We start from the raw sequence: 111,654 nt of genomic DNA on the forward strand, positions 1-111,654 counted from the left end.
GGATGAGAGATGACTTAATCGAGGTCCACAAGATTATGAGAGGCATAAATAGGGTGAGCAGCCAACACCTCTTTCCTGGGGAAACTACCAAATACCAGAAGACATTTGTTTAAGGTGAGGGGAGGAAGTTCAGGTGAGAAGTCAAGGGCTAAGCTTTTTACACAGAGAGTGGTGGGTGCCTGGAATGCACTGCCGGGGGGGGGGGGGGGGGTGGGGAGATGGAGGCAGGTAAAATAGGGACATCTCAAAAGACTCATAGATAGGCACATGGATGCAAGAAAAATTAGAGGGTTGGAGTCATGTGATACATAATAGGGGGTAGACGTGATTCTCAGAACTCCCAAGCTAACAAGTGAAAATAGTAAAAAATAAGACAGGAAAATAGCAGAAAAAATGGCTAGAAGTTTAAAAATATGGGAGGTGAGAGGGGAAGAAAGAAAAAAAAGACAATTCGGAAAGAAACAGCGACCCCAGTGCAGGAGAGGGGCCCTCGTGTTGAAGAAAACGGTGGGACCTGTTCAAGGTACGTGCGTGAAGAAAAGAACGACCGAGCTAAATACCACACTTTCCAGGTTCTAGTATTTCCTAATTTCAAAACGTGTCATCTTCAAGGAAATGTGAGGACGATATTCCGAATTACTATCTTATGAATCCAATAAACCAAAATTTCTCGATGCAGCTTCATGTAGCTTGAATTCATTGATAAAATGGATAAACATTTTGCATAACTTCATAATGATGAGTAAACAAAACATTTACTAAATTTAAAGATATAATAATATTCAACTTTAAAGAGATATACAATAAGACAAATTCAAAGAAAACTATCTCGAGCTCACTTCTGCGAGCTCTTAGTCTGTGTGGATATTACGACCTACTACATCATAGACACCATGGTAACACTACAAACAATACTCCTTCTTAAAGAGTTAAGCACAAAATTGACTAAGAATCAAAAACACAAAGTTTTAACCTTACACTACCCGCTCAAACTGCCGACTTGGAAGAGAACCTGCTCAGCAGGCCCAGAGAAGAGAGCAGGCATCGCTGTGGGAGATGCCCAAACGCTGAGTGGGCTGAGAGAGGCAGAGGGGAGGCGACCACAGAGCAACCCCACGAACAATGTAGCGGTGGCAGCGGAAGCAACAACAGCAAAGACGGCAGAGGTGGGAGTAGCGACAGTGGCGACGGGTCCCACGGGCAGCGGCATGAGCGAGCAGAGAGGGACGGCGCGGGAGAGACTGTGGAGAAGGCGAGCGACCCTGACCCCAAACGAGCATCCCGAAGCGGGGGAGGACCAGGCTGCGCCAGGAGAATGGCCTTAGCTGCATCCTGGAGGATGTCCATATGTTATACAAGACAGCATTCCCCCTTCACCTTGCATAGATCGGTGGCGAGGTCAGCAGCAACAGCGGTGGAACATCAGGAGTGACAGAGGGAGAAGGTGAGTGTGGACGACTGGGAGGCCCTTCGTCACAGGAAGGAGAGAGGAAGAGAACAGGGAGGAGAGAAGGAGGGGCTTGGAGCCCTCTGTGGAAAATGTCATGAAGGCAATGGAGGAAGTGGTTGATTCTTCTGAAAGAAAGACTGTTTTAAAAGACAACAGCAGAAATAGGGGAATTCAGGAGGTCCATAGGGGAGATATCTGGAAGGGTGAATATGGTGGAAGAGAGGACAGTGTAGAAAAGTTAGAGAAAGATAGAGATGTGGGGGTAAAGGACGAGCAAAATATTTGGGATAAACTAGATATGCTAGAAAACCTTAATTGGAGAAATAACATAAAAATTGTAGGACTTACAGAGGGGAAGGCGGGGAAAGACCCCATTGCATTTTTTAAAAAGGTGGATCCATGAGATATTGGGAATGGACAGGGGAAGGAGAGGAGGTTCAAGTGGAAGGGCCTATCTGTTCCTCTTCCCCAAACCAGGACCGGGACAGAGACCCCATTCAGTCCTCATAAGACTCCGGGTATACCAAGATAGAGAACGAATCTTGCACGCGGCGGCAGTGGGCGCAAAACAAAGAGGTGGCCCGTTAGAAGTTAAGGGGGAAAAGATTATTTTTTCCCCCCAGATATAAGTGTAGAATTGGTACAAAGACGTAAGGAATTCAATACAGCAAAAAATTTTTAAAAAAAACTATATTACTATATCCAGCGACTTTGAAATTGTTCCTACCTTTTGGTGGTGGTGGGGGGGGGGGGGGGGGGGGAAAGAGAAGTTTTTCCCAAGAAGCCAAAGAGGCAGCAAGATTTGCTAAGAGCCTAGTCACAGCCCAGGTGGATTGACAAGGAAGATAAAGAGAGGTTGGGTCAATGAATGATAGGAAAGGATCTGGCTGTACATAATGTGTATATATATAAAATCTTTTTTTTAAATGGTTACACTTGTTTATCACAAAGGTTGTAAATTTAAAAAGGAACACGGGGAGCTTTGAGGTGGCGGAGGAGGTGGGGAGGTTTGATGAGTGCCACGGGCATGCTCCAGATTGGAGGGGAAGTTGGTGCCTGTGTACAGGATGGGGCACCGAGAAGGGCCGGAGTAAAGTGGAGGAAAGAGGGTAGGAGAAGGGGCTATGTGGGTTTTTTTATGTGTATTCTTTTGAATTATTGGTTTTGCCAATCTGTTTAGGTTTCATTTTGCACACGAGCATCTGCGCCAGGAGTCAACACAAAAGGGATGAAGGGCAAGTATTGGAGGACAGGAAGGAAGGGGGTAGAGGGAAGATGAAGAGGCACTGGGGTGAAGGATAAACCATTATAAGATTTAATGTAAAAGGGATGATTAAGAGTCTTGGCTCACCTTCAGAAGCTGCAGGCACACAGTGTCCCTGCAGGAAACCCATCTTATGAACCAGGAACATTCCAAATTAAAAAGGCGATGGGTAGGCCTTCAATTCCAGAGCCTAATTGGAAAACGAGCTCCAGTAGGGAGGTTTGTAATGATGCATTGTCAATTGTACTTGGGATCCTGGATACCAATAAATATATACGCTGCAAATTTCGATGATGAAAAATTTATATGCTATTTTCTTGAACATTTCCGTGGGGGGGGGGGGGGGTGCTTGAGAATATACTGATTGGAGGGGATTTCAATTTTTGTCTGGATCCTACTTTCCAATTGGGCTGATGCCAGAAGTAAATAAATTCTAGTATAGATATCGTGTTGCCTTGAGTAAATGAGAGTAGTCCCTTTCTCTCAGATTCATCCTTCTCCATGTGTAGGATCAAGGGGGCTGAGTACATGACTCGGCTGTTGTCAGACTATTCACCCCCCGACTTTGTCTATGGTAGTGCCAGATGAGCAGGCTACGGCGGAAAGATGGAATTTTGTAGCTTTGTTAGAACTCAGAACTGTTCTGCAAGATGAACTGCCCCTCCACTGATTAATTTTTTTTAAAATTTGGGACAAGTTGAAGACTTACTTGAGGCGCCAGATAATTGGATACATTAAAGGGATAAAAAGGGGATATATGATGGAAATTAATAAAGCGGAACAGGACATAGCTCAATTGGAAAAAATTATCGAAGGTCAGGGTCTGCGGAAAAATATAGGGATTTAGTGAATAAAAAGTTCAAATACAATACATTGCGGACATACAAATCAGAGCTTTTGTCAAGATCAAGGCAACGGTATTATGAGCTGGGGGGAAAAGGCCCATAAGGTGAGGGAGGAAGAAGTCTCGAGGACAATTAATGCGATTCAAACAGGGGAAGGCAAGATTTCATATAAGCCAAAAGAAATAGATGATACAGTTAGAAAGTTCTACAAAGAATCCTATAAATCAGAATCAGGCACCCTACCAAATTTGGATCAGGAGGATCGCGAGGAGCTAGAGAATAGATCGTATATACCCTGAGCTCTCTGCAAGCGGGTAAATTGCCGGGAGAGGATGGTTTCCCCCGTCGAATTTTTTTAGAAATTTCAAATACCTTTTAATGTCCCTCCATATGAAGGTGGTGGATCAGGCGGCAGACACATACCCTCCCTCCCGGAGTCTTTTTCAACAGCAATAATCACGGTAATCCCCCCAAAAAAAGACAGGGATCCATTCAAACACACATTGTAGTACTGTGATAGATCAGTGTTTGCGGAGAGCAGCACCCCCATTGGTACAAGGAACCTGGAGTGTGTTTGAAAGCCCCTGTCTGTAGAGTGTGAACACATGCACGAGTGTAGAAAATAGGCGACAACTGGTATCGGAGTCCAACCTGGGTCAGATGTGAATGTCAATATAGTTGTTTAGTAGTGAACTATTTAAGTATCGTTTTTCATTCTCCCATCTGTTCAAGTTATCTATAATTGTAGTTCATGTGTCATCCACCAAACCTAATACTCATTCAAACACTGTTCCAGTTTCTCCTTTCATCGGTCAAATGTCGATGAAATCAACATGGTCCAAATTTTGTGACACATCCCTGGTGGTGGTGGGTAATCTCCTCTTTAAGGCATGGCAGTCCGAGAAATAAAGGTACGGTTACAGAACGCTTCCCCGTATGCGAAACATTCAGGACCAGTTTTTGGGGGTTTTTTTTCAGTTAATGGACAATGGTTTTAAACAGCCCAGTAGAATGAGCAGAATACTTGTATCAGTGGTTAAACGGCAAAAAATGGCAAGCTTTTCGAGCATGAAATAATGTTTAATAAAATCTACCAAAAAACAACTTGCTCTCTGCTTTCCACAGTACACGAGAGCTCTGTTGTTATCAAAATGGCAACAACAGATCTTTAGAGCTCTATATGGAAAATCAGGTGCAAACTTTTTTTCAACTTTTTACGTTATCACTGTGCTGCAAAAAAGTTTGGTTACTGGATATTTTCTGTATTTAGAACTTTGGATAAAGGGGAAACGTACTGCCTCGTTCTGGAAGATTGGTCAAGATAAAGGATCGACCATGTCCAAATGTAATCATTCGGGGCACGCATAAACCTCAGAGCCTTACTTGCCTGAGGCTGGTATTACCACAACACCAATCACTCCATTTGTGTCGTTTTCATATATTCTAACCACACGATACTCATCTCCAAAATATTGTGTTTTATGCTGTGTAAAAATCAATTTATAGATGCATGTTTCTTCACAGAAAACCTTTGCATCTTCTCACATTTATAATAGAATTGACAATCTTTACCATTAGAAATTTTTATTTCCATATCTGTCCTAGAAACTGGTGATGAAAACATGTGCTAAATTAATTACTACTGGTTAACGATGCCCCTGTAATCCCTCTGTTGAAGTGGACCTTAGGTTATCTGAAAACAAACATGAATACAGCTGCATAAAAGAGATTTCTAATCACTTTGCAAAGTGTGAGAACTCATTTACAGCAAGGAGCACTGTCTTTTGCAAATGTGAACAGACTGCTCAATACAAATACATATACCTTGGAATTCTCTTGTTAACCGTTACCTGATGGTTAAAAGTTTTTTATTCATTACCAAATAAGGAGGTTGTTATCAGTTCCAGCTGATAAGAAAGGACAGATGCAGCTCGCTCCCATCATCTTGTCAGCCTTTTAAAACTTCCTCCTTTACAAACAGCTTACCAATCACGTCCCTTTCTTTCATGAGGGTTTGTTCCCCAACTAGCTTTACTATAAAAATTACTGTCAGCTTTCCTTTTTGCATAAAGATATCACCAGAGAAGGGTAATCCAAACTCTTAAAATGAGGTCAATACATTAGCCAACTTAAATTAACTGCATTATCCTGACTGATGCCATTACACAACTTGCTTACAACTAAGATAATAGAGACTGCATTGGTTTCGAACCCGGGTCCTCGTGCTGTAATAGCGTCGCGCTAACTGTATAGAATTTATGGGAATCAGTAAAGTATTAAACAATGGAGAGATTATTGAAAAATAAACATGGTTGAATTGTCTCACTCAGAAATTGAAGGGATGATCAATTTAAAAAGATACAGGAAATTAAGGACCATGAATGATAGGGGAGGCCATTTGGTAAGAGATGGTTAAATTTTTTTTAAAACACATGAAATGGAAAGGAAACCCAGATGACTAGCTCATAAGTAAAAACACGATGCTGGAGAAACTCAGCAAATCAAAAGTGTCCTTTATTTAGCAAAGATAGATTCATAATCAATGTTTCCAGTATAGCCCTTCATCAAGGTTAAATGCAAGCAAACAAAATGGTGGGGGGGGAGAGAGAGAAGCATGGTCCTATAGGAAGGAGGTAATAGGTGGATAAGGGAGGGCACACCAGCAAACAGGGGGGGAGCAACAGAGTCCCAAAGGCAGTGGTTGTCAACCTTTTTCTTTCCACTCACATCCCACTTTAAGCCATCCCGATGCTATCAATGCTCTGTGATTAGTAAGGGATGGCTTAAGGTGGGATGTGAGTGGAAAGAAAAAGGTTGACAACCCCTGCCCTACGGCAAGAGAGAATAGGTGGATAAGGGAGGGAGGACACACCAGCAAATGGGGGCAGGGGGAGGAAAAATGCATCTGTGAATGAAGAGGCAAGAGGTTGAAGAACTGGAGTAAAGGAGTGGGATGGGGAAGTGAGGGAGAACAGGGAATGGTCTAGAAGTTGATGTTAATGCCATCTGGTTGGAAAGTGCCCAGATGGATTATTAGGTGTTGCACGTCGAATTTACGAATGGCCTTGGTTTGGCAGTGCTCAAGGCCATGGAGAGATATGTCAGGGCAGGAGTGAAATTTAAGCTCTCATCACCAGATAATTAAATCCACATTAATCATATTTTCTTACAATAAAAGCAGCTGTCATTTGGCTCATTCCATGGACCCTTTTAGTGTGATGGTGAGAATATGTTCGATTGGTTCAGAGAGTAACAAGTCCATGACACGTGTTAGTAGAAAAATTTATCTTTATTTACACGCATGGGAAATCGCAACATGGAACGCACTCACGCAACAGTAGCATGCAAATCATACACAGACTCTAGTCAGTCGGAGATACTCGCAACACCTGATAGTAAACGAGGGTTACACAATACCCACCACCGCTCTACAATACGCAAGCACGGAACACTACTCGACATAAACAGTAGTCTGATTGCAACTAAGATAGGTGTCTGCCACTATAATCCCTCGTCCTGTACCAGCGTACCCTACAACTTGTCTCCAGCGTTGCCCACGGCTCACAATCCAGATCAGATCCTCCAGTGTCAGTCATCTGACCTCGCCTGTGGCCCGCAACCTGGAGTAGAGCAGGGATCATCTCAAGGGAACAAGAGACTGAGCTGTGCCATGAAGTAACCTGTTCAGGTGCACCCACTTGATCTGTGACAACCAACTGTCGGGGGGTGGGTGGCCCACCAGCGCCCACATGACTTATGAGAACCAAATGCGTGGTAGCCTCACATGTGGGTGGATCTGAAATTTGATTTGGCAGGTGAGGTGATTTCTGGCCTGTTTTCTGCCAGAAAGGTCAGCTGACCTTCCGCACAGCTCTTAGGATTTGTATATGCAAGAAAAATCCATTGGGACCTCACTCAATGCAAAACAATTATGTTAAAAGCCCACAGGATCATTGAATGATGATAGCACAGTAAAAGGAGGCCATTCTGCCCATTATCTCCTTGCCAGCAATCTCATCCCAGCTCTTTCTTCATAGTCTTGCACATTTTTCTCAACCATACATAGAAAAATAGGTCCAGGAGTAGGCCATTTGGCCCTTCAAGCCTACACCGATATTCAATATGATCATGGCTGATCAGTACCCAGTTCCTGCCTTTTCCCCGTACCCACAGAGACCAAATCAAAACTACTCTTAAATATTGACAAGGAACAGACCTCAACTACTTCCTGTGGCAAAGCATTCCACAGATCCACCACCCTCTGAGAGAAGAAATTTTTCCTCATCTCAGTCCTAAAAAACTTTCCCCTTATCCTTAAACTGTGATCCCTGCCTGGTTCTGGTTTTTCCCAGCATTGGAAACAACCTTCCTGCGTCTAGTCTGTCTAATTTGTTTCTATAAGATCCGCCCTCAATCTTCCAAATTCCAGAGAATACAAGCCTAGTCTATCCAACCTTTCTTCATTTGCAAGTCCTTCCATCCCTGGTATCATTCTAATGAATCTTCTCTGCAACCCCTCCATGGTGAGGATGTCTTTCCTTAGATAAGGAGACCAAAACTGCACGCAGTACTCCAGATGTGGTTTCATCAAGGCTCTGTACAGCCGTAGCAGGATCTCTGTACTCCTGGACTCAAATCCTCTTGCTATGAATGCCAACATAGCATTCGCCTTCCTCACCGCCTGTTGCACCTGCACGCCCACTTTTAATGACTGATGAACAGCAACACCCAAGTCTCTCCACATCTCCCCTTTTCATAAACAGATACCATTTATATAATAGTCCTCTTTCCTGTTCTTACCTCGCATTTATCCACATTATATTGCATCTGCCACGTCCTGGTCCACTCGTCTAACTTGTCCAAATCACTCTGCACCCTCCTAGCGTCCTTTACACAGCCAAATTTTGAGATATTACTCCCACATCTAAGTCGTCGATATATATGTTGTAAACAACCGTGGCCCCAGCACAGAGTCCTGCAGTACCCCACTAGTCACTGGCTGCCATTCCAAAAATAACCCATTTATATCTACTCTTTGCTTCCTGTCCCTCAACCAATTCTCTATCCACCTTAACACCATACCTCCTATACCATGCTCTTTAAGTTTGTACGCTAGTCTTCTGTGCGGAACCTTATCAAACGCCTTACTAAAGTCCAGATATACCACATCCACTGGTTCTCCCCTATCCACTCTACTGGTTACATCCTCAAAAAGCTCTATAAGATTCGTCAGACGTGATTTTCCCTTCACAAAAAACATGTTGACTCTGTCCGATGATACCACGACTCTCCAAATGTACTGCAATTGCATCTTTAATAACCGATTCTAGCACGTTCCCTTCGACCGATGTCAGGCTAACTGGTCTGTAGTTTCCCAGTTTCTCTCTCCCTCCCTTCTTAAAGAGTGGGGTTACGTTGGCCACCCTCCAATCCTCAGGAACTAATCCAGTATCTAAGGAGTTTGAAAAATTATCACTAATGCAATCACTATTTCCTGAGCTACTTCCTTCAGCACTCTTGGATACTGACCATCTGGCCCTGGGGATTTATCAATCTTTAATCTCTGCGATTTAACTAATACAACCTCTCAACTTACAATTATTTCCTTTATACCGTCCCTCATATTAGGTCCCCGATCCTCAACAATTGTCCACTTCATTCAGGCAGCTCATTATGCCTCCAATGCACCTAGAGCAAAGAACATTTCAGCAGTGCAAAGAATTATGGAAAGAGATTCGACTGTGATAAGTAGGCCAATAAAGAGTTAATGGTCTAGTAGATAAGGCAGAAACTGGAATGGGATGGGAGTATTAAGTAAGAGATATGTCAAATCTAAAAGTTGTAGGGTTGTAAATCACAGAAACTGCGAAGGACAGAAGTAGCAAAAAACATTAGATTGCCAATAGTATAAAACATGTAAAACTGTACATAGGCATCTATCTGAAGACTGTATACGCTGTGTACTTTGAGTAGGGCTCAGTGCAGCGAATGAGTTACATTGTTTTTTGGCATAATACCATAAATGAATGATTATGCGCTCTTGGAATTGCTATTGTTTGTTTAATTACAGCACAGGTCATGCCGGCCAATGCAAACCTAGTCCACAGCAGATTTTCCCCTAACCCTCTACTTATTCATACATTCATGTGCCCATCTGCAGGTAGCACATTCCAGCTTCAAGTTACATGCTGCACAAAACACATTTCCATAATGTCACTCTTAATTCTTTTTAAATTTAAATTTTGACATACAGCACAGTAACAGGCCCTTCCAGCCCATGAGCCCATGTTGCCCAAATACCCCAATTAACCATGCTTTGAAGGGAGGGAGGAAACTGGAGCACCTGGAGAAAACCCATGCAGACACACGAGGAATATACAAACTCTTTACAGACACCGCAGGATTTGAATCCGTATTGCTGGGTCTGTAACAATATTGCGCTAATCAGTGTGCTGACCTATAATTTATAAATGTCACATCTAGCCCACAAAAGGGAACAGCCTCCAACATCTACTATTCCCACACTCTATCACATTATGTACCTCAATCAAATCTTACCCTGTTTTCAATTTTGTAACTCTTTTCTGAATCCTAATGCCTTTACAAAATTCCTATGAAATTCCCTCCAGAATTAAGCACAAAACAAAGCCAAATGGCATTAACATCAACTTGGGTTTCTGCTAGCCCACTCTCCGTTTTCCTCCCTTCCTTTCCCCCTCATCTTCTTTCCCCTAGCCCTCTCTGTTCACAGAGCCATCATTCCTCCCAATGCTGGCGTGCTCTCTCTCTCTTATCTACCTATTATCTCCCGCCTTTGGGATCGTGCTCTCCCTCCCCTATTTTGCTTGAGCACCTGCCGACATTTTTCCACGCCTTGTTGAAGGGCTCAAGCCAAATGTTGGTTCTGCATCTTTAACGTTGCAATATAAAGTGTACCGTTTGACCTGCTGAGTTTCTCCAGCGTTGTTTTGGCCTAAGGCAGTGATAATTGTCAGGTTTGCCTGCATTTATGGAACAAAATCTCTTCTAATTCAGTTAACGATCTCTGATCCAACAAACGGGACACACACCTGCTCAAGAGCCGCAGTTGTCCCATCACACTGCACCTCCACCTGCTCACACAAGGACTGGAACGACAGGGAAAACTCTGTTTCTAGTTTCTTGGGATTGAGGATGTCGGGCGCCCGCTCACCGGCGTCAGTGCTGCGTAATTGCTCAGCAAAAGGAGTGTAAGGAGCTCCTTCCATCCAATAGTCTACAGGTCACCCTTGGGCAAGGTGTAGGACCTGTTTAGCCTCTCAATCAGGGTCACATGAAGCCATAGTTTTGACAAGCAGATTCTACAAATTGGAAATTATGGTTGTAAAACTAAAAACACTGAGCAGATGAATAGGCTGATCAAAGGCCAGGGTTACCCATCCAGTACGGACACTGCGACTGGAAACCACTTCAGTATTTTTCCCATGTATAATCATGAACTAAACATCGACTAAGATCTCGGCTCAAAGTTTGAAGCCTTGACCAAAGGAGAACTGGGAAGGCAACAACTACAATTCAGAGGGTCAGAAATCATGACGAATTGCCACGCCGAAAGGCAAGGCACCTGAATGAATAACTTTCACTCTCTGGTACTGTTAGGTGCACACTGATGTAGTCTGATTGCATAACAATGATGTGGACAATCTTGGCCATAGCTTATCACTCAGTTCCAAAGGGTGGGGAAGGTGGAATTGGAGCAGGGTTGGGGAAAAAAGAACAGAATTGGAGCATACAACATTGACTGTGGCCAAGATTGTCTACATCAATGTACGTGGTCAGAATACATCAACTCCTCGCTAGATCCCGTTCCTCAATTTCCCCTACTCTCCAGCCAAAGGAATGTTCACTCCTTTCAGAGAGTCAGATTTACAACAGAGGAACAGGTCCTTCCACCCAACCTGTTCATGCAGACAAGCTGCCCCCCTGAGTGAGTCCCATTGACCTGCATTTGGCCCAGATCCCTCTGAACCTTTTCTCTCCATCCTTTGTCTTTTAAGCATTTTCTCGTACCCCCACTACTTCTTCCTCCGGCAGTTTATTCCATATTTCAAACCCACTGTGTGAAATGCTGTGCCACAGACCTCCTTCAAATCTTTCCCCTCACCTTCAACCTCTGCCCTCTAGCTTTAGGCTCCCTACCGTGCGAAAAAGACTGTGACCACTCACCTTATCCATGCCCTTCATATACAGTAAAAACCCTTGGTATCTATGGAGAATTGGTATAGGCTGAATAATTGAGTTTTCTGGTTGCTTGAGACTTACTCACACAATGCCTAATTAATACACCTGCATTAAGAATAAACGGTTTAAAAGACAAAAATATTATATTGTACTTGCACTGAACAAATTTAATTTGCATGAATATATAAACCTTAAAGCATTTTACTTTAATTTTACTCATTCTTTGAAAACATTTAACCGTTGCTGCATATGCAGTTTCCTCCCCCTTCACGGAGACAAACAATAACATTATAGATAATTAACTCACCCCCCCTACCAAGTTTCCACTAATATACTTAATAATATACTAATAAAGACAAAGACTTACTAAGCAAGGATAAGGAGTCACCCCAACAGCGAGTGGCATCAACCAGCAGATTCCTGAATAATCAATGAACCAAAGACACTGCTTTACTTTTCGAGCATTATAATTTTTATTTTTAATCGTAATATTGGAAGATGCTTATAATATGAATGTTTGCTCTGTGATGCTGCCTCAAAACACCGAATTTCATGAAAATGAATTCTGATTCTCATTCATCCTGAGCAACCCCATTGCTGTTTCATACATTATTCAAACAGCTGGTACAAGTAAAGCCCGACCAAGGCACTCCACTGGCTGAATACCTGCTCCCATCTTCAATAGAAGGTTTATGTGTTACTTCAGAGAATATTTACTTCTACTATTTTAAACTTATATTTACATTTTTTAGTTATTCTTACACATTTCAATTTTTAATTTATTTATCTCCCTTTTGTTTTGCTGGTTGCTTGAATTTCAGATAACAATGTTGTGCTAACCTTGTGTATTTGTGCAATTAAAAGGATCACAAAATATTTGGAAGAATTATTTAACATGATTATTTTACTTTGTTACGTCACAGACCAGCATCAATAGAAATTTGCCAAGAGAGTAATTTTAAAAATGATATTTTTATTACTACTTATCTAAACTTATCCCCCAACTGTGTGTGTGTGTGTGTGTGTGTGTGTGTGTGTGTGTGTGTGTGTGTGTGTGTGTGTATGTGAGTGAGAGAGAGAGATAACCAAACCCATACAGCTTTAGCTCAGTTCTGGTAAGTTATTCCAAAGTCAGTCTAAGGAATCCAATATTGACACAAGAACTCTTAAACTGAGGCATAAAAAAAATGATTACGAATGAAGTAAGAGAGAATGAGTGACAGACTGTTGAAAACTCACGAAACCATGTCGAGTTACTTCCAGAACTAAGATCCTTTCACACAGACGGCTGTCACAACTGCCTTTTCCTGGTGTAGGGGAACGAGACGAGTGACTTTCACAATACTTCTAGAATCCAGACGCAGGTCAGTCCAAAATGACCATCACAATGGTCACGGTCCAAATGCAGTAATTCTCCTGCTTCCAATACACAAATAGTCAAAGTGACCTTTCCTTTAGTCATGGTGGGATTTAATCATTCCCCTTCAAAAGGACCCTTCCTTTGGTCATGGTGGGGATCAAAATTTCTCCTGAGAAGGAGAAGCAAACAAATTGACCATTACCACACAGAGCCACTCCAGCAGTGTTCCTTCAGATGGCTGTTGCTTGAAATCCTGTTCTTATAAAATGGCTGCTAATACAAAGTTCACTGTTCCTTTAAATGTTTCACACACACGTCTCTCCACATGTGTGCCTGGACAAAAGCAACACATTTCCTCTCTTCTCTTCAAAGTAGTGAAGTGGGTACATGCTGTTCAAGTTGTTGCCAACTCACTTCTCTCCACAGTTTTGAATGGTCACAGCTTATTATACTAGCCCTTAATTTGTTAACGCCTAAAGTGACAGTCACACAAAAATAAAATGGAGGCTCGTAATACCTCCCACCAACAAAGAAAATTTTGAGCTACAAGAGCAAAATTTTAACTGCATCCTGTTTGAAATACTACATTCACTATTTACATGATATAATAGACAAATATAACATTGCAAAATTAACATCTTGAAAGGCAATCAGCAATTACATTATCCTTGACTTTAATGAGTTATCATTAAATCATATTCCAACAGAATTAGACTCGAGTTTATCAATCGTCTATTTTTGCTTTTCATTTTACTCAAGAAAACTGAAGGATTATGGTCAGTATACACAAGTGACCCATGAACTATGCAGATGTAAACATCAAAATACTCCAAAGCAGTACAAGGGACAATAATTCTTTCTCTATGGTAGAATACTTCCTTTTATGTTCACTGAATTTGTCGGATAAGTAAGCCATTGGATGATCAATATCATCACCATCCTTCTTTTGTAATAACATTGCTACTGCTAAAGAAAATGGCTTCTTAAAGTCAGGTGACATAAAATGGTTTCCCTGAAGAAGGGTCCAAAACATCTGATATATAGATGGCGGTACCTATAATCGGCAGCAGCCACAAGTGGTTGCAGACTCAAGCTGAGGTCTGGAGCAGGGCACCAGATGATGAAAAGATCACTCCCCCCTCTCCCACAATCTGAGAACCCTGAGGAGACAACCCACAGGACGGTGACCAGGGTGGAAGACCAGTGAGTGACTCTGAGGCTGAGGGACCAGTGCAAGCTGCTGGCAACTTGAGGTGAGGAACCTGCGGAAGCTGTGGGGTTCTGGAGACTCGCATCAGGATGTAGACAGTTGGAGACTAGCTAGAACTGGCTGGAGGAATAACAAGTATCAGCACCGGGATGCGAGGAGGTGCCAAGGGCACCGAAAGGCTCATGACCATGTTGGAGGTTCGGATCTGTAGCTCGGGTTTCCAATGGTTTGGTCTGGATTCTGTGTGGCTGCGGAAGTGCTGAAGGCAAATCTACGGACACTCGGTGACTCTGGGGGGTGGGGGGGAAACACTCTCTTTTTCTGACTGTAAGAAATGTAAGAGGTGCTTAGGCAATTTCTGCCGGTGGCAAATCTGTCTGCCTTGCAGCAGGCAAAAGGAAATCCCATGGAATAGGACTGTTTTATTACTTTGATAATATATTGAATTTTGAATTGCTCTCAGTTTGTCCAATGCTTCTTGACAAAGCTCTGCCCAAACTTTTCACCCTTCTTCAGGTTAGTTGAGGGATGGGCAACATCAGTAAAATGTTTACAGAACATATGGGCCTGAAAATTTTTCCTTAAGAGGATTTGAATTTGTTGGGAAAAGGATTAACACTTTATCCCTGCTTTAAAAGTTCTCTCCTTCGCCTTTTTATCTTACCAGACTTTCACTTCACCTTGAGCTGTTTTCAAATTCTCTTCAGCTAGTTTACAGACTTTCTGCAAACGATTTATAAATTTTGAAACGTAATCTAACAAATTCAACAGCACATCCTCATTAACCCATTATTCCTTCAACACACTAAAGGTCCTCGAACTTAATGTCCAAACACCAGCTCAAGAGGGCTAAAGCCTCATGATTATTGCACAGACTCTCTGACTGCAAACAAAAGCAAATGGACCCTCTCATTCCAGTCCTTCTTATTCTCAACACAATAAGTCCTCATTCATGGTTCTTAGGGTTGAATGGAACCTCTCCAAGGCCCCTTGAGATTCTGGATGATATGCAGATGACGTGATTTGGTTATTCCCCCAATTTAAAAACTATCTGCTGAAACAGTAGATAATTTAGCAGATGAGTATGCAGATTTAGCCACGTTTCCAGTTCTCTCTCAAACTCCCTTGGCCTCTGCTTCCTCCAATCTACATTTCCCTCACTCTAGCTCATCCTGCTTTTGTTCTCTCTCAAACTGCCTTTGTTTCCCAGATTCATTAAGTCTATATTTTTCTAACTGCCTTAGTCTCTCTGCTTTCTTCACCTCGAGCGCAATCAAAGGATTTACTCGCAGCAAGTTGTTTTCTCTCTATACTTCTCTTTTGCTATATAGCAGTCAACTATAACTCTCTAGGTCTCTGCGTTTTTCATTGCAGTTTTTACCCTGCAAGTTCCAACTTTTGGGCGATAGTGAACAAATCATTCTTTTTCGCCTTCATCAAATCTGCAGAGGATGTCAATTCCAAGAACGCATAAATATCTATTGCTGCTGTTTTTACACACACGCGCACACACAAGCCCCAATCAAATAAAAAATGAATTGATCAATCAGCTCTATTTTCAGTGCTATCCTGGATTATGTAATGTCACATACCAGCAGCAATAGAAATTTGTCAAGGCAGTGTTATTTTTTTTTTAAATAATATTTTTATTACTTACTAATAATATAACACCTTATCTAACTTATCGCCTCAACTATGCGCAAATATTACGCTGAACTATATGTCTTTAAATATTAATGGAATACATAACCAAATTAAAAGGAAGAAACTACCAAATTTAAATGAATAAATGTATTCCATTAGAAAAAATAACATATTGGTTAAGAAATAATATTGAAATATTCGAACAAGTATAGGAGCCTTACATTAAATACAATAGCGAAAACCTACCGGGGACAAACATTACCTAAGTTGATGGAAGGAGAAGGAAAGAAAAGAATGGACTCAGTAGAATTTCTGGTGTAATTTTGTTGAATGACAACATTGTCTGACTGGCTTAATGCAACCTAGATTGTATACCTAAAATGGATGAGAGGGGGGGGTGGGGGGGTGGTTTGGGAGGAAAGGGGGGGGGGGGGAGAAAAAGTCACTGTATATGTGTGAAAAAGAAATAGTGTATATCATGGCTAATGTGATTTATGGTGTGAAAAATAAAAAAATTAAAAAAAAAAAATTACTCACCATTAAAAAAAATCTATTTTATCTACTAAAAAAAAAAAAAAAAAAAACACTATGCGCAAATATACTTACGTATGTGTGTGCGTGTGTGTGTGATACCGAAAAGCATTACAGCTTAGGCACAATTTTGGAAAGTTATTCCAAGGGCAATCTTAGAAATCCAATGCTGACACCAAGACTCTTAAACTGAGGCAAAAAAAAGTGATTATGAATGGAGAGACTGAGTGACAGACTGTTGAAAACTCGCGAATCCTTGTCAAGTTACTTCCGCAGCTAATGTCCTTTCACACAGATGGTTGTCTCAATTCCCCTTTTCCTGGCATAGGGGAAATGAGACGAGTGACTTTCAGACTACTTCTAAAATCCAGATTCGGGTCAGTCCAAAATGACCATCAATATGGTCAAGATCCAAGTGTAGTAATTCTCTAGCTTTCAATAAGCAAATATGGGTCAAAGTGACCTTTCCTTTGGTCACAGTGGGATTTAATAATTCCCCTTCAAAATGACCCTTCCTTTGGTTGCGGTGGGGATCAAAACTTCTCCTGACAAGGAGAAACAAACGAATTGACCATTATCACACAGAGCCACTCAAGCACAGTGTTCCTTCAGATGGTTGCTGCTCGAAATCCTGTTCTTTTAAAATTATTTTAAAATCACAAAGTGTGCTGTTCCTTTAAATGTTTCACTCATATGTCTCTCCACACCTGTATCCGGATAAAAGCAACACATTTCCTCTCTTCTCTTCAAAAGTAGTGAAGTTGTACATGCTGTATGAGTTGCTACTAACTCAGTTCTGTACACAGTTGTGAATGGTCGCAGCTTATACGAGCCCTCAATTTTTTAACCCTTAAAGTGACAGTCACACAAAAATTGAAATGGGAGCTCGTAATATAACAATTTAAAACTATATAAATGATTTGAGAAAATGTGGAAGTTAAACTCCCACTCAACAGTTCAACAGATTCCTTTGAGATTATTGAACGATCACTCTATGGGTCATCTTTGGAAATATTCCAAACAATTTGCATTACTCAATGCACACATTTGAGGTACAAAGAGTAAACCCAAACCATAGGCGTACTAGGGAATGGCAGCCAGGATGCTTGACCTGGGCGCCACTGATGGCAGAGCCTGTAAATTATTCACCCCCCCCAAGCCCAACTCCCACAACACCCCTTGTCTGATTTATTTCAAACAGAATACTTTTCAGACCAGCAAAAATAATTGGCGTAAATACTTTTACTATAACCGCCGACTACCGGACACCAGTGTGCATGTGCGGTAGGCGGAGGGGTTTGATGTCGGGAGCTCAGGTGTGTGCCTGTAGGTCATCTGAGCTCCCGACACCAAGTCCAATCCCTCCCCTTGGCCTACACCGGAGCTCCTGATGCCCAACTCCGAACCCTCCCCTCGGCCTACCGCACATGCACACTAGTGTCCAGAAGGCAGCCGAGGAAAAGGTTCAGAGTCGGTGTCGAGAGCTTGGGAATGTATCTTAGACTCACTGCCAAGGAGAGGGTTCAGAGTCGGGCATTGGGAGCGCCAGTCACTGGACCTCCTGACACCTGACTATAAACCCTCCCCTGTCCCCTGATGGAGCCAGGGCTGAGGAGGGTGCACACTGAAGGATGAGTTTGACCATGGGCTTCAGCATCTTTCTGCCCCTCTCCCACCAAATGCTCGGCGCAGAGAGTCATCTTTCCTTTCCATCAAAGGCAAGAAAGGGACATCGAAGGTGATAGCCACTCAGCACCTTTAACTTTGGCCGGTCGCCGCTTTCATTCAGTGAATGCTGGCCTTCGAAGTAGGAAGAGATTTTTAATTGAAATGACTGTCAGGTTTGTAAGATGTAGATTATTTTCCAATATCGCAATATATCCAACACAATGTTGAATATAAATATTTTAGGATTCTATAGCGGTGAGGAAAGCGAAGTAGATGGGGTGGCAGTGGCGAGGGATAGTTGCGGGTTGAAGCAAAGTTTAACAGGGGTGGGGGGGATGCAATTGCAGTGCTTGCCAGAGGTGTTATTTTCCCTAGATACGTGTTGGTAAATCACTAATTCTTGGGAAGACTCGAAGGCTTTTCGTTATTTGATGGGTCCTAGGTGAATGAGGACCATTACTGTTGTGTAACTGTGAATTAATTCATAGTGTTCTAAACAGGTACTGCACTCCCTTAGTGAGAAGTGCTCCGTCATGATGCGATCACAGCCAATTTCGCCATTACCAAAGAACCCAAAGAGCGGTACGCTTGGGAATTGCTTCCTGAAGGCGTCAGCTTCCACGTTCTCCATCTTAGAGTAGCGGCTGCGACCCCGGCCAACGCAGGCAAACATGAAGCCCACCGTGTTGTGCTCTGGAATACCGGCCGCCTTGAGGCGCTGCAACGCCGCTTCTACGCTCTCAGGAGTCTCCACACCCTCGCCGAGGAGGACAGACGCAGCCTGGATCGCTCTGCCACTGAACGACAGGCCCACGATGCCATACATGTACCGGGAATCAATACTGAAAAGTAGAATATAGATCATGAAAGCTCAGTCCCCAGGGGGCCAAGTGGAAGAGTTTTTAAAGAAACAGACATACCGTGTATGCCGTTGTATAGGACGACTTTGTACAGTATAAGATGACCCCGGAAATTTGCAGCTAAAATGTTGGTTTGGAGCGATACCCTTTGAATATGACAACACACCCCCCCAAAATCTGTCATTTACCGCTGTTAAAAGCAAATCACAATATTTTGATAACAAATGATCATTGAAAGGTTTAAAATTTATTTGGTTATTTTAAAATTAAACCACTGTCAGCTCCTATAACAGGTCATTTAAAGCCTGTGCAGAGCCAACAGTAGACAGACGGGTGGATGGTTCCCGTGGGGGAGCGCTGAGATTTTGCAAATAACTAATGAGCCATGTGCGAGACTGCAAGAGCCGGCAGGAAGATGGCAGCGGTGTGGAGACTTTGCTGGCAAGGTAAGAAGTTTAAACCCTAAATTTTGAGGATTCTTTATTGTGCGGAGATGGCTAATTGTTCTTGGTTCTACCTGGTGCTGAGTCCCAGTGAAAGCATTTCTAAAGATTTTATTTGCAATCAAGAGGAGACAGCCTTTGACATCAGAGAATCAAACTCAGTCTGTGGAATAAAACCTCTCCGTCTGCTAGTTGCAGAGGTCCAATTAAAGTGAGTTTGGAAAAATCACAGAACCATTTCTGACCAGGAAATAAAAAGCCTGCATCCGCCCTTCAGGTCCATTACCCACTTCACATAAAAGAGAAGCCATTTTGAGAGAAGAAGCACATTTTTTGTAGGATGTCTTCCTCGTCTAAATGAACGCCACCCAAGAGCCTTAATGGTGACCGTGGTTCTCTGTCGATTGAAATCCCATTGCTCATCAACATCTCTCAGCTCAATCAGAAAACTTCTAATCATCATCTCATTTCTTAGACCACCTGCTGAACTCAAGTGTCCTCACTAGTGCATGGAGAAGGGGAATAGTTTATAATGAAATCCTTTTGCATCCAATTGATAAAACTGGGAAAAGTTACCAGCTGAGCCCAGGCAGGAGGAATCTAAAATAAAACTGCACAATGAAGAATTTGGAGAAAAGAATCATTTGTATGGCTTTCAAATACGTAGATAGCAATAAAACTGCAGTATATACTCGTGTACTCGTCCAATTTTGTAGACTAGTTTTTGAGTCAAACTGGGTGGGGAGGTGGTCGACTTTTACACGGATATTACTTCTGTCCTCAGTATGTACCTGCGTCGTTCAAGGCGTCAGGAGCTGAGATGGGCAGCCAGGGCACGGATATGCGGTCGGATATGGGCAAGCAGTTGGGGCGAGGGTCTGCAGTTGGGGTGTTGGGAGCTCTGGTGGGCGGTCTGCCAGGGAGACGGTCTGCAGTCAGTGTGTCGGGAGCTCGGGCAGCCAGGGCGAGGGTCCACGATTGGGGCGTCGGAAACTTGGGCATGCCTCCACAGTTGGGGTTTTGGGAGGTCCAGTGGGCGGGCGGTCATGACCAAAAACGTGGGCGGAGGGTCGACTTTTTGACAGGTCATGTGTTATAAGTGGGGTGTCGACTATTACATGGTATCGACGATTACACGAGTATACACAGTAGATATTTATGGCTTCTTGTCACTTGCAAAATTATTTTTTCCTCTGTGACCTAAACTACTTTCATTAACTGGAAGTTCACATGCTGTTAAGTACTCAGATTCATATTTGAGCAGGTTGAAACAAGCAATTGATTTTAAAAATTCATGACTTTACATCCCATGTGAACTGGGAGGCGACCCTTTTGAACACAGTTTGTGGGAACATCTTGCATGGAAAGGAAATTCTTTGCAGCTTAAAGATGCAGGTCCATGATGAAATGGACACATCATCATTTTTATCAAGACAATAAATGTACAACGTGCCAGTGTATAGGCCGATCCTCGAAACTTTAAAATGCCGCCTCAAAATCAGGGTCATTTTAAACACTGGGTCCAAAATTCAAACTTATTTTTAAACTTTTATTTTTGCTGTTTTCCATAAATTTACATGTCAAAATTTTCTATACACCTTTTTTCCTGTAAAATAAAACTCAAAACAACCCCTCCCTCCCCTTATTCACAGTATAATGTCGGACACTGTCAGGGCTTTTATTGAATTAAAATGTTAAAATATGCTAATAAAATTCAAACTTTTATAGGGCAATTTGCTATTAAAATATTGAAACAGCATCACTCCACTGGTCAGTGCCAACCCCCCCCCCCCCCTGGAATGTTTTGAAGGGTAGGAGGAAACCAGAGCCCCTGGGAAAAACCCATGCAGACATGGGGAGAACGTACCAACTCATTACAGAAAGCACAGGATTCGAACTCCTCTCCCTATCACTGGTGATGTAACAGCGTCACGTTAACCGCTTTGCAGACTGTGTCGTCTCTTAATTAATTGGCCTCCATAAATTAAAGTACGGAGTATAGGAGTTATAAACTTATACAAGACATTGGTGAGGCCAAATCTGGAGGATTGTGTGCAGTTTTGGTCACCTAACTCCAAGAAAGGTTTATTAGGATGTTGCCGAGACTTCAGGAACTGAGTTACAGGGAGAGTTTGAACAGATTAGGACTTGTCAGTCTTGGGAAATAGTTCACCGAGAAGGTGACCTACGAACTAATGACTGAACCAGAGCTCTATTAAGCTTTATTCTTGTGCTGTGTAATAAACTGATTGTGGGGGGAAAAAAAAACAGATTAGGACTTTATTCTATGGAGCGTAGAAGAATGAGGAGAGATTTAATAGAGGTATTTAAAATTATGAAGGATATAAACTGATTAAATATAGGTAGACTTTTTCCACCGTTCTGTACCGTGACAATTTACCTCACCTATGTAAAGTGCATAAATTACAAAGAAGCAAACAGGTACTCCATTTGGGAGGAACAGAAATGGTGGGAATGTGGAACGCGCTGCCAGCTGAAATGGTGAATGTGGGCTCAATTTTAACATTTAAGAAGAATTTGGACAGGTACATGGATAGGAGGGGTGTGGAGGACTATGGACTGGGTGCAGGTCAGTGGCCCCAGGCAGAAAAATAGCTCGGCACAGAGGAGGCCCTGTTTCGGTGCTGTAATGTTCCATGGTTGTAACCTAAAGTAAAAGTATCCCATCAGCAGGCTTAATTGAGGTACCAATCAAATCAGCCATGATCTAATAACTTATATAACATTGTATAGAATGACTCCTGTAGAGAACGACCTCAGAATTTCCACCTCAAATGTTAGTTTTAAATGATACCCTTTGTATAAGATGACCACACCAAAAAATCTGCCACATACCACTGACCAGTGGATACACGCAAGAGCAAACGTCAATATAATTTAATAACAAATTATCAGTGAAAGATTTGAATTTTATTTGGATATTTTAAAATAAACCACTGTCACCTCCTGTAACAGGCTGTTTAAAGCATGTACAGATCAGACAGTAGTCGAACCGGGCAGAGAGACCCTGCAGAGGAGCGCTGAGCCTTCGCAAATAACTACAGTGCATGTGAGAGATGGTGTCGGAGCTGGTAGGAAGGTGGTGGTGTTGAGACTTCGTTGTCAAGGGAAGAAATTTAGATCCTTTGTATAGGACGACCCAATTTTAAGGTCAAGTTTCAGATTGTCCTAAACAGCAGCATTTACGGTATTTTTGAAGATTAACGCAACTACTCATTCTATGCAGCTAAATATTCCTCAGAGGTCACATGACTGACTTATAATTCCTTCTTTATATATCATGCATGCATTTGTTACAGGACTTAAAATTTCTAAATTGATTCCACTGTTTAACTGCTCTCGTCCTTCTACACCGTAAGGCTTTCCTGGTTGTCAGGAGCTGCCTAACACATCCCCTCATGCCTTTGGGAGACAATTTGCAAATTATTATCAGGTTCCAAGAGAGTCTTAATCACCCCAAGACCAATCACCATGTGGCTGAAACGGTTCATTTTCACTGACAGGATGAGATAAAGAACTTGGATGTTAACATTCCACTCACCTTTCAGAACTGGGTGAAAACACTTGCTCAATGTGGCCCCCTGCTACAATGGTGTTCCTTACGTTAAAAGGCCTGGTAAGTCGCTGAATGAAGTCAGCTGCTGCAGGCTTGTAAGTGTTGTATCCAAACAGCAAGACAATGCGCAGGTCTGGGTTACCTTGAAGACCTAGGAGAGGAAAAGTGAACCTGAGAATTCTCGAAGAGTTCTGGGGCTCACCGACCCCACCAAGAAGGGATGCCAGCAGCCCTGCATTAGCAGGCTGATCCAATTGATGTCCTAAACACTTATTCATATGCAAGGGTGTCCATAAGTCAGGCATTCCAATGCCAGGGAGGACTTTGAGGTGGCAGGGATTGAAGGGGGGGAAAAAAAAAGCAAAGACACCACGTCCATCCTATATATATCACAAATGTAAACAGTAGATGTTGGAAAACCTGAGCAAATTAGACAACTTTGGAATGAGAGACGGTTAATATTTCAGGTCAAGGCAGACAAGACACTGCAGAGTCTAGAATCTGGAACATATTCCGCTGGAGGAGCTCAATGGGACGAGCAGCAGCAGTGGGAGCAGCAAAGAATAAAGAATCTGCAACGCTGCAAGCTTCGAAGGATTCCAACCCACAACATTCATGTTTCTTCCCCCTCCCCCCGATGCTGCTCGAGCTGCTGAGTTCCTTGAGATCAATATTTCTTTAATTTTTTTAAAATTGTTTAAATGTTATTTACAGTACGGTAGAACCTGATTCTGTCCATTTAACCCCATGCCGCCCAATTACACCCAAGTTAACCTACAACCAGTACGTTTTTTTTGAAGGTAGGAGGAAACCTTGGAAACCTAACCGTGCCAACATAGGCCTGATTCTCTCTTCACCAAAACTATTGGGAATTTACACCGTTTTGTTTTATTGCAGCCTTTCTCCATTATTACTAATAAAGACAGTAATTCTGTCATGGCACGGTTAACACAACACTAATGCAGCACCAGTGGCCCAGGTTCGTATCCAATGCTGACTGTAAGTAGTTTGTACGTTCTCCCCGTGATGGCGTAGGTTTGCTCCGGGCAGTTTCCTTCCAAACTCCAAAAACGTACAGGTTTGAAGGAGAATTGGTGTATTAAAAGGCAGCACGAGCTTGTGGGTCAGATGGATCTGTTACTGTGCTGTATCTCTAAAGTAAAGTCAGATAACAGTGCGAGGACTTTTTAAAAAAAAATCACTGTTGGCAAAAGTCAGTGTCACATAAATGCAATTAATATTTTCCCTTCTGCATTGAACAGAATAGAAAGCAACATATTTCTCTGGTGGAAATACTAGTTTAATAGTCATGTTTTGGGGACAGGTCAAATTTGGGGGTCACCTTTTACACGGGTACTACTTTTGACCATAGCAAGTACCTGCGTCGTTCAAGGCATCGGGAGCTCAGATGGCCAAGACCGGGTGGTAAGTCTGCATTCAGGGCATCAGCTCAGATGGGCAGGCAGCCGAGACGAGGATCCGCGGTCTGGGCATCGGAAGCTTCAATGGGTGGGCGGCTGGGGCGAAAAATAGGGGGTTCGACTTTTACAAGGGATCCGACTATTACACGGGAATATATAGTAGCCCAAATTTATTTCTAGCACAAAATTCAAGATCAACCACAGGTGATTACAAATTGCTGCTGTACCTAGACTTTGGTGAACAGCACTGTAGCAACCTTCCATGTTGAAATGCTCTAATGTTACTTCGCATACTTCTGCCATAAATTCACCAAATCCCCTGCAACATAATCTGCATTCTGCGCAGAAAGTGGAACGAGGCACTGCAGCACCATCCAGTGGCATCTGATGTACAGTGTGACCATAGAGGAGTATCTAGCAAGGATACCAGAGGCTTACCATCATCAATGTATCATACCCTTGGACAGGCCAGTCCTTCACCACTGAATTTGGGTGGCACAGCGCATAGTGGTTAGTGCAATGCTGTTACAGCATCAGCGATCGGGACAAATCCCTTGTTTTCTGTAAGGAGTTTGTTCGTTCTTCCAGTGTCTGAGTAGGTTTTTCCCCAGAGGCTCTGGTTTCCTCCCACCCTTCGAAATGTACCAGGGGTTTTGGGTCAATTAGGTGTAATTCGGCTGCACGGACAAGTGGGCCGAAAGGGCCTGTTACCATGCTGTAAATTTAATTTTTTTAAGATTTTAAATCCCGGACCTCTATTCAGGAACCTACTCAGGCAGTTCAAACCTCCAGGAAGGATCTTGACATATTGTTACCTTCCCAATATCAGATTTATTGTCAGAGTACATAAGTGACATAACATACAACCCTGAGATTCTCTTCCTGTGAGCATAGTAATTGGTAATTTTAAAAAAACTACACAATGTACACATGTAAAGAAATAAAGAAGGGTAAACAAATTGACTGTCCAATACAGAGAAGGAAAAATCAATAAAGTGGAAAAGTACGAGTCCTTAAATGAGCCCCTGATTGAGTTTGTCGTTGAGGAGTCTGATGGTGGTGGGGGAGTAGCTGTTCCTGAACCTGGGGGTGTGAGTCTTGTGGGCACCTGTACCTCTTTCCTAATGGCAACAGCGAGATAAAAGCAGGTGCTAGATGGTGTGGATCCTTGATGATTGCTACTGCTCTCTCCCTGCAAATGTTCTCAATAATGGGGATGGTTTTTCCTGTAATGTCCTGGACTGTGTCCTCTTATCTTTTCCAGGGCTTTACACTCAGGGCTATTTGTGTGCCCATACCAGACTGCGATGCAGCTGGTCAGCACACATTCCACACAATTTGCCAGTAGAATTTAGAGTATCATTGCATAAGCCACAAATACAAATACAGAATTTAGGATGAAACAAAAAACCATAGAAAATGCTAGAAGTTATTAATGAAGTCAGTAGCTTTCATGGAAAGGGAAACAGTAGTTGTTTCAGGTCTGAGACCCTTCACCAGAACTGGGAAAGTGAAAACAAGCTAGTTTTCAGGACCAGAGAAGGGGTCTCTCTGATGTATATTTATGTAACGCTGAGTCACATTTACAGAACAGTTGTTGCCTGTGATAATCAAGTTGTCCGCCTAAGCTGGTCCCGTTTGCCTTCATTTAGTCCAGCCCATATAAGTTACCGATCCATGAAGTACCAATAAGTGGCTTTGAGGCGGAAGAACACACAGGCGTTGGGCTTTTGGGTGACTCGAGGTGAGAATCACATTGGGCTGGAGACATCAGCTGGAGACTGGCTCAAGACTGGTTGAAGGGGTACCAGCTATCGGAACCAAGAGGTGAGAGGGTGTTGGAGGCTTCCTGATGGTGTTGGAGGTGTGCATTTGGAACTTGGTTGCTGAAGGTTTGGATGAAGGCTGTGTGGCTGCAGAGGCCGCGGGAGCGCTGAAGGCATCCATGGACACAGTTACTCTGGGGACTCTCTTCTGTGTGGCTGCAGGGGCTGCGGGAGCGCTGAAGGCATCCATGGACACAGTTACTCTGGGGACTCTCTTCTGTGTGGCTGCAGGGGCTGCGGGAGCGCTGAAGGCATCCATGGACACAGTTACTCTGGGGACTCTCTTCTGTGTGCCTGCAGGGGCTGCGGGAGCGCTGAAGGCATCCATGGACACAGTTACTCTGGGGACTCTCTTCTGAGTGGCTGCAGGGGCTGCGGGAGCGCTGAAGGCATCCATGGACACAGTTACTCTGGGGACTCTCTTCTGTGTGGCTGCAGGGGCTGCGGGAGCGCTGAAGGCATCCATGGACACAGTTACTCTGGGGACTCTCTTCTGTGTGGCTGCAGGGGCTGCGGGAGCACTGAAGGCATCCATGGACACGGTTACTCTGGGGACTCTCTTTTTCTTTTCTTTCTCTGTAAGAGGTGCTGGACAATTTTTGCTGAGAGTGAAACCTTGTGTTAGAGAAGACGAATGAAAATTTTGCATAAAACAGGTATACCCCGCTTTACGAATACTCACGTTATGCTTTTCCGGAGAAACCTGTGTTCACTTTTACACAAGGATTTTTTTCTTTTATGACAAAATGTGGTGAAAGCAGCGAGCCATTAGAGGCTGTGTGTGGATCCTAAGGAGCACCTTCCCGGGAACTATGAGATGACCCTCTTCCTCTCTCTCCTACATCCCAGTACCTCCCACCACCACAACCAAAGACTCAGCCTAACTACACTGTACCTACCTTATTTCTACTTTCTAGGCTGTGGATTTAACATACAATTCCTGTTTTTAATAAATGTTAGTGTTAATTTAGGTTTTAAGTGTTGTTTGGTATGACTTGGTAGGTTTTTTATTTGGGACTGGAACACTCAAAAAATTTTCCCATAGAAATGAATGGTAATGTTTTCTTCATTTTACACCATTTTGGCTTACAAAAGGTTCCTTAGAAATGCTCTAATTTCTTAAGGTGGGGTATACCTGTATCACATTTTCTGTTTTATTACATGTTAATAAAATAATCTTGAATCTCAAATCATGTACCTGTCCAAATGTCTTTTAAATGTTGCTATTGTACCCTGCTACCATTTCCACTGACAGCTTCTTCCAAAATCTTACCCCCTCTAAGTGAAAGAGGTGCCCCTCAGGTCCTTTTTAAATCTACAGCCTCTAGAGTTCTGTACCATGACAATTTACCTCACCTATGTAAAGTACATAAATTACAAAGAAGCAAACAGGTACTCCTCAACTTACGATGTTCCAGAAAACCCATCGTAAGTCAAACAAATCTTAAGTTGAAAAAGAATACAAGTATACCTTGTATTATACCAGCAGCGCGGTATCAGTCCCCACACTGATCCCACTAGCCTGCTCTCTCCCGACAGCACTGTTTCAGTCCCCACACTGATCCCACTAGCCTGCTCTCTCCCGACAGCGCTGTATCGGTCCCTGCAAGCTATCCGACTGAACTAAAAGTGATTGACCAAAGAATTCACCTTAGGGGAAATATGCTTGTGATGACCTTACTTTAACATATTCTTTCTTTGGCTTGGCTTCGCGGACGAAGATTTATGGAGGGGTAAATGTCCACGTCAGCTGCAGGCTCGTCTGTGGCTGACAAGTCCGATGCGGGACAGGCAGACACGGTTGCAGGGGAAAATTGGTTGGTTGGAGTTGGGTTTTTCCTCCTTTGTCTTTAAAAACCACAGTCATGCTAATGTACCATCGTAACCTTGAAAAATCCTCAGTCTGACCATAAGTCGGGGAGCGAGCGCCTGTAATCTGATCTATGCACTACCTTCAAATGTTTCCTAAAGACTTTATAAGCTTATTCCTTGAAGAAGGGCACAGGCCTGAAATGTCAGCAATGTATCTTTGTCTCCTATGGATGATGAAAGACCAGCTGAGATCCTCCAGCATTTCGGTGTGTTTTCACTGTTACCTTTTTTTATATAAAACAAAAGCGCTGATAGAGACGGGCACATATTGGCACGGTCAATAGCATTTTATAGGAATGAGAAGAATGAGCGAAGTCTAATAAAAGGACAGTGGAGAGAATAAGTTTTTAATAGAGTTGAAGGCAAGAGAAGCAGAAGAAATAATGGGAAAAAGTTAATGACACTAGGACAGGAGAAAGGATAAAGTGGACATGGGAGAAGCAGAATCATGATCCTACATTACACCAGTTTAATGCTGGCAGTGGATTGGAACCAGAAACGAAAACTGCACTGGAACAATTCAGGGTTCAGTGCTGGGACCATTGTTGTTTGTCATCTATATCAATGATCTGATGATAGTGTGGTCAATTGGATCAGTAGGATTGCAGATGACACAAAGATTGGAGGCATTATGGGCAGGGCAGAAGATTTTCAAAGCTTACAATAGGATCTGGACCAACTGGAAAAATAGAATAGAAAATAGCAGATGGAATTTAATGCAATCAAGTGTGAGGTGTTGCATTTTGGAAGGTCAAACCAAGGTAGGACATACACAGTGAATGTTAGTGGACTGAGGAGTGCAGTAGAACAGAGGGATCTGGAAATACAGATGCACATTTCCCTGAAAGTGGCATCACAGGTAGACAGGGTTGTAAAGAGAAGTTTTGGCAAATGTTTGGGTACAGGTTGAACCTCTTTAATCCAGCGACATCGGGATCTGGTAATTGCCTGACCACATGTAATGGAGGATTTAGACCAGCTTATACAAGAAGGGATGGAGTTGCATCAGAAGACATAATCTAAATTCCACCATGAGGCCCAGGATGCATATGAATTAGTAGACACGCCTAAATTCCACCATGAGGCCCAGAGCTGCAGCTGTATTTTGTTGGTCGCAGACTGTCAGGAGACCTTGAAGATAATTAAATCATTTATTCAAAGAGATAAGCTATGAGTAAACAATTTTTTGGGTAATATAAGCCACGGTCCCACTGCTGAAGAGGAGACTCTCTGAGGGGTGAAAACGTCGCTCAGCAAGAAGAAGAACTTCTAGAGTCCAGCTAACGTCCCGGTCGGGGGAGGTAGAGAAGGTGCTACCAGCACCCCGACAACCTACTACAAGTGTGCGGTCATTGCCTCGCTTCGGCAGTTGGGACCAGTCCAGGCGTTGATAAGTATAATTGGGAAGGGCTCGCATATTGTAGTTTGAAATCACCTTTTGAATTTATAATAAACATTTGTATAAACTGAACTGCTCTCGGTGTGGGTGTCTATTTTCTTTCGGTAGCTCAAACACTGTGACCAATCTAAAACGAACAAAGGGAGAGGTACAAGTTTACCCAGGACACCACAGAAAATGCCGGAAGACACAAATTGACCCCTAAAGGAACCCCCCCCCCCCCCCCCATGTAAACATATCAAAGGTAGAACAAAATCTTACAACAGAAAATAATACTGTGGGATGGAACGGTTAGCGTAGCGGTTAGCACAGCGTCTTTACAGTGCCAGCGATCAGGACGTTAGTACAGACAGTACCGGACTTGAACCCCAGTCCCAATCGCTGGTGCTATAAAGGTTGAATCTGCCGCCATTAGTACAAAGTCCTTACAAACAGCGCGGGACTCGAACCTCGGTCCCAATCGCAGCAGATTCAACCTTTTCAGCGCCAGCTGCCCAAATACACCCAATTGACCTACAACCACCACCCCCCCTACATTTTTGAAAGGTGGGAAGAAACTGGAGCACATCGAGGAAACCTATGCAGCCGTGGGGGAGAACGTACAAACTCCTTATAGACAGGGCCAGATTTGATTCCCAGTCGCTGGCGATGTAACAATGTTGCGCTAACTCTATGCCAACCGTGCTGCAGGAGAAAGCGGGAGATGCACGCTCTTCAACCCATACCAGATACTGGTTTCTGTTCGAGAAAAGTGGAAGACCACAGTGCAGATCAGTAACTACATCTCCTCCCACTGACAATTAAAACAGGAGCACCTCAAAGATGTGTGATTAGCCCACGGCTCTACTCTCCCCTATATCCACGACAGTGTAGCTCAGCACAATTCAAATGCCATCTACAAATTTGCCGATGGCAGCATAGTTGTCAGGAAAACCACAGATGGCAATGATAAATAGTACAGGATAGATCAGCGAGTTGAGTGGAATCACAACAACCAACTTGCACTAAACATCAGTAAAACTAAGGAATTGATTGTGGACTTCAGGAAGGGGAAGCCAGGAGAACACGAACCAGTCCTCAGCGAGGGGTCAGAAGTGGAGAGGGTAGGAAATTTCAGGGCGTCAACATCTCTGAAGAACTACCTTGGGATCATTATATCCATGCAATCGTGAAGAAGGCACGCCAACAAGGAAAGGTAATGATGGAAAAACGGAAAGAGAAGATAAACAAAATATAAAAGGGCTACGCTGAACTATATGTCTTTAAATATTAATGGAATACATAACCAAATTAAAAGGAAGAAACTACCAAATTTAAATGAATAAATGTATTCCATTAGAAAAAATAACATATTGGTTAAGAAATAATATTGAAATATTCAAACAAGTATAGGAGCCTTACATTAAATACAATAGCGAAAACCTACCGGGGACAAACATTACCTAAGTTGATGGAAGGAGAAGGAAAGAAAAGAATGGACTCAGTAGAATTTCTGGTGTAATTTTGTTGAATGACAACATTGTCTGACTGGCTTAATGCAACCTAGATTGTATACCTAAAATGGATGAGAGGGGGGGGGGTGGGGGGGTGGTTTGGGAGGAAAGGGGGGGGGGAGAAAAAGTCACTGTATATGTGTGAAAAAGAAATAGTGTATATCATGGCTAATGTGACTTATGGTGTGAAAAATTAAAAAATTAATTAAAAAAAAAGAAGAAGGCGGCACGCCAACAGATCTATTTCGTTAGGAGTTTGAGGATGGTCACCAAAGTCTTTCAAATTTCTACAGGGGTACCGGAGAGAGCATTCTGATCGCAGTCTGGGATGGAGGTGCTGATGCATGGGATAGGAAGAGGCTACGGAGGGTTGTAAACTCGGCCAGCGCCATCACGGGCAACAGTCCTGCTCACTCCATTGAGGACATCTTTAAGAGACAGCACCTTCTATCATCAAGGACTCCCCCACCACCCTCTTCTCACTGCTACCATCAGTAAGGAGGTACAGGAGCCGGAAGTCGCCCACTCAACATGGCAGAAACGGCTGCTTCCCCCTCCGCCATCAGATTTCTGAACGGGCCATGAACCTATGGACACGACCTCACATTTTACCACTTCTGGCACTAAATTTTTTTTTAATGTCTTGTATTTACAAAATAAATTTCAACTTGCCCTACACCGCTCTGCTGCCACAAAACAACAAATGCCACGACACACGTTCATGGCGATAACTCTACAGTGATTCTGATTTAGTCTAGAAAAAAAGGCAAACACTGGGTTTTCCCCATTGTATCTGACAAAATCCACCAAGGTACTCGATCATCAGGCATTATTACCACAGAGTCCTCCTGAAATTTGGTTCAGATTTTTTTTGTCAGAATACATACACATCTCAAACAACCCTGAGATTCCTTTTTCCTGTGGTCATGGCAGATTATCACTGGACTCTGTATTCGCAATCTACTGGTTTTATCATTCTTGGAGAGACAAATGCTGCAATTAGATCCATTGAAATGTAGTATGAATGGAAATCAGATTCATAAACAATTTTCACAGAGTATTCATGGTTGATTTACTGCAGTTATTTCTTCAGGGTTATAAATAGCTACCTTGTGCAAATGGATAATGAGGAGGAGCGATTTTTCATCCGATTTGTAAAATTAGCAAATTCAACCTTATTTTCTTTTATGCAATAATTTGCATGGTTTTAGCTTTCCCAGTGATTCATTTAAGTAAAAACACAACGCTGGAGAAACTCAGCAGGAGAAACTGTCTACTTTATATAGTAAAGATACAGAACCAATGTTTTGGGTTTGAGCCGTTCAAAAGAAAAGACAATATCTCAGCAGGCTCTCAAACAAAATGGTGAACGCAGGGGCAGGGAGAGGAGCACGGTCTGCAGGCAGGAGGTAATAATAGATAAGGGAGGGCACACCAGCAAACAAGGGGAGGGGAGATGGCTCTGTGAATGGGGAGGGAAGTGAGTGGAGAGCTGGAGGGAAAAAAGGGAAAGAGAATGGAGAGTAGGCTAGCAGAAACTAGAGAGGTCGATGTTAATTGTTTCCCGTCTGGACACTCTGAGCCTGTGTAGCCCAACAACACCCAATTAACCTACAACCACGGTTGGTACATTTTGAAGGGTGGAAGGAAACCCATGTCCACACAGGAAGAATGGTCAAACTCCTTACAGACAGCGCCAGATTCAAACTCGGGTCACTGGCGCTGTAACAGTGTTGCGCTAACCGCTACACTAATCGTGTCACCCCAGTTTCAAACCTCCTTCAAACTCATTGTCACAATTAACACCACAGAAAGGAGAGGGTACTTGCCTGCTGCTTGGAGTTTCTTTTGATCAAAGGTGTTACGTTTATAATCCTTGTTGGACAAGTGGAAGCATTTAACAGTCACACCCTCAATTTTGGGCAGAAGCAAGGCAAATCCTGCATTTCCATCTTCTACCTCAAGGGGTCGCTGCTTGGCACTTCCCATAGGAGTGTCTGAAATGCAAAGGCACCCCAGTAATAAATTTGTTATCACAAAAACTCCAATAGAATCCCCATCATTTAGCACCTACAGAGATCGTCGATGTTGAATATGCGAATTTTCCAACTGACTGAGACAGATTCTTACAATGCCTAATTAATACACCGTGTGAAAGACGGGCAAAATGTAATTTGAAAAAATCATAGTCTTTAGTTATGTCAAGTTCACTTTAATCAGGTAATTCCGATAACTTACAAAATTTAAAGATGAACCCCAATCACTGGTATTGTATCAGTGTTGCGTTAGCCGCTATGCTAACCATCCCTCCATGATAATTACCCTCCCCCCCCATTGATTACAGATAAAACTTTACTAATGTACCTAATAGTAATAAAGACTCTTCATCCTGGGCGCTGCCCATCCTACCGGCTCTGACTCAGTATACCTGGTCAGGCCCTAGGCGCACTCTAACACGTTCTTTGCGCTGACAACCCAACTACCTCCACGCAAGTGTCCCGGACAGGCCCTTGGCTCACCTCTCACACTGACAACCCGACTCACCTCCATGCAAATGTCCCGGTCAGGGCCTCGGCGCACCTTCTTCGCGCTGACAACCTGGCTCACCTCCACTCAAGTGGCTACAGCAAAAAGAATGCACGCGCATTGAGGGGCATTGCTAGTTCAGTGGGCCAAACCCACGCATGTCCAACGAAGTCACAGCGCTCCCCCACGGGGTCCATCCTCCCAGTCATAATTATTTTACTTTTTTTGTTTGAATTTCCAGTTGATTGAATTCCAGATAATGGGGATTCTACTGTATTTAACTCAAACTCTTAAAATAAGATTTGGCTACTCGTGTTTTAAAAGCTTTCCTGCAGAGCACGAGATCAGCGGTCAGGCCAGATAGCGAAATAATAACAAATCCATGGGCTTGGAGTTGAACAAGATTGGGTCATGTTTTCTGATCGTGCACATGGAACAAAGAGTCACCCACAGACACATTCAGCATTCCTTGGAGGAAACTAGGAATTGACAGCTAAACTTATCAAAACTGAATTTAGCGACTGATAATTTCATCAATCCTCGCCATTTAATACAGTATCTGGCACCTAAGGGGATTGGTAGATGCTGGATAAGTTACGTGATTGGTGAACTAGGGATGCCAATTTTAAACTTTCATTTTTAACCTATTTATTTTCCGCAATTTTTTTGCCAGTTGTTTGAACTCTGGATAACGGGGATTTTACTGGACTTTAAATTTCCGCATGCAATACAAGGCAAAGCCACTTACAGACAATTCCAGGGCAACCGAGTCCTAATAACTTGCATTCTGCAGGCAGTAGCCTCTCAAATTTTGTTCCTGCTTCTGCATTATTGGTCTTCTTTGAGGATTCGTTTCTTCTCACTGTGGCAGTCAAATTAGAAGAAAGAAATTACCTAATGTATGTATCCATATAAGCAACCGTATGGCACATCAATAATAGGTTATATTATGCCACTGTCAAGAAAAACATAAATCAAGCAACAACAAAAATAAGAGAAGGGCTGTAAGTGTTTTCCTTCCCTTGTGGTCTCAAAACTGATGCACTAAGAGCTGACATTCCCCTGAATTTGGAAAGAGTAGAGCAGTGGGTGTCAAATTTTTTCTCTCCACTCTGTGATTAGTAAGGGACTACTTGAGGTGGTATGTGAGTGGAAAGAAAAACTTTGACAACCACTGGTATAGAGGAACCTCGAACTGCATCACATGTAGGTGGCAGACTGGAGTGACAGAAAAGACTGACAGACATTGTACAGTACTTTTAATGGCTTTTTCAGGATGTGCAAAGCACACACAATGTATAAATACAATGCTGGAGAAACTCAGCAGGTCAAAATGTACTTTATCTTGCAAAGATAAAGAAAGATACATAGCCAACCTTTTGGGCTTGAGCCCTTCATCAAGGTATAACTCACAAGCTCAACTCAGGAGGGGAAGGGGAGATTGGGGATAAATAAGATAGAAATAGGAGAATAAGGAAAATGTTGGATGTTGTAGGAATGTTGTCTTATAAAGAGTTGAAAATAAGAAAACAGAAATGGAAAAGGAGGAAAGGTAATGATGGAAAAACGGAAAGAGAAGATAAACAAAATATAAAAGGGCTACGCTGAACTAAATGACTTTAAATATTAATGGAATACATAACCAAATTAAAAGGAAGAAACTACCAAATTTAAATGAATAAATGTATTCCATTAGAAAAAATAACATATAGGTTAAGAAATAATATTGAAATATTCGAACAAGTATAGGAGCCTTACATTAAATACAATAGCGAAAACCTACCGGGGACAAACATTACCTAAGTTGATGGAAGGAGAAGGAAAGAAAAGAATGGACTCAGTAGAATTTCTGGTGTATTTTTGTTGAATGACAACATTGTCTGACTGGCTTAATGCAACCTAGATTGTATACCTAAAATGGATGAGAGGGGGGGGGTGGGGGGGTGGCTTGGGAGGGGGGGGGAGAAAAAGGTCACTGTATATGTGTGAAAAAGAAATAGTGTATATCATGGCTAATGTGATTTATGGTGTGAAAAATAAAAAATTTAAAAAAAAAAGGTATAACTCACAAGCTCAAAAGCTATACAAAGTACACTGTTTGACCTGCTGAGTTTCTCCTGCACTGTGTTTTTACTTCAATCACGGTGCCTGCAGACTCTCGTGTTGTACTTCAGGTGCACAAGGTGACGTTTGATCAGAGGGCAAGGGAATAAAGTAGCTGAATGATGAAAGGATGAGACAAAGGAGGATAAGAAATGGTTTGTTTGAAGCTAGGCCTGTTATCCTGTCTCTGAACCATAACTGCAATGGAATAAAAAATCATTTGTAATTTTTAATAGTTTTTAACAATTTCATGATGTTTCAGAATAATTTACAAAACTGACATACTCCTTGAAGAGGGGGCATTGCTAAAACGGAGGAATTTCTTCAGCTAGAGGATGTAAAATCTGTAGAATTTGGAGGGGATGTCTATGGGTGTATTTAAGGCAGAGATTGATAGGTTCTTGATTAGTTGGGGTATCAAAGGTTATGGGGAAGAGGCTGGGCAGTGGGGCAAAGTGGGAAAATGGATCAGTTCATGATTGAATGGAGGGAAAGACTCAATGGGCTGAATAGCCACTTTCTGCTCCAATGTCTCATGATCTTAAATTAAATCAGCCAATTTTACTCACAGCAATCACGAACAACAAGGTGCTAATTGCCTGATTATGTTCTCATGACATTAATTGAGGCACAGACAATGGCCACGGCATCAGAGAGAATTCCCCTGCTCCTCTTTGAAATGAATATAACCTTGGATTGTCAAGATTAAAGTCTTGGGTCATCAATGGGTCGAACTGAGGGCATCACTCCAGTAGCTGGTTCCAATGACCAAAGCTTTGACTACCTATTAATCCGTGGATGCTGCATGGCCTGCTGAGTTCTTCCAGCACTTTTAAGTATCGTTGAAATATTAACATCAGATTTTCCACACATTAAAACATGTGTATCCTAGCTATGGGCAATGATTATCGTATCTATATCACTTACGTTGCACTTCTGTTTTCGCCAATAAAACATGTCAAGCTTCAACTTGCACAACTAGTCAGAAGCAACTTTTATCCACAAAGTCCAAATTCAAACAGGCTCATTTCAAATTCAAAGATAGCTGTTAGTGCAATGCTGTTATACCCACACTGTTACAGTGCCAGGGACCAGGACTTGAATCCCACACTATCTGTACGTTCTCCTTTTGTCTGGGTAGGTTTCCTCCAGGCTCCGGTTACATTTCAAAACGTATCGGGGGCGGGGCATAGGTTAATTGGACAGCGTGGGCACGAGAGCAGAAAGGCCCTGTTACCATGCTTTTTCTTTTCTTTCTTTGGCTTGGCTTCGCGGACGAAGATTTACGGAGGGGTAATGTCCACGTCAGCTGCAGGCTCGTTTGTGGCTGACGTTGCAGCGGTTGCAGGGGAAAATTGGTGGGTTGGGGTTGGGTGTTGGGTTTTTCCTCCTTTGTCTTTTGTCAGTGAGGTGGGCTTCTTCCAAGGAGGTTGCTGCCCGCCGAACTGTGAGGCGCCAAGATGCAATGGTGCAGCCGAGATAGGTAAACTGGTTGACCTTTTTATGCTCTATGTGCACGTTAAAAGTATAAATTCAAAATAGCAGCTATTGGTGCTCAATTGAATTAATGATTTTTTTTTCTGTGCAGATAAGGTAAGAACTTCCTACACTCATGTTTTGTTTATGTTCAAAACAAATTACCTTTTTTCCGTCTACTGGAAGTCTGCAAGTTGAAGGTGTCTGTGCCAGCCATGTAAAGTACGACCGCAGGCAATACATATACCTCCTGTTTAATAGAAGGGTGCTATTAAAATAATTGGTCCAAACCCAGAAAAAGACATTTTTAAAATTTGTAAATCAAAAAAAAAAGGAAATGCTTGAAAAATGGTTAAAACCAAAAGCACTGCACTCAGTAAGTCAGGCAGACTCTGTAAAAAGAGAAACAGAGTTAACATTTCAGATTGACCCTTTGTCAGAACTTTGCAACTGGATCCTTGACTTCCTGGTCGGAAAACAGCAGTCAGTCCAAATTGGAAACAATGTCTCGTCCTCACTGATTATCAACAGAGGGCACGTCAAGGCGCTTAGCCCAATTCTCTATTCATTATACATCCATGGTCATGGCCAGGCACAATTCCAATGCCATCTACAAATTTGCTGATGATGTCACAGTTGTCGGCAGATTCACAAGCGACAATGAGGGAGCGTACAGGAGAGAAATAGATCAGTTCACTGGGTGGTGTCACGCCAACAATCTTGCGCTCAACGTTAGCAAAACCATGGAGATGATTGTGGACTTCAGGAGGAACACAACCTAGTCCTCAATGAGGGCTCAGCAGTGGAGAGGGTCAAGAACACCAAATTCCTGGGCGTCAACATCTCTGGGGATCTGTCCTGGAGCCTCCATGCCGATGCAATCACAAAGAAGGCCCGCCAGCAGCTATGCTTCGTGAGGTGCTTGCGGAATGTTTGAAATCCCCAACAAGTCAAACAGCAACTATGGAGGGGGACCTTAAGCCTGTCATGATCATCCTTTACCATTCCACTCTATGGTTTCCTCCATTGTTTCAATGAAGGCCAACACAACCCTGAGGAACAGAAACTCATCTTCTCTGATGCACCGTGTCACCATCAGGGCCCAATACTCAATTAGGTTATCTAACTACAAAATTAATTCTCCACAGACGCTGCCTGATCTGTTGGCCATTTCCACCATTTGCTTTTCAGGTTCAGCCACAGATCTGATTTCCGATTTATTGTCAGAGAACATACATGACATGATGTACAACCCTGAGATTCTTTTTTCTGCAGGCCAAAGCAGAATTACCACTCATTGATAGTGGAATAAAAAACTGGACTCAACATAAACAACAACAAATAAAGAAATATAAACAAACTGACTGTGCAATACAGAGAGAAAAAAAAATCAAAGTGCAACAGAAAGAGTCCTTAAATGATACTGAGTTTGTCGTAGAGGAGTCTGATGCTGGAGGGGAGGGCAGCTGTTCCTGAGCCTGGCGGTGCGAGTCTTGCAGCACCCAGACCTCTTTCCTGATGGTAGCAGCGAGAACAGTATGTGCGCTGGGTCGTGTGGATCCTCGATTTCTGCAGCATTCTCAGTAGCTGTTCTCAATGGTGAGGAAGGTTTTGCCTGTGATGTCTTGGGCTGTGTCCATGAGCTTTTGCAGGGCTTTACGCACAGGGATATTGGTATCCTCATACCAGACTGTGATGTAGCCCGTCACACCACACATCTGGAGAAATTTGCCAGATGTCATACCAAACCTTCTCAAACTCCTGAGGAAGTAGAGGCACTGATGTGCTTTCTTCACAATGCTATCCTCCAAGATAGTGACTCCCAAGAACTTAAATCTGTTCACCCTCTCCACCTTTGATCTCCCAATGATCAAGTAATGACTGACAATTAGTAACTTCAGCATGTCCTTTTATTTCTAGCTTTTCTATTAATCAGAGAGGTCCACATACATCCAAACCAGCAGGGCAAATCCTGGTCTCAACGATCAAATTATTCCTCAACTGTAAACATTCTCTTTGCGACTTTCATTAACATGCCTCAATTTCTGTTTCTATTGAACTAAATCACGGTTTCTCATTCATAGAGCTGCCATGCGCTTTTAACATCCTCTATCTTAATTTCCGATTTCCTATACCCAGTTTTATAGTAGCACGTACCTCCAGTTCAACAATCATTTTCTTCACCAGAAAGTGCTGGTCGTCATCCTCGTATTCGTGGCCTTTGGTTGCAATCCACGACAGCCTTTGGTGTGTCCGCAAGACTCTTCGCGCGCAGTCTCTCCACAGCCTGCACACACTGAGACACAAGAGGTTAATGAAGTCAAAGAAGGAACTGGCTTATTTTTAGTTTAGACATACAGCACGATAACAGGCCATTTCGGTCCACGAGTCCGTGCCGCCCAATTAACGTACATTTTGAACAGTGGGAGGAAACCAGAGCCCTCGGGGAAAACCAGCACAGACCCAGGGAGAACGTACAAACTCGTGACAGACAGCACAAGATTTAAAGCCCGGTCCCGATCGCTGGTGCTGTAAAGGTGTTGTGCTAGTCGCTTCACCAACTATACTGCCAATGAAGTGGTTTGTTTGCTCAGTCTGGTCTGGACTGGGACCACCAGGGTTTTCACACTTCGAGGGATTGGAAGGGCAAAGGAGAAGTAAGGCATGGAGAAAAGGAGTCACTGAGGAGAAATCAGGCGCCAGGATTATTTTTTGCTATGGGCCTCCCATCTGACATCATTTGTTTGGGACTGCATTTAGTTGCTCCAACAGTAACCTACCTGTTCGCAAGTGCCTAAACAGTCCTTCCAAGTGAAGTAACACTTCACTTGTGTATCCGTGGAAGTTATCCACTACATCCAGGGCTCCTGTTGTGGCTACATCAGAGAGGTTAGAAGCAGATTGGGAGATCGCTTCGCTGAGCACCTTCGCTCTGTTAGCATCAGTGACCGGGATCTCCCAGTGGCTGACCATTTCAATTCAGTGCCCCACTCCTATGCTAATGTTTGTCCATAGCTCCGTGTACTGTCAAACCAGACCGCCCGTATATTGGAGGAGCAACACTTGATTTTCCTTCTCTAAGATCTACCAGGACCAATGCCTGAAGAGGGCGCACAAAATCAGTGAACCGGTGCGGACTCGAAAGGCCAACATGGCCAGTTTCTGCTCCGTAAATGGTTATATGGCATTCTACACCCGGATGGCAAAAACAATGACCTGCAGTTTCTGCGTCTGCTCCCCGTTCTCCCTTTCTTCCCTATCTTCTTTCTCCTGCTCTCCACCCCTTCCCTCTCCATCCACAGAACCACCCATTCCCCTCCCTTATCCATCTATTACCACCTGCCTGTGGGACTATGTTCCTCATCCTGCAACTCCCCCCACCATGCCTACTGACATCTTGCTCATACCTTGATGAAGGGCTAAAGTATAATAGGTTGGTTATATATCTTTATCTTTGCAATATAAAGGACACTGTTAGACAAGCTGAGATTCTCCAGCATCGTGTTTTTATTTCAACCACAGCATCTGTAGACTTTTGTGTTTTACTCCTGCCAAGTGTCTGGTACAGGGTGGGGGTCTGGGGTGGGGGGAACACTGGCTATTTTGGATGGGGTCTGTGCAACAGAACAATGGGCTGGAAAAACTCAGCATGTCACCGTGCATTCTGTAGGAGAGAAAGGGAAAGTGAAGTTTGGGCTGGGTGCTTCATCAGAAATCCAGAAAGACACAGAGATGGGGTGGGGGATCTAGTCCACTGGGACCCCTGGGGAGACCCAGGGGCCTTGGGGAGAGAGGGATGTGGAACCCTGGTGGTGGGGAAGCCACTCTGATGGGGGGGGGGGGTTGGGGGTGCTGGCCTGATGGGGGGCTGGTGGTTAGGGGGATGTCTTGATGGGGGGGCGTTGGGGTCCTGACCTGATGGGGGGGGGGGTGAGGACCTGACCTGCTGGGGGGGGGGGGTTGGGGGTGCTGCCCCGATGGGGGGCTGGTGGTTAGGGGGCTGTCTTGATGGGGGGGCGCTGGGGTCCTGACCTGATGGAGGGGGGGTGAGGACCTGACCTGATGGGGGGCTGGTGGTTAGGGGGCTGTCTTGATGGGGGGGCGTGGGGTCCTGACCTGATGGAGGGGGGGGTGAGGACCTGACCTGATGGGGAGGGGGGGTGAGGACCTGATGGGGGGAGGGGGAGGACCTGACCTGATGGGGTGGGGGGGGGGGTGAACCTGACCTGATGGAGTCAGGGGGGGTGGGGGGAAGGACCTGACCTGATGGAGGGGTGGGGGGGGGCCCTGATGGGGGAACCCATGAGGCCTGAGGGCCCTGGTCGGGGTGGCCAGTCGTCCGGTTCTAGGCCGGAGAACTGTCGGGAGCCACGTCGAGACAGACGTCCATTTCAGGGAGTACCCCCCACCCCCATTCCCACTACCGCCCCACCCCCACCCCCATTCCCACTACTCCCCACCCCCCCACCCCATTCCCACTACCGCCCCACCCCCACCCCCATTCCCACTACTCCCCACCCCCCCCACCCCATTCCCACTACCGCCCCACCCCCACCCCCCATTCCCACTACCGCCCCACCCCCACCCCATTCCCACTACTCCCCACCCCCCCACCCCATTCCCACTACCGCCCCACCCCCACCCCCATTCCCACTACTCCCCACCACCCCACCCCATTCCCACTACCCCTCACCCCCACCCCCATTCCCACTACTCCCCACCCCCCCACCCCATTCCCACCACCCCCCCACCCCCACACTCACCCCACTCTCCCTCCCCCCACCCCCCCCCCAGATGGCGGACTGGGGGCCGAGGGAGGGAGGGAGCCGCGCACTGAATCGCCCTCCATTTTGGACATTTGGAGATGACCACACCAGGCCCGAGGGGTGGGAGACCCGCGCACCGGGACGCCGGGGGGGGGGGGGGGGGGGGGTGGGGGTCGGGGGGGGATTACCCGGCGCTTCTCTGCAGCGACTTGGTCGGCAGGAAGCCGAGGATCAGCTCCACCACCTCGGCGACGTTGCTCAGCACCGAACCGCCGCTCTTCGAACCACTGTGGTCCATGGCCGCAGATCCGGCCTCCGCGCAGCCGCACCCCCTCCCACATCCGGGCCTCGAACAGCGGGCTGCGCTTCACCCGCGGGGGCGGAAGTGCCGAATCGGCAGCCATTGTGCGGGGCGTCCACCCCCTCCCACATCCGGGCCTCGAACAGCGGTCACCCGCGGGGGCGGAAGTGTCGAATCGGCAGCCATTGTGCGGGGCGTCAGCGCCACGTCGGCAGCCATTGTGCGGGGCAGTCAGGGCTTATTATTAATTCAAGGTCAGGGCGAATAGGAAGGGATGGGGGGGGGGAAAGGGAGGGAGGCAGGCATTTGAACTTTGAACCCCTTTATTATCAAGTGCAGTAAATTGGATTATTAAAGATAATTTGCCATGAACTCAATGGGCCAAAGGGCCTGGTTTTCTGCTTTATGACTATTGCTTCATGAGATATGGATGGGGAAAAAATTTGAATAGTTCCAGATGCAAAGGCACAAAGATGCCCTCAAAGTAAACCTGCAGGTGAAGAAGGCAAATGTAATGCTGGCATTTATTTCAAGAGGAATCGAGGAGCAGGGATGTGATGTGGAGATCTCACTCGGAGTACTTACGAGCAGTTTTGGGCTCCTCGTGGATGTGCTGACGTTGGTTGGAGAGCGTTCAGAGGAGGTTCACAAGATGATTCCAGAAATGAAAGGGTTATCATAAGAGGAGCATTTTTGTCAGCTCTTGAGGGGGGATTTCAGGGAAACATTTTGGATTTTGAAAGGCATGGATAGGGTTGTCAGTGATACTCAACCTTTTTCTTTCCACTCACCTCCCACTTTAAGTATTCCCTATGCCCTCGGTGCTCTGTGATTAGTAAGGGATTGCTTAAGGTGGGAGGTGGATGGAAAGAAAAAGTGTGAAACCCACTGTTTTAATCGTCCCTCATTGACTCGTCATTTGCACGGATTCAGAACTCCAAAGGAAATGGGCCAATGACAGCTTTTCTCAAGCAAAATACTTCAGTCACAATTGGGTCTAGTGCAGTGGTTCTCCACCTTCTCTTCCCACTCACCTCCCACCTAAACAGTCCCTTACTAATCACAGAGCACCGATGGCATAGGGAATACTTAAAGTGGGAGGTGAGTGGAAAGAAAAAGGTGGAGAACCACTGAGGTAGATGTAGAAAAGTTGTTTCCCACGGTGGGAGAGTCAAGGACAACAGGGCACAAAGTCAGGATTGAAGGGCGTCCACTTAGAACAGAGTTGCTGAGAAATTTCTTCAGCCACAGTGGGGGGAATCTGTGGAATTTATTACCGCAGGTTGTTGTGGAGGCCGGGTCATTGAGTGTATTTAAGGGAGAGGTTGATAGGTTCTTGATTAGCCGGGGCATCAAAGTTTATGGGGAGAAGGCCGGGCAGTGGGGCTGAGTGGGGAAAATGGATCAGCTCATGATGAAATGGTAGGGCAGACTCGATGGGCTGAAATAGCCTATGTCTCGTGGTCTTTCCATGGCCAATATCTAACAGCCATTGAACTGAGTGGCGTTAAAACTGGGTTAACCAGCAGGATAAATAAAAGGGAATCATCAAACAGAAACGACTTTTCACAAGGAGAGCAGGAACCCATAAATGGCAGCTGATACTGGGACAAATGGTTTAGATGTGGGGCTGACATATTTTGGGCAAACATATGAAAGCAGCATTTTTCAACTGGTGGTCTGTGGTGACACAGTGAAGACAAATATTACCGACAGAATAAACAAATAACATGTAAAACAATGTTGTCAATTTGATGGAAAACATGTAAAAATATTTCCCACCAGAACAAAAATCCTGTCTCTGGTCTCACCCTACACCAGCTGGTTGTCCACAATAAGTAACAGAATATGTAAGTCAACTCAAGTTTATTGTCATCTGATACAATCCAACAAAACAGCGTTCTCAGGTCCTCAGTGCAAAACACGCAGACACACAACCAGATCTAACACACATACCAATTGAACAGGCAGTACTGTTGGCACTACGCCATTACAGCACCAGCGATTTGGACTCAGTTTTGAATCCCGCGCTGTCTGTAAGGAGTTTGTATGTTCTCCCAGTATCTGCGTGGGTTTTCCCTGGGGGCAACATTTTCCTCCTGTCCTTCAAAACGTTCCGGGGGTTGTAGGTTAATTGGGTGTAAATTGGGCGGCACGAACTTGAGGGCCTCAAGGCCCTGTTACCGTGCTGTATGTCTAAATTTAAATCTTTTAAAAAAAGAAAATTTAATAGACATACGATACACACGCAGGGCAAGTATTGTACACAAACAAATAAATAAATTTTGTTTCATGACCATCTCAGATGGTCAGTGTGAGCAGTTCCTTTGGTCGTTCAGCGTTCTCACTATCTGTGGGTGGAAGCTGTTCCTCAGCCTGGTGGTGCTGGATCTAATGCTCTGGATCTCTTCCCCAATCAGAGCTGCTAAGAGACACTCTGTGCAAGGTGGAAGGGCCATCAATTATTTGTGCAGGTCGGGGGAGGGAGACTCCACTGATCCTCTTTGCCACCTTTAAGGTCCTGTTGATTGACCTCTGATCCATTTCTCTGCAGCAACCGAACCGCACTGTGATGCAGCCGGCCAGGACACTCTGGATAGAGCTGCTGTAGAAGGTTGACATAATGGCAGTCGGTAGCCTTGCCCACCTCAGTCTTTTCAGGAAATGCAGTTGTTGTTGCGTCATCCTGACAAGTAAGGGTCTACGATAGGTCACTAGTTAAGTGAATTCCAAGGAACCTGCTGCTCTCCATGATAGAGTTGTTGATACGTGGTGGTGAGTGGTCATTCCTAGTCCTTCTGAAGTCCACGAACATCTTTTTTGTCTTGTCCACATTAAGACTCAGGTTGTTACTCTCGCACTATGTCCTGAGATTTCCCAGCTCTTCTCTGTTCTGCATCTCATCGTTGTTACTGATGAGGCCGACTTCTGGTCAGTAGTGTGAACAGGAGTGGGCTGAGCACACTGCCCTGAGGTGCGCCAGTGCTCAGCATGACGGTGCTCAACGTTCAGCTACCAACCCAGCCAGACCGTGGTCTTTCTGTTAGGAAGTCCAGGATCCAGTAACAGAAGAAGGTGTTGAGTCCCAGTGAGGACAGCTTCTCCATCAGCCTCTGGGGAACGATCATATAAAATGCTGAGCCAAAGTCAAGGAGCATCTTTCACCAAGTGGGTCAGCACAGAATGAAGGAACAAGCCTCTAGCATTGTCTGTGGAATGGTTTCTTCTATAGGAGAATTAAAATGAGTCCAGCATCTCTGGGAGGAGTGCTGCGGATGTTTAAAGGCTACGAGCCACTGTGTAAAAGGATTGGCAAAGTCAGGTTATAGATCGGCAAGAATTCCACTAAATTCTGGGCTAGGTTCAGCAGGCTGGATGGACTTCCCACTCTCATTCTACCACATGAACTGCAGCTTGTTTAGAAAAAGGTCACTCACTGGAAAATTCCACAAATAATTCAGTGGATGCAATTTTAAATAATTTTAAAGTTATTTACATTAACTTGGCAGAAATAGGTGCAGCAAAAATTGGACAGAACTTATTCTGCAAAGGAGAAAAGTAAATTAGCCTGAACGTTAACAATGCCTCGAGTCCACGGCAGTGTGCCTCCAAAGAATTTTTAATTTATATTAGATTTAAATATTTAAATGTAGGATGTACAGCACAGTAACAGGCCCTTCCGCCCATGAGTCTGCCTCCAAATTATACCCAACTGACCTATGTTTTTGAAGGAAACCAGAACCCCAGTGGAAACCCACGCAGACACGGGGAGGACGTGCAAACTCCTTACAGACAGCGCGGGATTCAAACCCTGGTCCCGATCGCTGGCGCTGTAAAGGCGTTGCCCTGACCGCATCGCCAACCGTGCCGCCCCAGTACACCACCAAAATATCATGTGGTCAGAGTCATATCACACGAATACAGGAGTGAAACACAGAAGTCTGCAGATACTGTGATTGTAGTAAAAACACACAGAAATGCTGGAGAAACTCAGCCGGTCTCACAGCTTCTATTGAAGGTGAAAATATATTACCGCCGTTTTAGGCCTGAGCCCTTCCTCAAGGAATGAGCAAAGAAATGGAAGGTGTAAGAATAAAGACTGAAGACTGGCCAGGGGTCTCCTCTACATCAGAGAAACTGGACACAGACAGGCTCTGTCCGCCACAATAATGTGGATCTCCCAGGGGCCACCCATTTCAATTCACTATCCCATTCTCTTGCTGCCATGTCTGTCTATGGTCTCCTGCATTGCCAGACTGAGACTACCCGCAAATTGGAGGAACAATGTCTCATCTTCCTCCTGGATGGCAAGAGCATCAACTTCTCCGGTTTCCTTTAAACACCCCCCTTCTTCCCCATCACCTTTTCCCCAGTTCTCTCTCTCTAGCCGCTTTCAGGTGGCCAGAATACCCGACTGTAAAGCCACCTATTCTACCCCAATGTGGCTGTCGGGCGACCACCTGAAAGTGGAGAATCCAGCCTCGAGGAGCACTTACCCAACCCTCCTCCTGTAGGTATACGCACCGGCTCAGAGAATCCCCCATTGCACCTGAAAGCAGCAGAGGGACTACGGTCACGGTCCACAGGAGCCTGACACTCGCTCGGATGCAGCTCTCCTTTAGCCGGCACATTCAGGTGACAGAAAGGCATCTTCTCCGCGACCACCTGAACAACCCTGCTGCATCTGTGTCTCTCTTCACTTTTCCCTCTGTCTCCTTTCAGAGAGCCAGAATTAATTCTTACCTCTCCTCTTATCCAATTAACACCTTTTGTTGGTCTGGACTCCTCATCCTGCCAGTTTTCAGTCTTTATTCTGACACCTTCCTGTTATTTGCTTATATCTTGTGTTCAAAGGTGTTGGTCTGCAAAAGGTTTTCCATGAAGGAGAGATGGTGTGGCAAAGTCCAGCTGACTGGGACGTTGCGTAGCAACGGGGCCAGACACATCCTAGGCCACACCTAGGACAGGTAGGATATCAGCACGTAACGGCACTTGGTGAAGTCACCTCAACTGCTTCCCTGGGTGGAGAATTCCACGGATTCACGACTCGCCAGGAAAACCAGTTTTCCCTCATCTCCGTCTTAAATCTACCCCTCTGAATCTTGAGGCCGTGTCCCCGCATTCTGATCTCATCCACCAGTGAAAACAATCTTCCTGCCTCTAATCTTATCCGTCCCTTTCATAATTTCACAGGATCTCCTCTCATTCCTTCTGGAATTCGGGTGAGTATGTCATTGGGCTGAATTGGAGAAATCATTTTGAAATCGATAAAACTAAGGAAAGAGGTCACAATGCGAAGCTTTGAAGAAGCAAATGAGCTTTCCTACCACCCGAAATGAATGAATAAATGAATGTCATATGTTCAAATGTTACTTGTTGTTCTTCCCAGATATGTGAACCACGCAAACATAAATTATAATTAAGATGCCACACAGTGAAATATAAAATGAAGACAAAATAAAATAAATAATAAATATTCAAAGTTGTTGGGCAATATTTGAAGAATAATCGACATAGAAGATGTCATTAAGAGAAAAAAGATAATAAACATAAAAGAGAAAAAAAATTGATAATGTATGTCAAGAAAAAATTCTTTCCAGTAACAAAACACCGACACGATGCTGGAGAAACTCAGCGGGTCAAACAGCGGACTTCATGTAGCAAAGGTGAAGATACATCACCGGGCTTGAGCCCTTCATCAAGATTATCAGCAAAATGTTGGCAGGCGCCCGAACCCAAAGGAGAACTTTTTCAGGGTAGGCATCCCTCAAAAGAGATTTTGTGCAATCGACATGAAAGTCTGCAGACACCTTGGTTGCAGTAAAAAACAGGACACTGGAGAAACTTTACATCGCAAAGGTAAAGACATAGAACCAACGTTTCAGGCTTGAGCCCTTCATTGGGGTCCTTTCGGCCCTCGAGGTTGTGCCGTCCAATATATTCCTAACAGAAATACTAAACTCTTCCTTAACCCTCTATTTTTCTTTCATCCATGTCTTAAGAATCTCCTAATGTTTCAGCCTCCACCACCATCCCAAGGCATTCCAGGCCCCCACAACTCCGTGAGAAAAACTCGTCTCCCCTCAACTTTCCCTTTGTACAGATGTTATGCAGGTTTATCTTTGCTGGGTCAAGGACCTTCTGAGTTTCTCCAGCAATGGTGGGGACTCTTTTTTTTTAACCTCACTCAAGGTGCCTGCAGACCTTCGTGTTTTACCAGCCCGGGGTGGGGGTAAGAGTTTCTCAAATCCTCCCTCCCTCCCCACAACCGGTCATGGTGTCGCGCGATTTACTCCTGAATTCGCTCACTTTACATCTCAATGGGCGAGAGACTCGGGAATTGACCGCGAGAAAGAAAGGAATCTACTGTAAGCGCTTTCCAAATCGCGACTCTCAAGTGCGGTTGAATGGCAGAGGCTGGGCTGCGATTGAAATAGGGGGCCCCTTGGAAAACACACGCGGCCAAGTCCCCATTCATATCTTGCAAGGCGTAAACAATTCCCTCTGGCGGGCAACGCACTAGCTCGGTCCACAAAGGGAATGAAGCGGGCCAGAAAATGCTATTCACAGCACGGAGAGAGGTGGAGAGAAGGAAGGGGGGGTGTTGGAGGGAGAAGGGGGGGGGGGGTTTCGAGACAGCGGGGAGATTAGTGCCTGGACGAGAAAGTTGCACGACCGCTTGCAAAGCTGTACTGAGCCTTGACAGAATCTGGGTGGACATGGACTGGGTCTCACTGGTACAATCGTCCCATTCACCTTTCTGCTCGCCCAAAAACCTTCCCCCCCCCCCCAGCTCCCTCTGCAGCTTTTACACACCACTTGTGTGTGTGTGTGTGTGTGTGTGTGTTAAGAAAACTTTAGACCACACATGTTGCGTTTTGAAACATTTATATAAACATTTGATCTAGTATGTGACGGGCTGCTTTGCCAAAAAAGTTGGGAGGTTGTTATGGAAACGAATTCCAGGCTGAACGACCCTAAAAGCAAATCGACCAATCCCATTTCGGGATGTGTAACTTTTTTTTCTCTCTCGCAAACAATCTCTCTCTCTCCCATCACCCAGGTGGGAGGGCGAGTTGAGCTGGGAGGGGGTTGGAAAAAGGGAAGCGAAATCAAGCGTGAAGTGGAACAGTTGGTACTTTAGAGAGGGAGTTGCGAGAATCCCCTCGCGTCTCGTCCGAAGGAAACCGCGGCAAGTCTCTGTTCCCAACTTCAGAACAAAGGAAATAGATATTAACTTCAGCAAGAAGATCGGACCCATATTGTGGACCCCCACTCCGGGCAGGGAACTCGCAGGAAAGGAAATTAACGCGGCATATTTTCGACTCCCTCTCCGGTGGGATTGAAAGGAGGGAGGGATTTTGTTTTAACCCATGCACTAATCTCGCTGTTATGCAACTGCGAGGGGGCTTTGCAAAGCGAGAGAGCCGGCCGATTGGGAAACCGTTTGCAGGATGCATCCGATGCGGTCGCTTTAAGGCACCACGTCGCTTCTCTGAAGAATGCTCCGGGCAGTCGGACTGAGCTGGTACTCTTTGGCGATACTGACTTGCTTCGGGTCGGCGGCCGGGGCTCAGCCCGTGTGCTGGCAGGCTCTGCTCCGCTGTCAGCAGGAGAAAGACTGCAAGTGGGCTTACAGTCAGTACAGCGCCGCTTGCGAACCCTTCCTGAAGGGCTTGAGGCGACACTGCCCGAGTCATTGCATCGGCGCCCTGGTCAAGCTCAACCAGACTCAGAACGGGCCGGACCTGGAGAACTGTGACTGCGACCAGGACGTGCAGTGCAGGCGGGCCAAGCGAGCGATCGAGCCGTGCATGCCCAGGAGGTACACGGGCGAGTCGGACCTGGGCTGCACCCAGGCCAGGCAACGATGCGAGGACGAGTCGGTGTGTCACGGCGCGATGAAGGACTACCTGTCCAACTGTGGGCAGCTTTTCAACGGCAGGAGGTGCAGCCCGTTGTGCAGGGAGACCATCCACTACCTGCTCTCCATCCCCAATGGGATCCTACTGAACACGTGTGTCTGCGATGGGGTGGAAAGACCCTTCTGCGAAGTAGTTAAGGAGAACATTCAGAAATTCTGTTCCATCAGTAGTCACTCGGTCCTGACGGCCAGTCCAGACTCAGAGGAAAATTATGAATACGACGATTACGAAATAAACAGGACGGATTTAAGGCCGCAGCAAAGGGACCGGGCGTCCAGCCTCTCTGCAATACACACGCGCTACCACCTCCTCCTCGTCCTGCTCCCGGGCTTGTGGCTTCTATAATGCAAACAATTATTGCAGGTTTGGAGGGGTCCCCCCCCCCCCCCCCCACCACCACCCAGTCTCCGCTCTCTTTCTACACGCAAACACACCTTCCGTCTTTGCAGAACTGATCAATTTAACTCAGATTTCCATTTTCTGTGTCGTTATCAGACTCTAAGGCAGAGAGCGCCCTGTCATGTACAAATGACTACAATCTGGCTCGGCTCAAACCATAATAAAGCACAGCATTTCGTGTACAGATGTTTCCATTGATTTTTAACCTGCATTTGGACGGTGGAGAAAGCCTGCAGATTTGTGCAAAGACTTTTGTGGTTCACGGGTCGACACTATTTATGATTTTACTGCAAATGCATTTTCGAAATTAAATTTTGCATCGGTTTGCCTTTTGTCTGTTCCCACCCCGGCTTGTTCATCCCCACACCATTGGAGCGTTCTCCAACTGCACGTCTTGGCATTCCATGTGTGAATCTGTGGCTCGTCCTTCTCCGGACACACGACGCGTGTCTTTGCGGGACAGAGAGTTTTTAAATTTAGACATACAACAGGCCATTTCGCCCAAATTACAACCCGTCCCCCCCCCCAACCCCGGTACGTGTTGAACGGTGGGAGGAAACCGGAGAAAAGGTACAAACTCCTTACAGACAGCGCGGGATTTGAACCCCTGTCAGTTCCTGATCGCTGGCAACCGTGCGGCCCCCTAGTTTGTCCAGCACTGTGTTTTGACTTCAACCACGGGGTCGGCAGACTTTTGGGCTGTGCTCAGTGGGGTTCAGAAAGTTCACCGAGGAAGGTGCAGGAGGGGCGATCCAGGGCTCTCCTCAATTGGATGTAATAAATCGTGTAACAAAACACGAAGTTTGGCTTTTACCTGCCTGCTGTAAGGCAGACAGATTCGCCATGGGCAGACATTGACTGAAACACCTCTTGCAGTCATTAAAAATCCCCCCAGAGTCACCGTGGTGGATTTGCCTCCAGGACTCTCACAGCCGCACAGAGCCCAGTCCCACCCGAGCTCCAATCTAATTAGAACCCCCAGCGCCCTCCGGTACCTGTACCCCTTCAGCCAGCCTTCAGCTGTCCGCATCCCTCAACCGCAGTCGCCATCAGGCCACAGCCTGTGTGGGTTTCTCGCCTCCAGCCCGCTGCTGTTTACTTCATTCTAAATAGCGATATCAGTCAGTATCCCCTATTTAGAATAAAGTAAACATTTAAACAAGTGCCCCAAAAAGGCATGGTGACTCCACTTCTCAACTCAGCCCCCTCTCATCATCACATTGTTTTCATGGGATCTTGCTGTGTAAATATTGCACTGCCATAATTGATGCCAATCCCTTGTCCGATGCCAATCCCTTGTCCAATTCCATCCCAGATCAGATTCGACCAGAGTGACCCCAAACTAAGCATTTTGTTTAAACTTTTCGAGAACCATGGTCAGGGGACAGGCGCGTCCAAGTTTAGCTTCTTGCCATCTGCCAGCGGGTGTCCATAAGAAAGAGGAGCGGGAGTCGGCCATCCGTCCCGTCGAGCCTGCTCCGCCGTTCAATTACGATCACGGCTGGTCTGATGATGGGCTCATCTCCCCCAAACTAAGCATTTTCTTTAAACCTTTCGAGAACCATCGTCAGGGGACAGGCGCGTCCAAGTTTAGCTTCTTGCCATCTGCCAGCGGGTGTCCATAAGAAAGAGGAGCGGGAGTCGGCCATCCATACCGTCGAGGCCGCTCCGCCGTTCAATTACGATCACGGCTGGTCTGATGATGGGCTCATCTCCTCCTTTCCCCGTACGGGTCGATCCCTACTTACGACGGGGTTCCAATCTGGGACTCGCATTGTCAGTTGAAATTATCATGAGTGGAAACTGGGCAAAATAATGTGGGATTTGCTGGGGGAAAAAAAACACGGGTCTGCTGAAAAATCCGAGATTTTGATTAAAAACGCCAAATTTCACCTAACTAAATGCCATCGTAACTTTGAAATATCCCTTAATTCCCCGACTTTGTATAAATTGATCCCACCTTGCCTTCACTGAGCAGCAGGGGTAAAGTGCTGCTGAGCTCATGAGCACCTCACGGGGCTCCTCCCCACTGACTCCCCCCCAACCCCAACTGAGCAGTATTGTAAACATACAAGGAACCTGTTTCTTCCACGACCGGTTGTCCGCCTTCCTTGTTCAACCATTCGCTCTCAATTAGGCAACAGGGTGGCCAGCGAGGCCAGGTCACGCGAGACCTCCTTGTCACCATTTTTGGTGAGCTCTGGCACCTAAAATTTAGCACTGCACCCCTGTAATGAGCCCTGTTCCCTCTAAGCCGTGCCGGTGTGTGTGCGCGCGCATGCATTTTGCAACCAGCCCACAACGAAAATTAATGTGCGCACAAAAGCTTCATTTCCTAACATTATGCAGTAATTAATCATTATACTTATGAAAATAATCTCTTTGCTAACTGTTTCTCTTTTGGACAGTGTACAAATGCTCAGGCAACAAAATTCATTATTGCAGGAGAGCGACTCATGTTACGTTAGAGTGCAGATGAGCCAGAGTGAAAACAATCAAACCCAAAGGAGATAAAGTTCTTATTGACAGTGTATTGTTAGCTGTTAAAATGAATAACTCTTTACAATTAATGAACATATGGAAAAGTATGTTCAATTCCCAGACAGCTGGGAATGCAAAAATTATGCATTTAAATTTCTATCAACTAGGTTATTCAGAAAGTCATGTTTGAAGAAATAAGCTGATTTTCACACGTTAACAGTTGGATGAAAACCACAGCCATATCTGTTGTCTAAATACGTTACTTCGTAGAATGCCAACATGATTGTATTATGTTCAAACACACGAATACAGTTTTATTAGCCAAAATGATCTCGAAACAATTCCAAGTTTACATTTGCACAAGCGTTCAGTGTGCACCGACTTTTGTCACAGCCAAAAAATTTGCACACCGTAAAATTTTTGTGCACGTTGACCAGTAACAAATTAGTAGAGGGAACATTGCCATTGAGGTCGCCTGCACTGCTTCAATGGGCAGTGAATTCCACAGATTCACCTCCCTCTGGGAAAAGCAGTTTCTCCTCATCTCCATCCTAAATCTACTCCCCTGGATTTTGAGGCTATGTCCCCTTGTTCTGGTCTCCCCCACCAATGGAAACAATTTACCCACCACTATCTTATCTATGTCTTTCATAATTTTATGTTTCTATAAGAATCCCTCTCCTTCTAAATTCCAGCGAGAACAGTCCCAGATGACTCAATCTCTCCTCATCGGCCAACCCCCTCCTCTCTAGAATCAACCTGGTGAATCTCCTCTGCACCACCTCCAAAGCCAGTACATCCCTCCTGAAGTCAGGAAGCCAGAACCGCACACAGTCCTCCAGATGCAGCCTCACCAGGACCTTGTACAGTTGCAGCAGAATCTCCCGGCTCCTAAATTCAATCCCTCCAGCAATGAAGGTGTAACACCTTTCCTCACAGGAAGACGTGCCAAACTATGTTCAATCAATTCTGTCCTGTTTTCACCAGCCCACCCTAATTGGCCTGCATTAATCTCATTTCATAAAACATCTCCCAGTTTAAATTTTAACAATTAAAGCCCTCACCAGCTTGATTTTGCCCTTGCACCCCCCCCCCCCCGTGTTATTGAAAGCAGCAATACAAAGTAAAACAAAACTGCAGATGCTGGAAATCTGAAATAAAATCGAATATGCTGGGCTTGAATTCATAGCAGATATGTGGAGGGAGCAAAGTTTAATGTCCCAGCTCTTTCCACAGATATTGGCTGAGTTTCCAGCAAATCCAGAGGACATTGGCTTTCTGACAAATTAAAAGAATTCCACCTCTGTCTCCACATTCAACACTCTCCTATTTCCTCTCAGTGTTATTAGCGAGGCCCAATCTCAGATCTACCAATAACGTTGAACAACAAAAGATTTTTTTTGAGAGTATTTTAAGGGTTTTGGGCTGCTGTTCACGAAAATTATCTTATAGCTTTCCTATCGTGACCGCCTTTTAGATATAACCTATTCTTGTGATTTCCTGTCATATTTTAAGTCGACTTTGACCATGCAAAACTGTGACGTGCAACATGTCATTGAAAATTCATTTTCTGCATTCGCACTTGGACTCCTTCCCAGCTGATCTTGATGCCGTCAGTGACGAACGCGGTGACCATGAAAAAGCGGTATCAGACCAACTGCAATCCATCCGTGCCGCCCATATAACCTACACCCCCGGTACGTACTGGCGAACCAAAATGGCCTGTTACTATGTTGTATGTCTAAATTAAAAATTGGCCTAAACTTTTCCTATTCATATATCTGACTTTTAAACATTGAACACTTTCCTCTACCGACCACCCTCTGAATGAAAAGGTTGCCCTCAAATCTATGCCCTCTAGTTCTAGACAAGGCAGGCAGAAGGCAATTACATGTTCTGGACTATTACAGGACAATAAAGGAACCCTGGGGAAAAAAAGACTGTGAGCATTCACTTTATCCATACCCCTGGTGATTTTAAGAGATCACCCCAGCCTCCTACACGTGAGGGAATAAACACCCTGTCTGCCCAGCCTCTCTCTATCATTCCATCCCTCCAGTCCAGGCCACATGTTAGAATAAAACGGGTTCAGATGGAAATGTAACAATCAATCCAAGCGAAGCAACACTTCACTCATGTATCTGTGGGGGCCATCTACTGCAGCCAGTGCTCCCTTGGTTTCGCTCTGTCTGTGCCCCACTCCCACACTGACATAGGTGTTCATGGTTTGTGTGCGGACCTTGCTGCCCACAAATACAAACCATCAATGGCATTTTTTTTTTAAAGTGACATTTATTATCCCACATCCCCCCCCCTCCTCAATCCATATTATCAGGTCATTATCATCTTGGGATCTTGCTGTTCACGTTTCCTGACTTGGTGACCAGAGAGCGCTTTGGGGGTGTTCTGAACAATGTCACAGAATTCCCTCACTTTCTAATAGTTTTTTTAAACGAAATATGTCAACTTCTTTGCTCAAGACCATCTCCATTTTCCCCTCAAAAGTTATCGTCCCGTGTTCTAATTAGTTCTTTTAATTATTTTGATGTTTCATTACACGGATACTCAAATAAACACTGGTGGGGCAAGGCGAACGGGAGGTGATGTTCTAGGGCGACGCTGTTTATTGAACAGGGAAGAGTGAGTTTATTCTGGGAGAGTGGCACCATCTGGATATATTTGGGAGCCAGTGGCCTCTGCCTGGGCGCCAGTGTGCACAGAAATTGGACCAAGTTACATAAACAATTTAAAAGGGAAAGCGCAGGATTTGGTGGAGAGCTTGGGGACAGATTGCAAAGCAGGGGGGAGGGGGGAGGGGAAATTCTTCAGTGTAAAACAAGCAGGACACGGGCACAGAGGCTCCATTTCCTCTGGATCGCCGCGGACCTTTAACACGGGATGAAAGTCGGACACCAAGGGGAAAGAAGCTCGTTGTAAAATATGTAAGCACACAATGAATCATTCGTGCAGGGGAATGTTATCACATACAATGGGGCTGCAGTGTAAACCCGGAGGCCCTTCAAAGTTCTGCAGGCTTTGTGTCCCCTGTGAGCTCGTGGTGCAAGAACAATCTGTTTGCAATTAACCTTCCGCTGGCCCAGATTCGCGCTTTGGCTGCGTTTTATACCAAAAGTTTTAACAGCCTCGCCAAGGCATCGATTCGCAACTCAAGAGGGCTTGAACTTAACAGAGCGACATCCTCAGCCCCAAAAAAAGTTCTAGAAATTGGTTCCCACTGCACTGGGATTGCTGCTGGGGTTCGGTAACTGGCTGCTCCAGTGGCTCGAAGCCAAAACGTGGCAGGATTTTAGGGGTTTTCATGCCACGAGGACCGCTTTACATTCACAATCAGTATTTATTGCCATGAAATGTGTTGTTTTTGTGGAAGTGAACACGTTTCTATAAACCGCCTTACAAAATAAATAACGATAGTGTAAGAAAAAGACGAAGTGATCATTCAGGATTCTGATGGCAGCGGGGTAGAAGCTGTCCTTGTGCTCGTCTTCAGGCTCCTGTACCTTTTCATTCAGGATTCTGATAGCAGCGGGGTAGAAGCTGTCCTTGCGCTCGTCTTCAGGCTCCCGAACCTATTCATTCAGGATTCTGATGGCAGCGGGGTAGAAGCTGTCCTTGCGCTCGTCTTCAGGGTCCCGTACCTTTTCATTCAGGATTCTGATGGCAGCGGGGTAGAAGCTGTCCTTGCGCTCGTCTTCAGGCTCCCGAACCTTTTCATTCAGGATTCTGATGGCAGCGGGGTAGAAGCTGTCCTTGTGCTCGTCTTCAGGCTCCTGTACCTTTTCATTCAGGATTCTGATAGCAGCGGGGTAGAAGCTGTCCTTGCGCTCGTCTTCAGGCTCCCGTACCTTTTCATTCAGGATTCTGATGGCAGCGGGGTAGAAGCTGTCCTTGCGCTCGTCTTCAGGCTCCCGAACCTTTTCATTCAGGATTCTGATGGCAGCGGGGTAGAAGCTGTCCTTGTGCTCGTCTTCAGGCTCCTGTACCTTTTCATTCAGGATTCTGATAGCAGCGGGGTAGAAGCTGTCCTTGCGCTCGTCTTCAGGCTCCCGAACCTATTCATTCAGGATTCTGATGGCAGCGGGGTAGAAGCTGTCCTTGCGCTCGTCTTCAGGGTCCCGTACCTTTTCATTCAGGATTCTGATGGCAGCGGGGTAGAAGCTGTCCTTGTGCTCGTCTTCAGGGTCCTGTACCTTTTCATTCAGGATTCTGATAGCAGCGGGGTAGAAGCTGTCCTTGCGCTCGTCTTCAGGCTCCCGAACCTATTCATTCAGGATTCTGATGGCAGCGGGGTAGAAGCTGTCCTTGCGCTCGTCTTCAGGCTCCTGAACCTTTTCATTCAGGATTCTGATGGCAGCGGGGTAGAAGCTGTCATTGCGCTCGTCTTCAGGCTCCTGTACCTTTTCATTCAGGATTCTGATGGCAGCGGGGTAGAAGCTGTCCTTGCGCTCGTCTTCAGGCTCCTGTACCTTTTCATTCAGGATTCTGATGGCAGCGGGGTAGAAGCTGTCCTTGCGCTCCTCTTCAGGCTCCTGTACCTTTTCATTCAGGATTCTGATGGCAGCGGGGTAGAAGCTGTCCTTGTGCTCCTCTTCAGGCTCCTGTACCTTTTCATTCAGGATTCTGATGGCAGCGGGGTAGAAGCTGTCCTTGTGCTCGTCTTCAGGCTCCCGTACCTTTTCATTCAGGATTCTGATGGCAGCGGGGTAGAAGCTGTCCTTGTGCTCCTCTTCAGGCTCCTGTACCTTTCTCCCAGAGTGAGCATTCACCCAGGCATGGCCTGGGTGGTGGGGGGTCCACGAGGATAGAGGGTTCTTGCTTAAGACCCCGCCTATTGAAGATGTCCTCGATGGAGTGACTCGTCCCCCGTGATGGATTGGGCGATGGAAATTCTGATGCCTTCGGGGAACTAAAGAAGTTGGATTTAAAACACCGAATTCCCATGACATGTCCACATTCAGTGGGATTAACAGCATGGCGAGGGGGTAGAAACAACGAAAGGGAATTACAGCTCGGGAGAAAGAAACTGTCCAAGATTTTGTAAGTTTGCGAGCTATCACAGAACATTTCTGAAGCTGGCAGGAAAATGATCCCGGGACGGAATTCAAATAGGTAGGGGTGTTGTAGTCATACGGCAACTTTGATGGGTAGAAATGGATTGGGCGATGAATGACGTGTGGTTCGCAGAGTGGGAATTGATCAAACACTTGAAATAATTCCTTCAGAAAATAGGTCATGCTATTTATAGAGGAGGCAAACAGCCCTTAACAAATGTCAAGTGCCTCGCCAATTGTCATTCAGATTTATCCTGCAAACCAGTCCCTGCCCATCCACATTCCCCCTGGAGGCTTCAATGCTCCCAGGCGTGGGTTAGGGGTTATTGTGTACTGGTGATCCCGCAGGAGGAAACACATCTGCTTCGGGGACGGGGGTGTGGGAGAGAGGGAAAGATATTTGTGCGTTGGGAACATTAACACGACGAAGTGTCAGTGATGCCTGCTGCTTGGCCTGTAATAAGCTGGGGAAACTCAGTGGGTCAGGCAGCGTCCACAGGCTGTGGGCCGGATTAAGGTCAACTAATGCACAAGGCACAGCCCAACGATGGTCTCCCCCTCGACCCTTCCATTGTCTAACTGCCATGAAGTGCTGAAGGTGAACTAATGGATTAAAAACTGTTTTCTTCCACAACTCTATTAAATATTACCTGGTTTTCTTTTCATTTATTGTGGGAAGGGGAGCCTTTTTGTAGGTAAATGTGGCACTGGTTAAAAAAAAACTGGTGCCCTGAGAAAGAGAAGCAAAGGAGAGTCCCTACAGAGTCACTGAGTGTCTGTGGGTTCGCCCCTCTAGGACCTCTAACCCACCTCCCTTTCTTTCTTTTTCAATCTTTTCATTGATTTGAATATAAAACGTACAACAGACAATGCACGGAAAGTATAAGATGCCAGTATACAGTAATCAGTAAATAATGTGTCTTCATGTCCCCGTCCTTGATCAAAAAAAAATTCACTTTATAGTAAACCCCCCCCCCCCCCCCCCATACTAATCTAAAAGAAAAACCAACTGGAAAGCCTTGGATCAGCGTTCTTCAAACAGGAGAAACCTGGTCCTCTTCCATAAGCGAATGGAATCGGGAGGGCACAATAAATCAGAAAATAACGGTAGAAATTATATCATATGAAAATATTGTATGAATGGGAGCCAAGTTTCTTCAAATTTAACAGAGGAATCAAATTTTCTGACCTTCTCCAAATTCAAACAGGCCGTGGTTTGAGAAAACCATTGAACTACCTTAGGCGGAGTGGGCTCCTTCCATTTAGGGAGAATTGATCTCCTCGCCATCAGGGTGGTTAAAAACTATGTTGACCTTTTCATCCCTCTCAGTTTCTTAGTAGAATGAACACATGATTAGTGCAAATGAATGGCTGATGCTGGGTGCTGAAGGGCCCATTTTCTCCACTGTTTGAATCCAAACGACTGTATTTAAAAGTCTATGGTTTGTTTTGCAGTATATACCTTCTTTGGGTGGCTGGCTTAAGCAGCCATGCACCTTGGGCTGTTGAAGAGCCAGTTGTCAAGGTAGAAAATCACAGATAAAGGTCGTTAAGCAAGAAAGTTTGCAGATGCTGAGGTTCAGCGTAATACACAAATGTCCTGGAGAAACTCAGAAAGCAGGTCACGTAGCATAGCATTCATAGGAAATAAAGGTTGGGCTGAAGCATTGGTCACCCTTTGTGTCCTATGGATACATACTGCGTGCCCTGATCAAGTTTCATTCCTTTTCCGCAGAAGGTTAAAGGACTGCAAGTTGCAATCTGTCTCGTTCCAATCACTTCCCCAGCCATTTCCCATCATTCAAAGGGAACGGAGCCAATTTCAACGAAGATCACTGCCAAGCCACATTCAATGAGAGCTCTCGCTGCTGTTTGGCCAGATTGACCCATCTATTTTGAGGAAGGGCTCAGGTCTGAAACGCCAGTAAAATATATATCTTTACTTCCCACTGATGCTGCGAGACCTGTTGAGTTCCTCCTGCATCTCTGTACTTCACCCATTTATCATCCCATGCAACACTTCACGTGATGCTGTAAGGGCCATCTAGTGCATCCGTTGCGGTCTTCTCTACGTCGGAGAGACTGGGCGCAGACTGTTGAGCATCTTGGCTCTGTCCACTACATAACAGCACAGGGACAGCTTCTTCCCCGCTGCCATCTGATTCCTGAATAATCAATAGACTAATGTGGACTATTATTTTTTTATATATTATTGTTATAAGATGGTTCTTAAATGTGAAAGTTCGCACTAAGCTGCTGCTGCCAAGCACCGAATCGTGCGAGTTGTTAAAGACAATAAATTCTGATTCTGATAGTGTGGATCTCCCCAGTGGCCACACATTTCAATTCCCTGCCCTATTCCCATGGTCTCATGCACTGCCAGACTCAGAGCCCCTGCCAATTGGAGGAACAACACCTCGTCTTAAATCTGGCCACCCTCCAAATGGATAGCATTAACATCGACTTCTCCTGTTTCTGTTAAACCCTCACCCCTGTCACCTCTCCCCCGTCACCCTCACTCTCTCTCCCCTCCCCCACAGTTTCCTTCTCTCCTTTCACAGAGCCAAAAATCAATTCTCAGCTTTTCCTCTGATCACATCCAATTTACACCTTCTGCCTGTGGTTCTGGACTCCCAGTCTTTTTTTCAGACACCTTCCTGTTCTTTGCTTGTACCTGAGGAAGGGCTCTTACCTATGGGCGCTGCGAGACCGGCAGAGTTATTCCGGCCTTTCTGTGTTATTTTACTACAATCACAGCGTCTGCAGACTTTCATGTTTCACCCAGTGCACCACCCCCCCCATTAGACTCTGATTGGAACAGCTTTCTTTAAAATTACAAATCACTGGAGGAATTCAGTGGTTTGGGTGGCATCAGTGTGGGTGGGGGTGGGAACAATGGTCAATGTTTCAGGTCGGAACACTTTATCAAGTGCCTCCAGCTCTCCCAGTACTTTGGGAACAAACTGCTCAACAATATAGTTTAGGTCTGCGGTATTTTTTCCCTATGTTTGTAGGGATTAGCAAGTCTAGAATAAACCAGAATCACACCCGGCAGTGAACAATACAGTGGAGCAATGTCATCTGGAACCCATTTAATTGTTTCTATGTCAAATAAACCATGCCCAATGAACAGAATTTTAAAATGTGTATTACAAATACCTTTTCTGCAAGATTCTCCACTGTGGCAAATTTCCGGGAAGTGGGAAAAATATTCCACATTCCTGAAATACAAAGAGAAATTATCCCAGGAGGCCCAAGAACAAAAAGAAACAGGGAATCTTATTAGCATCAATTTACATATCTGTTGTAAAGCAGGCATGGCTGATTATTGCCGATCAACAGAAACAGGATAGGCATTCAGAAATAGTGCCTTTGGAAATAAAACTTGCATTTAAGTAGCATCCAGTCACATGCTCAAATATCTGTACTGTACTTTGCAAGCCTTCCAGGAACAGATGAAGGCATGCAACCCAGTTTGGAGTGCCACCTTCCAAGACAGATATGTACAGCAGTTCATTCTTAACCTGCACAATTAAGTCTTCACCCGACCACACTCAGACCCAATTAAAGACAGTTCTTCGACAAAAATCTCCTCCTTAAGCACACCCTCGCCCACCTCCAGTTTAAATTTTGTATGGAATCTTTTTAGAGGATCAAGGACCAAGAACCAAGGCAAAACAATAACTTGCATTTCATATTTACAACACGGGGAAGAAGCTGATTCTGGCCATTGAAACCTAAACCACCCCATTACATCCAATTAACCTGCATGGGAGGAAATCGGAGCACCTGAGGAAACCAGTGTTGTAAATAAATAAAATTAAAATTAAATTTTAAAAATTATCCAAGTTCAGTCACGAGAGGATTATCGAACCAGCTAAAATTGATGTAGAAGCTTAATTAAATTAAAAACAAAATCTCACAGGATCAGGCAGACAACCAAATAGACATTGTTGTAACATTAAGTCACGGTTACCTCGAGGTCCCTTTCTCGCAAAGGTACCTGAGGTTCTTCATCAAGGAGTACCTCAAAAATCCCTCATCCCTAACCTTGGGAGGGATTCAAAGGATAACTAATTTAGACATACAGCATGGTAGCAGGTCCTGCTGGACCTCCAAATATAGGTACACAATCCTTTATCCGGAACCCTTGGGGGACAGTGTGTTCCGATTTTTGGATTTTTCTGGATTTTAGAACAAAAGTCAGTTGCCCCAGATTTAAGCCCACCTGAATTGTGCTGCTGTATCCACCCCCTTCCAGTCGTGTTGCCATCTCCCCCACCTCGCCCGCCTGTGTCGCGCTACCGTCTCCCCCTCACCCGCTCAAGTTGTGCTGCCGTATCCCCCCCCTCGCCTGCCCGAGTCGCGCTGCCATCTCTCCCCCTCGCCCGCCCGAGTCGCGCAGTCATCTCTCCCCCCCCCCCCCCCCCCCCCCGCCGCTTTTTGGAGCTTTCTGGATTTTAGATGTTCTGATAAAGGATTATGTACCTGTACCCAAATTAGCCTACAACCCCCGTTCTTTTTAAACAGTGGGAGGAAACTGGAATCTCACACAAACACGGGGAGAAGGTACAAACTCCTTACAGACAACGCTGGATTCGAACATGGGACACTGGCGCTGTAATAGTGTTGCGCTAGTCAGGCTACACTAACCTCGCTAAAGGCATTGGAACCAGGACTCGAAAGGGTGCTGAGGGCATGAAGGTCTCCTGGAGGGCCTCAGGCTGAAGGATGGTTGGATCTGGAGCTCGGGATGCCAATGGTTTGAACAGCAGTCCGTGTGGCTTTAACGACATATTTCCACCCATTTAAGCAGCTATTTGCAGAAGGGCACAATTTTACATTGTTACATGTAGCTATCAAGGCATTAGAGAAGCTGCCACATATTCACATTCATTGTTCCACTTCAGCTTGGATGCTTCCATCCTGATCCTTCTTCCAATTAAACAAGGATCAGTATCTGAGAGTCAAGGTAATACACAAGATCTTCAGCTGACCATCAAGCACCAATTGTACACCAGACCCCATAGTTCTCCCAATTATCCCCAGACTCCATGCCATTCAGCATGTCTTTGGGATGTGGGAAACAGCTCAACAGGAAGGTGACCATTGTGCGGACCAGAGAGGGGCTCAGCGGCTGAAGGACCCATACAGGCAGTGGGTTGCTGGCAACCTGCGGTCGACGGACCCACATAGGGCATGGGCTGCTGGCGACTTGCAGTCAAAGGACCAACGCAGGCTGCAGGCTGTGAGAGACCAGCTCATGGGAAGCAGGCTTTGAGAGGGTTCTGAGGTCAAGGAGGGCTCCCAAAGACTCTCGGGCACTGAAGGCTTCCTGATCGCGCAGGCTGCAGGAGCGCTGGAGGTGAATCCACGGAAACTCAGTGTCTCTGAATGGACACTCTGCCTTAAGGCAGAGAAAGGCTGAGGTGTATTACGTTGATTACATTTTTAAGTATTATTATGAGAATAAAAGGAACCTTGAACCTAGAGGGAACTCATGTGGTTGCAGGGAAACCAAGTCAGGACAGGATGGAACCTACCTACTGTGACTGTGATATAATGAATGCAATGACTCATTCCCGTTCCAAAATTTTACTTGCGGCACCCCAGAGATTTTATTGTGGTCCAAACTCAACTGCAGGTGGTTTGCAACAATGAATGTGACACCACCTCCAGCTTATGTGAATACTGCACCTCAGGTACTTAGTCTAAATGTGTGGCGATATCCCTACACAGGTCGTTCAGTGTGAACAACCATTCCAGGAAAATTGACAATGGACGTTATTCATATGTAAAATGTGAGGCAGTACCCCTATGAACTGTTGGAGGCCAACTTTTGGTTTCATTTCTAACCCCACCCTTTCATTTTGGACCATTATGTTTTTTTTTGAAATGCAACCTCTCCTGCTCCCTCACACAATCAGAGTCCCTTTATTTCCTCCTCCCTTCTACACTTCTTTTACTGTATAGACGCGTGTATACAGTAAATGTCAACCCCCCCCCACCCTGCCCTTCTGAGCTCCAGACACCCTGTGCCTTGAACGACACAAGTACACACATGTAAAAGTTGACTCCCCCCTAAAAATTTGACACTACAAAAATTTGTCCCCAAAACTCAACCATAACACGGTATATGCAGTTGTGTTTTAAGATGAAGTGATTGGTTGGAATGAAAGTGGGGACCAGCATTTCAAAGGGAGGGAAGGGGAAGGTGTGCCCAGTAGCAGAATGGAATTAGAGCTAGTGAGAATTGTGAAGGGTATTCCACTGAATCCAGAGGCTGGTGGGGATCAGGAGATTTGCTCTGGATTGCTGCATCCAGGAAGTGAACATTCCCGTGCCCACCTGTAACATCTGTCCTTTAACCTCTTCCCTTCCCACCATCCCAAAAAAATACATGGCTGAAACGGCAGTGCTGCCACTGGTGTGGACTTGGGAGAGCGGAGGCACTCTAAAAGGTTCAACCGCCCGGTTATAATCGGTACAGACTTTCAAGGGCCTGTGAAAGGACGATGTTTGCAAGTAAAATTCCACAACCGCAGAGGTCTATGCCCAAGATGGCGGTGCCCATGCTTGGCAGCAGCCACGAGGGATGGCAGACCCCGGGGAAGCAGCGGACCAGCCACCAGGAAAGGTTGAAATTTCATTAAGCGTATTTAAAAATAAACCACCATCGGCTCTTTGAACATGCCGTTTAAAGCCTGCACAGAGCTGACGCCTGGCGGACGGACCCCTGCGGGGTTTGCTGAGACTTCGCTGTTAAGGTTCGGAGTTTATACTTGGCGTATAAGATGACACCTGGTTTTAGGGTGACATTTTAAAGATTCAAATACCAACATATACAGTGTTCATCTCTTTCCTTGTGTTTCACTAACATTTACCCTGGAGTCACTCCCACAGCACCAATATCTGCCTTGCTGTCACCATCCGAATTAAAATGTTTTTCCCAAATGTCTGTTGGATTTATACATCTCACATTTATAATTTGCTGACATAATATAAGATTATTGTCATGTAATAGTACAAAACATGTATTACACAAAATTGCCTCTGCCCTAATCGTTAGGCCGATAAAGAGTTGCCATTAGTGTCACCCGGGGCCCCTTACAAAATAAGAGAAGGGCAAAGGAGAGTCCCTTCAGAGACAGCGATTGTCTGTGGATTCGCCTCCAGCGCTCCTGCAGCCGCATGGACTCCTCGGCAATCCGAGCTCCAGGTCCAACCCTGCGACACAATCAAGAACACATCAGTGCCCTTTGGGAGCCCTTCTTGGGCTCAGCACCCTCTCGAATCCTGGCTCACATACCTCCTCCCCGTCAGCCAGTCTCTAGCAGCCCGTGCAGGTCCCCCTGACCGCAAGTCTCTTGCAGTCCCTCACTGGCTGAACTCCTCACTGCCATGGCCACTATCCTGTAGGGTGGTCTCGTCTGCTTCTCCATCACCCATTCACTCGCACGCAGAGTTCAAACATAATTAGTTTCACTTTATTGAGACTGCAATAACTTTTATCATCCATTAAATTATTTCAACAGGGCAGAAATAGCAACAAGTGGAAATACAGATTGAAACATAAAGCAGTGAAGTGGTCTGAGTCAGTCAGGATTGGTGTCACAGAAAAATAAGCAAAATATCTCTTGTCACACAAACTCTTCAGCACTCCCAGAAAGGGAAACTACATTCTTCCGATGAGAGGTCATTCATTTATCTCTGTGAGTGAAACATGAAAGTCTGTAGATGCTGTGCTTGCAGTAAAAACACAGAAATGCTGGAGGAGCTCAGCTGGTCTCGCAGCGTCCAGAGGAGGTAAAAATCTAGAACCAACGTTTTGGGTCTGAAGGAGTTGAACTGATTCCTGAGCTACTGCAGCACAGAGTCAAAGCCTCCTGAGTCTTAGTGTTGAATGGGTGGAGAGAAGGCTCGGAACAAATTACTGTGGTAACTAACTAAATGGGAGGCACCGTGGCTCAGTCAGTAGAGCCGCTGACTCAGTGTCAGAGATCTGGGTTCAATCCTGACCACCGCCACTGTCTGCATGAAGTTTGTACGTCTGTCCTGCTTGGGTGCTCCAGGTTCCTGCAACACTCCAAAGACCTGTGGGTTGGGAGGTGAACTGTGGGGGGGGAGATTGGGATTAGCATAAGTGGGTAGTTGATGGTTGGTACAGAATCAATGAGCTGAAGGCCCTGCTTCTGTGCAGTGGTGTAGACCCTTTTGAGAACCCCCCTCCTCCCAACTTCACAAGTGGTTTGAAAGCTCTTTAATAAACGCAGTTAGGAAAAATTAAATAAACAGAGCTGCATCCACCAGCAGTATAGAACGAAGAACTGAACAGACAGCTCCTGGTTCCAGTGACCCTTAGAGAAAGGGGCCTGTTTACGGTGACTAGAGAGTGGGTTCCCCAGAACATGTCTGATCAGCTACAGTACACAAAGAGGTCGTGCTTAATACAGTAAAAGTCCTAAAATCCACACTGCTCGGGGATTGGGTCGGTCTGGATTTTCAGATTTTTTGGTTTCTTGGGCAGAACTTTTAAAATTCAAATTTAAGGTGGAATAAAGAAGAGATGAACAGGTCAATTTTGATCATTTATTAATTAGCAAATACAGTAAAAAAGCCCAGTAAATTTAAAAGTTTGAGAGTTTTCACAAGTCCAAATTCATGGGTGGTCCGGATTTCTGGCATCTGGATTTTTGGACTTCTACTGTATTTAGCTCTCTCCATGTTAAATTGGCTGCCCTGTTTCACCTACTGCATCCGGTGCTCCCGTTGTGACTCTACATTGGAGAGACTGGACGCAGACTGGGAGATCACTTCGCTGAGGACCTTCTCTCTGTTCGCATCAGTGACAGGGATTTCCTGGTGGCCAACCATTTCAATTCTGCGCCCCTCTCCCATTCTCGCATGTTTGTCCATGGCCTCATGTACTGTTCCATAAAGACCACCTGTAAATTGGAGGAGCAACACTTGATTTTCCATCTGGGCACTCTCCAAACTGATGACATTAACATCGACATCCGGTTTCTGCTAACCTGCTCTCCGTTCTCCCTCCCTTTCCTTTGTCTTTTCTCCAGCTCTCCACCCCTTTCCATTTACAGAGCCATCAACACACCCCCCCCCCCTTGCCCGTTGTCTGTGCTCCTCCCCCTGCCTCTCCCCATCCGCCTACAATTTTGTTTGGGCTCCTGTCTACATTTTTCCATACCTTGATGAAGGGCTCAAGCCCGAAACGTTGGTTCTGCATCTTTATCTTTGCTAAGCAGAGTTCACTGTTTGACCTTCTGAGTTTCTCCAGTACTGAGTTTTCACTTCAACCATGGTGCCTGCAGACATTTTGTGTTTTCCTTCTGTTTGAAGTCGGTTTACCTCACAGGTCCCAGGCAGGTTAGCGAACGGCAGTGTCATGTTAACACCTGAGTTAGGTGAGTTGAGCAACTGCACCCCACCCCCCCCCCCCACGCCACGTGATCGTCTTCTGGTGAATCTACATTTCAGGGAGAAATGAGCAACAGGAGGATGGTGTGGGGGTTCAGGCACAGCCACGTAGAGGGAAGGGAGTTACAACTTCCACCCTTCCCCCAACCCTGCCTTGGAAGGGAAAAGCAAGTGCACCTAGAGTCGAAATGAAAAAATAATGGATGTTATATGTCCAAGAAATTAATAGTTCCAGTGACAATGTCCGGGGCACCAATGTGAACGTATCACACCTGCTGGAAACTTTAGTTAATAATCAAGTTTGACAGGTCAAATAGTCCAGTCCTGCTCCAGTTCTCTTTGAATAAACAGACCCACCGGACCACTTCCTGCATTGAAAATCTCCACATCCATTCTACAAATTGGCTCCCGCAATTATTGCTCCGCAAGCCCGGTGGGGACACAGACTGAATGACCGATTATTCTGGCTTTTCTTTAACCTGTGGAACTCCTGGTTGTGGAGGTCGGTGGTCATTTCCCACTGGCTTGACTGACCTCAAAGGAAAGGTGGTTAAAAAAAAAAACCCTATTGATTCAGGGGGAATAATGCAGGGGCAAGGAGACCATCCCAAAATTAAAAGCCTAACTTAGGCCGCACTTGAATAAGACTGCTCCTTCTAAGCAGTTATTCTGTAAATACATTTTACCGCAATGAAAATTATTTATTTTTTTGTTGAACATACACCTTTTCAAGCAAAGGTTCTTAAACCATGGTTCTATGGTACAGGCTCTACTCAACAATCAGCTAAAACTCAGGGATGGCTTGTACCAGGATAACAGTGGGGTTATGCCGAAGTCTTCTTGCAGCTGTGTCCGGGTTACGACGAGGAAGATTGTGGGATGTCATCATCGAGGTGCTCCCCGCACACTAGCATTCATTGGATTACGCAATCTGCAATGTAACGTCAAAAAAGGATGAATCAATCTGCAACCCCAACTTGCACTGCTGGAATAATTATGGCAGTGACTGTACATTTTAAATTTATTTTTCAATATTTTTATTAACATTAAAATTTCATATCCAAAACAATGAATATAGATGGTAAAATTCAAAAAGATACATTACATTTAAATCACATTATTCCATCCATGATTCTCCACATTTTAATCAAACATGATACTGTATTGATAAATTATATTATTATAAAAAAGGAAAATCTAAACCCATGACCAAGAAAGAAGCTGTTTGGCAAAAGAGACAGAATTCTTATCAGCGATAAATTACCTCATTAGTCAACAGTTCTACCTTCATAACAAATCAAAGATTATGAAGGTAATCCATAACGGGTCCTCGCAGTTTTTGAAAATTTGAATTCAAATCGGGAATTAAGCCTCTATTTCAAATTTTTAAAATTTAGACATACAGCACAGTAACAGGCCATTTCAGCCCACAAGTCCATGTCACCCAATTTAAACCCCATTAACCTGCAACTCCCGGTACGGTTCGAATGATGAGAGAAAACCGGAGCGTCTGAGGAAAACCCACACAGACACGTACAAACTCCTTACAGACAGCATGGGATTCAAACCCTGGTCCCAATCGCTGGCGCTGTTTCGGCGTTGTGCTAACTGCTACACCAACCGTGATGCTGTATGTCAGCATATAAGACGGAATTTGAACCTTGAAAATGTCACCACAAAACCAGAGCCGTCTTATACACCAGGTATAAAATCAAAACCTTAATATCCTTCGATTTAGCGTGTCCCCCATGGCGATGCTCCCCTACGGTCCTGCCACTAAATAGGTTTCCACTGAAACTTGGTTTGGGAAGCTAGATTATGTCAAAACAATAAAAATTTATTTTAAACCTGTCTAACATATCTTAAAATGACAGCACAGCAAACGAAGCCAACAGTCGCCATTTGCCACAGCTGGCGAACAGCCAAGGTCCCAGGATGTGTTCTGTGGTCACTGCCTCATCAGGTCAATCACAATAAATCTCACGTTACGTTACACCAGCGGGAACATTTGATACATATTTTGATATGTAATAGACAGAATTTTGCCATTACTTGAAATGGATTGGCTAAATTTTAAATAACCAAGAGTGTGGTGCTTAGCAGTGTGTTTAACAGCATCACTCCACCGGAGAAGTGGGATGGTCGGTAAAGGACTATTGAGGCTCTCAGCAATAAGTGCCAACTTGAAGTAGTCTTAAAGAATGAGTATAGCTCGAAGCCTATATCGTAAGTAGAAATTCTGGGGGGGGGGGGGGGGGGGGACAGTCTTTTACAACTTATTGCTGACATACTAATTAATTCATTAATGGGGTTGTTGAGTTCAGGAGTCGAGAGGTCATGTTGCCACTCTACAAATCTCTGGTGAGACCACACTGATTGTGTTCAGTTTTGGTCATCTCATTATAGGAAGGATGTGGAAGCTGTGGAGAGGGCGCAGAGGAGATTCACCAGGATATTGGCTGAATTGGAAAACAAGTCTTATGAGGCAAGATTAGCAGAGCTGGGACTTTTCACTTTGGAGCGTAGGAGGATGAGAGGAGACTTAATAGAGGTCTACAAGATTCTGAGAAGCATAGATAAGGTGGACAGCTAGCACCAGGGCAGGAATGGAAAACACCAGGATATTTGTACAAAGTTAAGGTAGGGAAATTTAGGGGAGACGTCAGGGAAATTTTTTAAACACAGAAAGTTGTGGGTGCCTGGAATGCCTTGCCTGGGATGGTGGTGGAGGCTGAAACATTAGGGGCATTTAAGAGATGCACATGGATGAAAGAAAAATATGAGGACTTAGGGGATGGGGGGAGGTTTAGTAATTTCGTTAAGGAATATATGGGTTGGCACAGCATTGAGGGCTGTAGTGTTGTATGCTCTTCAGAAATCAGGCACCCCTTCCCCAGTAAAAACCTGCACTTCAATGGTGCCTTTAATGAAGCAGTACAATGCTCAACATTTGGAAGAAGATTCACGTAGAAAGGAATAAAACAAACTACCAACTACCAAAACTAATATTGACGCAAAATCAGGTAATCCCTTTCACAATAGATAACCTTTCCTTCAGAGAACGGGAGAGAAAAGGGATTAAAAGAATAGAAAATTGTTTTTCGGGAAATAAATTATTATCCTTTGAACAAATGAAGGATAAATCTAATATAACTCACGATACCATGTTTGCATACCACCAACTGAAAACCGACTTTTTAAAAATTTTTTATTTTTCACACCATAAATATATACATTTTTTCCTTTTCACACATATACAATGTCATTTTCTCCCCCCCCTCCCTCCTCCCCTCCCACCCTCCCCACCTCCCGTCCATTTAAGGTATAAATCTAGGATACATTAAACCAGTCAGACAATGTTGTCATTCAATAAAAATACACCAGAAATTCCACTGAGTCCATTCTTTTCATTTCCTTTTCCTTCCGTTAACTTAGGTAGTGATTGTCCCCGGTAGGTTTTCGCTATTGTGTTTCATGTAAGGCTCCCATATTTGTTCGAATATTTCAATATTATTTCTTAAACTATATGTTATTTTTTCTAATGGAATACATTTATTCATTTCTATATACCATTGTTGTATTTTCAAATTATCTTCCAATTTCCAGGTTGACATAATACATTTTTTTGCTACGGCTAGAGCTATCTTAACAAATCTTTTTTGTGCATCCTCCAAATCAATTCCAAATTCTTTGTTTTTTATGTTACTTAGGAGAAAGATCTCTGGATTCTTTGGTATATTGTTTTCTGTTATTTTATTTAATATCTGATTGAGATCTTCCCAAAATTTTTCTACTTTCTCACATGTCCAGATTGCATGAATTGTTGTTCCCATTTCTTTTTTACATCGAAAACATCTATCAGATACTGTTGGGTCCCATTTATTTAACTTTTGAGGTGTAATGTATAGCCTGTGTATCCAGTTATATTGTATCATACGTAACCTCGTATTTATTGTATTTCTCATCGTTCCAGAGCATAACTTCTCCCATGTTTCCTTTTTTATCTTTATATTTAAATCCTGTTCCCATTTTTGTTTAGTTTTACCATTTGTTTCCTCATTCTCCTTTTCTTGCAGTTTAATATACATATTTGTTATAAATCTTTTGATTATCATTGTATCTGTAATCACATATTCAAAGTTACTTCCCTCTGGCAAACTCAAACTGCTTCCTAATTTATCCTTCAAGTAGGATCTCAATTGGTAATATGCCAGCGCTGTATCTTGAGTTACATTGTATTTATCTTTCATTTGTTCAAAGGATAATAATCTATTTCCTGAAAAACAATTTTCTATTCTTTTAATCCCTTTTTTCTCCCATTCTCTAAAGGAAAGGTTATCTATTGTAAAAGGGAGTAACTTGTTTTGCGTCAATATTAGTTTTGGTAATTGATAATTTGTTTTATTTCTTTCTACATGAATCTTCTTCCAAATATTGAGTAGATGATGTAATACTGGAGAACTTCTATGTTGTACCAATTTTTCATCCCATTTATATAATATGTGTTCAGGTGTCTTTTCCCCTATTTTATCTAATTCTAATCTAGTCCAATCTGGCTTTTCCCTTGTTTGATAAAAATCTGATAGGTATCTTAATTGTGCGGCTCTATAATAATTTTTAAAGTTTGGCAGTTGTAAGCCTCCTTGTTTATACCATTCTGTTAATTTATCTAGTGCTATCCTCGGTTTCCCCCCTTTCCATAAAAATTTCCTTATTATTTTCTTTAACTCCTTGAAGAATTTCTCTGTCAGTTGTATTGGCAATGCCTGAAATAGGTATAATATCCTTGGAAAAATGTTCATTTTAATACAGTTTATCCTTCCTATTAGTGTTAATGGTAAATCTTTCCAATGCTCTAAATCATCCTGTAATTTTTTCATTAGTGGATAATAATTGAGTTTATATAATTGGCCGAGATTTTTGTTTATTTGTACACCTAGGTATCTTATTGCTTGCATTTGCCATCTAAATGGTGATTCCTTCTTAAATTTTGAGAAATCCGCATCATTCATAGGCATTGCTTCACTTTTATTTATGTTGATCTTGTAACCCGACACTTCTCCATATTCCTTCAATTTCTTATATAATTCTTTTATTGATAGTTCTGGTTCTGTTAAGTATACTATAACATCATCTGCAAATAGACTGATTTTATATTCCTTGTCTTTTATTTTTATCCCTTTTATATTATTTTCTGTTCTTATCAATTCTGCTAACTGAAAACCTACTTGAAGGACAAACTGGGAAACAGTCTGAGGTTACCAGAAGGAAGCAGCTTTGAATATGTGATTACAGACACAATGATAATTAAAAAATTTGTAACAAACATGTACATCAAACTGCAAGAAAAGGAGAACGAGGAAGCAAACGGTAAACCTAAACAAAAATGGGAACAAGATCTAAACATAAAGATAAAGAATGAAACATGGGAGAAGCTCTGCTCCGGAACGATGAGAAATACAATAAACACGAGGTTACGTATGATACAATATAACTGGATACAGAGGCTATACATCACACCTCAAAAGTTAAATAAATGGGACCCAACAGTATCTGACAGATGTTTTCGCTGTAAAAAGGAAACGGGAACAACAATTCATGCAATTTGGACATGTGAGAAAGTGAAAAAATTTTGGGAAGATCTAAACCAGATATTAAATAAAATCACAAAAAGCAATATACCAAAAAACCTAGAGATCTTCCTCCTAAGTAACATAAAAAACAAAGAATTTGGACTCGATTTGGATGGAGCACAAAAAAGATTTGTTCTGATAGCCCTAGCTGTAGCAAAATAATGTATTATGTCAGCCTGGAAATTAGAAGATAATTTGAGAATACAACAATGGTATATAGAAATGAATAAATGTATTCCATTAGAAAAAATAACATATCATTTAAGAAATAACATCACAATATTCAAACAAATATGGGAGCCATACATGAAACACAATAGAGAAATCCTACCATGGACTTCCACCACCTAAAATGACAGAAGGAGAAGAGAACGAAAAGAACTGACTCAGTAAAATTTCTTGTTTATTTTTATTAAATGACAACATTGTTTAACGGTTTAATGTATCTTATAGATTCAACTTCAAATAAATTTGGAAGGGGGTGAGGGAGGGAGGGAAGGGAGGGGGGGAAAAGGGGGAGAAAATGACACTATATATTCAAGAGAAAAAATGCCTGTATGTATCTTGGTCAATATGGTTTATAGTGTGAAAAATAAAAAAAAAATAAAGCAGTACAATGCTCACTGCAGTGAAACACCAAAATCTGCAGACTCTGTGATGAAACAAAGAAATGCTCCAGTAAAACACAGTTGGAGGAACTCAGCCAATCTCACTGATGGATCTCCTATCTTTGGCTTGGCTTCGCGGACGAAGATTTATGGAGGGGGTAAAAAGTCCACGTCAGCTGCAGGCTCGTTTGTGGCTGACCAGTCCGATGCGGGACAGGCAGACACGATTGCAGCGGTTGCAAGGGAAAATTGGTTGGTTGGGGTTGGGTGTTGGGTTTTTCCTCCTTTGCCTTTTGTCAGAGAGGTGGGCTCTGCGGTCTTCTTCAAAGGAGGCTGCTGCCCGCCAAACTGTGAGGCGCCAAGATGCACGGTTTGAGGCGTTATCAGCCCACTGGCGGTGGTCAATGTGGCAGGCACCAAGAGATTTCTTTAGGCAGTCCTTGTACCTTTTCTTTGGTGCACCTCTGTCACGGTGGCCAGTGGAGAGCTCGCCATATAATACGATCTTGGGAAGGCGATGGTCCTCCATTCTGGAGACGTGACCCATCCAGCGCAGCTGGATCTTCAGCAGCGTGGACTCGATGCTGTCGACCTCTGCCATCTCGAGTACCTCGACGTTAGGGGTGTGAGCGCTCCAATGGATGTTGAGGATGGAGCGGAGACAACGCTGGTGGAAGCGTTCTAGGAGCCGTAGGTGGTGCCGGTAGAGGACCCATGATTCGGAGCCGAACAGGAGTGTGGGTATGACAACGGCTCTGTATACGCTTATCTTTGTGAGGTTTTTCAGTTGGTTGTTTTTCCAGACTCTTTTGTGTAGTCTTCCAAAGGCGCTATTTGCCTTGGCGAGTCTGTTGTCTATCTCATTGTCGATCCTTGCATCTGATGAAATGGTGCAGCCGAGATAGGTAAACTGGTTGACCGTTTTGAGTTTTGTGTGCCCGATGGAGATGTGGGGGGGCTGGACACTGCATAACCTGCAGAGTTTCTCCAACTATGTTTTACTGAGCAAATTGCAGAAGTGGTGAGCGTGAAAACCAGGACACAGATTCAGGGTGGTGTCAGAATGGGAGCCAGTACAGATGAACTGAGATAGGGCAACAGGTGAAATGTTCCTGGGCCTTCACCTCTCCAAATGTGGGTTTAAATACGTTGAATGAGTGATCACTGGGAATAACCATCCTTGCTCCTTCTCTGCAAGGGAAGATGGTTCTGGGCTTGAGGCTTCTTCCGAAAGATGCAACTTGGGGTAGTCTTTTTTTTAGTTCCAAGCTTTTTAATCATACATGGCATCTAGATTTCTATTTATTTATTTATTTATTTTTAAATTTTTTATTTTTCACACCATAAATCACGTTAGCCATGATATACACTTTTTCTTTTTCACACATATACAGTAACTTTTTCTCCCCCCCCCCCTCCCTCCTCCCAAGCCACCCCCCCACCCCCTCCTCTCATCCATTTTATGTATACAATCTAGGTTGCATTAAGCCAGTCAGACAATGTTGTCAGTCAACAAAAATACACCAGAAATTCTACTGAGTCCATTCTTTTCTTTTCTTCTCCTTCCATCAACTTAGGTAATGTTTGTTCCCGGTAGGTTTTCGCTATTGTATTTAATGTAAGGCTAACTTGGGGTAGTCTTAAAGAGTGAGTATAGCTCAAAACCTATAGCTCCGTCAGAGCCACTCTCAGTGCTCGGCTGTGCCACAGGTGACAGGGCTGCTCCTTCGCCCCATTTTTTCCCCCCTCACTCCCCTCCCCAAACCCCTCCCCCCCCCAGCCACCACCGTGACCTTGTGGATTTCCCTCCAGGCTATCCGGTTTCCTCCAGTATCCCAAAAAGGTGCGTGGATGAGCACGTTAAAAAGCCACCATGGATTACCCCTTGTGTGGAATCTCGGGGGGGGGTTGATGGAAATGTGGAAGATCGGTGCAAACAGGTGCTTGGCGGTCGGCACAAACCTTATGGGGCCAAGGGCCTGTCTCCGTGTGACTCTGAGGTCATTGTGCTACCTTGGAACTTGGCCAGTGGTTCTCAACCTTCTCTTTACCACTCACAGACCACCTTAATTACTCCTTTACTAACCACAGAGCACTTATGACATCCTATGCTTAACTTAATTTTGTGAATGATAGATTTTTGTTACCTGATGGATTTTGAAGGAAATTAATAATAAAAATGTCCACCATTTATAAGAGGAGGAACATTCACCAATAACAGTGGACAACAAAGATTTTGTTTCCTGACGCTTTTGGGTGTATTTTATGGATTTTGAGCTGCTAATCACGAAAATCACTGTAAAAATTTCCCATCACGTACCGTTCTTTATATATAACCTATTTTTGTGATTTCCTGTCACATTTTAAGACTTCTTTATGCCATAGGTGCTCTGTGGCTAGTAAGGGATTGCTTAAAGTGGTCTGTGAGTGGAAAGAAAGGTTGACAACCACTGCCACCTTAGCTCCATCCCAGCAGTAGACCATAGAACACCTCAGCACAGGAACAGGCCCCTTCAGCCCTTCTAGTCTGTGCCGAGCCATTTTTTAAAAAAAAACCTAGCCCCACTGACCTGCACCCAGGCCATAGCCCTCCACATCCCTCCCATCCATGTACCTGTCCAAATTCTTCTTAAATTTTAATATTGAGTCCGCATTCATCACTTCAGCTGGCAGCTCTTTGTGTGAAGTTCCCCCTAAACTTTTCCCCTTTCACTCTTAACCTATGTCCTCTGCTTTGTATCTCACCTCCCTTTCAGTGGAAAAACCTGACCTACAATGTTCCCCTCATAATTTTAAATACCTCTATCAAATCTCCCCACATTCTTCGACGCTCCAGAGAATAAAGTCCTAACCTTTTTAACCTTTCCCAGTGTGGAGCAAGTACATCCAAACCTTCCTGAACACTGGCCCGTTTTAAAATTTCACAACAGCCCCCGGTTCGGGATGTCTTCAACTCAATTTTCAATGTCCAAACCAATAGAACAGATACAAAACAAACTGGGGATCAACATGCACCGAGATAAACGCCGACTTCATTTGAGGAGCTGAGAACGTTTGCTCAGCGACACCTGCGTCTATTGTACTGAGGGTGGGTGGAGAATGGGGCAGGGCCTTTGTCATGGTATTCAGTCCTGGACATAAAGCATCAGTGTTCTGTGACCAGTCAAGTATACAGTGAGGCAGGGTCAAAGGTCATGCATTGTGGGGTGTGTACAATTAGCTCCTGCCCCCACCACTTTGCCACACACAAGGCAGTTTAGGACTGACGTGGTCAAGATGTTAAAGAGAGGGTGGGAGTATTTATGTGTTCTCGATCACTGGCAATTACAATTATATTCTCTGTAACTGTGAAAGAGACACCGAGATCACAGCCTACCTGGGTCAAGTGGGAGCAGGGCAAGGGTTGGAGAACTCCTGCACGTAATATGTGCGGTCTACGTCCACGCGGGAATGTCAAATGTTCATCCCAATTGTATCGGGAACTAATGAGGGCTTTAACACTGACCAATCAGGACTAGGCTGGACCAACACCAGCCAAAATAGGGTCAAGCCCACGAGAATGCATCAGCCAATCGCAGAGGGAATTCAAGAGCAATTGGCCAACCATGAGCAGGCAGACAATCCTCTCGCAGCTTTCAGCTGCAATGTTGGATCCTACTTCATCGGCTGTGCTCGGGATGGATTAGCAAGGGTCCATGCTACGGTTGGTAACCAGCTTCCTGACGATTCTGACTGTGCCTGCGTTCAGGAGAAAATGCGCACGGAGTGGGTTTCTGAGCTGGGAAGATCCTGCTCCTGGTCCGGTGAATTTGCAAGAGGGCGAAGCAGAAGAACAGATCCACCGTGGTGTTCAGGCCCACTCCCTCATGGAGGGTGAGGCCATAAAGGACCCCTGCCACCCTGGTCACTGCTACCTTTGGGCAGAAGGTACCAAAGCCTGAAGACCAGCACCTCCAGGCACAAGAACAGTTTCTTTCCAAAAGCCATCAGACTTGAAGGCAAACCAGGAACTACTTTGACAAGAGGACTGTACTCAATTGCAGTCACTTTTCTTTGCACTAAAATAACTGCAAATATTTATTAACCATCTATCCTTTGCATTTACTGTCTTTAATTCAATTATGTGTACTATTGTAGCATTTCTTTTACAAAGTAACAACACAGAAATACTGGAGGAACTCAGTAGGTTTCACAGCATCTCCAATGGAGACCTCCTTTTACACTCTAAGGCCATTTTACACTGCCCTTGAAAGACTGGTAATTAATCGCCTTTTATACGTTTCACTTATCCGTGTGAACACAACAAATCCAGGATGGGGGGGCGGGGTAATTTTCATCCTGGTACTTACCTTCCAAGGTAGGTAGTATCGGAGCCAATGCATTTCACATCTGCTCCTCTGTAAAAGGCCTTCCTGGGACACCAGCTCTGTAATGCTGCAGGTCCCGACTCCTTGTACACCGGGATGCCGGGTCCTCAAAAGGTCGTATTGTGTGAACGCTTCAACCCGACCTAGTTTTAAACATGGGTCGTTGACATGCCAATTTGATGGGATCTCAGTGTAAAAGGGGCCAACTACAATCACAGTGTTTGCAAACTTCTGTGTTTCACTTTTTTTCTCCAAAGTACCTGTTCAGATGCAGCAAGTAGGAATTACAATGCATATGCTCACTGTATTATATAGTAAAACTCCTGGTTTCCAGCACCCATGGAGATTGGTAAATGCCGGATAAGTGTATTTTCTGGTTGCTTGAGACTTACTCTCACAATGCCTAACTAATACACCTGCATTAAGAATAAACAGTTTAAAAGACAAAAATACTGCACTCTACTTACACTGAACAAACTCCACTTGCACAAATATATAAACCTTAAAGCATTTTATTTTATTTTTAGCCAAATTCTTTGAAAACATTTAACCGTCTCTGCATCTGCAGGTTCCTCCCCCTCAACGGAGCCGACTGAAATTCGAATAACATTATAGATAATTAACCCCCCTCCCCCCCAAGTTTACAGATAAAGCCTCTGACTGATGTAACTCTCACTAAGCAGGCATAAGGAGACACTTTGAGAGTCGCCCCAACAGCGAGCGGCAACAACCAGCTCTTCATCTTGGGTGACACCATTGCTGTTTCACACAACTTTATTCAAACAGCTGCTACGAGCAAAGCCCGATCAAGGCCCTCCGCTGGCTGAACATTTGCTCCCATCTTCACCAAAGGTTTACTTCAGAGAAGATTTATTACCATTTTAAACATACTTATTTTTCACGTGTTATTTTATTCTTATTTATTTTAAAATTTAAATTTATTTTCCTGATTTTTTTTTTGCCAATTGCCTGAATTCTGGATACCAGAAGTTTTACTGTGTATATGTGTGGAAGGAATTTGCAAAATGGTAGGATACTGTAGATGGCAGAGTAACTCTTAAGGGGTTAGTGGCATAATATAAAAGTTGTTTGTGAGAATGGAATGAGTCAGCTAGGGGGAAACCACACTCCAAGATAACATTTAAGTCTGCTAAAGAATATCTCTAGATAACTTTCTTTGTTTTCTAATAAATACTTTAACCACACTATGTCCTTTGAACAACTTTCACTTCCCGGGATGTGATCAACTCCTTATTAACATTGTAACGCATTCTGAAGATTTTACAAACTAGGTTGTTTACTTCACCGTATAAATTTGAGCTGTACAACTGTGTAGTTCAGAGTTGAGCCCTGGCTGTTACAGGGACTGCTCTCCTAGATATCTCGCTCTAATAAACCCTTCTGAAGCGTTATCCTGGTGTTAGTAGTGAAATTCTTTCTCCTCAACAATGACAATAAACTCATTATCATTATGCCTCTTCTCACCTCCTTCAGGACCCTTGCTAAAACACATCAACAAATATTCTGGTCTCCTCTATCAAAAACACTGAGAGGGAGAGGAAAACTGAGGTAGTTTCTCAAAACTCGATCACCATCTCCTCACTCCTGAGGCACACGTCCGAGGAGAAGTGGGTAAGTTTCTCAAAGTCGATCACCGTCTCTTCACGCCCAGCTCAACCAGGAATGTTTTTACCCGCACCCAGCATGAAAGTTACAGCTGGATCCACGAAGGTCAAAAATGGTGTCAATGAATTGGGAAGGAATTATCGACCAGGTATCCCAAAACTAACGGAACATCACCGTGGATCGAATCACCAACCTATATTTTCGCTGCATTGAAATGTTAAACATTCAAACATTTTTTTTCTATTTGATCCTATTTGATTGTGACACCTTGAACTACAAGCAATGCAATTTACAATATCACCTGGTAATTCAGTTGGCATTGTTACCCCCGACATGAACACAGTCAGCGCTCTTACAGCGCAACCGGGGTTCGAATTTGGCGCTGCCTGTAATGAGTTTATACGTTTTCCCTGTGTCTGCACGGGTTTTCTCCAGGCACTTTGGTTTCCTCCCACCGTTCAAAATGTACTGGGGTTGTAGCTTAATTGGTGGCATTGGGTCGTAAGCTAGAAGGGCTCATTACCGTGCTGTATTTCTAAATTTAAAATCGAGGGAGGATCAGGCCTACCCTCAGTACCTTGGGGCTCGTGTACAGCAGAACGAATCTCCCCAGGTTCCCCCACCCAAGAAGGGGTCCCGTGACATGAGTTTTTCTTGTTGGGCCTTGTTCCTGGGATAACGAGTCACGTGGTGCCGGGAGTGTGTGAAGAGGGTGTAGGGTACTCACTGCTTTTCACCGACTCTGAAAAGAGATCCTGGTCCATGGATGTCGCTTCCTTCTGATTCTCACGCATCTGAAGCAAAGGGAAACAGAATTCACTCGACCGGGTAAAGATACGCAAAACATTTTATAAACTGTTGGATCATCACATCGACAAAGAGGAAATGAAACACAGAAAGTGAGAAATAGAGGGAGACAGACAGACAGAGAGAGACTGAGATGAATCGAGAGAGAGAGAGAGAGAGAGAGAGAGAGAAAACAGGCAGAGGGAGACAGGCAGAGAGAAAAAGACACAAAAAAACAAGAATAAGTTGTGAATGAGTCCTCCAAATTAGTTATACCTTTTAACCACAGATCTGAGACCACTTCTGGAGCACCGCATGCAGTTCTGTTCTCCTTACTTGAGAAGGGATGGACAGAGTTTGGAACCAGGACAGAGATTTACCAGGTTGATACCAGACAAGCGGTTAGCTTACGAGGAGAGATTGAGTAGCCATAGACTATACTCACCGGAGTTCAGAAGGATGATTCTTATAGAAACATGAAAAAATTATCAAAGGTATGGGGAAGATGGCAGGTGATAACCATCAAGACTTGGGCAAGAGATTTAAGACCGCGATAAGGGGGAATTGCTTCACCTAGACAGAAGCGAATCTGTGGATTTCTCTGCCCAAGAAAGCAGCAGAGAGTGCCTCATGGGATGTATTTAAGACACAGATAGATTTTTTGAAAGAATAAGGGAGTTGGGGGATCTGGGGAACAGGTGGGTTGGTTGATATGTGGCCAGATCAGCCATGATCCTACGGCATGGAGCAGGCTCGATGGGCCAGATGGTTGATAAGTGGCCCGATCAGCCATGATCCTACAGCATGGAGCAGGCTCGATGGGCCAGATGGTTGATACGTGGCCAGATCAGCCATGGATCGTACGGCATGGAGCAGGCTCGATGGGCCAGATGGTTGATATGTGGCCAGATCAGCCATGATCCTACGGCATGGAGCAGGCTCAATGAGCCAGATGGTTGATATATGGCCAGATCAGCCATGATCCTATGGCATGGAGCAGGCTCGATGGGCCAGATGGTTGATATATGGCCAGATCAGCCACGATCCTACGGCATGGAGCAGGCTCAATGGGCCAGATGGTTGATATGTGGCCAGATCAGCCACGATCCTACGGCATGGAGCAGGCTCGATGGGCCAGATGGTTGATATGTGGCCAGATCAGCCATGATCCTACGGCATGGAGCAGGCTCGATGGGCCAGATGGTTGATATGTGGCCAGATCAGCCATGATCCTACGGCATGGAGCAGGCTCGATGGGCCAGATGGTTGATATATGGCCAGATCAGCCACGATCCTACGGCATGGAGCAGGCTCAATGAGCCAGATGGTTGATATATGGCCAGATCAGCCACGATCCTACGGCATGGAGCAGGCTCGATGGGCCAGATGGTTGATATATGGCCAGATCAGCCACGATCCTACGGCATGGAGCAGGCTCGATGGGCCAGATGGTTGATATGTGGCCAGATCAGCCATGATCCTACGGCATGGAGCAGGCTCAATGAGCCAGATGGTTGATATATGGCCAGATCAGCCATGATCCTACGGCATGGAGCAGGCTCAATGGGCCAGATGGTTGATATGTGGCCAGATCAGCCATGATCCTACGGCATGGAGCAGGCTCGATGGGCCAGATGGTTGATATGTGGCCAGGTCAGCCACGATCCTACGGCATGGAGCAGGCTCGATGGGCCAGATGGTTGATATATGGCCAGATCAGCCACGATCCTACGGCATGGAGCAGGCTCGATGGGCCAGATGGTTGATATGTGGCCAGATCAGCCATGATCCTACGGCATGGAGCAGGCTCAATGAGCCAGATGGTTGATATATGGCCAGATCAGCCATGATCCTACGGCATGGAGCAGGCTCAATGGGCCAGATGGTTGATATGTGGCCAGATCAGCCATGATCCTACGGCATGGAGCATGCTCGATGGGCCAGATGGTTGATATGTGGCCAGATCAGCCATGATCCTACGGCATGGAGCATGCTCGATGGGCCAGATGGTTGACTCCTGCCCCTAGCTCTTACATTGCTGTCACACTGCTGTAACATCACCAGCCCCCAGCTGTCAGCATCTGCCCCACAACGACCCTGACAACACACACCCCTTCCCTACTCCGCCAAATATCCCCTTCCCACACACTCCCTACCCCACACTCCCTCCCTCCAACCCACACCTCTCTTCCCACTCCGCCACGCACCCTCCCCAGTCCACCCCGCATCCCCTCACTACTCTACCCTGCAACCCCCTCCATACACCCCAACGCCCCCCTCCGCCTACCCCACTCCCTCCCCACTCCAACCCACAACCCGCTCCACTTTCTTCCCCGCACCCCCTCCCCTCTCCATCACACCCCCTCCCCCACACACCCCTCCTCACTCCATTCCCCATCTCCTCCCCACTCCCCACTCTGCTCCACAACCCCCTCCTCTCCACACCCACATTAACAAATAACTTGGCCAACCTTCAATTGTTCCTTCAGATATTCGGCTCGACCCATGAGGTTCTTGATCTGTTAAAAACACAAGGAAAAGATCAACCCCGAAACAATGCTCGGACAAACCGGTTCAATGTGGAGACTCCTCTGTTCTGACTGATCTCTCTCTCCAACAACAAACCCCGTGTTTTTCTGCTGTACTATCTATGGGTTGAGTAGCCGATCTGCTTGCAAAACAAACTTTCTCACTGAATCTTGAAGCACATGACGATAATCTCTGTTCCCCTTCCCACAGATACGGCTTAGCCCTGCTGAACATTTCCAGTATCTTCTGTTTTTGAATTAGATTCCCAGCATCAACAGATTTCTCAAATTTTAAATAATCACATTCACAGAATGTAATTCAATGCCAAGGAGTAAAACATTGTTTCATCGACAAACTATTAATCAGGAAACAGCTAAATGTCAGTGCCGCTGCTGGTGTGGACCTGTGGAGAAACAAGGAATGGAGAAACAGCGCTGCTTTGCAGGGCCTAACCATCCAGTCCAACTACCATCACTACAGGCTTTAAATGGCCTTTTAAAGTAGCCAACAGCGTTTTTAATTGCAACCGCAGGGTCTTGGCCAAAGATGGTAGCGCCTATAATTGGCAGTGGGCACGAGGGGATGCAAACTCCAGTAAAATGGAGGACTGCTGCAGGGCACCAGAAAACGGGGAGACCCTCCTCTGTTTGAGAAGGCGAAGCAAAGGAGTCGACCCACGGGACGGTGACCATGGATGCAGACTGACGAGGGACTCTGTGGCTGCTGGCGACTGCGGTCAAGAGACTGGCTGAGGGGGGGGGTATCAGGATGCGAGAGGGCCCTGAATCGTGTTGGAAGTTCGGTTCTGGAGCTCGGGCTGCCGATGGTTTGGTCTGGACTCTGTGGCTGCGGAGACTGTGGGAGCACTGGAGGCGAATCTACAGACACTCAGTGACTCTGAGGGAACTCTCTTTTGCTTCTCTTTCTCTGACTGTAAGAGGAGCTTCAGGCAATTTTTGTCGACGGCGAATTTGTCTGCCTTACAGCAGACAAACTCATTTCATGTAATATTACACCTGCTTATTGACAATAAAGGAATCTTGAAGTACAAGATGATGTGGTCTGAACAGGACAACAGGCATCCTTACCTCTGTGTGTAGCATCACCCGTCTTCTGCCCTGTGGCTCAGCTACAATTGGGATGAGAGAGAGAAGAGAGAAGAGAGAGAGAGAGAGAGAGAGAGAGAGAGAGAGAGAGAGAGAGAGAGAGAGAGAGAGAGAGAGAGATTCAGTGGTCAGCTCAATTAACTCATCCCCACAAAACCCTCCCCTCCCCCCTCCCCCCCACTTCAGTGGAGCTCATATCAAAGACAAGGGGCTGGAAAGGAGCAGTCAGCTCTGAAAGGGGAGGCCAGTGCCAAGTGGAGTTGCCACAGGTCCAAGCCAGAGTCAGTCTTGCTCCGTGGACTCTGCCCGTTCACTAAGGTGAGGTGGGGCAGCGAAGGTCCTTCAGACTGATTCCTGGGATGGCAGGACTCAGGACTGATGGATGAAAAATAGACTAGACAGACCAGCATTCCACTCAACTTCATTCTTTCTTTTCAAAATATTTTTATTGATTTTATTTTACCCAATAAAAATATTTTAACACTACAATTCTGAAGTGTGATACAGGACCAGAAAAATAAAGCCATAAAAATGATCATAAGTTCAAAAGCTCAAACATGATAATAAAATAGAACATAACAAAGAGGAAAAAAAATTCAAAACCCTGTCCCCTAAATGGTTGACGATTAACATTCATAAATCTAATTGGCACAGTTGCCAAAATTACAGATTAACACAAAACCTCAAGGTTATGGTAGTAGTCAATAACGAGCCCCATATCATTTGTAATTTAATATTTGAATCATTAATCGCATATCTAATTTTTTCCAAATTTAAACATAATATTCCTTGGCCATTGGGCATGAGTAAGTGGGGTATTATCTTTCCATTTAATCAAAATTTAACTTCTGGCGGTCAACAAATTAAAAGATAAAATGCGGCTTTGAATTTAAGTTAGTAACACATCATCTTCTCGGAATGTTCCAAAATGAGCAATTAAATTTTAAATTGAAAAATTGCTGATAATGTTTGAAAAAATTTTTTTATAAGCTAGGGCAGGTCCAGAACATATTAATTAAAGAAGCTAGACTTTATTAAAAATTATTTTATTTACAAATTTTAAACCACAGTAATAATTACATTAGATTCAATTCAAAAAGTTATACATATGTATAACCCCACCCTCCCACCCTTTAAAGAAGAAAAAAACAGAAAAATAAAAAGAAAAACCAGAAAATACCACGGGAAGTCTATACTGGAGATTACCAAGGTCTCCAGAGTGTCTATTAAACATGCAAACCCACATTTTGTAAACATCGGCCCCATATTTTCCAAAACACATGACATTTATCTCGCAGATTGTGCGATCTTCTCTAATGGTATACAACTACAAAGTTCTGCCTGCCATCTTTCCATACTTAAATCTATATCTGACTTCCATGATGTTGCTATACATTTCTTAGAAACCACTAAAGCAATCTGCACAAATTCAGTTTGGTACATATTTGATCTTAATATTACTCAATAAAAATAACATTGGATCCTGTGGGAATTTGGCCCCCGTAATTTGTTCCAAAAAATTACCTACCGCTAACCCAAAATGTTGAACTTTAGGGCATTGCCAAGTTGAGTGCAAAAAAAAGTTCCAATCTCAGATCTACACCATAAACATAAATCTGATATGGCAGGATTTAATCTATTTAATTTTTGTGGAGTCAAATATATTATATTGGACTAACCTATATCTTACATTTATAATTTTAGTCATATTACTCTTACCTAACTCCATCCAATCCTTTTCTTTTATCTGTGTCTGCAAATCTACATCCCATCTAAATCTTGATTTATGCATCCCAATTCTGGGGCCTTTTGTTTGAAGTAAATTATACATTACAGAAATAAATTAAGAAGCTAGACTTTACATGTGATAAATTATTGACAAAAGAGAACTGTTCAAAGTCTTTGCATATCCATAATGTTAGTCATATCTATACATTCCCATTAATGTACACGGTCATATTTGTTCTCTCAATACCCCATTACCATCCTTGTGGCACCTTGTCATTTCTTTCCCAACCCCCCCCACCTCCCCCCCCCCATCACTCTATTGTCTTCACTCTCGCGGTAATGGGAGGACTTGAGACTGTGGCCCTTCCCCACATCGGCTGCACCAATGCTTCCCTCAGCACTTACTCCTGCAGCCTGGAATGTGCCAGTCAGCAGCTTTCCCTCATAGACATCTCTGTGTTCTGAAAGACCAACAGGTTTCGGGCAGACCAAAGTGCGTCTGTCATCAAGTTGATGGTCTTCTAGCAGTCCTGAGTGACTGGCTCTGTGGATATCCCCGGGGAATGGCCCTTGGATCAGAGAGTCTTCTGTCACGCCGTCGCTGGGGCTGAAATCCTTCTCTACGCATTCTCTACTCACTGGAACTGAGATCAGAGGGGTTCTCATGGAGACACAGAAAATTCTGATAGGACTGGACAGGTTAGATGCAGGAAGAATGTTGCCCATGTTAGGGGGAGTTAAGAATAAGGAATCTCAGTCGAAGGAGAAAGGCGAAGCCATTTGGGACTGAAACATCTTCACTCAGAGAGTTGTGAACTTATGGAACACCTGACCACAGAACATGTTGAAGCCCAGTTCAGATATATTCCACAGGTAGTTGGTTGTGTCCCAAGATATCGCGTGGAGAGGATGTAGGAATCGGGGACTGAAAACACATGTATTGAATTGTGGGGAGGCTCGAAGGCCTGACTGATTTCTACAGCCTCTATTTTCTGTGATTCCAAGACAACCTCCAAATGCAACAAGTTATATTTGTGTAGTACCGGATCAGTTCACAAGAGTAACTTGCAATTGTACAGGACCAGAGTAGCCACAACAAAAACCTGCATTTCTGTAGTGCTCAATGAGTCCCCAACAACAACGTGCAAGTATATAGAGATTTTAACATGGAAAAAAAAATTCTCAGGACAGGTTACTGGAACTTTAATGAAATAAAATTCAATGCTGATTTACAGAAGGATCCAGTTGCACAGTTGAGTTGAATGTGGAGGTGTTAGGGAGCAGAGAGGAGGAGGAGGGGTAGGCTAGGGAGAGATGGCGGTCAAGCGATCAGTATCTCGGCAGCGGAAGACTGGATCACTCATGTTAATGAGTTTAAACTCAGGTAAAATGGTCAGACTTAGCAGGGCAGTGAGACATTGGAGGGTGTAGGATGGGAAGAGGGCGCAGATAGAGTGTGAACTGAAACCAGCCTTCGTCCCCAAGCACCACAGGATGCAAGGCCAGGGATGCCCACTGACAGTGAAACTGTGTGTGTGGTGTGTGGTGTGTTTACCGGTCCTTTCAGATTCTGTGCCTGACTCCCTCTGACTACATGGAGTTTCTTTGCACACCATGCTAATGTTGAAGTACAAGAAGTGACCACTCTGCCCACTGAACTCAACCTCTCCCAGTTGCCCTGCCAAAGCCCACTCACCGGCTAACATGAGCAACAGCTCTCCCAGGCTCTGCTGGTACAACTGGAGGGTTTCCATCGAGTCATCACCCTCTTCTTCCTGGGTACAGAACAGAGGGAAAACAGATACACAGTGAATCAATGCCCTTCAGCCCATTGAGTCCCTGCCACCTTTGAGCACCGCTAAATCCCACTTCTTTCCCATATTAATGTCCAGGAACAAGAACAACTCAAGTCACAGCCCAGCGATAATTCGATACGTTGGAAGAACTGAGGGGAGTTTTGTCACAGTCTGTTCCAGATTCGATATATTTACAAAGACACCGTGATTTTGCGAGGGAGAACCGCCCTGATGCTGGAGGGTAAACAGCTCTTGTGACCGCCCATTTTTGTGGAATTCAGAGCAAAACATGCTCTGTGAATGACTGGGCCTTTTCGGTGGATTGACCTGTGCCAGGAGGGACTTTTGCTTCATTTTGAGTGGGACGAACAGTGAAGGTCACTTGGAGAGACCGGTGCCAGGGTCTTGGAAGCTTCATGGAGGCCACCCAGTTCGAGTCTTGCCTGCAAAAGGACCAGGACTGAGATGACCGTGTGGATGGACATTTCTTCAAAGGTAACATAAGGAGAATTAGTGAATCTGTAGCAGCCACAACTCCAGTCTTCCCCTTCAGTTCATCATTAATTCTGGGCATCAAACTTCAAAGGTCTGTACTTCAACACTGAATTTGAAAGACTGAACTTTGAAGCAACTTCCTACATTTCAGCCTGGACTGTAATGATTTAGGTATCTCTCTCATACACACACAAAAGTACACCTGTGCATACATAGTTTGGGGTAGATTTAATGTTAAGGTTCTTCTAAGATAGGCTGAACGCCCGCCCACCCACCCCACTGCGCCACAAGGTTCTGATCCAGGCCCCAGTCCCACCCGACACTCTAGCAGATCACAAGCAGCTTCACCTTGGCGACGGCAGCTGAACCGATCTCCAGTGCAGCCAGCAGTCGGGGCTTATCCCGAGACATCTCTGAAACACAGAATGGAAGATGGGATGGGGAATTATGGGGGGAGCCTCTTGACCATTGTCCCCAGAGAAGGAGAGGGGGGCAGTTGGCACCAGATCTGCTTACCAGGACCCCTGTCTCCACATCCTGGGTGGGGTTGAGCCCCAGGACCAGGGCGACCCATCACTGATTTGCTCACAGCCTAGGGACTGGGCTCAAAGCCCAATGGCTCAGGTCTGGCTGACATCCCCAGTGTGGCACAGGTCAAGACCCGACCGCCTTCCTTCAATAGTCACCGAGGAAGCCACAGCATTGCCAGCATGTTCCAGCCAGCAGGTACCACCTGAAGCAATCTCCTAGTCTGCATCCAGCCTCTCTGATGTAGTGGAGACCAGAACAGAACCAACAGATCCAGTCACTGATGAGCCCTGCCTTTCAAATCAGTGCGGTCTTGCGGTGGGCAACTACCCCTCACAGGACCGCCGCTCCCACCTTCCCCCCCAAACTCCAAGGAGGGGCACGGCACTTCAGAAGTGCCCACGAGCGGCATGGTAATGCAGTGGGCACAGCTGTTGTCTCATAGCTGCAGAACCCAGGTTTGATTCCCACCTCTGCCGTTGAGCATGCACAGACTTTTAATTTATGGTAAATACTCGAGTTTTGGGGACCAATTTTTTTGGGTCAAAGTTGGGGGGCATTGACTATTATACAGATACTACTTTTGACCACGATAGGTACCTGAGTCGTTCAAAGCATCGGGCGCTCAGAAGGGTGGCCGAGGTGAGGATCCACGGTCGTGATATCATGCCCTTGGATAGACGGGTGGTCAGGAACTCGGATGGGCAGGTAGTCAGGGCGAGGATCTGCAATTGGGGTGGGGTTCGCGGTCGGGGCGGTGTAAACTTGGATGGGCGGGCGGTCAGGGCGGCGGGAGCTCTGATGGACGGGCGGACGGGGACGAGGGTCACGATTGTGGGAGAAAAATTTAAGATTTACCTGTTCTGCAGGAATCATATGCTGCCTGCTCCTAACAGTTGTTCTATTAGTTTTCTAGCCCCCCCCCCCGACTTATCCTCCCCTAATTGTTGACTCAATAAATTATGTGGCACCTTGAGATCGATGTGACCAGCTCATTTTTTTCACCAACAAGATGTTCTGCTCTGCTCATCGAGATAAGCCAAATGGCCTTGAAACATGTTGTAAAGCTCCTTTGTTCCCTGTAAGGGAATCTTTTCTTATCACGTGTATGTGGATAGAAATATGGGTGCTCTTTCTCACGGTTCTGGAGTTCAGAGCTCTGCTCTTCAGAGACCAACTTCTCCATGATATCCTTCTTGTAAATAATGGTTTTGCCTAGAAACTTTCCTCTGTGCCGGAGAAAACTTTTTTTCCTGCAATAGTGGTCGAGGTGTTGGACACTGGGATGGGTGGGCGGCCGGGGCCAAAATTAAAGGGGGTTAACTTTTACACAGGTCATAAGGAAAACAAGTGATTTCTGGACCAAAAAACAAGGCATTGACTAGTATACAGCTATACATGGTAAGTGGATGCTGTGAATTGCCTGTATTGCAGGTGGGTGGTCAAGGGAGTGGATGGAAATATGGGGAAGCTATAGGTAAATTAAATGGTAGAATTGCTTTGACAGCCAAAATAGCTTTGATGGGCTGAAGTTCTTCCTTACGTCCTAAAGATTCCAGGTTTCCTCCCTAAATGCACAGGAAAATTCTTCTACATCAGACAGACTGGATGCAGACTGGGAGTTTGCTGCGTGGGGCATCTTCGCCTGACATCGGTGGTGGGGAAGATATTGGAGTCTATCATAAAAGGAGTCATAGCAGAACACTTAGGCAGAAATAATAGTATAAGGGCTAGTCAGCATGGATTCCTTAAGGGTAAGTGATGCTTGACTAACCTTCTGGAATTTTTCGAGGATGTGACAAAGAGGGTGGACTTGGAAGAGCCAGTGGATGTGGTGTATTTGGACTTCCAGAAGGCCTTTGATAAGGTACCGCACGGGAGACTAGTGGGCAAGATCAGGGAGCATGGAATTGGAGGTAAGGTGCTGACATGGATAGGAAATTGGTTAAGAAATAGGAAACAAGGGGTTGGAGTAAGCCAGTCCTTTTCAGGATGGCAGGATGTGATGAGTTGAGTGCCGCAGGGATCGGTATTGGGTCCTCAGTTGTTTGTAATTTATGTAAATGATTTGGATGAGGGGATTATTAATAACTTGAGCAAATTTGCAGATGACACTAAACTGGGTGGCGGTGTGGGGTGTGAGGAGGATGTCAGGAAAATGCAGAGGGACTTGGACAGGTTGGGGGAGTGGGCTGCTTAATGGAAGATGACGTTCAATGTGAGCAAATGTGAGGTTATCCATTTTGGGGGCAATAATAGGAAAGCTGAGTATTATTTAAATGGAGACAAGCTAGGGAGTGGGGAGGAGCAAATGGATCTGGGTGTACTTGTTCACCGGTCACTGAAGACTAGCATGCAGGTTCAGAAAGCTGTGAAGAAGGCAAATGGCATGTTGGCTTTCATAAAGAGGGGATTGGAGTAAAGGAACAGAGACGCCCTTCTGCAGTTGTACAGGGCCCTGGTGAGACCCCACCTGGAGTATTGCGTCCAGTTCTGGTCTCCAATTTTGAGGAAGGACATACTAGCTCTAGAGGGTGTGCAGCGCAGATTTACAAGGTTAGTTCCAGGGATGGCGGGGTTGACATATGCTGAAAGGCTAGAAAAACTGGACTTGTATCCGATGGAGTTTAGAAGGATGAGGGGGGACATGATTGAGGTATACAAAATCATCAGGGGGATAGACAGGGTGAAGTCGGATTACTTGTTCCCAATGATGGGGGAGACGAGGACTAGAGGGCATAGTTTAAGACTACAGGGTAGGCCCTTTAGGAGGGAGATGAGAAAACATTTTTTTACCCAGAGAAGTGTGAATCTGTGGAATGCTCTGCCACAGAGGGTGGTAGAGGCAGATTCGCTGATTATGTTCAAAAGAGAGTTAGATAAGACTCTAGTGGGCAAAGGAGTTGAGGGTTATGGGGATAAGGCTGGAAAGGGGTACTGATAGTAGTGACCAGCCATGATCTGTAAAATGGCGGTGCTGGCTCGACGGGCCGAAGGGCCTACTCCAGCTCCTATTGTCTATTGTCCATTGCAATAGCAGCGATCTCCCAGTGGCCCTTTATAAAGTACTCTGTATGATGGCTGAGCTCCTCCAACGTCGTGTTTTTACATTGCTGGTGTGTCTGCCCATGGTCTCAAGACTGAGACCCCCAAAGTGGAGGAACAACACCTCATATTCTGTCTGGGCACCCTCCAGACAGCATTAACACCAATTCTCTGGTTTCCGCCATCCCCCCCCAACCCCCTCACTATCCCTATTAACCCTTTCCTCTGGCTCTCTCTGTTTCCCTATCCCTCTGTCTCCTTCCTCCAGTATGGTAACAGGCCATTTCAGGCCCACGAGACCGTGCCCCCCAATTAACCTACTCGAGGACCAAAATGGCCTTTTACTGTGGCGTATGTCTAAATTAAAAATCAAAAGGTTAGTTATTGATATTGTTCCTGTAGTTCGGTGACCAAAACTGTACATAAATCCTCCAAATCTGGCCTCACCAACGTCTTCTATTACTTTATATAACATCCCAACTCCTGGACTCAGTACTGTACTCTGATTTATGAAGGCCAACATGCCAAAAGCTCACTTTACAACTCTATCTACCTATGAAGCCACATTCAGGGACTTATCGTTGAAGACATTGGTTCAAATCCTAAACTGGCAGCTGTAGTACGATTTATGCACAAGTCATTAATACAATCTGGAATTAAAGTGCTGGTGAAGGTAGTGGTGACCAGGCAACTGGTCGATGCTTAGAGTTGTACAGCATGAAACAGACCATTTGGCCCAACTTGTCCATGCTGCCTAAGGCACTCAGTGCTAGCACCATTTGCCTGCATCCATATCCTTCTAAGCTCCTTCCGTCCAATGCCTTTTGAATGCGACTTCAGAGGGTCAGAATGGGTAGTTGACTCTGAACTGTCTCCCTCCTGGTGATCAACAATAGACAGGAAATTAAGACATTGACACCTTGCCTGGACAAATGGATCAAGCAGGAGATGCAGTACAAGGAACCACCTCGGTGGCAGCTGGGATCGGTCGACGACATGTCTCCCTCACCTTTCAACAGGCCTCTTGCTGACTTGGACTGCTCAAAGTTGGCTCTGTTGCCCTTGGTGACGAGTGCCTTCAGCTCCTCTGCCCTGGAAATGTACTGGGTCACCTGGCAAACAGTGAAATGGAATCAAATGGGGTGTGGTCCAGTGTCCCTGAGAATTAGACCATTCAGCCCTCTGTCCTGTTCTGTGACTATCATGTCTACCGCATTCCCGCACTATAACTGCCCTACTCCTGTCCATCCAATCCCCTTTCTCAACCACCCGAATATTGTGTGTGGCTGCAGTGTAACTTTTTTCCTGGCTGGATGGCATTCTAAGACCCCCATAAGACAGCAGCAGAAAAAGGCCATTCAACTCAATGATGAGGTGATCCATTTTCTCACTTAGCCCCACTGCCTGGCCTTCTCCCCATAACTACTGATGGCTCATGAAGAACCTATCAATCTCTGCCTTAAATACACCCAATGACCCGGCCTCCACAACTGCCTGTGGCAACAAATTCCACAGATGCTCCGGCTGAAGAAATTCCTCTGCATCTCTGTTCCAAGCGAATGCCCTTCAATCTTGAAGCTGTGCCCTCTTGACCTAGACTCTCCCACCCACCATGGGAAAGAATCTTTCTACATCGACTCTGCCCATGCAGATAACAGAAACTGGAGAAGTCCATGTTAATACCATCCAGTTCAATTGGGCGGGGAATTGAAATGGGTGACCACTGGGAGATCCACACTATTGCAGTGGACAGAGCAAAGGTGTTCGAGAAAGCGATCTCCCAGTCTGTGTCCAGTCTTTCCAATGTAGGTGAGACCACCGGATGCAGTAGATGACCCCTGTAGATTCACAAGTGAAGTATTTTTTCACTTGAAAGGACTGTTTGGAGCTCCAAATGGTGGTGAGGGAAGAGGAGTGGGTGAAAGTAGAGTATTTCCATCTGCCACAGGGGAATGTTCCAAGGGGTGATAGTGGAAAGGGACAACTGGACGAGGAAGTCACAAGGAGAGCGGACACTGCAGAAGGCGGAGAGGGAAAGATGTGTCTGGCAGTCGGATCACATTGCCGGTAGTGGGTTACTTTATGACGCTGGGCAATGGAGTGTAGGGAACTCCAATGAGGTGGGACGCCTGGGTAGCGGAGTTCCAGGTGAGGCTGCACGGTAACAGGTGACTAGAGGAGAGGAGAGACCCATGGCAAGACCACCCCATTCCCCTACCTTCGATCGGATGGTCATCTTCCGCCGACAATCTGTCTCGTCTGGAGCAGAGGAATAATGAAGATCAGTCACATTGCATGGAATTATCCCAAGATACGGTGAAAAACTCTGTTTTGCGTGTTATCCAGGCCAGTCAACCTCGTAAAGAGAGGAAGCAGCTCACTTTTTTTCAAAAAATTAAACAGATTTACGGAACGGCAAATATTATCACATGAGGGAAAAAGGACAATTCCAATCTTATGGCATCTGACACTGCCTTGGAATGGGAGTTGGAGGGTCTGGACTGCAAGTGAGAACCAGGGTGGGCTTCAGAATATCTGGAGTCGGGAATGTGGGGATCAGTACTGCTCCATGAGGGACGTCATGGTTAGGGGAAGGTGTGTCATGGTTGGTGCAACAGTGCTTGACCAAGGTTCAAATCTTGCACTGTATGTAAGGAGTTTGTACGTTCTCCCTGTGTCTGTGTTGGTTTCCCTGGGGGCTCTGGTTTCTTCCCACTGTTAAAAATGTACCGGGGGTCGGGGGGGGGGGGGGTTGTAGGTCAATTGGGTGGCATGGCCTCATGGCCCGAAAGGGCCTGTTACCGTGCTGTATGCCTAAACTTAATAAGTTTAAAATTTTGGATTCTGATATAAATAAAGTCCACTATCCCACAGCCCTCATACAGGAGGGTCTGCAGGCAGGGTGGTGGGCTCCAACACATGGGGGGGGGGGGGATCAGGAATGCAGCAGGAGATGTCATAGGAAGTTTCACAGGGATTGGACTTTGAGAAAAAGGGCAAAAGAAACAACGGGCTAAACAGAGGCACAGAGTAGGAGACAGTACCGACGAGGGAGCAGAGTGAGATCGGAGCTCACGTTACCAGGAATGAGGAGAGGGAGTCACGGCAACAAGGCAGGAGGAGTACGTACAGTGTAGAGCGGGGACAAAGTACTCCAGGGATCGGCAGTAGAGGGAGAGAGCAGCCGAGTAATCCCCCAGTTCGTCCTTCTTCACAGCATCCACAACCAAGGCTGTCTGCAGAGAGGAAGGACAAGGGGGGGGTCAAAGGGCTGGGTTCCCTGCATAGGGAGAGAGAAGGGGGGGGGGGAGATAGAGAGAAGGGGGTAAAGAGAGAGAGGAGGGAGGGAGAGAAGGGGGAAGAGAGGGAGAAGGGGTGGAGAGAGCGAAGGGACAGACGGGGGGGGTGAGGATGAAGGGGCAGACAGGCGATGGGACGTGTGAATGTGCACCTCCCTCCCCCCCCACTGCCCCAGTCCCTGTAACCACGATACAGATTCACACACAGCTTTCTCCAGACTCTCTGCATCCGGCATGTGGTCCAAGTCGATGAAGGGGTGAGTGAAGAATTCCTCAAAGATCATCCTTTGCTTAGGGTCCCGCTCCAACAGGCGGAGAAGCAGGTCCTTACAGTCAGGAGAGACCCTTGCGCCTGGGGGTAGCTGCGGATAAAGAGAGGGGCATTCAAACACGTGGGGTCAGAGGAGCACAGAGCCACGACAGTAACGCAGGTCGATCCGTCCCGGGTGGAAATGAGAGAAAAATAAATCGTTGGCCTCAAGAGGAGCTTTCCAAAAGTTGAACAGTTATTGTTTTGCTTCTGCAGCTTGTACTGACAGGTCATCCCTAACTTGGACCACCCTCTGAGTGAAAGAGTTGCTTCTTGCCTTGCCCTTAAGGGCGAGCACACCTACTTGCTATTTTCAGATTCAACACTTCATTCTATCGTCTTTCCCAAACTTCCCTCAGCTACCTGCCAAGCAACGCTGGCAAGATCTGGTATCAGCCACTCCAGGAGTGAAAGGGACCATTTCAAAAATTTCTACCTCTATTCTGTCAATTAAAAGTCATTAATTTTCCAAATGAAAGGCAGAAGTGGAAATGGGAGGAGAGAATGTGGGAAGAGGCTATTGAGGGGATTCATTCTACCACCTCCTGCACTTGCTTCAGGTCAAGGTGCTGCACATGGCCTACTTCTCTAAATCCAGACTGTCAGCCACCTAATCCTGAAATAGAGGACAAATGCAATTGGTGTAATGGCTCCCCCTGCTCTTGAAAGCATATTTAGATATGCAGCGCAGTAACAGGCCATTTTAGCCCATGAGACTGTGCCGCCCAATTGACCTATAAGCCCCAGTACATTACTGAACGGTGGGAGGAAGCCAGAGCCCTCAGGGGAAGACGCACACAGACAGGAACAAGCGCCTTACAGACCGTGCGGGATTCGAACCCAAGTCCTGATCGCTGGCGCTGTAAAAGCGTTGTGCTAACTCCTACCCTGGTAAAAGATTTACAAGGATGTTGCTGGGACTTGAGGAGCTGTGTCAAACCCTTTATTCCCTGGAGCGTCAAGAGAACGAGGGGAAATTTGATAGGGGTAAGCAATATTATGACGGGTACAGACAGAGTAAATGCAAACAGGCTTTTCCCACTAAGATTAGATAAGATATAGAGGACATGGGTTATGGGTGAAAGGTGAAACATTTAAAGGGAATATTAGAGGGAAACTTGCAGAGAGTAGCGAATGTGGAACGAGCTGCCAGCTGACATGGTGAATGCAGGCTTGAATTTGGCACTTAAGAAACATTTGGACAGGTGCATGGATGGGAGACATATAGAGGGCTATGGGCCTGGTGCAGGTCAATGGGACAAGGCAGAATTATAGCTATGAATGGGATTGATGGGCTATGTTTCCAATAGGAATGAGAAAACTTGATTGGTGGGAAAAAAAACTCCAAAGCCTGCAGACACCATGGTTGAAGTAAAAACACAACGCTGGAGTAACTCAGCAGGTCAAATGGTGTACAGCAAAGATAAAGATACAGAACCAACGTTTTGGGCTTGCGCCCTTCATCAAGGTATGGACAAAATGCAGGCAAGTGCCTGAACAAAATAGAGGGAGAGGAGCATTGACCCATAGGCAGGAGGTAATAGGTGGATAAGGGAGGGAGGGCACATGCGAAGCGATCTCCTAGTCTGCACACAGTCTCTCCGATGTACAGGAGACCACAACGGGAGCACCGGATGCAGTAGATGACACCCGCAGATTCACAAGTGAAATGTTGGTTCACTTGGAAGGACTATTTGGGGACCCAAGTAGGGGGTGCATTGGGAAATTGGTCGGAGAGCTCTTTTGGATGGTGCTGGGTTTTGGAAGGAATCAATCTCTCCTGATCACAGTGGGATTCGACTGCACTGGTGTTCAGACGTGATACCTTCCTGAGCTGTGGGTGGGGCAGTCACAGCCGAATAGCTCTCTGGGGGTGGGGGTATTTATTTTGAATGCTCTGCTTGCTTCTGCAGAATGCAAACAAATTTCAAACAACCCTGGTGTGTGTCCACTGTGTCGCTGGGTAGACTGGTCCCAAACCATGATTAAGGACATGGTCTGAGGCCAAATTCCTAGCGAAGCAGGTAACATCTTCTGGATTACAGTTCACACTGTGGGCACCTGCACGCTTGATCAGAGTCTCTCTGCTGCGGAGGTTTTAATCACCCTGCCATCTCAGACCATTGCAGCTCCATGTTGCCACCGTGTGGCAGCACGTGAAACAGGCAGAGAATTCAATTGCCGCCTTTGCCAGAGGGTGAAAACATCAACTTTTGGCCCTGATAAAGCAACAGAGCCAATCTTGGTGACCACGAGGCAAATTCGCCACTGAGATTTGTGCTACTGTCTCGTAGACCAAAAACCTTGGGCTCGGGTGTTGCTCTTGTGCAGTTCTCCCCATTCCCTCAATCACAAAGATGAGCAGATCGGGAGGTTAAAGATTCCACCTAGTGCCTGGATGAGTGGAAGAGAATTAAGGGGAGTCAATTGGATAGGAGAAGCAAATTCTATGGGTACAATGAACTCCGTACACCTGCCGTACAAGTCTGCCTGGTGACCCCTGCAGCCTGAAAATCTTTTGATGTCAAACATCAAAATTAGAAAATGGTGCATACACTCTGTGGAGAAAGACAGCTGCAGATAATAAGATAATGAGACATAGGAGCTGAAATAGGCTATTCAGCCCATTGAGTCTGCCCCACCATTCAATTATACGTTGTTCCCCTCATTTCAGGGCACCATAATGTTTGGGGCATTTGGCTTCACAGGTGTTTGTGAGTACTCAGGAATATTTAATTGCTTCATCGGTGCAGGTATAAGAGAGCTTGGCTTGCTTCTAAGCTTTTGATCACCTTTGGAGTCTGTCGTTGCCCTTTTTCAACATGAGGACCAGAGTTGTACCAGTAAAAGTTAAAGAAGCCATTATGAGGCTGGCAAACAAGAATAAAACAGACAGAGAAACATGGCCCAAACCTTATGATTACCAAAAAAAACCCTGTTTGGAATATCATTAAGAAGGGTGTTCCCTCTAAGCTGTGCGCGCACACAGGTGAACAGACTTACCGCGTGCAAGCGCACATGTGCACATAATAATTTCCTTTGGATGCAAGCACCCTGAGCATTTGTCCACGGGCGCACAGCCTAGAGGGAACACGGCGTGAGTTCAATAATCACAAAGGGACTGGTAGGCCAAGGAAGACCTCCCCTGCTGATGACAGAAGAATTCTCATCATAATGAAGAAAAATCCCCAAACGTCTGTCTGACAGATCAGAAATGCCCTTCAAGGGCAGGTGTAGATGTCTCAATGACTACTGTCCACAGAACTGCATGTGGTAGGTGAAAAGATAGCAGGAGAGTTTATATATAAATGGGACACTATTTTCAAAGAAAACTGAAGTACTTCAGATGTGGCAAAGAATAAATCAACGTATTGGATTGAAGGTGGGATTATCTCCCAAAACACCTTTGATCCAGGACAATACCCTTGACTCTGGGGAATAAAATCCTGGACAACTGGTACCAGAAGGGGATTGGGGCTATTGAGGATTGTTACAAAGGAAGAAGACTTCATGAACAGAAATACAGAGGCTACTAGTTAGCCACAGAAAGAGGATGGCCAGACCGGTTTACCAAGAAGTATTTAAAAGAGCCTGCAGAATTCTGGAAAAAGATTCTTGTGGATAGATGAGACCAAGATTAAGATGGATCAGAGTGATGACATAAGCAAAGTGTAGAAGCGAAAGGGAACTACCCAAGATTCAAAGCATACCGCCTCATCTGTGAAACATGATGGTGGGGGTGTTAAGGCCTGGGCATGTATGGCTGCCACAGGTACTAGTGGTTAATTAACTTCATTGATGATGAGGTGTATAGAAGCATCTGATCTGTTTAAGTCCAAGTAAATGCCTCTAAAACTCATTGGACGACGCTTCATCCTACAGCAAGACAATGATTCCAAACAGACTGCTAAAGCAACAAAGCTAAAAAACTGGGAAATTCTTTTTTTTTCCACTTGGTTTTTTTTTAAAAACTGGGAAATTCTTGAGTGGCCAAGTCAGCCACCCGATCTAAATCCAATTGAGCAGGCCTTCCATATGGTGAAGAGAAAACTTAACAGGGTCAAGCCCCTCAGGATGGCTGCAGTAGAGACCTGGCAGAGCATTACTAGAGAAGAAAACATAGACTTCAAACAGTCATTGCATGAAAGGGGAATGTAACAAAGTTCTAAACATGACTACTTTAATATACATACCATTGCTATGTCCCAAATAGAAAGCTGCCCGGAAATGAGGGAGCTAAATATAAACAGTGCTGTAATTTCAAACCAAAATGTACACAAATAATCCTGAATAAAATCTGGAATGTGCAATCTAATCACGTGAATTGTTTGATTACAAATTTAAAACTGTGGAGCACAAGGGCAAATAAAGGAAAAAAAAGTGTCTTTGTCCCAAACATTATAGAGGGCACTGTCTGTTCAGCAACATTAAAGTCTAATTTTTAGAAAAAGCAAATTAAAGGATCATTTAAAAATCCTTCCAAACACATTAGTTAATTTTTCATTTTAATTTTAAAATTTTGACATACAGCACAGTAACAGGCTCTTTCGGCCCATGAGCCCATCCGCCCAATGACATCCAATTGATCTACAACACCCAGTATATTTCGAACGGAGGAAACCCATGCAGACACGGGGAGAACATACAAGCTCCTTACAGACAGCGCTGGATTCGAATCCAGTTATCCAGGTGAGTTCCAACAGACACAGGTATTATCAGATTATCAGTGCAGACAAATGGCAAGCATAACTAGAGGAGAGGGTGAAGGATGGAACAGTCCTCGAAATGACGTTGTTCCCGAGGGGATATAGCAGCTGGACAGGGAGATGTCTGGGTGACCACCTTCGATCTGCTTGCAGAGAGATTTGCTTTGGGTGTTCAGTGGTAAGGGGGCAGAGATTAATTCACTTGGGGTCTCCAGGTATAAACCGAACCCTATGGGCCATCGGCTCTTACCCACCTCAACTGCCTTGTTGCTGCGGATCTTGCCCTCCAGTTCCGAGAAGGATTTTGATGCAAATGGTGGCCGTCCAAACAATGCTTCTGTAATGGAATCAGGATGTGACAGTCAGTGACCTTCCCCACATCTTGTGAATCCTTCCAGCTAATTGACCCCCTCAACGGCCTTAACTGTCCCTTGCAACCCAGTCTAAGAGGAATGGAGTGGGGGCAGTAACCAGAGTGGGAGTAGGGGAAGTAACTGGAGTGGGTGAGGCTTGAAGTGGGGGCCGCAACTGGAATGGATGTAGGGCTTGGAGTGGGGACAGTACTGGATTCGCCACTCCTCCTGCCTCGTTCCCTTCCCCCATGTCATTTCCCTTTTGTAGTGTGGATTCTGGAGGGTCACCTGATCTCTCTGGCTGTAACCTGGCCTGACTCTGAATCGTGGAGGGTCTCGTGACCTTGCCGGCTGGAACTTGCCTGGAATGTGGATCGTAGCGGGTCATGTGACCTCTTTGGCTAGAACCTGGTCGGAAGCCACCACATCTGCCAAATCAAGGTCTACCACCCATGCTGAGCACTCACCTTGCAGTTGCCTTTTCAATATAATCACACATGTCCTTACTGGCTCTGTTAATCACCTGGGTTGGCCCCACTGACCACAAGGTGGTGGGGGGGTGGTGGGTGGGGTGGAAGTACAAAGCCAGTTACGTGGAGCTGCTGGGCCTCTTTTCCCCAAGCACAACACGAGCTCCAATCCAGGACACGAGCCAGAGTCGATGCTGGAGTATCGATATCAAGGTGCGTGCCAGTAACGGGTGAGGGGCTTTGTGGTGTACACTAATTAATTGTCATCGTACTGTGCTTCTTTTCTCCCTATTTACACCCAATTAATCTACAACCCCAGTATGGAGGGAGGAAACTGTCCATCCCTGCACGAGGAGGAAGGGTAGTGGGTACTGTTCTCATTTTCCTCTACTGTGTATCTACATCTCGTGCAGTTTATAGTTGTAACTTGTTTAGTTGCGTCCGATGCTTTGGGAGTGTGATTCCCTGTGGCAAATGTCCCTCTGCAGTCAAATAAACACTTTATCACATTTGAACTGTGCCTAGCCTCCTTGCTTTTTGGACCTGTCAACCCGTTTCTCACACTATACTCCCCCCCACCCCCACCATCATTCCCCTATCCCACCCAGAGCATAGCAGCCTCGCAACTCCAGTGACCTGGGATCAATCCTGACATTTCACCCCCACACCACTCCCGCCGGAGCTGTCCATGTGGAGTTTGCATGTGGATTTCTCCTGGGTGCTCCGGCATCCACCAATGTAGAGTCACGCAGGCCCTTCGGCCCAAACCACCTATGCTGGCCGACTGGGCTTTGCAGGACAAATCCCATTTGCCTGCAGTTAGTATGCGTCTTTTCCAAAGAATCCTACAGGACGGTGTCCACACCAGCAGACCAGTAAGGGGCTAAGAGGTCCACACAGGCTGCCGGTGACTTATGGTCAGGAGACTTGTTGGACACTGGCTCGTTGGAACCAGGTATCGGAGCCAGGATTTGAGAGGGCACTGAGGGCAAGAAGGGACAGGGACAAGGAAAGGAATCCTAGGGGCTCCAGTTTCCTCCCTCCATACTGGGGTTGTAGATTAATTGGGTGTAAATTGGATGACACAGGTTATTGGGGCAAAAGGGCCTGTTACCGTGCTGTACGTCTAAATGTAATTTAGTTGAAAAAGATTACATTTAAATTTATTGTTAGGGGCTCTGCAATACTCTTGGTGACTGTCTTCTGACAGACAAAGGTTAAAGTATATCAAAAAGATATTATGGGACAGGGAAAGGAATCCTAAACCTTGAACCCAAACCCTTTCTATCCACTGATTTGTACAATAACTTTCGACCGATGTAATTGTTTCCTTCTTCTGCAGCTTCCTCTGGTGGCTTGTTCAAGATATGGAGCACCCTCAGATTCCTCTTAAATTCTTCCACTCTGCTTTAAGAGCCACTTGTCAGTTGCCCCAGCGTGTAGAAGAGTCAGGGAGTAGTTGTTGGACATGCAGGGGAATAGAATGGTATCGGTATAAATGGGTGGTTAGTGGTTGTCGCAGACTCGATGGGCCGGTTTCCAATTCTTCTCCCAACCCACAATGCAATATCCCCCTCCCTGCAGATGCTCACCATACAGAATGACTCCGACTGACCACAGATCCACTCTGGCGTCGTACTGCAGCTGACACACCATCTCGGGTGCCATGTACAAAGGGGAGCCCCTCAGAACATGCCGCTCATCCCAGGGGGACATGTGCTGTGCGAAGCCAAAATCTGTGGGTGAAACAGGGCATTGGATCAGACGCCACACTGCCGCCCTGCAGCTGCAGTGTGCCCAGTAACTCACCAGCTGCAGATTTTCTCTGACACCTCCAACAGGTAGTAGGTGGGGGGGGGGAGCCAATGGGAGAGGGGGGCTCAGACAGGGGACACGGTGCAGACGGAGGGGACATGGGGAAGACAGGGGAGGGGTGGCACAGTCAGGACTGGAGTGGCAGAGAAGGGAAGGAGGCACAAAAATAGAGAAGGGGATATCTTCTCAAAGGGAGGAAGGTGAGGGGAGGGGGAAAGTGGGGGGGGCGAAGAGGGGGGAGCGAGCAGGGAGGGGAACGAGCAGCGAGAGCGAGGGGGGGAGCGAGGAGGGGGGAGCGGGGAAGGGGGAGCGGGGAAGGGGGAGCGGGGAAGGGGGAGCGGGGAAGGGGGAGCGGGGAAGGGGGAGCGGGGAAGGGGGAGCGGGGAAGGGGGAGCGGGGAAGGGGGAGCGGGGAAGGGGGAGCGGGGAAGGGGGAGCGGGGAAGGGGGAGCGGGGAAGGGGGAGCGGGGAAGGGGGAGCGGGGAAGGGGGAGCGGGGAAGGGGCAGCGAGGAAGGGGGGAGCGGGGAAGGGGGAGCGGGGAAGGGGGAGCGGGGAAGGGGGAGCGGGGAAGGGGGAGTGGGGAAGGGGGGAGCGAGGAAGGGGGGAGCAAGGAAGGGGGGAGCGAGGAAGGGGGGGGGAGAACTCACCAGCTATTTTGAGGTGAGGGCAAGTCCAAGAGCTGAGAAGAATGTTCTGTGGCTTCAGGTCGAGGTGCGAGATGTTGCGTTGATGGAGATATTGTAGAGCCGAAGCTAGGAATGAAGCAAGGAGAATCATTTGTGATTGTGTCATGGACTGAGACACAGATGGAAGCTTCTACTTGAGTACCTGTTCGGCTGCAGGTTGCAAGAACTAGTTGCATCTCTCTACCTTGTACGTACATACATCATTACTACAAAGCTTTTTTATACAGAGTGGTGGATGCCTGGAAATGGGTGCCGAGAATAGTCATGGAACCTTCAGAGGCTTCTGTATAGACACGAACATACGGGGAATAGAGGGCTACGTATCATGTGCTGATTTTAATTTCATTTGAGCTCAAGTGCCCTTTTCCTGTGCCATACAGCTTCCACCAGCGTTGTCTCCGCACCATCCTCAACATTCATTGGAGCGACTTCATCCCTAACATCGAAGTACTCGAGATGGCAGAGGCCGACAGCATCGAATCCACGCTGCTGAAGATCCATCTGCGCTGGGTAGGTCACATCTCCAGAATGGAGGACCATCGCCTTTGCCTTCCCAAGATCGTGTTATATGGTGAGCTCTCCACTGGCCACCGTGACAGAGGTGCACCAAAGAAGAGGTACAAGGACTGCCTAAAGAAATCTCTTGGTGCCTGCCACATTGACCACCGCCAGTGGGCTGATATCGCCTCCAACCGTGCATCTTGGCGCCTCACTGTTCGGCGGGCAGCAACCTCCTTTGAAGAAGACCGCAGAGCCCACCTCACTGATAAAAGACAAAGGAGGAAAAACCCAACACCCAACCCCAACCCACCAATTTTCCCTTGCAACCGCTGCAACCGTGTCTGCCTGTCCCGCATCGGACTTGTCAGTCACCAACGAGCCTGAAGCTGACGTGGACATTTACCCCTCCATAAATCTTCGTCCGCGAAGCCAAGCCAAAGAAAGAGAGAACAGGTACACTACCCCTTATCCGAATACCCGAAATCCGAAAAGATCCAAAATCCAAAACTTTTTATGTCCATGAGGTAATACGTAACACAACAGAGTTCACAAATCTCAATCAGAGAACAGGAAGTAGCGGATGTAAGTCATCCATTATAGAGTGTAGACTTTTCAATATATGTCTACTTCAGTTAATTTATGCATATGTAAATATTGCAATTTGAAAACATGCATCTTTTAAGTCTGAGTGAATGAGTGCATTTTTTAAATGGTGTTCCAAAATCTGAAACACTTCTGGTCCCACACATTTCGGATACGGGGTATTTGTACTGTACAGGTACACAATCCTTTATCTAGAACCCTTGGGGGTCAGTGTGTTCTGAATTTTGGATTTTTCTGGATCTCAGAACAAAAGCCAGTTGCCCCAGATTTAAACCCACCTGAATTGTGCTGGTGTATCCACCCCTAACCCTTCCAGTCTCGCTGCTGCCTCCCTGCATCAATAGCCCATGTCGCGCTGCCATCTCCCCCCCCCCACCCGCCTGTGTCATGCTGCCGTCTCCCCCTCACCCGCCTGAGTCATGTTGCCGTCTCTCTTTCCCCCCCCCCCCCCCTCCCCCCCACTGGTTTTTGGAGCTTTCTGGATTTTAGATATCCAGATAAAGGATTGTGTACCTGCACTATGTTTTAATTCTGACATCCATGTGTGGCCACTCACAGCAAAACTGTTTATAGCCTTCCAACACAAATGCCAACCCGGCAAAATTAACCTCCTGGAGGCGTTTGGGCTCGTCGGTGAATTCCTCAATCTTGAGACAGGCACCGACAGCACTTCATCAATTCCAACCCCCTCCCCCCACTCCCGCACCAGAGCTCACGGGGTTCAAACTCAACGGAGACCAGTTAGCGCGCCACTGTTATAGCGCCTGCAACCCGGGTTCAAATCTGGCAACCGCCTGTAGGGAGTTTGTCTGTGGGTTTCCTCCAGGTGCTCCGGTTTCCTCTCACCCTCCAAAGGGCACGGGGTTGTAGGTTAATATTGGTATGGGATTAACCGGGTAGAATCAGCTTTTATCTTGCTGTAACTAAAATTTAATAATTATAAAATGGGTCAATAGATCTTTGATCCAAGTAAACCCTCCACCCTTCAGTAATCAAAGCCTCCCAACAACTACAGGCAAACTCTACTTCTCATTCTCCTGGTAAGCCCACGAAGAAGGTCAAAGTTTACACTGATCATTACGAATGGGGAGGGCGTTTGCAAACTGAATGAGAGGGCAGTGGATGGAGCGTGCTGCCTGTGTGGAGTTTGCACATTCTCCCTGCGACTTTGTTTGGATTTCCCCCGGGTGCTCCAGGTTTCCTCCCGCATTCCCCGATTTTATTTTGATTTACCTTGCACTTTTTTTTAATCCCCCCCAAGCTGGCAACAGGCAATCCGCACTCTGGGCACTCAGTGGGAAAGGCTGCAATGAATTTCCTCAGAGCAGGCGAGGCACGCGTATCAGTCTCGGTGACGTTGGTAGGGGAGAAACCTCGATCAACCGCAAAACTATCAATCGATCAGTGGAAGAATCCTTCTGATTCACCAAGGTCCTCCAGGGAAATCCACTCTCCTTGCCCAGTCGGGACTACCACGCAAGTGTTGTCAGTTCAGGGGTAATCAGGGACAATGAGCAAATCCGCGGACACTCAGGGTCTCCGAAGGGTCTCTTGCTTCTCTTTCTCTCTTACTGTAAAGGCCACCGGACGACACTAATGGCAACTCTTTGTCTGCCCTTAAGGCAGGCAGAAGGCAATATTGTGTAATATTACATGTTCTCTACTATTACATGACAATAAAGGAACCTTGATAGAGTAAGAGACCTAAAATCTGAACTGCACAGTCCCCATTTTCCGGATTCACGGGCAGTAGATCTGTGGCACTCACGCAATGCACGCACGCACACGAAAGCCACGGGGAGTCAGGAATTCTGGATTCTCGGGAGTATGTAATTACGTGTAAATAAGAACTACATTTCCCACCATGCACGTTTAGGCAGAAACCAGAATTTACAGTTGATGGGGGTCGTCAGTTGAAGCAGCTCAAGGAAAATAAGGTTGGTTAAGTCGTTCTTCTTGAAAGAACAAGCATAAGAGGGTGGTCCGGATTTCTGACATCAGGATTATTGAACTTTTTCTATACAATAAATGCCCCTATAATATGAGCTAAGAAGTAAACAGAAACTGCATTCCTCTGCTCTGGAATATTGCCATATTGCCACAGGAGTCTTTAATTCCTTTGAGGCAGGATCTCACCTCTGACAGCGCTATCTGCACTTCCTTGCCGCTACATCCAACAGTTAGCCTGGATTGTGGGATACATCCAACAGTTAGCCCGGATTGTGGGATCAGGTCTCAGGAGTGAGGGCTACCGCTCTCACTGCCTGGAAAGTTGTTTGGAGCATCCAGTCCATAGGGTGAGGGAGAGAGTTGGGAAGAGTGAAAGGCATTGTGTCCCCAGTTCCCACCCTCTTACCGAGCTGCTGTAGGAACCGCCGGACCACTCGCTCAGGAAGCATTCTGCGACTTCGGATGAAGTGGGAGAGGTCACCTCCAGCACAGTGCTCCATGATGAGGTAGATGTTGTCATTGTCCCACTGCCGTGACAGGAACAAGGTCACACATTACAAACAGGGCAGGGGCAACAATACACAAACCTGCCTCCTCAGCACAGCCCATCCCCTCCACCCCCCCACCTCCCCCTCCTGCTTTCTGCTTCATTTTGCACAGTCCCCATCGATGATATAATCATTAGGAGGCATTTAGACAGACAGATGAACTGGAAGAATACATGAAGGCAAATGGGATTAGTCAATGGCATAATGGGCAAAACAAACACGATGGGCTGAAGGGTCTGTTCCTCTGATGCTCACTTCTATGTCTTGGGTGGGGGTGAGAATTTCACAATCTTTGGGGTTGGCAGGGTCCTGGATCTTTCTGGCCACAGTCCAGAACCTCGTGTCCCAGGAAAGCGTGGCAGCTCGGCCACACCAGCACAGTGTCGGAGCTGGTAAAGGCACTGCCCCTCAGCTCCGGAGACACAGGTTCGATCTCGACTGCCAGGGCTGCTTGCGTGGAAGGCTGCACGTTCTGCTTGTGTTGCCTTCAGGTGCTCTGCTTTCCTCCAGTGATTCAGGTTTCAGATCAGATTTCCGATTTATTGTCAGAGGATGAACATGACATCACATACAACCCTGAGATTCTTTTACCTGCAGTCAAGGTAGAATTATCACTAATTTGTAGGTCCAAAAATACACAATGTACACATAAAGAAATGCAAATGTGCAATAGAGAGAGGGAAAAATCAATAAAGTGCAAAAGTACGAGTCCTTAAATGAGCCCCTGATTGAGTTTGTGGTTGAGGAGTCTGATGGCGGAGGGGGAGCAGCTGTTCCTGAACCTGGTGGTGCGAGTCTTGAGGCACCGATCCCTCTTTCCTGATGGTAGCAGCAAGACAGAGCGTGTGCTGGGTGGTGTGGATCCTTGATGATCGCTGCTGCTCTCTGACGGCAGCATTCCCTGTAGATGTTCCCGATGGTGGGGAGGGTTTTGACTGTAATATTCCTGGGCTGTGTCCACTACCTTTTGCAGAGCTCAACACTCAGAGGTATTGGTGTCCCTATACCAGACTGTGATGCAGCCCATTAGCACTTTCCACCACACCTCTGTTGGAATTTGCCAGGGTTTCTGGTGCCATACCAAACCTCAGAAAACTCCTGAACAAGGAGAGATGCTGATGCGCTTTCTTCATGATGCCGTTGGTGTGCTGGGTCCGGGGAAAGATCCTCCAAGATAGTGACCCCAATAACTTAAATTTGCTCATGGATGTAACAGGGTCTCAGGATGGATAATTTGGGGAGGGGGTTGGTGGGGAGCAAGAATTCTACTGAAATGAACAGATCCCCTCGGTTCGATTCGTGGCCAACTTTCAGGGTTGGGAGATGTGCCAAACCATGCTTTCAAAGAGCAGTGAGCCAAATGGCCTTGTTTGGAACATTATCTTCTCCAATCCCTAGGCTGAGATTTTGTTTACATCCAACTAAAATCCTCCATCCTTGTTCTCCATGAAGCTATGGGAGGTCACAACTAGCAGATTCCACTAATATTTTCTCTTTTGTACCCAATACATCCCCCAAGTAAAAATGAAGTGAAACAAGAAGGTCTGCTGACACCGTAATTGTTGTTCAATGCACCAAAGGGCTGAAGAAAAGCAGCAGGTCATGCAGCGTTCTTTATGTAGCAAAGATGAGCCACCAATACTTCGGGCCTTCATAGCTTGATCTGAAGGACTCAGGCCCGAAATGTTGGTGACACATCTTTGCTACATCAGGAACCCCCCAAGTAAATATGTTTTGTGATGTTGAAAAAACATCACCACTCCCTAATAAATATATTAAATCAATTAAGTTCCTAAAATGAAGTTAACCAACAAATTCCATTGATGTATCAAAGTGGTGGTCAGATTTTGAACTCACAAGCCTGAAAACAAAGACCATGCGCTTAATACAAGTGGTTTGGAAATTAATCATCCAAACTATCAGATGATTCATTTTCTTAATGTGGGGGGCAGGGGAATATCAAGATTGGGGCCCAAGGCCAACTTTTCAAGTAATCAGTAAACAAATGAACAGAAATAAGGAAAGAATAGGGATTGCCAGATGAAATTTAAGTTCTTCGGAGTCATAACTCAGAGGATCTTTCCTGGAACCAACACACTAATGGCATCAGAAAGAAAGCACGTCAGTGCCTCTACAGGTACTTCCTCAGGAGTTTGAAGAGGTTTGGTACGACCTCAGAAACTGTGGCAAATTTCTTCAAATATTTTGTCGAAAGTGTGCTGACTGGCTGTGTCACGGTCAGGTATGGGAACACCAATACCCTGTAAAGCCCTGGAAAAGGTGGCAAAACCCCAACCCACATCTACTGGGCTAGCGGAGTTGTTCTAGTGAACCGGTGTGGACTCGAAAGGCCGACATGGCCTGTTTCCGCTCCGTAAATGGTTATATGGTTATATGGAACACTGCCGTCAGAGAGCACACACTCTAATTTCACTGCTACCATCAGGAAAGAGGTCTCGGTGCCACAAAGACTCGCACCACCAGGTTCAGGAACAGCTGCTCCCCCCTCCACCATCCGACTCCTCAACAGCAAAACTCAATCAGGGGCTCATTTAAGAATTCTTACTTTTGCACTTTTCTTTCTCTGCATTGCACAATCTGTTCACATTTCTTTATTTGTTTACATGTGTACATTGTGTACTTTTTGTTTTGCACTGCCCGTAAGTGGTAATTCTGCTTGGCCCTCAGGAAAAAGAATCTCAGGGTTGTATGTGATGTCATGTATGTACCCTGGCCATAAATCTGAATCTGAAAATTAATTATCCAATTCTAATTGGCCATAATGAGTCATTCTTAGCTCAAACTCACTTGAAAATCCTTCAGCTGGACAATGTGAGGGTGTTTGACGGTCTTCAGGATCTCAATCTCCGTCAGGAGGTTCTCCACCGAAGCTTTGTTCAAACTTTTCTTATTCACACACTTAATGGCCACCACTTCGCGATTGTTCACCTGTCAGATTGTTGGAGTGGGAATAGGGCAATTTATTTTTCCCCTGAAATGCAATAGTCCCCTCTTATCCATGCGGGATATATTCCAAGATCCCCCCCGCCAGCGGATGCCTGAAACCCGATTAGTACCGAACCCTATATATACTATGTTTTTTCCAATACCTATGATAAAGTTTAATTTACAAATTAGGCAACCATAAGAGATTAACAGCAATAACTAGTAATAAAATCGAACAATTCTAACAATATACTGCAATAAAAAGTTAGGTGAATGTGGTCTTTCTCCATTTAATATTTTAGGACCGCAGGTAACAGAAACCACAGAATGCAAAACCACAGATAAGGGGGACCACTGTATATCCATTAAGGATCAAAAAAAAAACTTCGTAAACATTATATTGATTGTATAGATTTGCATCTTTTCTTTCTATAAATTGCAGTATTTCTATAAAATACTGTTAAAGAAATTTTAGTAGCAGGAAGTGAGAACCAAGTTTTGCTAAAGTCTGCAGATTACAGGTCATGTGAATAGCTACGTACCAACTGTGGAATGGGAAGGTATATCCTATAAAAAGGCTTGTGCCCATCTGCATATGGGCTTTCTTGCAGAAAGACCCTGTTTTAGGTTACAACAGGTCTTCTTTGCAAAGCTAATGAAGTTGTGATGTGCTTACATTAATTGTCATACATTTCTTTACATTTGATCAAAGTTAACAATGCAGATGTACGTTGTGATTTCCATTTTTTTTTAAACAGAAAAACCAACACACATGTACACAAACGTTCACCTACACCCTCAGATATGTGCCCGGACACCCCACTTCCTGACCACTTTGGCGTCTTTGTTGACATTCTCATCAGTATATTGTTGATTGTACAACCATCTCACAGTTAGTCTTTTACTTGTAATTCAGAGAAATAATGTATAAAGAGTTTCCGTTTGTGGACAAATTTTCTGGTGGACCCTCAATGTGTATTTGATTTTATCCAGTTTAATAAAGAAATATATCCTTTTGTACAATAGAGGGACCCCTATCAGACTTCAAGTGTATCAAGATAAGACGCTTGGCTAAACATAGCGGGGGTGTACGTTAATGGGGTGTAAAATGGGTGGCACAGACTCATGGGCCAAAAGGGCCTGTTACCACGCTGTATGTCTAAATTTTAAAAATATTTAGAAATACAGCATGGTAACAGGGCCTTTCAGCCCACAAACCGGCACCACCCAATTACTCCCAATTGACCTATGACCCCCCGATACGTTTTGAAGGGTGGAAGGAAACTGGAGACCCGAAGGAAAACCCATGCAGACTAGGGAGAACGTATAAACTCCTTACAGATACCGCTGGATTTGAAAATGCCATCACGTCTTCTGTAGGGAATTTAGGGAGTTGTTGGAGATTCCAAACACTGCAGTCAGCAGGGAGGGTTGTAAATTCACTTAAATATTTTGGATAATGTGCTGAAGACTGCTCCAAAACCCTTGTATGAATTGGGTGATAAAACATGTACTTGGGTGGCATTACATCAATTGCATTTGTCCTCTATTTCAAGAAAAATGGCTGACAGTCTGGATTTAAGGAGTAGGACACTTTAAAAAAATATCCTTGAGGGTCACTTGTCACATGCATCAACTTTATCCACTTTGCTGCTA

At 45.4% G+C, this 111,654-nt stretch overlaps 4 protein-coding genes across 4 annotated transcripts; 1 reads left to right on the plus strand and 3 right to left on the minus strand.

Moving 5' to 3' along the window:
• Nucleotides 1-6,829: 6,829 nt before the first annotated feature.
• Nucleotides 6,830-42,901, minus strand: LOC138745480 (F-box only protein 22-like). Its single transcript, XM_069902551.1, has 7 exons — nt 42,143-42,901; nt 39,346-39,484; nt 37,354-37,438; nt 34,358-34,471; nt 32,913-33,080; nt 23,058-23,223; nt 6,830-19,034 (listed from the first exon to the last, which is right to left on the minus strand). The coding sequence occupies exons 1-7, from the start codon at nt 42,250-42,252 to the stop codon at nt 18,617-18,619; spliced, it is 1,200 nt and encodes a 399-aa protein (XP_069758652.1). The 5' UTR covers nt 42,253-42,901; the 3' UTR covers nt 6,830-18,616.
• Nucleotides 42,902-49,363: 6,462 nt separating this feature from the next.
• LOC138745482 (growth arrest-specific protein 1) lies at nt 49,364-50,902 on the plus strand. Its single transcript, XM_069902554.1, has one exon. It carries the CDS (start codon nt 49,758-49,760, stop codon nt 50,523-50,525), a length of 768 nt encoding a protein of 255 aa, XP_069758655.1. The 5' UTR covers nt 49,364-49,757; the 3' UTR covers nt 50,526-50,902.
• Nucleotides 50,903-54,183: 3,281 nt separating this feature from the next.
• On the minus strand, nt 54,184-66,965 carry LOC138745483 (uncharacterized). Its single transcript, XM_069902555.1, has 4 exons — nt 66,882-66,965; nt 62,783-62,913; nt 61,289-61,350; nt 54,184-57,984 (listed from the first exon to the last, which is right to left on the minus strand). Exons 2-4 carry the CDS (start codon nt 62,827-62,829, stop codon nt 57,338-57,340), a joined length of 756 nt encoding a protein of 251 aa, XP_069758656.1. The 5' UTR covers nt 62,830-62,913; nt 66,882-66,965; the 3' UTR covers nt 54,184-57,337.
• Nucleotides 66,966-68,244: 1,279 nt separating this feature from the next.
• ulk3 (unc-51 like kinase 3) lies at nt 68,245-111,364 on the minus strand. The gene is made up of 16 exons (XM_069902238.1): nt 111,338-111,364; nt 109,861-110,001; nt 106,911-107,031; nt 103,412-103,516; nt 102,542-102,685; nt 100,381-100,463; nt 95,317-95,472; nt 94,942-95,047; nt 94,030-94,070; nt 92,821-92,923; nt 88,587-88,651; nt 87,644-87,722; nt 84,202-84,242; nt 83,056-83,103; nt 80,526-80,592; nt 68,245-68,495 (listed from the first exon to the last, which is right to left on the minus strand). Exons 1-16 carry the CDS (start codon nt 111,362-111,364, stop codon nt 68,479-68,481), a joined length of 1,344 nt encoding a protein of 447 aa, XP_069758339.1. The 3' UTR covers nt 68,245-68,478.
• Between the last annotated feature and the right edge of the window lie 290 nt (nt 111,365-111,654).

The sequence above is a fragment of the Narcine bancroftii genome, chromosome 11 (assembly GCF_036971445.1).
Source record: "Narcine bancroftii isolate sNarBan1 chromosome 11, sNarBan1.hap1, whole genome shotgun sequence".
NCBI lineage: Eukaryota > Metazoa > Chordata > Chondrichthyes > Torpediniformes > Narcinidae > Narcine > Narcine bancroftii.

Bases quoted from the DNA above. Each gene is read 5' to 3' on its own strand.
- LOC138745483 (XM_069902555.1), bottom strand. From the start codon at position 62,829: ATGCCCTCAGCACCCTTTCGAGTCCTGGTTCCAATGCCTTTAGCGAG. The intron at 61,351-62,782 runs GTTAGTGTAGCC...TTTGTATTTCAG, and splicing joins GTTCCAATGCCTTTAGCGAG to GAATGTGGAATATTTTTCCC. The intron at 57,985-61,288 runs GTATTTGTAATA...CAACTTCTTTAG, and splicing joins TGGAGAATCTTGCAGAAAAG to TTCCCCGAAGGCATCAGAAT.
- LOC138745482 (XM_069902554.1), top strand. From the start codon at position 49,758: ATGCTCCGGGCAGTCGGACTGAGCTGGTACTCTTTGGCGATACTGACT.
- LOC138745480 (XM_069902551.1), bottom strand. From the start codon at position 42,252: ATGGACCACAGTGGTTCGAAGAGCGGCGGTTCGGTGCTGAGCAACGTC. The intron at 39,485-42,142 runs GTAATCCCCCCC...CTTGTGTCTCAG, and splicing joins TCGCTGCAGAGAAGCGCCGG to TGTGTGCAGGCTGTGGAGAG. The intron at 34,472-37,353 runs GTAATTTGTTTT...TGACTGCCACAG, and splicing joins TTCCAGTAGACGGAAAAAAG to TGAGAAGAAACGAATCCTCA.
- ulk3 (XM_069902238.1), bottom strand. From the start codon at position 111,364: ATGGCATTTTCAAATCCAGCGGTATCT. The intron at 103,517-106,910 runs GTAAGAGGGTGG...CTTCATTCCTAG, and splicing joins GCGGTTCCTACAGCAGCTCG to CTTCGGCTCTACAATATCTC. The intron at 94,071-94,941 runs GTACGTACTCCT...CCTCTGCTCCAG, and splicing joins CTTTGTCCCCGCTCTACACT to ACGAGACAGATTGTCGGCGG.